This window comes from Barbus barbus (assembly GCF_936440315.1).
Source record: "Barbus barbus genome assembly, chromosome: 42".
Taxonomy (NCBI): domain Eukaryota; kingdom Metazoa; phylum Chordata; class Actinopteri; order Cypriniformes; family Cyprinidae; genus Barbus; species Barbus barbus.
The window spans coordinates 22,283,173-22,427,351 of NC_136720.1; the positions used below are offsets into that span (position 1 = coordinate 22,283,173).

At 35.9% G+C, this 144,179-nt stretch overlaps 1 protein-coding gene across 1 annotated transcript; it reads left to right on the forward strand.

The window, feature by feature from the left end:
- Positions 1-8,223: 8,223 nt before the first annotated feature.
- Positions 8,224-111,472, forward strand: LOC306861583 (dedicator of cytokinesis protein 4-like). Its single transcript, XM_079403947.1, has 52 exons — positions 8,224-8,407; positions 43,469-43,552; positions 45,730-45,770; positions 45,978-46,033; positions 46,654-46,750; positions 46,992-47,140; positions 47,499-47,583; positions 50,169-50,320; positions 53,543-53,624; positions 53,707-53,767; positions 53,858-53,990; positions 55,293-55,381; positions 57,614-57,739; positions 60,447-60,571; positions 60,833-60,995; positions 63,829-63,935; positions 65,271-65,424; positions 65,576-65,673; positions 65,782-65,865; positions 65,952-66,052; positions 67,619-67,700; positions 67,983-68,153; positions 71,936-72,128; positions 72,207-72,334; positions 74,806-74,940; positions 76,638-76,736; positions 76,832-76,926; positions 77,004-77,079; positions 77,166-77,266; positions 78,106-78,164; positions 78,247-78,395; positions 78,482-78,567; positions 79,448-79,543; positions 81,532-81,592; positions 81,918-82,011; positions 82,093-82,241; positions 84,273-84,359; positions 84,991-85,095; positions 85,209-85,350; positions 86,543-86,709; positions 88,371-88,457; positions 88,851-89,027; positions 90,636-90,719; positions 93,484-93,603; positions 93,687-93,811; positions 94,977-95,097; positions 95,541-95,622; positions 102,168-102,274; positions 104,685-104,757; positions 105,254-105,349; positions 106,784-106,845; positions 110,980-111,472. The coding sequence occupies exons 1-52, from the start codon at positions 8,371-8,373 to the stop codon at positions 111,400-111,402; spliced, it is 5,856 nt and encodes a 1,951-aa protein (XP_079260073.1). The 5' UTR covers positions 8,224-8,370; the 3' UTR covers positions 111,403-111,472.
- The last annotated feature ends 32,707 nt before the right edge of the window (positions 111,473-144,179 follow it).

Here is a 144,179-nt window from a genome sequence, read left to right on the forward strand (position 1 = left end):
CCATCCATCCATCCATCCATTTATTCCATACATGGACATATACAGTGCCCTCCATAAGTATTGGAACAATAAAGACAAAATTGCTCTGTTGGCTGTGGAGTCAAGACATTTGCAAATATGATTAAAAGATGAATATGAGACAAAACTACAGAATGTCACATTTTATTATTGGCCGTTTCAACACATACATACAAGAACAGCACTTTTAGAGTTCATCCCACTCATTGATGTGAGCATAAGTATTGGGACAGTTGAACATAACACAGATATAAAAGATTAAAAGCTATTATTTAGTTGCAGATCCCTTGCGCACAATCACAGCAGTGAGTCTGTGACCCATAGACATCACCAGACTCTTGGTCTCATCCTTTGAAATGCTCTTCCCAGCCTTTAATGCAACCAATCCCAATTGTTGCTTGTTTTGGGAAGTTTCTGTCTTTACTCTCCTCTCCAGCTGGTGAAATTCATCTTCAATCAGATTTAAATCTGGAGATTGACTTGGGCAATCTAAGACTTTCCATTTCTTTGCCCTTATAAATTCCTTGACTGAACTGGCAGGGTGTTTTGGGTCATTGTCCTGATGCAATATGAAGCACTTCCCAATGAATCTGGTGGCATTTTCTTGAAATATTGGTAGGCAAGATGGTTTTGTACCCTTCCAAATTCATTCTGCTACTGTCATCATACATTAAGTCATCAGTAAAGTTGAGAGGGCCTGTTCCAGAGGCAGCCATGCATGCCCATGCCATGACACCACCTCCACCATGCTTTACAGATGAGGCTGTATGCTTGGGATCATTTACAGTTCCCTTTTTTCCCACATTTTTGCTTTTTCATCACTTAGATAAAGGTTCATCTGGTCCATAAACACAGTTCCAAAACTCTTCTGGCTCACCTTTGTGCTTTTTTGCAAACTCTAATCTTGCCTTTCTATTTTTGGTGCTGGTCAGAGGTCAGAGGTCATCTTGTTGTGTAGCATCTGTAATTCTGTGTCAAAGTCTCCTGAGGACAGTAGATTGTCAGAGCATCACCCCAGCTTTCTGGAAGTTGTTGGTGATTTTACAGACATGTCTTTTAGGGTTCATTTTCACAGCTTTTATGATTTGTCTGTCACAAACTACTGTTATTTTCTCAGCCGATCAGGCAGTTGTTGGTTTCCAAACTCTTGATTTCTCCATGCCCTTTGTTTTTGCTATAGCTCTAACTGACTTCCTCTTTTCTTTTAGCATCCAAATTGCTTGCTTTTCTCTCAAAGTCAGCTCCCTCGTCTTTATCCTGGTTTTGTGTGTCATCATCGAATGCAAGATTCAGAATACAGAAGTAATGGATATGACACATTCCCTGCTTTTAATATCTGAAGAATTAATACAACAGGACACAGCTGATCACTTAGAAAGACCTGTGAGGCAACTGTTCCAATACTTATGATCACATCAATGAGTGGGATTAACTCTAAAAGTGCCTTGACTCCACAGCCAACAGAGCACTTTTGTCTTTACTGTTCCCATACTTTGGAGGGCACTGTATATATATATATATATACTGTATATATTTATGTCCATGTATGGAATAAATGATGGATGAATAAATAAATGCATGCATTCTTTCTTTTCTTTCATGTGTGTGTGTGTGTGTGTTTATTTATTTATTTTACATTGATATATTGACAACTAAGTCATTACCGGTGACTTCATTCATTCATTCATTCATTTATTTACACATTGATACAACAAAGTCATTACTGGTGACAGACTTTTTCTTTCTTTCTTTCTTTCTTTCTTTCTTTCTTTCTTTCTTTCTTTCTTTCTTTCTTTCTTTCTTTCTTTCTTTCTTTCTTTCTTTTTCATTGATCCATCCATCCATTTTTTGACTGATTACTGGTGACTGTATTCATGTATTCATTTATTGTCAATATATTAGTGTGTTTACTATGTTTTGGCCCACATTGAATTTCATTGTGGACAAAACATGTTGAAACATTCTTCAAAATATCTTCTGTGGTGTTCTAAGGAAGAAAGAAACTACAGGTTTGTGATGACATGAGGGAGTAAATGATGCCAGACGTTTCATTTTTGCGTGAATCATCCCTTTAAGAATAAAAAATGACACACTTCAATGTCTGACTCAAAAGCTGGTGTGACATGAAGCTACTTACATCATCAGTCACGCAGACACTCTATTAAAACCGATGAAGGGTGCACATCCTGCAGGCGTGCCAGCTGCCGGGAGCCACGAGGATCCTGAAGGTTATGTCACTGGAGCTGTGATGTCAGACGTGTGCCAGTCGGGATGTACGGTCTGCTGCCAGTCAACAGGCCCGGGCACAAATCCATCAAGGTGCCACAGAAAAAAACCAAAAAGAGTGTAATTTCTATTTATATCAGAGAGGGAAGCAATTTTCCACTCCGAAGATTTTTTTACACCATGAGGAAAACAAATGAAGCCAGTTGTGATTATTTACGGTCTCTTTGGCGGGGTATGTGAGTGCGGTGCCAGAAGCTGTCTGTACCTTTGTTAGTGCGAGTTTGTGAGGTCATGAGGCATGTTGGCGTAAACCTCTCACTCACCGATGCCATTTTTATCATTCTTGAGTCGAGAAACCGTCATCACACACCTCACCACCGGTATGAAAATAAAGTGTGTTTTTGGACATGACTGCCAGTCAATATTTTTGGAGAAAACCTCTTCCTCCTACTCAGCCGAGTTTATTGTCATCAACTACTCAAAGCGGCACTGCAGCTCACATGCAGGGAAGAGTGCTCGTGCTTTTCCTTCTGAATACCCATTATTTGCTCCCTTTTCATGCGTCAATTTCACAAATAACAGGTATTTGTTTAATTATTTATTTATTTAATTAGTTATTTACTTACTTGCATACTTATTTAACACGCGCATGTACAATGAAATCCAAACTGGTGATTTCATTAATTAATTAATAAATAAATAAATTAATTAATTCATTCTTTATTTCTTTCATTCTTTCATTCATTCAAAGTAATTAATGTTGACTTTAAGAATGTTTATTTATTTATTTAACACTTGGCATATTGAAAATTAAGTCATTCATGTTGACTTTATTTGTTTATTTATTTATTTGTATTTTTGTTGATGTTGATGATTAAGTCATTAATGGTGAATTTATTTTAAAATATATATATATATTGAATTAACTATATATTTAACTAATATTTAATAACTAATATTTCCTTAATTATTTATTGATATATTTGTTTTCCTTTTATTTGATTGATTTATTTCACCCTGACATGCTGACAATAAAGTCATTAATGGTGAATTTATTTAAAAATCTAAATTATTTAATTAATTCAAATATTTTATAGATATTTCCATAATTAATTATTAATGTATTTGTTTTCCTTTTATTCATTCATTTAACACTCATTTACTGGCTATGAAATCCATGCTGGTGATTGATTGATTAATTGATTGATTGATTGGTTTATCACTGTAACACATTGAAAACAAAGTAATTTGTGTTGATTTTATTTGATTTTTTTATTTTATTTCACTGACATATTGATGATAAAGTAATTCATGGTGAATTTATTAAAAAATGAAAAATATTTATTTAATTTAAATATTTAATTAATATTTCCTTAATTATTTGTTAATTTATTTGTTTGCCTTAGTTAGTTATTTATTTACTTATGTAATTGCATGTAAATAATACTTGTAAATTATTTATTTATTGTCACGCTCAAATAATGGCAATACATTGTATAGAAGTATTTCTTGAACAAAGATACTGAGGTCATTACTGATCTCTCCCACCAAAGCAAACATTAGTAACCAACCGCAGATGAGTATGTCTGTGTTTGTGGCCCTAGTCCAGTGTGATGAGTGCCTGTATTTTTTGCTGTCTTTGTTGATACAAACGTAAGGTAAGGCTGTTTTTGAGCTATAATGGCAGCCTGTGACTGGTTTGCACTGACGAAGCTCATGCTTGATAATTGACTGTAATGATCCGTTCAGGAAGGCTGGTTCTGCAGGTACGATTAGAGATGAGGCTGTTTTTCTTTTGCGAGCGTGTGCTGTGGTTTTGCAGTAGCTGCAGATGGGTCTTATATTCATTAGTGGAGTTCATAATCACCAATAAGTGAAATAGCAGCTGTTAGTCTTGATTCTTTTGTCTTTACACATACAGATTTGGAAATGTAAAACTATACTCTTTCAGTTTCAGTCTTTCAGTTTCTGATCTATCACCATAGTACCATATTAAAGCTGTGGTAATACAATTGTATATGTTGAAAAAACATGGTGGCACTGTGATAGATGTCAGAAAAACCTAATGATATGGTACATGATTAAAGCCATTCAGCATGGTGCATGGCCAAAAAACTATGGTATTACCATAGTACATCCAAAAACATGGAAGTGGTGTGAGGCATATTTTTATTTGAAAATAAAACCTTTTTGATATGAAATCAAAGTTTTTGATACTCAGAGGAAAACTCTTTGTTCCCTCTCTTGAAAGAGGAACAGTTAAGACTTCACATGGAGAGCTTGAGTCTGCACCTCAGATGTGCCGAGGGTCGCTGGCATGTTCGCCACATGTTTGCATGGATGCATGAAAGGAGGAAGAACAAAGATAGCTGCTCCTCTCATCCTCAAGAGAGTCTGGAGATACGGGGATCAGATTGTTACAGATCTTTCAGCTTAAAGGAGCCGTACATACCATTTTTCATCCAATTAAAATTTCTAATCTGCTTTATTTATTTGTTTTTTTTTTGTTTGTTTGTTTGCTTAACACTGGCATATTGACGATGAAGTCATTAGTGACTCATATTTTACTTTCATTTTTATTGATTTATTTTTATTTACTCACCAAGATTAATGGCAGTTAAGTCATTACTGGTGACTTTATTTTAAAAAAATTATTTATTTATTTATTTACACAGTGAAAAAAAAATACATTTTTTTTTTTTTTTTGTTATTATTGTTTTAGTCATTTTTCTTGCTTTCTTGCTTTAGGTTTTTATTATTTTATATAATTTATTATTAGCACACTGAAATAATTGTGAAATAAGTCATTTCTGGCGACTTTATTTAAAATAAATTGTTATTAAACATTTTTAAGTTAGTTTAGTAAACAATTCTTAGTTTAGTTTATTCATTTGTTTGTTTGTTTAGTAATTTGTTTTATTTACACACCAAAATAATGGCAATTAAGTCATTCTGGTGACTCTATTATTATTTTCTTTTCATCTAATTAATTTGTTTAGTCTTTATTTATTTATTTATTTATTTATTTATTTATTAACACTGAAGTAATAGCAATTCGGTCATTACCGGTGATTTCTTTGTTTATTCATTTATTCCTTCATGTATTTATTTCTTTGTTTCTTTAATAAACTAAGAGAATGTCACTGAGGACGCTGTCTCCCAGCAAACATTAGTAACCAACCTTTCAGTCATCATTACATTAGAAATCAATCAATGACATCAGAAAAATGCAGCAATATGCTGTGATTGTCAACTGTTTTACAGTTTTTCTTAAGCAAGGTAATCATCCAGTAAAGCACTATTGAGTAAACCACGGAAACTGTGTTTTAAATTGTATCTCAAGCAGCCGGCTCAAGTGCAGGACACTTGAAATATTGTAGAGCGAGAGAGAGAGAGAGTAAGTCGTGCTGGGACAGGAGCAGACTGTAAATCTCCAGCATGTGTTTAGTATGCATGGCTGGTTGAACCCTGTTTCTTGGATTAAGTCTCTCACACGGTGGTCTCTCCTGTGACAAAGACACACAGTCTCTGCTTTCAGACCAATGGGAATGTACTTTATCATTGTCCACGAATCCAATGCATGCACAGCAGGTCTCTTAGTCCAACTTTGACTGTGTATTTGGGGATTCAGACTCTAGGCTACACAATGAGAAAAATGTCTCAGTTGTTCTGTGGGGCACATTTATCATTTTTTCAACACAGTTTCTGTCCTTGAATTTGATTGGCTGAGCTGATTGTCTGTGTTTGTGCCAGTCTGTGCATAAGTGGTGGATGTTCAGTGATTCTTTTTGCAGGTTACATTGAAATGCCACTAGGTGGCGACAAGTGACCATCTCATAATGAGTGATGCATTGAATCATGTAATCAACTGATTTGTTAAAAAAAAAAACCTCATTCATTCAGGAGCGAAACAAGTCAAGTTTTTTCAGAAATGAGTTATTGAATCATTCACTCAACTGATTCTTTCAAAAACACACATTTTTTTTCAGGAATGAAACAAGTTAAAATCTTTATAAATGAGTTATTGGATCATTTACTCAACTGATTCATTCAAAAACACTGATTCATCCAGGAATGAAACAATTGAGCTTTTCATTTTATAAACGATTATTCACTCAACCGATTTGTTTAAAACATTGGGATGAAACAAGCTGTCTTCATGATTGATTTGGTGAGTCGTTCACTAAACCATGGTCTTGTGGAAAAAAATGTAGAGAGAAACAGTGTAAAAATATATAAATAAATCCTAAAAAATGGGATACTAAAAAAACTATAGATACTAATTAAATAAGTAAATAATTTATTTGAATAAATGATACATTTAACAATGCAATATTATAGTGAATATGAAAATATAACTACGCAATGTAATAGAAACAAAATTATTTCCCAATAACATTTTAAACACATTTATCCGGGGTCCATGGCCTGCACTTTACTATGGTACTCCCATAGTACTTGTCTTTTAAGGGGAATATGAGTATATAGACTTTCAGCTTAATCTGTTTTGTCATTTAACACTTCACACTAATCCTTTTCCTTCTCTTTTTCCTCTTTTGTGTCTCATATCAATGGTTTAACCAGGGCTTTTCCTGTTTTCATTCGGCCTATTCTATTATATGTGGAATTATGTTAGTACACATGTGACTTTGTAGCTTGTGTAGCATTGTACTGTTTTCTTTCTTCACAGTGAGTTGGATTTAACCAGAGGAGGTATCTCCACCTTGACAGTGCAATGAACACACAAAGCACAGTCACTGACTGACCATCGATGACCTTTTATCTTTCCATAACAGCTGTTAGGTGATGACGAGACAGTGTATGCTGTGCTGTTATTGAAGTAGGACATGATTCTTTTCCCTGAATTTCACTCTCGAAATTAATGTACCTGAAAAGACTTACTCATTTCTAGATGTAAGCATAGATTCTTCATACAGGAAATAGAGGCAGGTTGCAAAATTGGATTAATGCAGATTATTAGATTGGAAATTCAGATCAAATCTACATAATGTACGAGAACCCTTTGACCCTTGCCTTGTTTCTCTCATGCACAATACACTGTATGAGTAAAGGGCTGTGATTGAATTTGTTTATTTATTTGTATGTATGTATGGTCTTGCATTCACGAATCTGCATCGTGTATACTGGTAAAAATCATTATTTATTTTTGTTTAGCCTGCAAAGGGGTTTATGGATTATGCCATATTATTGCAGATATATATTACTGTGCTTGACTTCTTTGAATGTGTGTAAGGTTTAGTAGGAATATCTAGTAATGATGTTTGAAAACAGTGATTATTTTCACAATTGGTAGAGATTACACATTTCAGCTCTAAACAAATTAATAAATAAATGCTGCATAAAAATATTTGATCACATAAAAATGAAAAAAGAACAATGAAACCTCTATAAAAGTCAATACAGCTGAAATAAATAATATAAAGTAATTCACAAACACAGAAAATAAAAACGATGAAAATCTGAAACCTCTTTGATATAACCATTCATTTCGGTAAAATTATGGATATGGAGGGCCACATTACACACAATTAAATAATTAAATAAATGTTGAAATATATCGTTAAATAGATAATTAAGTAATTAAATAAATAAATAAATATTACATAATAAATAAGTATGGATTCCATTGTTACTAGATAGGTGTGAATAAATAAATAAATAAATAAATAAATAAATGATTGAATTAAGTTATTTATTTATTTAATTATGTATTTAACAATTTATGTATATATTTCAGCATTTATTTAATGATTGAATTTTGAGTAATCTGGCCCACCATATAAAAAATGAACAAATAAATACATTTTCTAAAAAAAAACCTAATTTTACACTTAAACCTCTCTAGTCTAATCGCTATCGTTGTTCTGTTTCGCGCACGCCACGAAACTACATTTCCCATCATGCAACTCAGCTGCACAGTGGCCGCGCACTGGTTTATCAAATGCGCGCCGCCGCGTCTCGTCTCGTGCAGCGCAGTTCGCTCGAGCGCTGTGAACAATGACTGCGAGAGAGGATGATGTGAATCTGGTCAAATGAGTGATTTAACATCAGTACTGCACACCGCACTGTTTTGTACGCTTTTTTTCCACAACAAACACACTGAATATGTGGATTCCTACGGAACACGAGAAATACGGAGTCGGTAAGTTTGCTGTTTATTTCTTGACTCGACTCTGTTACTATTGAATCAGCGTTGTATCGTTACCACACACCGCTATTGCTCTTACACAGTTGTGTTTGCTTGTTTTTGTTTCTAACGCCAGACCTGCTCATTTTGTTTATAGATGTTTCGTGACTTTGTTTGAGTGACTGAGTGGATGTTGTTTTACATACGGTGTGTTATTGAGTGGAAATGTATATATTTGATCATATTCACGTGCATTTCTTCTGCTAGGTTTCAGCCTTTACTGATCTTTTGGAGACCTCAGTGCTGTTGTACCAAGAGTGCAATACAACTGTGAGAATCAGTGCTAGGAAGTCATATAGTCGCTGCGAAATAAACGAAGAGCGGAGAACGTGTGTTGTCATTCATACTAGAGCATATGTGAAATGAATTATGTGTTATTTATCACATGCCAGCATGATCGGAGTCTCATGAACTCTGCTGAGATTACCGTTTTAACTGGCTTATTTGAGTTGAAGTTGAAAGTATTGCATGCTCTTATACTGGATTGGTGACATTAGATCAAGTGAGGCTTTGCACCATTGTCAAATCGAGATTTATGTCATCTGGTTGATGATATAGTTATGCAATGGATGCATGTTTGTGTCTTCAATCCGTTGATTTGTGAAAAACTGTGTTTGCTCTTGGACTACAGGTGACGATTAAAAAGTTGAATAAATAAGTAAGAATCAATCAATAAAATAATATATAAATAATATAAATATATGAGAATTAATATAAAATATATATTTTATATCTATGTACACACACACAAACAAACAAAGTTATTTTTCATGTTGAAGTGTTTGAATTATGTAGAACTGATATGCAAAAAATAATTAGCTATATTTCTGATTTATTTAGCCTCCGTAATAAATACACAATACAAAATGCTTTATTTTATTACTCATTTGGTGTATTTTTTTTAAATGGATGCACATTTATTTATTTTATTTTGTTATATTTGCATTTAATTTTATTTACATTATTTAATTTTATTATTTTGGGATGTAACTTAAATTGGTATGCAGTGAGAATAAAGCATCTGCATTTATCAGTAGACTGAAGATCGGTAAAATATTGATGATAATAACATACCGATTATCTATCTCTCTTTTGCAGTTGTGAAGGTTACAAAGTGTTCTGAACTACAGAGAAGCGTTAAAATGATTTGACAGAGACAGACCTACTGGTCATTTGATGCTAGTTGATTTTCTTGATAATGTTGATTTGATTTCTTCTCTGATATGTCGGTTTGGTGGTTGGTTATCAAGTGTAGGTATAGTCACAAGGCTGTGAACTCAGCGTTTCCTGTTGGTTGTTTGCCAGCGGGATGAGGGAATTCATCAGTGTGATAAATGTATTCAGATTGTAACCAATGAGACCCAAATCTGTGGGCAAAAGAATGCTTGTTAGAGTGAAACCAAATGTTTTCTCTTCAGGGATCTTGTCTTGAGTTATGGGTGATTTCTCTGAGGATTTTGTCATCTCGCCACGTCTGTTACTTTAAAGTGGGACTCGCACCCCAACAGGGATTTTGGGTTTGATATCCAGTGGCTTCGTATTTTTTGCGTTTGATCTTTTTCCAGAGACAAAATCCATGTTTTAGTGTTTAATTGGAAGCTGGCGAGTGGTGCTCGTATGGAAAGTAGTGAAGAATGACTCTCAGCCACTGATGAAATATGAATGAAGCCCCACAGTCGCTGCAATAAGATGCCAATTAGCCCTCAATTGGATTAATTACAGCTAATTAAATCAAGGCAATGTCTGAAAATCCAATTCACGTAAGAGTCTCAATAGCCCTCCTTTAAGGTTTTTTACCTGCTAACAGGAACTAAGAAGAGATGATCTTTTTTGCCCTAATGTTGTTTTTGACAGTCGTGGCATTTGAGGAAACAGACACAGACGCTGAATGGGTGGAAATACCCACATTTTTGTCGGAACCTTTTTTTCTTCAGCATTTCTTCCTTTGCTGTCTTCGTAAGACAAATGTGATTAACTGCGAGCCTGAAATAGGTCGAGGGTGGAATATGACTAACTTTTGAAACTATTAAGTTCCTCTGGATATTTTCTATGAACCAGTCTGCCTTGTTCTGCCAATTTTTAGAAATGCTAAAAAAAACCTCTGCCCCCTCATTTGAGTTAAAAACTGCTGAAGCTGACAGTGTTTCCTGTCAGGCATGATGTTGTACGTCTGAATTTACTTCTACTAAAATCTAATTTAAACTTGGATTTATATTTGAATCATAACAACTTTTATTGCAAGAATTGCAAGAACATAATTCACCCCAAAATCAAAATAAGAGAGAAGGGGAAACGTTTAAGAAATGTCACATTTTGCATCTATAAAATGCATCATATTTTTAAAACCATTAGTAAATGGCTTGATATTTGGCCTTTAATTGCTGTTGGCCAGGAACTGTACAAATATTCTGTCAGTCGTCAAGTCAAGTCAAGTCACCTTTATTTATATAGCGCTTTTAACAATGTAAATTGTGTCAAAGCAACTGCACAATATCAAACATATCACAATATCAATATCAAACATTGGCCTCTGGCCAACAAACCAGCAGTTCAATTTAACTGCAGCAAAGTCAGATTGTAAGGTCTCAACTAGTTCCAGTGGTCATTTGGTAATTCTGTATGTTGTCTGAGCGTTGGCATCCTCTGAGGGGTTGGCATTATCTTTTCTCAGGTGTTCGGTCATCTCAGATCATTTAGGGGTTGGATCCAGACTGAAGCTTCTGTCATTCCTAATTACCACGGGATGTTAATCCCGTGGCAGAAACAGAGACAAATAGAAACATAATTAGCGTAGCTGCTGTTCCATCCCAAGCTAAAGAATAATAATAATGTACATTTGATCAGATATACTACAGTACAAGATTATAAAATGCATTATGTGAATGCTTGGCTAAAGAGATGTGTCTTTAATCTAGATTTAAACATAGAGAGTGTGTCTGAACCCCGAACGTTATCAGGAAGGCTATTCCAGAGTTTGGGAGCCAAATGTGAAAAAGCTCTACCTCCTTTAGTGGACTTTGCTATCCTAGGTACTACCAAAAGTCCAGAGTTTTGCGACCTTAAGGAGCGGGTTGGATTATAGCGTGGTAGAAGACAAGTTAGGTACGCAGGAGCTAAACCATTTAGGGCCTTATAGGCAAGTAATAATATTTTGTAAATGATACGGAACTGAATAGGTAGCCAGTGCAGAGACTGTAAAATTGGGGTAATATGATCATATTTTCTTGACCTTGTAAGAACTCTAGCCGCTGCATTTTGGACTATCTGTAGCTTGTTTATTGAAGATGCAGGACAACCAGCTAGCAGTGCATTACAATAGTCCAGTCTAGAGGTCATGAATGCATGAACTAGCTTTTCTGCATCAGAAACAGGTAGCATGTTTCGAAGCTTGGCAATGTTTCTAAGATGGAAGAATGCTGTTTTTGTAACATGGGAAATATGATTTTTAAAGGACAAGTTGCTGTCTAATATAACACCCAGATTTTTGACTTTAGAGGATGTGACAGTGCATCCGTCAAGTTGTAAATTGTAATCCAAGAGATTCTGTGTATTGTTTTTTGGTCCAATAAGTAATATCTCTGTCTTATCTGAATTTAATAGGAGGAAATTATTGGTCATCCAATCTTTTAAATTTTTTACACAATCTATTATCTTAGATAGTTTAGACGTTTCATCTGGTTTTGTTGAGATATATAGTTGAGTATCATCAGCATAACAATGAAAACTAATCCCGTATTTTCTAATAATATTACCAAGAGGCAACATGTATATTGAAAATAGAAGAGGACCTAGGACTGATCCTTGTGGTACTCCATACTTTACTGGTGATAATTGTGATGACTCTCCATTTAAATGAACAAAGTGGTAGCGATCGGACAGGTATGATTTAAACCATCTTAAAGCCTGCCCTTGAATACCAATATGGTTTTGTAATCGATCTATAAGTATGTTATGGTCTATAGTGTCAAACGCAGCACTAAGATCAAGTAATACTAGCAATGAGATGCAGCCTTGATCTGAAGCAAGAAGCAAGTCATTTGTAATTTTAACAAGTGCAGTTTCTGTGCTATGGTGAGGCCTGAAACCTGACTGAAATTCCTCATAGAGATCATTTTTTTGCAAGAAGGAGCACAATTGAGCAGACACAACTTTTTCTAAAATTTTTGACATAAACGGAAGATTTGAAATGGGTCTGTAATTTGCCAGTTCATTAGAATCTAGTTGTGGTTTCTTAATAAGAGGCTTAATAACCGCCAGCTTGAATGGTTTTGGGACGTGACCTAAGGCTAACGATGAGTTAATAATATTGAGAAGCGGTTCTTCTGCTACGGGTAACAACTCTTTCAGTAGTTTAGTGGGTACAGGATCTAATAAACACGTTGTTGGTTTAGATGTACTGATAAGTTTGTTTAGCTCTTCCTGTCCTATAGTTGTAAAGCACTGCAGTTTTTCTTTAGGTGCGATGAATGAAGCTGAAATACTAGACGCAGTAGAATCTACATTTGTTATTGTATTTCTGATGTTATCTATTTTATCAGTAATGAAATTCATAAAATCATTACTATTAAATTGTGAGGGAATATTTAGATCGGGCGGTGTCTGTTTATTTGTTAGTCTAGCCACTGTGCTAAATAAGAACCTTGGATTGTTTTGGTTATTATCTATGAGTTTGCGGATATGCTCTACCCTGGCAGCTTTTAGAGCCTGTCTATAGCTGGACATACTGTTTTTCCACGCAATTCTAAAAACTTCCAAGTTAGTTTTTCTCCATTTGCGCTCAAGATTACGAGTTTCTTTCTTGAGAGAATGGGTATAACTGTTGTACCATGGTGCAGTACATTTTTCTCTAATCTTTTTCAATTTGAGGGGGGCAACAGCTTCTAATGTATTAGAGAAGATAGTGCCCATGTTGCTAGTTATTTCGTCTAGTTCATGTGTATTTATGGGTACACAGAGCAGTTGAGATAAATCAGGCAGGTTATTTGTGAATCTGTCTTTGGTGGCTGGAACAATAGTTCTGCCCAGACGATAACGCGGAGCCATATAATTAATATCAGTAATACGCAGCATGCACGATACAAGGAAATGATCAGTAACATCATCACTTTGAGGTATGATATCTATATCGGTAAGATCAAGTCCATGCGATATAATTAAATCTAGCGTATGATTAAAACGATGAGTGGGCCCGGTGACGTTTTGCTTGACTCCAAAAGAGTTTATTAGGTCAGTAAACGCAAGTCCTAGCACATCATTTGTATTATCAACGTGAATGTTAAAATCTCCGACAATTAGCAGTTTATCAACATCAACCAATAGATCTGAGAGGAAATCTGCAAATTCTTTTAGGAAATCTGTATATGGCCCTGGCGGTCTATACACAGTAGCCAGAGCAAGAGATAAGAGAGATTTATTTTGCATATCTAACAGTGTAACATTAAGCAGAAGTATTTCGAATGACTTAAACCTCCTGTATCCTGTTTTCTGAGTAACATTGAGAATATCACTATATATTGTTGCCACACCGCCGCCACGGCCAGTCTGACGGGGCTCATGTTTATAACAGTAGCTCGGTGGAGTAGACTCATTTAGACCAAAATATTCATTTGGTTTCAGCCAGGTTTCAGTCAGGCAGAGTACATCAAAATTATTATCTGTGATCATTTCATTTACAATAACTGCTTTGGGTGCAAGTGATCTAATATTTAGGAGCCCAAGCTTCAAAAATTGTTTTTGTTCATTTATTTTGTGTTTTTCTGGTTTAATCACGATCAGATTTTTTCTAGATCCTGCATTAAATTTATATTTTGACCTCGCTATTCGGGGGACAGACACAGTCTGTATAGATTGGACAACGCGGGTACTTCTATCATTTAAGTGGGTAGAACAAAAGTCATTTGAGAATTGGCTTACTAGTCAGATGGAGCGTAGCGTCCTGGAGATGTTGTCCGACAGGAGTTCCGCTCCGACTCTGCTGGGGTGCAGGCCATCAGCACGGAAAAGCCTAGGACGCTCCCAGAAAAGATTCCAATTATTTACAAAGAGCAGTTTCTGTTCTTTACACCATGACAATAACCATTCGTTTAAAGCAAACAGTCTACTGAACCTTTCGTGTCCTCGTCGATACGTCGGAAGTGGACCTGACACGATGATCTTCGCCGCGGGCGATGTGCTGCGTACCGTCTCGATCAGGCTCCTGTAGTCCCTCTTCAGTGTCTCCGTCTGCCGCAGCTTGATGTCGTTAGTCCCCACGTGCAGCACGACAGCCCCGATGCTCTCATCGCCCTTCAGGATCGCGGGTATCTGCGCAGAAACATCGAGAACACGAGCACCGGGTAAACAGTGTGTGTGCACTTTACCTTCAGCTAGCGTAGCACGGACGTGCCGGACGATGGAGCTTCCGACGATCACAGCGTCGCGTTCCGTCTCGCGGAGGGGAGCGAAGCGGTTCCGGGTGGAGATCTCGAAGACCGGAGGCGGCGAGGTTGTCCCCCAGGGCCTGGCTCGCGTCTTCCGCTGCTGTTGTTGCACCCAGGGTCCGTGGCGTCCCGGCGCCGGAGTGAAGGACATCTGTGAAGACCGCGTCCTGGGTGCACAGTGTCTGTATAGAGAAACGCACGGAGTAGAGGTGGTGGGAGTGTTAGCAGCGTGCTGTATACTTACCCCGGACTTGTGAGCTTCAGCCCGGGATGTTTCCAGCGCGGCTCTCCTCTCTTTCAGCTGGGCCTGCTTCTCCACCAGGTCGCGGATCTGCTTCTCCACGGCCTCCAGCTCCAGCTGCACCGAATGCAGCTCGAACGTGTCCTCACCTGCACTCAAAGGTAGACACAAATCCGCCATTTAAGCAAGTAAGAGTGAGACAAAGGCAATGTGTGTGAATAGAGTATTAGCAGTGTAAGCTAGATTAGCGGCAGGCACGCTGCCTATGCTAACGGGCTATAAGCTAATAGCAAACACGAGAAATCAAAATAAAACTAGTGATAACAAGGCGCTCCGATTGTTTTTGTTTTAGAATGCTATTGTGGATATATTCACACGTTATAAAAACGAAAAAGATAGTGTATAAAATAGTTTTAAGATAAAAAAATAGACGATAAAGAATCAACTTGACAGAGCTCAAACTCAAAACACGTCGTGAAGGTTGAGTAAATATTATTTACAACAAGTACACATTTAAATGCATAAATTCAGTGTGCATCTTATTTGCTGCAATTAAATTGCATTGTTTATAAATAATAATAATAAATATCTACATTTCCCCCTCTTTAAATTCTCATTACAGTAATGTGTCATAACTGTGAAGCAAAAACATATTGCAGTATTATTTAAATCTAAATAAATTAAATAATAAATTACATTATTTCAAGTATTTATAAATTATGAATTATTTGTTATAAAAAGTCCAGGCAGCTTGATTTGTATTATTGTGCTTTTTGTGCCCATTTTTGTGTGGAAATGTTCTAAAAATGAGCTTAATTTTCTTTATGCAGAGTTTAATATCACTTGATTTTGGGTGTAATTAAATGGCATTATACATATTTAAAGAATAATAAATATCTACATTTCTCCTCCAAATTCTCATTACGGTTATGCAGAAAAATTCCTGTAAAGCGAAAACAAACAAGTTATGCATTATTATTGAAATCAAAATAAATTATCTAAACATTGTGTTTTTTTTTTTGCACAGTATTGAATTTATGCTGGAAAAACATTTTTTTCCCATTACAGAAATTAGAATTTTGGGTGGAAATGTCCCAAAAAATGAGCTCAGTTTTATTTATGCAGTGTTTATTAATTGACTTTGGGTGACTTTATTTTTATTTTTTCAAAAGCACCAAATAAAACACGAACATGAATGATTTGGAACTGAGCTACCAGAGGGCTGCCGTCTAAAGTGCCCTTGAATGCTCAGTGAGCCCAGAAGAGGTTTGACTGGGGTGTTCTGGTGTGTGTTTTCATGAATGTGTTTGTGTGTTGGGCCCGGGGCTAGCTGTCGTGCTGCCCTTGTTTCCTATAGTATTCAATCCTCCTGGGACAGTGGAGCGGGCGAGGGGGGTTAACGCTGTGTGGAAGTGGCCACCCTGTGCGATGCCCTGTGGGATTAGCAGGTTGTTGTGGAAGTGCAGCGGGCCATTCCTTCATTATAGAAAATATTTTGTAACGACTAGAGCCGAGGGATCTGATGGGGCGGGGCTTCTTAACACCTCAGCGCATGTAATTGCCTCTTCGTTCACAGGCCACACCCCCAAAAGAGCTGAGACAGTGATTTAGAAGGACCCACGGGGAGGCCAGATAATATACCATTACTGTCATGACTCAGGCCCCAGATGAGGGAATAACACACACATATTAACGTGCACATGATTGTCTACTGGAAAACTAACACTTTTACTCCAATTTGTGTTGTGCTATTTTTCATGTAGGTTTTTCTGAATATCTAGAGCGATTACGGCACAGTTTGGTCTGAGTTGCTGTGTGCATGTAATGTTTTGTAATTATTTTATTTTATTATACAAAGTACTGTATATTTATGATTGCTTATATGGCATACTCTAAAAACTATTTGGCCAATTTCATCTTTGTTTTAATCAATGCATCCCGACTATCCAAATTAAATATGCCATCTACCTGGCTGTATAAACCAGAAGCTATTGAGATGTCATCAAAACACCTTACACCGTCTTTTCACATCTCTTATGACTGCAGTTATGGACACTTACACAAATTAATCAGACAGGCAAATCGGAACAGTCTCTCTTGCAAAGATAGGATCCTTTCTGAAAACCACAACCCTTTGAAACCGAAGCCTGGTTCTTTGCACAAATCCTGTTATTGATCTAAAACTAGGCACACTCCCCCCGACCTCATAATCCTTCTGACCTTTGACCTCCCGTTCAGGGTGCACGCAAACAGGGAGATTATTAATAAGCAATCGGCGGCTGGATGTAATTAAGTGTGCCGCTGAATGCCTCATTAATGCAGGGGAAAGGCTTCTGTGTGAATAGGGATCATGTGTGAGGGAGAGATGGATGTAAATAGAAGGACATTCGTTATCTGTGCTCTTGGCAGGAAGGAGGGCTGCTGGTGTCTGGCTCAGACGGCGCTACAGATACGGCTTTCACAGACATCTGTTAAAGGACTAGTTCACCCAAAAATGAAAATACTGACATCATTTACTCACCCTCATGTCTTTTTTTTTTTTGTAATGTGGAACACAAAAAGAGATTTTTTTTTTTTTTTTGCCAGTTTCAGTTATATTAAAAATAATAACTTAATTAGTTTATTTTTATTTATATTAATTATTTATTATATTTGCTAATTATTTATAATAAATATTGATAATTTTAAGTTGTTATTCGCTAAATATCTGCCCGTGGTTCATTTGAGTCATTTCTTTTCAATGAATCAGTTGATTTACAAAGCCAGTTCATTTGAATCGGTTGATTAGATTTCACAAAATCTGAATGATTTGTCAACTCATTGACTAAATGATTATTTTGTCATGGTTACCAGCTAACAAGATGGGATGATTATGAGTGAATAATAATAAGTCACTTCTATGATTCATTTAGGCCTATATTCATTTTGGAACATTACTGTATCTCATATACTTTCATTATATTGATAGCATTTGTAAGTTTTGAGGTGAACAGTTCCTTTCTAAACCATATTTCTGCCAATTGCTCCACCATTTGTCATTGTTTGGACAAACCTCCCCAAATTCACATTATCTTTACATCCAGAAGTTGACATGCTGGGCCGCTTGAACTGTTTTCCTTTTGTTGTTTAAGGCTTCTGTTGTCTGCACTGTGTCTGAGAGTGTGTTTGAGGATGATAAATCCAGTTGTATACCCTGAGCTCCCTTTAAACCCACAGTGGCGGCATCCTAACAAGCCAAACATATGTTTAGACACGGGATGCCAAGCTTTCACCAGCTCTTCTGTGTTCTTCATACCCACCGTGTTGTTCCTCATTAAGCCGCTTTCTTCACGGCTGACGCCTGGAGTTTCCTGTAACCCACTGCTTGTTCTTCCTCCGTAAAGATGCTTCTGTGATCTCTGCTCACCCTAACCCTGATGTTAAACCTGTTACGAGAGACGATGGGCTGTAAACATGGCTTACAGAGGAGCTGGGGTGTCATTATGTTGTAATTTCGGTGTAGCCCAAATGATACGTGTTACATTTTTGTCATGGGTGTATATATAGACAGTGTGTAATAATGTATGCACTTGCAAACTGTGATGTTAATGTGATAGTTCGCAAAATGTGATAAAATGCAAAACTCTGTATAACATTATTATTATTATGTGATAGAAGCAAAAGTAGAAAATAATCTTTTCATACAGTGCAAGCTCATGACGATTTGCCAATTTCCCGCAAGTAGTGGTCGACTGATATATTGCCAATGCTGATATTTGGCATTTTATAATTATTGGTATCGGCTGATAAGTTTGTTCTGATTAGCTGATGCGTAGGACTTTTATTTTGAAAGTGTGCAGCACTTATTTTGACGGTGCTGAAAATGTCAGTTCCTGAGCGCATCTTAATGACATTACTGTCTCTGTTTAACAGTTTTGTCTAATAAATTTGTTCACCCAAAAATGAAAAATTTGCATTATTTACTCTCGTCATGTTGGCCCAACCCCATTTTTTTTATTTCTGTGAGAAGCTAAAGAATGTTTTTTTTCTCAAGTATCTTTCCATACAGTACAAGTTAATGGCACATTGCCAATGTCTGACATACTCCAAAAAGGTGAAAAATACATTATAAAAGCATCGTAAAAATGGTCTGTATGACTTGTGCACTATATTCTGAGTCTTCTGAAGTCATACAATAACTTTTGTGAGGAATAGACTGAAATTTAAGATATTTTATGGTACTTTTATTGTGCCTTTTTGCCCTTTTTAAAGATGTCCAGTGTGGTCACTATAAACTATAAACTGAGTTTTACTGAAAGAATAGCAACCTGAAAAGACAAGAGGGTCAGTAAATGATAATAAAAAAAAATCTCCATTTTGGGTGAACTATCACTTTAACAGACAGTCAGTTTTTCCTTCTAGTCCAGTTGGAACAGATTGGACACATGCATGTCTCGACAGATTTTCTCCGCTCTGTCCGTGGGGAAAACGAACTGAAAGTGGACCTGAGAGGCCATTAGCTGTTATCTAAGCTGTCAGGGGTGCGATACAGTGCTCGTATCCTCCCCTGACTGCTGCTGTCAAGGCAACCACACCAAATTCACTGCTTTATATGTCGCTAAAACTAGCAGCCACACTTTCTCATGCACTTGATGTGCTATATCTAGATCACTTTACCCCCCTAGTAAGGCCAGGACGGGGACAGTACTGTGATTCCTATTTTTACCTATACTTAATGCATTTCTTCTTACATGTTGACAGCAGGGCTAATTAACACCCTGCTGATTGTTAATATGTCTTCTACGTGCCGTGTGAATCTGTATTGACCTCTATTGATTCGAGATTTAGTCACCTGTGCATTGCTTTGCTTTATGGCCGTGAAGGTACACAGAACCCTTCTTGAATAAATGCATTTTAGGTTCTAAAGTTTACCTTTATTTAGTGGCTTGGAAGAAGTAAATATCTTAAACTTCATGTCTCTTGTATTCGTGTTGTTTTGAATGTGTTTTATGAAACAGATGGTTTTGACTGAATTTTGATGAGATGACCCACAAGTATGACAAAGCTCTTTGTATAAATGTATATATTATATACCTTTTAGAAAAAGGAATGCATTTATGTATTTCTGATGTATTTTCTTTATTTAGTGTAGTCATTTAGTATAGTACAGTTTTTATTTATATAGTATAAAAATGATATAGAATTGAAATATAAATGTTGTGATATTTCTTATTCCAAAATATTAAAAAATATTAAAATACATTTGTCAAATATATATATTTCACTTAAATCATAAATGTAATTTAATAGTAATGATACAATAATATATTGTATTATTACTATAATACACAATAGAAATAAGCAATAAACCATGAGGATATGATTTTTACCATAGTCAATAGGTTTTATATAAAAATTCCCCATGAACAAGTGATAAAACTGTAACACGTGGCTTATTGCTGTTCTATATGCATCCTCTTTTTATGATGATTGATTGATTGATTGTACTTAATCACTGACAGCAAAGCGTGCCATTTCTCTAAACTCACATTTCCTTACGGGATTCATTACTTTCTAAATGATTTGCTCTTTTGAAGCCCTGTGCTGATATGCAAAGAGATTCGGTTGGATTTGAAGTAATCCAGTAAATCACTTTCATTCCCTTCTCATCATTTGAAGTTAGTTCGTCCGGAGAGGCGAGTTCTCCTTTTTCCTTCTCATCATTGATTGAATGGGGTCTGCTTAGCATTCAGGCGGCGGCATCCGACACAGTTTACAAGCATTCAGGGATTTCCTCCTATGCTACAAGCCCTTTGTTTTACGTTCAGACACTTTCTTTTGCCCTTTAAACACGTTAATTTCACAAACAAGGTCTTTCTTGTTAAATATGAAGAGAAATGTTTTAAAAAAAATGTTTGCATGATAGATTTGTCACATTCTGATGCTGGATTGCTGCAGCGGCGAGCATAAGAATCTGTGTCAGGTCCGTCCTTTTGGCCAGTACGGAAAGCAGCCTGGATCAGCAGATATTTGGGGTAGATTCTCGCCCCCTGGTAGTCCTCCACCTGGCGTCCTTATTTGACTTCCCTCAGGGTGCAAATTAAATCTTGAATGAAGTGCCACTCAGCGACGGCAACTGTAATGTTTCTCCATTGTGTGGCCAAGTGGCTGACTTGGGTCCGTTCGGCCCTCTGGGAGTTGAGCGATACGGTGAGTAAATGACGGCTCTTTTATAATGACGATGGGAGCCTCTGGCCTGATGGTGTATCGTCTGCTGTCTCGGAGAGATGACCACCAGAATTGATAAAAACAGTCATAGTCTACTTCTAGAAAAGTCAATAACGCAAATGTCACTCTGTTTTAAGAGTAGACGTGGATTTAAAGGGACAGTTCACCCAAAAAGTAATAAACATTTCTGTCATCATTTACTCACCCTCAAGTTGTTCCAAACTTGTATGAGTTTGTTTCTTCTGTTGAACTGAAAATAAGTTATTTTGAAGAATGTTGGTAACCAAACAGTTGCCGCTAGCCATTGACTTCCATATGAGAAAAAATTACTATGAACGTCAGTGGGTACCAGCAACTCTTAGGTTACAAACATTCTTCAAAATATCTTCTTTTGTGTTAATTCATAAAGGTGAAGGTGAGTAAATGATAGGTGAACTATTCCTTTAATAAAGTAAATCGTTATAGTATTATTACATTTCAAAATACACTTTTATCCTCTTTTATTGGAAATAGGCTCATTTTACAACTCCCCTATAGTTACATAGGACATAGGTACATAGGTACCAGTGTTCCTTTAAACTATACAGTAGAAGATCTAGCTTCAAAAAACTTGATTAGTTATTTAATAGGTATTTATTAAAGACAAATAGGCATTTTAGCTGGTGACAGTAATTAGTTAGTGTAAAATAAGAAAGAGCCTCTTTCACGTCAGCAGCATGTTTTCTTCGTCGTGCCCTGCTGGTCTGAGTTTTGTGGTTGTTAGCGCTGAGGTGGGTTAGCATATGAGCAAAGATGCTATAAATACTGACATGTAAATGGAGCAAGCTGCATGTCACATATGTTTGACGTCCTCTAATAGCAGTTGGTGCTAAACCACACTGCACTTTGCTTTCTGTGAAACAACACTGTTAAAATTAGGCTGCCACAAGGGAAAGCAGTGCCTTAGTCTTGATACAATCTTAAAGTCATGTTTTTCCATATTCCCAGCCATATTCACAATTTTGTAGTAATGTGTATGCCAGTGAGATGAGGGAATGTGTGGGAGGCCAATGTGTTTATTACGACTGGTGGTTTTAAAAATGAAATGTATATCAAATCTATCTGTTTGTGTGGTTTATATATAAAGTTATAGTTAAATATAATACTTAGGCTATAACATATATTTATATATTGCATTTTTAAATATAATATTTTTGTAATTTTATATATATTTTTATATGTAATTTTTATGATGAATCGTATTAAACTAACATGTTTTTTTTTTTTTAAATAGATTTTTAAAATAAATTTTTTTAAATTTATTTTTAAAATAAATTCTGGGACAGTTGGGCATTCGGTCCAGCTGAGCTAACTAACACCTCAAACTTACACGGGACAATCCCAACCCCAGCTGTTATGTATGCAAGTGTGTTTATGTTTTGGGTGCACTGATAATACAGTAGCTCACTAAAGCTTTAATTCCCATGATGCATCGGGTCAGGAAAAGGTCAAATGTTTGCACAGATGAGGCTTTGCTGTTGTGTTTGTGCTGGGTAGAAGGAAAGCAGGCCACACTCCATTTTTTTTCTCCACATTCTGCCATCTTTTCTATAAAACTGCAAACTTTTATGCCCTTCACACCTCGCCTGTCGAGCTCCATGCTGCTTTATATCAGCTTTATTTAATTACAGACGTGTTTATAGGGTGTAAATGGCTGCTGTTGACCCACTTCGGGCTAGAAACTGGGACACATTTGTTTTTTCAGGCTTAATTTGCTCCACTCGATCAATTCAGTTGATACAGAGGCTAGGATGAATAAATTAGCCAAGCTAGTTGCATTCAAAGGCACTGTATGCAGAAACACTGTTTAGTCAGCCTAATTATGTTGACTTGTGAAATATTTAAGTTGCTTCTTCTTATACATAATGATTCATGCTAGCATAGTTTTAAAACATGTTAGAAATGTGCCAATTTATGATAGCTAAATGTTAAACATGCTATCATGTGCTAAAATGCGTTAGAAGCATGCTAGCATAATGTTAAAACATGTTAGCCATGTGCTAAAAATGTTACAAAGATGTTAGCAACATGTTAATTAATGCTAGCAATGTTTCTAACATTGCATGTCTTAGCAGTGTTGGAAATGTTTATTCATGTTAGCATAATCTTATAACATGTTCGCAACATGTTAATTCATGTTAACAATCTTAAAACAATGGTAGCCACATACTAAACATGCTAACAACATGTTAGGCTAAATCATGTTAGCCAAATGTGCTCAACATGGTAATTAATGTTAACAATGTGCTAAAACATGTTAGCATGTGTTAAAACATGCCAGCAAATGTGTCAGCAACATGTTAAAACATGCAATTCATAATACAACATTAAAACGTTAGAAACATCCTAGCAATATGTTTATGTTCACAACATGTTAAATATGCTAGAAACATATTAACAACATGTCTATTCATGTTAGCAACATGCTAAAACATGCTAGAAACATGTTAATTCATGCTAGTAACATCTTAACTCATTCTAGTAATGAGTTAGAAATATTATGTTTTTCTTACATTTTAGAATGTTACACTTTTAGCTTACAAAGCTATTTCAAAAATTCAGACAGGGCTTTCTCAAGCCAACATGGGACCTAAGTGTTTGTCCAAACAAGCTTTACACCGTAGTTGGAATCTGTAATCCTGCATTTTAAAAACCACCGGGGCTAGTTGTAACTCTTTCTAATATGCTGTTATCTATTTGAAAATATGCAGTCAATATGTGCAAAAGTCTTTCCTCCTTTTTCCAGACGTTTTCGGGAAAGGTTTGAAAACAAACACTGTGGGTTTCATGCTTGCATAATCCTGAATTGGATAGACTTGTGTGGAGTGACCAGGCAGACACCGTCTGTATTTGCTGTGATGTTATTCCTGCATCCCAGAGAGCTCAGGAATATTAGGATGGATAGGAGTCTGAGGGGGGCAGTTATTGATTCTCTTAAGCTAAAGCAGATATTCCAGCCGCTCCTGGCGTGCCAGTGGCTTAGGACTCGATGTGGGATGAAAATTCTCCACAAACGGGAAAAAATGAGCGAGAGTGAAGCTTTTTGTGCCACTTCACTTTACAGCTCAACTTGGAAAAGAGTATGATGTTTTGGCCATAAATCCACCTCGGAAAGCCATGCTGGATGACTGCGGTGTTCCTCTCGGAATTTGTCGGAAACTTAAACCCAGTGTTACATATTTAGCCCAGATATATCAAAAAAAGATGCAGAAAGAGTTAGCAGACTTTCAAGCCAGACAGTTGTGGTTTTCTGTGTTTATTTCATGCTCTTTTGTGCCTTGTTGTTAGGGTTAATAATAATAATAATAATAATAATATTAAAAAAATAATAACAACAACAACAACAATAATAATAATAGTTAATATCATTAGTAGTATTAGTATTGATTTGTTTGTATTCATTTAAAAATAAGAACAATTTAATAATAATAATAATTCGTCATTAGTAGAAGCATTGTTGTTATTATTATTTTTAACAACAACAACAATACTAACAGTCATACCAATTTAGTAATTTATTGTTCTTATTTATGCTAGAATTATATAATTGTGCAAATTTAATAATAATAATAATAATATTAATAATTAATTAAAAATAATATTAATTTATGCTGTTATATTGTTTATTTATAATTGATATATTTATAAGTTAAACAGTCTAATTGATCTAATTCCTCTGTTATGCTACACATTTAAAAAGTAATTATTCAAACAATCATTAATTAAAATCTTTTATTAAAAGTTATTTTACAAAGAGCCAATTAATTTGAAAAGTTCAATATCTGTTAAAAATGTCTGTGAATAACATAATCACTCGATTTTTAATCTATCACTGATATAACATTAATGATGAAAGCATGTAGCTTCTTGTGCTATTACTTCACCATCTGATTTCTTCAGAAAATGTAAAAATTAGGTTTGTTGTTATTGTTATTTAGCTTGTTATTTATCTGGATGCATGTCATTTTGTATTTTTGCTCCTTGTTGAGAATGATTGTTACTCTGATCCATGTTGATCCTCAGAAACGTTCTCCAGGCACTTGTGCTGCTTCTCGACAGAACGAGCGTGTAATGCCAAAACAAACAAATGCTGATGGGGCGTTTAGTAGCGGCGGATCACATCGTGATAACAGGACTAGCTGATGCGTGACTGAAGATGCTTCATGTTTCCCTCTCTCTCTCTCTCGCATGCGCTTCTCCTCGCTGTTGCTCATGGATGGGTAAACAGCAGCACGCGGCTGTCTGATCATCACTCTGGAACGGCCTGGAGTTAAAATATACAGATAGCACAAATTACAGCTGCCAGCGAAGCACAAAACACTCACGCTGCCTTCCTTTCCCTCCCTCACAGGAGTTTATGTGTCACAGACCACAGTGATCTTTGTCACAATAGAAAAATCACAAGTCTACATCCTTCGGCACTGGGTTTTGTTACTTCGGTACTAGTCTCGCGTAGCCAGACCTTCAGACTGACGGCTGAAGGTCTGGGAACTTTGGCCACTTTGGATGGCCAAGGCCCGCCCAAGAGGTCATAATTATGACTGACAGGTAAAGCAACCAATCACGTTTCATTTCATTTTGTTCCCATCATGTTTAGGGGCGTGGAAATGTCGCCACAATAACAAACCGGTGTGGGTTCGGTGCCTTGCTCAAGGGCACCTCAGTCGTGGTATTGAGGGTGGAGAGAGCACACCCCCCCCCCCCCCCCCCCCCCACCTACAATCCCTGCCGGCCCGAGACTCGAACCCGCAACCTTTGGATTACGAGTCGGACTCTAACCATTAGGCCACAACTTCCCCATCAGACGTTTAGACAGCGGTTTGTGGGCGTGACGTCTGAGGCTGAGACTACTTCGGTACTAGTAATTGCTAAGACAAATATTAATTTTACAATTTATGCCACTGCACTTTGAACCCTTTGGTCACTTTGGATTTGAACCCCAGGTATTAAACCTTAGCTTGTTTTCAAGATGAGCGATATTACTCATGGCTGATACAGATGTCATTAAAAATGAATGATGCTGTTTTTAAACATTAACTTTAATAACAGATATGCAGAACTGAAATTGTTAATAAAAATTGTTAATAATAATAATTAATAATAATGTTAAAAATAACGTATTGTTATTATTATTATTTACATATTGTATTTATTTAAATTTATTTTGAAGTCTGAATTGTATCAAATTTAGCTTCATATTGGTGTCCCTGGACCACAATAAGGGTAAATGTTTTTATTTATTTATTTATTTTTTTGAAATTGAGATCTATACATAAATGGAAAGCTTATTTATTCGGTTTTTAGATTATGTATGATTTGTTAAGATAGGACAATATTTGGCAGAGAGTCACAATATTGAGAAAATTGCCCTAAAATGGTCATATTACTAATCAAAAATTTAATTGATATATTTACAATAGGAAATCTACAAAATATCTTCCTGGAACATGATCTTTACTTGAGACTTATGACTGGTTTTGTGGTCCAGGTTCACATTTGTTTTGGGCTGTCTAATCATTAAGCTGTACATTTAGAAAGTATATAAAAAGTTTTCATGATAAATTGTCATAAATTCATAAATTCGTTCAGGACTCAAATTTAAGCATTTTATTAATTAAATAAAATATTTTAATTTATTTTAGTGTATATTTATTTTTTTGTGTAATTTTTTTAATATATTTTTTATTTAATTGCTTATTTAAATTTCCCCCCTATAATTTAATAGCATTTTAATCATTTATTAAAGATTATTATTATTTATTTATTTATTTTTTTGCTTTATTGATTGGCTTATTGTGCTATTACTGTACCATCTATTTTCTTCATATAATGTAAAAATCTGCATGTATTACTTTAATTGTCCTGCATGCAAGTCCGTCGCTCTGTTTGTTTTTCAGTGCAGTTCATGTTGACGTTGCCCTGACCCGTAACTGGGGCAGCTGTTTGGAGTAATTGGCAGTGAAGCAGTCCAAACACATGCTGCCCGTCAGCTCCACAACGCCGCACTGGTTCTGCGGTCTGTTGCTGGACATATGGACGGCCGACGTCACATGACTGATGGGTTCACCTGTTACAGCCGTGTTCCCCACAAGCAGTCTCCGGTCTGACCCACGCTTACTGATAACTTGTGCATTTGATTTGGCCTGACCTTGTTGGCTTGTCTTCTTTTGCTGTCCGACAGCATGGATGCTTGTTTAGAAGAATAATTGCAGATTCAGTCTTATTGCGCTGATGATACACACTCCAGTGGGTCTCGAGGCCTCTGCTGTGAAAACTACCATCTGGACCATAGAGAGAGACAGACATGTCCACATGCTGTCCCACTCTCCTTGGTCTCTTGCCTTTTGGTGTCTCGCTGCTCTGTGAAGCGAGCCGTGTGTGTTTGTGTGCTCAGGTGTGTGTGTGTTTGTGAAGTGAATCCGCTCATACCGAGAGACTCCTCATTCTGTTCTCCATTTAGCTATTGTTACATAGTACTCTACAGCTGATTGGATATATAGCATTGTCAATCATTTGTGTGAGCAATGTGATTGGCTGGATCAGTTCTGGGTTTGAGGGTGTTACAGATGCAACAATTACAATATAAGAGATTGATCAATTTACTATGTTTTGTACGCCACTCAACCATTTTTTATTTTGATTGGAATATACAAAATACAATAAAAGAGCAATATTAATAAATCTATACATTCCTTTTTTCTATTAACAACTACTAAGGGCGGACACAAACATAAACAGTCACAACCATCAGTGAACCCTGCCCCCCACCCACCCAAAGGAGGAGAATAAAACTTAAGTACATTATCAATAAGAAAAAAAACAACAAATAAATCAAATAAAAACAAATTGACAATTATACATACTTAAAACAGAAAAAATGAACAAGAGACTACACAGAACAATTAAAAATACATATTACAAATCAGTAAAGATAAGTGGTGTATTTTTGACAAAGTCAAGTAGGACCTCAGTTTTTATTAAATTTGTCAGTGGAAACTCTTAAAGCAAACTTAATTTTTTCAATATATAGAAAAGACAACAAATCTTCTAACCATGAAAAAGTGGGAGGAGAGTTAGAAGAGTTCCAGTGTAGTAAAATTTGTCTGCGAGCTGTCAATGAGGCAAAGGTAAGAACATTAACATACTTTGTGTATTTATTCAAAGCTGATGGGAGACCAAAAATAACAATTAGGGGGCATTGTTCAAGGGAAATATTCAAAATTTAAGAAAAAGTATGAACAAAGGAATGCCACTCAACCTTAGTACTTGTTATTTATGTATTTTGGTGATCAGATTCAGATCACAGTCTCATATTAAAAGCTAGACATAAATACATGCAAGATGCATTACTTTCAGCCTTCCCTTAGTAATAAACAAGCCTTTTAAAAGTTGTCTGGAGCAGGAAGCCAGGACACGCTAGAAAAGTCACATGACTCAATATGAAGGTGAGTTTGTAACCTCTGGTGTGTCCTGCTCCTGAGGTGAGGGTCTCAACTTAGAATGTGTGTTTCTGAAACCCTATAAGAGATTTTGTTTTGCATATTTTCTACGGGCTAAAAGGGTTTTCATGAGTCACAAATGCTTTCAGGACTCACATTCTCTTTTTATTTAATTTTATTTTATATTATTATTATTATATATTTTATTTTATTTTTTATTATTATTAATATTTTTTAATTTATTTTACCTTGTATTATTTTATTTTAATATTTTATTTTTCCATTATTTTTTTTATTTTTTTTATTAATTTTATATATTTTTATTTTCTGTTCTAGAATACTCTAGTATTTTTTGTTATTTTTAAAAATTTATGTTTGATGACTATACATCATTGTTATCAGATGATTGAAACCACATTTAGAGGTCATTCAGGGGCAGATTTTGACCATATTCAGTGTATGTGGTTGACAGAAATGCATTAACAAGTAATCTATAACGAGGCTGCAAATAATCATCATCTTGTTGTTTTTATCCATGTGCATTGCTTACATTTTTAATATGATTTGTGTGTTTTTTACATTTGACACCTTTTAATTCTACTATTATAATGTGCTTTAAACTTTGTTTTATTTTTTATCTACCTGAATCGCAAACATGTTACATTATCTGTCAGTATTTTTACATTTGGCCAAGGTTAACTGCATATTTCCTTCACTTAGCAATGAAATAGGCAAGCGCTGTTCTTTCATGAAAGTTTAATTGTAGGAAAAGATATGAATGCACACACAAAAGAAAATATTGATTCAAGGACCTAAAGTGTTGATGTAAAATAGCGAGGATAAATAGTTGCAATTTGATTATACAGCTCTAATGTCACATTGATTTTGTTCCATACTGTCTGCAAAAAGTGTATGTCATTTCTCCTGATGGACATTAATTTGTTCTTTGGCCCTGTGGGTGGAGAGCGTGTTGCTGATGGAGATGTTTGTAATAATAGCGGTGAGCAGATGTGATGATGAAGATGGTGATGATAATGACTGTGTATGACAATGATGAGATATGGATTTCTTCCTCTGGTTTGTGTGTGTGTGTGAACAGCTCAAGGCAGTGTGGGGGATTTAATGACGTCTCTGTGTCTCTGTGTGTGTGTGTGTGTGTGAGAGACTGATGCGGTCTGCATTCTCTTTCACATCTTTGTTTGGGTGCGGCCGTCGCTCATAGATGAGTGCGTGTTAAACAAGGTCACCACAGTGGTGGAAATGTTTCTGGTCATGGTAAAACATTTACTACGCCAGAAAGACTGGTTTGACCAATATCAAAGGCCATATGAAAGGCCAGTGTATAAAAGCAGTTCATGAAACACTGCTTGATTGATTTAAACCTTTATTTTCAGTCTTCCCTTGGTAAACAAGCCTCAAAAGCTGTTGTCTGCTCACTGCACAAAGCCAGTAAACATTAGAAAAGTCATGTGACCGTCAGTACTGACCATATGAAAATGAGATTGTGGCCTCTGGAGTGTCCTGGTCCTGAGGCGAGGGTCTCAGCTAGATTAAAGGGTGTGATGCTGAAACCCTGCTCAAGCTTGAGATTTTTTTAACTTGCCTTTGGCAGTCTTGTCACAAATGCTTTTCTGGCCTCAAATTCTCAGTATTTTATTTTATTTAAGTTATATACGTTTATATAAGTTGATATGATTCTTTAGGATCTTAATTAAAAGTCTATAACATACTTTGGTTAAAATTTGTCAGTGGTAGTGTAAAAAAACACCTTTTTAAACCTGTCAAAATCAGCTCTGTTTTCAGCAAGCCGTTTTTAAGGCCATGTTGCTTTAAATGCTAATGAGCTCTGCTGACCCCGCCCCTCTCTTCTGTGGGGTGACGAGCAGTACTGTTTACTTTAGCCGCGAAACTGGCTAACTAGTACATTATTAGGAAAGGCGATTTGCAAGGATTCATAAAAACCCTAATACTCACTTCTTCTGTAGATGAAGCTGGATCACGAATGATTCGGCAAACATAGACGCATTTAGGCAGATCGGGGATCGGCGCATTCACCTCAAAGCGAAAGTAACGTTAATCCTCTGCGTCTTCAGCGGCTTAGATGTCGGGAGTAAATGGCGACTGCTATATTCATTATTACATCCAACAACAAAACACCTCAATCGCTTAATCTGAGACATTTTGTCTTCCCCTGCACCGGAGTCAACACAACATTTGGCATTTGGACTGTTTACAGCTCATTCAGTTCATTCAGCTCACTCGGGGCGGGTCTTCAATCAACTATCGTGGGAGGGGTCTGTGCAGAACTACGTCATTCTGACAGGAATCTCAGAACAGCCTGATTTGAGAAAGGGGATTTTAAAACGGGGATTTAAAAAAAAAAACACTAGGTGGATTTTTATAATTATAGGATAGATATTAGATGTGTACACACACTTCCAATACACATTATGTTTATGTTCAAACAACTTGAAAAGTGAATTTTGCATCCGATGACCCCTTTAAATATTGATAAATATTCCTTTTTGAAATCTGCAAGAACAACAATAATTCTGTTTTATTTTATTCTATTCTATTTCATTCTAATTTTTTTATTTCATATTGATAAAATGTATTTAATAAATATTGATACAATAAATATGGATAAATATTAATATTTGAAATCTACAGCAACAAAAACAACAACAATAATTATTTTTATAGTATTAATTTTATTATTTTTACATTTTATTTGATTGATTTAATATTTATTTTGAATTTTGCTGTCAGGAAAAAACAAACAAACTTGAATTTGAATTTATACTTATAAAAAGTATCCATAATGATTCATTATAATTTATTAAATTATATAATGATAAACTAAATAATAATAATAATAATAATTATTATTATTACTATTACTACAATTATGATTATTATTGTGTTTTTTTCTATTTTATTTTTCTTATTTTATTGATAAATATTTTTTTTAATCTGCTGTAAAGTACTATTTAAATAAATGAACAGAAAACAAGTACCAATAATAGTAGTAGTAGTAGTAGTGATGATGATGATGATGATAATAATAAATATTTTTTTTTGTTATTGTTTGTTTTCTGCATGTAATAAGATCTATTTAATTCACTGATGAAAGGATTGATGAAAAGAAGTATAGATTATTATTTTTTGATTGACACTTTAAAAGTTTGAAGATTGACGTTCTTATCTGTTGTACCGTTCTTAATTTAGCAGCTCTCGCAATCTGAAATCTGTGAAGATAAAGATAAGTTAAGCAAGTTGATTACTCTCTGCACCTCAGGATCTGGTGTTGGAAATGGTCATATAGCTGCAAAATCTGTCAATTCAGAAATTTCAAATTTCAGATCTGAGGACATCAGAGTTTCATACGGTCAGATCTCTCTTATGAGAAGGAGGCCAAGTATCAGGAGGATATTGAGGAAAATAGAAGAATAGAGAAGTGAAAGCGTTTGGTCCCCCTAAATGAAGGAACCACCATGCAAAGAAACACTGCATGAGTGGTTGGTAATTTGAGCTCTCTGTCAGAGCACAGTGACTAAACATCATGAGAAAAACACACATAGCAATGGCAATATAGTGAATTTAGATATGAATCAAGGAAACTCCAGTGTGAAGTCAGGATGACTTATCCAGCAGTGGTTTTCCAGCTCTAAGCATTTAAAAGCTTTAATCTAACATTACGGCAATGGATCGCATCGCAATCCCTCCACACACACACACACACACACACATACGGGGGCAAAAGAAGCAGAGAGCAGATTATGGCACTGAATGAGGTGAAGTGGGCAGCTTAAGAAGTCTGACCTATATTCTTATTTAATCAGAGTCATGTATGATTTACTCTGGCCTGTGGAGACACCGCTTGCTCCCGCTCCTTCATTTATATCACACTTACACTGAAAAACACATGTTTTACAGCCCCTGCAAGGTGCTATGACTCTTTGATTTTGATTTTTTTAAATTTATTTTTATTATATTTTATTTTACTCTTCTTTTTTACAATTTCTTTCTTTTCCATTTCCATTTCATTTTCTTTTTATTTTACTCTGTTATTTATTTATTTAATTTTTATTATTCCTTAATTTAATTTTATTATTTTTATTCTATTAGCCCCAAATTATCTATTTTTTTACTTTGTTTCTTTATTTAATATTTTTATTATTTTACTCTTTTTATTTTATTTATTTGATTTTTATTTTACTCTTATTTTATTTTAGGTTTTATTTGGCATTTCTAGACTCATTTTGTCCTTTTCAAGCTGCAAGTCACATTCATAATGATTTGATGCTCAAATTGTGTCATGCCTGTATTGGACGGCGTCTGATGCTCTCGATGGTCAACACACAAAACAGCGTATCTCACCTCTGACTCCGTCAAGAAAGAGGAGAGTCTGTGATTATTCTCTTTGTGAGACACCAAATTATATTTCTCTGACCTTTATATCTGAAACACAGATAATGGGCAATTCTCAGCCAGCGGCCGCTCGCCAATAGCTTAATTTATTTCTGACAAACTGGCAGAGCAAAACTGCTCTTTCAGGGCAGTAAATGACACAACCACAATGTGAAGGGAACGTGTGGGGTCTTTTGAGTGAAGGCACAGCCGACAATGCTGCCCAAAGAGAACAAACGCCTGCTGGGGGATGGAGAAGTGTGAATGTCTCAGGAGGGATGTGACTCAGATTATTGTTAATGCCAAAAGAGTGTATACGTGTGTGTTTTCTGTATGTTTTTTTAGTTTTTATTTCTATTTTATTTTTAGTATTTATTTTTCTGTTTTGTATTTTTCCATTTCATTTTATTTTTTATTTTTACCCTTTTAATTGTTTTATTTAACTATTTATTTTTGTATTTTTATTATTTACTCTTTTGATTTGTATTTTTTTACTCTTATTTTTTATAATTTGTATTCTATTAATTTATTACTTTATTTTTATATGATGTATTTTTAAATGTACTATTTTTTATAATGTTTTTGTATTTTACTCCTTTTTTTAGTTTTTATATTTATTGTATTTTTACTATTTATTTTTCTTTTTGTTTTCTATTTAATTTTCTTTTTATTTTACCCTTTCAATTTTTTATTTTATATTTTTAATGTATTTTTATTATTTTACTCTTTTTATTTTAAATAATTATTATTTGATTATTTAATTTGTTTTTATTTTAAATATATTATTATAGTTTTATTTATATAATTTATTATATTCATATTTTACTTTTTTATTTTATGTATTTTTTATTTATTTACTCTTTTTAATTCTATTTCATTTTCTTTTAATTGTATTATTTAATTTCTTATTTTGTTATCATTCATTTAAATTATTTTACTTTTTTTATATACATATATAAATATATTATTTTATTAAACCCAATTTATCTATTTGTTTTAGGGTTGCAACTAACAATTATTTTTATAATCGATTAATCGGATAATAAAAGCCCAATTTTCTTTTGCATTTTTTTTGGACAAAAAACACTTCCACATTCTGCCCAATGTCCTTCAAACAAACGTGCCAACTGAATGCTATGAAAACATACAGTGCTTAACACTTTATTAGACCACCTGCCATAATAAAGAGAAAACACAAATATTTTAGGAATCTGTCAAAAAAAAATATTTAAATATAAAAATGCTATTATTGGGAAAATAACAAACAAACAACTAAATAGTATTTATTCACATAATAACAAAAATGGCCTCCAATGTCTTCCATAACAGCTTGCATTCTTGCTGGTATTGTTTATGTACTTTTTGACTGTAATTGGGTATCTGAAAAAAACCCACTATAAAACGAGACTTTTTTTTTTTTAGATAACAGCAATTATTATATTATAGCATTAGAAATAGCCTACTGTTACTAAAGAGCTTATGCATATTGAAGGACTAACCAATACAGAAAGCTAAAAGAAAAGATTTAGGTAATCACCAATATAGAGCAGCAGTGACACAAACCTTACATGAATTTGTTTTAAAATTTGTTAAGCACTGTATATAGGCTAGTGAATATAGCCTAGTTTAGTCGTCTTTACTGTCATTTCTTTATCCTTTACAAGGCGCCTATGAAGCGTCTGATATTTATATTCAGACAATTACACGCAGTTATCCCTATTACAGTTCCTACTCATAAAATACGTGCACTGCATGTTGACTTTTAAACCTTAATTTTTACCTTTTCTTTTTTCATTTCATTTACTTTCTATTTTTATTTACTTCATTTTATTTTGTTTTATTGCTAGTATTTATTTGAATTTTTTATGTTTCCCAACTTTAATTATTTTAATTCTATTAGCCCAAACTTATGGGCAATTCAGATTTCCATCAGGAACATGGACCTGATCCCTGAGGAAAAAGTTTTATTCCAGTAAAATCCCCTTATTCCGACTACTCTATCCCATCCAGTGGTGTGAAGTAACGAATTACAAATACTCACGTTACAGTAATTAAGTAGTTTTTATCAGTAATTGTACTTTTTTGAGTAGTTTAAAAATTATGGACTTTTACTTTTACTTGAGTACATTTTAAGTGATGTATCGGTACTTTTACTCCGCTATTTTCCTCCGTTTGTGGTCGTTACATGCTTATTTTAATTTTATTTTTATCCATTAATATGATTGGATAGGGAGATAGTGTCTCATGACTTTCGTCAAATCAAATTGTGCATAGAAAACTTTAATCGCCAACTGCTGTCTATCATGGCTGCTGGAAGTGCATTCGTCAAGCATCAATGCAGTCACATCTTCCTCTAATATGTTAAGGTAAATTTTGGATTTCTGCTTACTAAATGATTTGTATATATGCTTGCCTATCTACACGACCTGAAATTTGGTGTGAGGTTGCGGGTATTGCGTACAGTGTTAACTCCCGCAAGTGCCACGTTCAGTAAATTCCCACTCACTTAAGAGCCGCGCGATTTGCGCTGCTTCGCGTTCAGCTGCAGTCACTTGGATACGTTTTTGCTTGTTGAACTTGTTGACTTTTGATGAGTTTGAGCGTGTGATGCGCGCTGTGAAAAAGTGTGTTGGAAACACTGTAAAACAGTGCAATATTGTACTCAAATTGAGGACCAATCTGCACCTTATTGATGACCTGTGGCGTTAATACTGCATCTGTGTCAGCGCGTGATGTAATAAAACTGCAGCTCATTAATAAACTTTTTTAATTTCTTTTTTTAATCCATTTTATTCAATCCGCCTTCATTTAGCATGTGCACTCGCGCAAGTTCAACACTTTTTGTTGCATTCAGTTGTGGATGCTGCTGATTCACCGAGACCGCCGCGGCTCAGTAAGAGACGTGCGTTTGTGTTTTCTTTTGAAAAAAATTCCCCAGAAATACTTTATTTAATGCATTTTTCCTTACAAATTGTTTTATCGACATAACAATTCGAGTAATGTATATGTACTTGTAATGTACATGATGGCATACTTCTAGAACAATGTGCATTTGTTAAAATTGTAACATAAATGATCAAGTCTTGTTTCTTTATTGCAAAACGCTAAAACTGGCACCGTTTTGGAGAGAAATGGGCTCTCATTTTAACCCATATCATGGTGTGTGATGCTGAACTATGAGTTTCTAATGGTGTTTGTATTTGCACTGTTCTAAACATTAATATTTTATGTGCAACAACAGCATGGTCTCAGTGGCCTTACACATTATTTTAAATCTATTTTTCAAACTTTATGATTTAAATGGGTATAATTGTACTGAGAATAACTTTCATCTTTTCTTCAACTGAATACTGTTTCCGTGCTGTTTTGATGTGTTTTAAAGAGTTGGCAGTCAAAATCAATCAAAACTGCTGGATTATAGATATTCTTCATTCTTTATGACAAACAAGATCATGTGAATTCCAGAATGTACAACGTTTTTTTAAAGGTGACCCTGGACCACAAAACCATAAGTGACAATTTTTCAAAACTGAGATCTATATATCATCTATACAAAGCTGAATAAATAATCTTTCCATTGGTGTATGGTTTGTTAGGATAGGACAATATTTGGCTGAGAGACAACTATTTGAAAATCTGGAATCTGAGGGTGCAAAAAAATCTAAATATTGAGAAAATCTCCTTTAAAGTTGTCCAAATGAAGTTCTTAGCAATGCATATTACTAATCAAAAATTAAGTTTTGATATATTTACGGTAGGAAATTTACAAAATATCTTCATGGAACATGATCTTTACTTAATGGCCTAATGATTTTTGGCATAAAAGAAGAATAAAAATGTTTTACCCATACAATGTATTTTTGGCTATTGCTACAAATATACCTCAGCGACTTAAGACTGCTTATGTGCTCCAGGGTCACACATGTATAAATTGCAGTGTACAGCGTTTATTATAATGGGGTAGAATCCACAGCTCAGTACTCAGTACTCAATACTCATGAGTACTTTTAAATAGGCTACTCTTTTACTCTTACTCAAGTAGTTTTTTTGGACAAGTACTTTTACTCTACTCAAACTACATTTTTTGGAAGGTAATGGTACTTTTACTTGAGTATATATTTTCAGTACTCTTTCCACCACTGATCCCATCTGCCAACCTTCTCGTAGCTGTGTATCAGATATCAAAGTTTTAATTTTCGCCTCTTTCAGTTCTCAATTAGCCTCACACCTTGAGATCTGTAGCGGCGCGAGGGGTTAAATGTGCTCGAGTCCAGGCTGAGGAATGTCTAAACGAGCTCATTAATTAACAGCCCTGCTCTCTGTCAATGCAAGAACCCTTCACTCACATTCACATTACCATCAACAGCGTCTTACTCTTCAGCAGCTGCGGTAATGAATGATTTCCACAGTGACCGCTCCTTTGGCACAAGCGTATCAAGAGCCATGCCAGAGAACCCCGAGCTCCTGTTATGAAGCACAGATGAATCGTGGTCTGTCGGGCTGGCCATAGACTCAGATTCTTACATCACATCATGTGTATTACTGCGTGGTTGAGGCTCACGCTGTTGAGATGGCTGTGGTGGGATTCTCTGCATTGCTCAGAAAGGAAAGGATTTTGAGTGTGCATGTGGAATAGCTATTTAAAACCCGTATCATCAGTAATTTACTGTGGTTTACAGGCCTGTTGGGTGGTGTTCAGATTTCTGGATTGTAATTGCACATCGTTGGTCTCTGAAGTCTTGGAGTGTATCGAATTTAATTGCCTGCTAGTATCACAGGCGATTACATACCCGAAATCCTGTTTTGTGCTGAAAAAAAAAAACGCTTTTACTTGTACTAAATGCTTTAGCACACCCTTGCCTAATTGTTTTGCAACTTCTTGATCCACCCAACAAAAAAAATATTCCCAGTTTCTGCATTATTTATTGGGCCTGCGCTGCAGGATGCTCACTGTGTAGACCTAAATATTGTGTTAATAATTCAGTCTCGTTTTGGCAACACGGTTGTGGACAACACAGAACCCGGCGTACATTTGCATATTAATGTGGCGATGAATAATTAATGAATCTAGAGGTTGATTAGCTGTCAGGTTCATGGCTGGATCACAAATCAGTATGGATATTAGGTGAGGTTAAAAGCATATTAGGGGATCCTTTTGAACCAATTTTGAGGTAACAACATGTTCATGTGTCCTTTTTGTGTGTGTGCAGGATGGTTAATAGCCGATATGATGTTTATGTTGTTTGGATGTGTTTATGTCAGGAGCTAAATATCAATGCATTTGTATATTTGTATACATTGCATACAATATACTATATATAGTACTATGGTAAATATAGTAGTATATATTTCAGTATATATTATATATTAGTATTATATTAGTAATATTTAGAATATAAGTAGTTTGCAATTTAAAAAATGAAAAATATTTATATATTTAACAAATTATTATTGTTGTTGTTTAGTATTATCAAAGATAAGTACAAAATAGGGATTTTGACTCTTCAAGAAGTATTTTAGTTACATTCAGGCAGAAATTATTTGCTAGTTATTGTTTCTATAGAATATAATTGAGCAATTATATAATGTTTTATTATATATGTAATTTGATCATAATAATAATTAATAATAATAGTAATATGTACAATTAATGAATTGAACAATTTAAGACAATTACATTGAAAATATTTGTATTGTTTGGTTTATGCAAATTATTATTATTATTATTAAAAATTGCAATTCAGTGATGGAATGTATATTATAATATTTTATTATATATATAATTTGATCATCATAATAATAATAATAATAATAATAATAATTATTATTATTATTATTTGCAATTAATTGTTAATTACAGTTACTAGTAGAATTTATAATTAATGATAATTACATTAAAATATTTGTATAATTTGGCTTATACAAATGATGATAATAATGATAGTAACAAGAATAATATAATTTAAACATTTATTATTATTATTATTATTATTATTATTATCATTATTATGCTATAATGTAATTTCAATAGATTTAATGTATTTCTTTGGCATTATGTTGTCCACCATACTGTCTAGGTGCTGGAATTGCTGTTGAAAACTAGTTAATGATTACTTTGAGCATTTAATGTGTTTGTTCAGGAGCCAAACCATCTGATTCTTCCCTGCTCCTCGCAGCAAATCTTTCCTGGACGGCTCAGGCACAAACCTGGAAGCACTGAGGCAGATACACATGTCGCTTGGCCAGAACTTGAGTGGCGAGGGTAAAGCCATCATCCTGAGCTCTGTGTCGAGCTGTAATGAGCTCAGACTACCCAACTGTAGCATCACACCCTCTCAAACCCAAACCAGATCTGCAGTTAATCCACACAAACAGAGTCTTGTGTTGAGTTCTCCATTTCCGTGTCTGAGCCAAAGGGATGAAGCTCGCTGTCTCAGGTCTGTGTCAGCCCAGCGGGATTATGGGAAGCGAGAGCGTGGCGCCCTGCTTAGGTTTCTCTGTGTCCAGTCTACTTCCGTAACACATACGTTATTATATTAAATAAACATATTTAAAATATTTTTTTATTTTAATTTTCCTATTTTATGTACCTTTGGTCTCAAGATCGTTTTGCTTCATTCTGTTGTAGTCTGTCTAAAGTAGCTGTTGCTAGTTAAATAAAAATAAGTACCAATAACAATAATTGTAATTCTTTCTATCTATATTTAAGTATAATCAGCTATGCATTAAATGGGGATTTTGACTCTTCAAGAGGTATTTCACTTTCATTCAGGCTAGTTTTTGTCTACTAGAATATAATATCATGTACAGTATGTAATTTGATAAAATTTATTATTATTATTATTATTATTATTAAAAATTATAATTACAATTAATACAATTTACAGTTTAAGGCAATTACATAGAAATTGCATTTTTATTAAATAAAAATACATTATTTTATTTTAGACTCAAGATCGTTTTGCTTTATTCTGTTGTAGTCTATATAAAGTAGCTGTAAACACTCCCAAAATGTAGCTGACTGTGTAGATGTTGAGGCAGCTTGCTACATTAGCAAAGCTTAGAGTATCCAGGAGCTTTGGTTAACTGTGGATGAACATTATGTATCAAACCCAGTGAAGACGGATGAAGCGTCAAGGTCTGTTTCATCTTCAGTGTGGTATAACTTCCAGTTCCTCATAATTAATAGTGTGCAAACATAGTCAGAGATGATTCGTTCTGTTAGTTACAGATGGTTTAGAGATGATTACAGATGATTCTCCAGACTCTACGGGCCAGAGTCCCAAACACAGATTAGGGCTAGTGCTAAAAAGGATTTTCACCGCAGAATTACTGATGAGATTGTAATTTAGTTCAGATTCAGGGTTAATCTGTGTCTGGGAATCAGACGCTCTACTATAAATATGGAATTAGTCTCAAATGTTGTGAAATATATCAAATATAAAAAAAATCAAATGCGTTGACATTCAAACATTTAAGTGTGTCTATATACATTTTTGGTTCGTTAATGTTGAGCTTTTGAAAGCATATTTGTGTGTGTTTGCAGTTGAATTTTTATATTGGTAGTTCACCTTTTTAGAGAGGTAAGGATGTCTTTATCCTTCTCTTTATTGCTCTTTATCTTTCCTCAGGTAATTAAAGTATTTTTCGGTCACTGAACACTTTTTAGGCTCTCTGGTGACGCTGCGACTCATTTAAGCTGCCCTTCGCTTACTGGTGAAGGATTTGAGCTCTGTCAAGGACTCCACATCCAGGCTGAATAATGTAATGTGCTGCTGCTGAAAACCTGTATAATTAATTCATCGGACCTACTTTATTATTTTGGCTTCTGAATTTTAAAGTCAAATCGCACTGATAGGATGCAGCTGCATGTGAAACTCAAGGACGTGCAACTTGGGTTGTGAGGCTATTTGAATGAACAGAAATGTTGCACGATGGGATCGTAATCTGATGAGTGTCTCGAGGAGATGCACTGAAGTCAAGAACGGCTTGAAGTTGTCATTCGGTGAAAATATTCTGGATCCAGGTTTTAGTGGTTCAGTTCACTATATTTACAATTGCATGATGAAACATTAATGTGAGCTACAGTTTTACATTTTCTGAGGATTGCTGCTTGCAAAATGTATTTCTATAATTCACATGTCTTCAGTGGTTGCCAAATCATTGCGATGTGGTTGCTAGGATGGGAATCGTGATTTCAATTTTACTAGTATTTGTTTATTTTATTTTATTTCATTTGATTGATTTATTTATTTTTGGGTAATTAGATTAGGGAAATAGATTACACTGGTCGTGTTGTATGTTTTTGATTCACTAAAAACGAATCAACTGAGTCATTTGTTTGAGAATCAGTTGGCATACACTGGTTGCATTGTACGTTTTTGATTCACTACAAAGAACCAACTCATTCCTTTGACAGTTAGATTACCGACTAGATTACTGGTCATGTTGAATGTGTTAGATTCATTAAAAAGAACCGGGTTGCTAAAGCAACTCATAAAATACATTCCTTTGGGAGTTAGATTACACTGATTATGGTGAATGTGTTACATTCGTTAAAAAGGACCGGCTCGCTAAAAAGAACCAAATCATTTTATGGGGAATCACTTGAACTGCACTATAATTGCTTCATCAGTTCATTTTTTTGATTCAGTGATCAGAATCGACTCATTTGAGTCATTCTTTTTGGAATTGGTATGTTATTGATTCACTTAAAACCAATTCAATCAACTCATCAGACTCATTCTTTTTAGCAGTTAGGTAACACTGGCCATGTTGACTCTTTTTAGATTCGTTAAAATGTATTTTTTTGGGGAATCAACTGATTGCACTTTGTTTTTGACTCACTAAGAAAGAATCCACTCATAGGAGTCATTCATTAGGGAATCATTTGGACTATACTTCTGACTCTTTGTGAATGTGATTGACTAAACAGAAACAGCTCACTGGAGTCATTCTTTTCGGTATCGGTGGAATAAACTGGCCCCACTGTATGTTTTTGATTTACCTAAAAAGAATCGACTCATGGGGATCATTCATTTGGGAATCGATTGGACTATACTGATGGCACTTCGACTCCTAAGAATCATTTGTTTGGGAATGTGCCAGAGTTTCTGGGTGCTCTGTGCATTTTATGAGGACTCTATCATCATTATAATCTTATAACACACACACAGAAGTTCTCAATTAGGTCAGAGCCTCTGTGTGGGTATCCCAGATTGGCCTGTGCCCCATAAAACCATGAAATCCACTGCAGAAATCACTTCTGCTTTGTGATCTCAGGCAGGTGAGATAACAGCCTGATTTAACACACCTATCCCATAATCCCCTGAGTGGAGTGAGCAATGATGACATCATTATAATATATATGAGAGCTTTTTAGTTTTGTGTGAGGAATGCTGATTACACAAAGACGTGTCCTCTTTCTCTATCTGCACTCTCTCTGTTTTTTGATGTTTTCTATGCTTATAGCCTGACTTCAAAGCCTCCTAGCGTACATGTTCATCAAAGTGAGTCTCCTCAGGTGAACGCTTAAGCAAGAGAGATACGTCACTTTTATTAAACCTTCCCACGGCGTTGAACTTCAGAGCAATCTGGCAACCCTGTCCTTATGCGCATAAGCTGAGGTCACACTAGGCTTTGAGCATCTGAAATTACCTCAGATCCCACAATACTGCAAACCAGGCAGCTTTTACATTTGTGCACTCTTTGAATTCAGCCAAAAGGCCAATCTGTGACGTTTACATCTACTATGGGTCAAAAGTCTTCGCACTATACAGTTTTAGCATCACAAATGTGTATGAATGAAAGGGAATGGTGTATTTTATCCTCTTTGCTTGATTAAATGCATCATATATTGACCTGAAATGTCATTTTGTTGTAAACACCAGTGTTATTTTAGTATTTGAGATACTATTAACACTTTTTAATGTTTAATTTGATAACATGAGTTAACAATGACTAAAACCTCTACAGGTTTTTAAAAAATCTTAGTCAATGTTAATATCAGCATTTATTAATACATTTTTAAGATTAAATGCTGTAATTGTTAACGTTAGTTAATGCACTATGAACTAACATGACCATTTTTATTAAATAACATTAAATATATTGTTCATTATTATTTCATGCTAGTTAATGCATTAATGTTCACTGAGACCTTATAGTAATACATTTGTTTTTAAAATTGTTTTAGTTCATTGAATAACCTTGGTAAACACTGAGTTATTAATCATTATTGTTGTTGTTTTTTGTGCTTCAGTGCTGGCCAGTTTTCGAGGAACGGTGCAGCATGGCTTGCCTCTGGAGATCGGTGACACGGTGCAGATCCTGGAGAAATGTGAAGGTACATAATCACTGATGTCAGCCGTCTTTTACATTTATTTCAATAGTATAAACTAGGGCCGTGCGATTTGGGGATTTATTTTTTTAATTTTTTTTTTTGAGCGATTTCATTTGCGATTTTTAAATTTGCAAAGTTAAGCTTCAACTCAATATTGTCACTTATGTGCAGCACAGTATGAGTATAGGTACCCTGCTGAAAAAACAAAAAAAAAACAATAGAAACCATCACAGAAGTTCCATAAAAACCATTACAAAATTCCTTTTTGTTTTGGGCATTATTCCAATAGGAATTTTTATATATAGATAAATTTAATGCATCCTTGCTGAATAAAAGTATAAATTCCTTTTAATTTCTTTGTCTAAATAAAAAAAAAAATCATTCATTTAGTCACTGACCTCAAACTTTTAAATGGTAGTGTGTTACGAAAGCTTTCTATTTCAGATAAATGTTATTCATTAAAGTTCAAATGTTTCTTGAGCTGCAAATCGGCATATTAGAAAGATTTCTGAAGGATACAAAACAGTTATTTTAAAATGGAAAAATATTTCACAATATTACTGATTTTGCTGTATTTTGGATCAAATAAATGCAGCTGTGGTGAGCAGAAGAGACTTGTTTGAAAAACATTTTAAAAATCGTACCGATCTGAAACTTCTGAATGGTAGTGTGTATATATGTGAGAGGGTTTGTGTATTAGTACGAAACCAGCTATAACCAGTCTAAATAAACTAGTGTGGAAAGTCATTCTGATCTAAGAGGGTCTTTTCATCAGGGTAGGCTTGATTTGAGAAACTGCTGACACAGAGGCACCTGTAGCACCGCTCATTCTTCAAGTAAGCGCTTCCGGTCTTTTTTTTGTGACCTGCACTCAACTCCTTCGTTTCCTGTTTCCACCCTTTTGAAGACACACTCCTTTGTTCTCTGGGTGCATGCGCTTCCTGTTTTTTGAGTAAGAGAGCCGGTTTCGGGTTGGAGAACACTAGAAATGTTGTGACGGAGAAGACAAATCTTAACAGTAGATATGAAACTACATAATCATTAGTTCCCGACTGACTGCAAGTGATAATCATCAGATGAAGGGTCAGGTTTCTATATTGAGCTGCTGTTATTACACCATTTACCGTTCAGAGGCCCGCTGTTTTTCACACCTTCAAAGTGTGCTTCTCGGCTTTTTGCCAGGAAGCGCAGATTGTGGGTTGGTTCGCAGTGGGCAGAAAGTTTATCAGTGCTGGAGATGTTCACATCTGTGGTAGTGCAGAGTCAAAGTGATCCTGAGGTTGACAGTATCTTGTTGGTCAAAGCATTGCTTAGTCTTAGTGGTGTGTCAAACAAGACTAAGTTTGGTTAGTTGGTCAATGTGTTAGAATGAAACGGATAGAGTGGGTGTCAGTTGAGTAAATATCATAAAATGTCAAGTTTCTACAGTAAGTGATAAAAGGCGTTTAACAAGCATTTGTATTTTATATGGTAAATCTTTGGTGAAACATGCTGCAATTGCAATTGTATTACTATAGATGCTATATTATTTTGTGCTATGTGGTTGGATGTTTGCGATATTAAATATCTTTTAATAGAAAGAAGCATTTTTAATATTCATTCACTTGACACGCATATCTGAGTTCTGTTAGATTTATTGTACTTAAGGGATAGTTCACCCACCCTCAAGTTGACGGTAGCCATTGACATCCATAGTATTTTTTTCCCATACTCTGGAAGTCAATGTCTACCGTCAACTGTTTGGTTACCAACATTCTTCAAATTATATATTTTTTTTGTGTTCAACAACAAAAAAATAAATAAATTCTGTCATTTACTCACCTTCGAGTTGATGGTAGCCATTGACTTCCATAGTATAGAAAAAAAATACTATGGAAGTCAATGTTTACTGTTAACTGTTTGGTCACCAACATTCTTAAAATATAATAAACGGAGGAAAGAAACTCGTACAGGTTTGTAAAAACTTGAGGGTGAGTAAATGATGACAGATCACCCATTTTTTTTGGGTGAACTCTCGCTCGTAAATTATTATTATTGTTTTACTAATTTAAGGACATTTCCAACATTACTTGCTATGTTTTGTTTGACAACATCCTATGAAAGTACCTTTATGATAAGGCTCAGTCAGGAAACATGTGGCTGATATTAAAGATGAAAGTGACAAATGTTTTGTGTTTCAGGTTGGTACAGAGGATTTGTCCTCAAGAACCCGAATGCCAAGGTAAGAAACGTCTCTGTCTTTTATCAGTCGTGTCTGTGTCGGATGCTATTTTCAGTTCCTGAAATATCACAGCAACACCGCCAGCTGAAACGCACGGATCAAAGCCAGTATCTTGCTTTATTTATGTCTGTTTGTGCCCTTGATTCTTAGGCTTATTCATTTTATTTTGGTTTATTTATCTGTTTGTCTATCTGTCTTTCTTATTAGGGCATTTTCCCATGCAGCTACATCCATCTGAAGAATGCTAATATCAAGAATAAAGGGTGAGTTAAAGGGAAGAACAACAAAAGTCATTTAGCGGAGTATTTAGCTTGGTCATTGTGCTGTTTCATATATACTGTAGTAAATCTCCCCCCATGGAAACATTGAACTGGAGTTTCGATGATATTAGTAGCATTTGTGTAATCACTATAATAGTACTGTAATAATAATAATATAATGATCAATATTACACATGAACCACAAAAAATGCTATATTAATTTCTATTAATTAATTAAAAATGGGTAAATGCAGTAAAAACATGGTAATAATAAAACTTTTACAAATTTTTTCACATTCACTCGTTAGAAGTTGCTGATCAGATACAATATGGTTTAAGTTAGCTTCTTTCATATTCTGCATCCATACAATATAATTGGTGTTCTGGATTTTATGAAACCATATTATGACATTTTGTTGGTGCACAGACATCTGTTGTGAGACTTTGCTGCCTGAACATAATGCTAAATGAATGTATCGACGGTGAACAGAAGGAAAGTGCTAGCGCTCCACTGTACATCTGCTTTCTCCTTTGATTAACGAACAGTACAGCATCTGTGGCAGAAGCAGATGAGGTGTATCTCATATCTGTTGCGCTGTGTGCCGCCCACATTTGACTCACAGGCAGTTCGAGACGGTGGTGCCGACCGAAGACTCTGTCATTACGGAGATGACGTCCACCCTGAGGGACTGGGGTGCCATGTGGAAGCAGCTCTTTGTGGTAAATACTGTTTGGGCAAACACAGCAATCCGCCCACAGCCAGACGCTGGCTTCGTGAACTCTGGGTGCACAGACGCTATTGGGTGGAATATATTATTTGTATTTAAGCTGTTGTTGCGGGGGGGAACTATTTTTACACCAGGTCATTATATTTGAGTGCTACAGCAATATAAACCCCTTATTAAAGCTGTATCTTCAACATTTCACGTTTATCTTTCCCATATTTTGTTTATCCCCATAGAAAAATGAAGGAGATCTGTTTCACAGACTGTGGCATGTGATGAATGAGATTTTAGACCTCAGGCGGCAGGTTTTGGTGGGTCACCTGACCCACGACCGCATGAGGGACGTCAAACAGCACATCACGGCACGTCTGGACTGGGGCAACGAGTGAGTACGGTATCATCTGTGTGATGTGTTAAAGAAACAAGGTTAATCACAAAACACCTGTCGCAAACATGTTCAGGTCATATTTCACACAAATAAAAAGAAACATAAGTGAAATATCGAAATCAAGCTCCACATAAGAGTTTATTAAACATCGGATAACATGATTGATGCGAATATGAATTATATTGTATTGTGCATGAAGAGATTGAAGTCCAGCTTCACACAACAGTTTATTAAAAACCAGATTCTTACGGATTGGTTTTGATTGTGTGACTATATGTAGCGTTTTCACTTGCAAGATACGGTGAAACATCTTGGACACAGACTAGTAATGCTGTGTTATTTCCATTTTTCACAGGCAGCTGGGTTTGGACCTGGTACCCAGGATTGAGTTCAGCATGGTGGACCCGGATGAAATCAGCATCACCGAGCTCTACCGTCTTGTACGTCTGTTTTTCTGCATTCCAACAACAAGCTCATTCCTCAGTCTATCAAAGATTTCTCTGCATCCCCGATTTAGCCACTTAATCGCGTTCCGTTAAACGCAAGAGTCCCGTGATGAAAGCCTCACACGCTCCCTTCAGCTCGAGTAACAGGCCCCATGGGGAAAATGACAGTAATTCTGAACCGCACAGACAATATACGCCGCAGAAAATTACAGCCGTCATGGATGTGGAAGTCTGGTCGTCGGCCGGAGGGTTGTTGACAGCAGGGAGTCTCTACTGTGATATAATTGAGTTATGTGGCGCATTACCTCGGCTAAACGTGACCTGAAGTGTCCCAGTACTCTGTAATGTAATGTAATAACCCTCCGCTGGCAGTCGGACTCCATTACCGTACCCTGTCTCTGTGGTTTATGTGGCGCTTTTTGCCATCAGCTGCACATGCGATGAAACGCGAGGTGGATGTTTGCAACCTGCTAATTGCTGCCGGCCAAAAAAATCATTTGAACTCAAACGTTATGACAGCTTTATTAACAGATTTTGTTTAAAGCTAAAAAAGGAAGTTATTGGCAGTCGTTATTGATTTATTTGGGTTATTTTGTGCTATGATGGTCTAGTTTAGCTGGGATTGAATAGCAGGCGTTTGGTGTGTGTTTAGACTGAGCTCATTACCTGTGACACATACCCAGAGTGCTGTGATGAATAGTGTGGGAGTGAATCAGGTCACACAGTCGCACAACACACACTTTAATTAGTGCCGAGGATTCAGACGTCAACACAAAAGAGTGTGTGAGAGAGAAACTGTGAGATTGGGAGTGGGAAAACATGGCAAAGATCTATATGTATCAGCCAGGGTTATTTTTTATTTATCAGTCTGATTTAGTCAGTTTTAGAACCAGATATCATGAATGTTTTTTTGTTGGTTTGGTTTATTATTCATGATAATTATTACGCCACACACGCATTACCAGAGCTCATGTGGTCTTTGTTTGGAGTTCTTGATGTGAAAGTAAGCGGTTTAGAGTCCAGAAACTTCCGTGATCTGACCCGGCCTGCCAAACAAGGAATAAAGTCTTTATTGAAATTCCAGTGCTTTATCTTTTTAGCCTATTCATTCCTTTTAAAACTCTGTTATTTGAGCTTCGGTTAACGTCATTTCTCGCAAAAGAGGAACTACTGCTCTCTTAGATCTTTGTTTTTACTCATACAACAAGTTGAAACCTAGTTTGTGGATGCACTTGAAGTATTTACCCTTTATTATACATGTGAATATGAGCATTTATTTTAAACTCATAAAATAAATGTTTACTTTTTTATTTTTGTATTATTTTAGAAACTATTATTATTATTATTAATCATAATTATAACAGTTATGTGAATAAAAATGGTTTGACATTTACATAGTTGAATTTTATTTTATTTTTATTTAATTTTATTATTTTGGATGCAATGTAATTATTTACATTTTTACATACCATAATTATTTTACATATGTTAGCATCTCATTAAATGAATTACCTTAAAATACAATATTATTTATAATTTATTATGTTACATTATTGTTCATGCATTTATTTTATTTTGGATGCAATTTAATTATTTACCTTTTACATAACATTATTATTTTACATGTGTTAACATTTTGTTAAATGTATTATTTTAAAATGTTAATTATTATTATTACTGTTATGTATTATTTATTACAATATTATGTTCATGCATCTATAAACTACTAATATAGTTTTTTCTGTAATTGCAAACGTGTCATTACAAACATCTCCTTTTCTGTTTTGCCCCCCCCGCCCCACACACACACACACACTGTCAGCACACCAATGCCATACTGTTCTTGGGACACATTAATCCTAATGACTGTCTATTTATTTGAATAATTGCTTGCAAAACTTCCAATGCTAATTACTTGCGAAATACTTAAAGGCTGCATGCCATTGTTTAAGTTTAATTGGCTGCTATCATAATTACTTTATCATAATAAGTATGATAATAAATGAAAGTGTTCATTAGTTTTTGTCTCTGTGGTCATCTTGCATACACACAGATAGAGCATATGCACTGCCTGTTGGCCTTTTTATATTTCAAATCACGCCTGTTCACACCTCAGTGTCCTCACACAGAGATGTGTGATCAGAATGTGGTGCGGTTCAAGGAGTCTACACGTCCAGTGGATGATGCTCCCATGTGAGAAGTGTGTTTGTTACACAACAACGGTGTGAATTTGCACTTAAAATAAGCATGTGTGCAGTCATGTGCGTGCGTGTGCGTTTGACAATGTACTCTGTGGTGCCATTGCAAAGAAAGGAGCATATTAACTGAAACAAATTAGATTTGGCTGGCTGTAAAGGAGTCGTGCTGTGAACACGGAGCCACTGGAATTTAATGGAATATTCAGTGCATTTCTGAAGATGTTATGCACAGCTTTTCCTGCTTTTCTTGGTGTTAAAAAAGAGAAACGCAATGCAAAGTTAGATCTTTACATGCATTGTGTTACTGGGTCACTTATGTCTTGCTTTATTGAAAAAATGGATGCATCACATGTAATTATCTGTATGTGTTTGGATGGATAGATGGAGAATCGGCACAGAAAGAAGGAAACTCAGACTCCTGTCAGCACACATCACCTGTTTGTCCATCTGAAGAGTCTGATGAGCTCAAACCTGGGTGAAGAGCTGGAGGTCTTCTTCTTCATCTATGATAGTCGAGAGAACAAACCGCTCAGGTGAGCGTCTAACCAATCATTTATACATGCTGATAATGCATTCAAATGTATCAAATGGTCAGTCAGTCTCGCAATTCTGCATTTATGTCTCACAATTCTCATACAATTCTGAGTTTATAGAATTCAGAATTGTGAGACATAAATGCAGAATTGCGAGATACATAGAAACAAAAGTCCAAATTGTGAGATATAAACTCGCAACTGCAGGAAAAAGTCAGAATTGTGTGATTATGAGATAAAAAGTCGCAGTTACAGTTATTTGTTTATTGATTCTTAATCCCGTGGCCTAAACAAGCTTTCATAGCGATATTATAATAAAACGTCTTCCTTTTGTGGAAAAATATCCTATTTGTATCCAGGATGTGCTTGTCAATCATAACCTCATTACATGTACTTCCTCCTGTGTTTGTTCCTGGCCGCTGCCAGACAGATGAAAAACAAATAAACAGTTTTCATCAGGGAAACACACCTGCAGTGGAGGCTGTGAGAGCCTGCAGACTGTTGTGTGTGTGTGTGTACCTGTTTATCTCATCTAATGGTTAATTACAGACTGTAACCGTCTCAGCAGCTGCTTGCTAGCGTTTACTCACATTGTCTCAGTGTTTTCCCTCTGTTCATTGATTGCAGTTTTTTCCCTCAGTCCCTGTCTGTATTCTTGAAGGAGAATATTAATGTGGCTCTGATCCATCACCGATTTCCCTACCTGCTTAGTTGGCTGGTTTCCAGTTAATTATTCATCTTTTTTGTTTCTATATGGAATGGTGGCTCTCGTTTTTTTCAGCCTCTGTCAGACTTGCCTGCGGCTTCAAATCTGCTCAATGTCCGTCCTGACAGCTCCTGTGGATTTAATCGCACTGCTGCCCAGATTCACCAGAATCACTAGGGCTGTATCCCAATTTGAATATTTTACACTAAATGCATTTAATGTGCTGTTACAGACAATACTGCACATTACTGACAATACTGCATACTTCTGAGTATGGAATGAACATCTACATTTAGGCATTTAACATTAATATTTGGAGATATACCATGTTGTTGCTTACTAGTATTACTTTTGTGTAGTTATAACTTATTTCATTTTTATTTCTACTTGTCTGTAATTTAGCATCTTGCTAAATTAACTCTCTTAAATAATAATTTCTTATAAAGTATATTTGTATCATGTAATATTAATGTATTATTTTTATATACTATTTTATTATTTATAATTGTTTATTTTTTATAATCAATTTTATTTAAATTTTATTATAATTTCTTATAGTATCATGATATATTCATTTATTATTTTTATGTCCTTATTTTATTGTAATTTCATATAAAGTAAATTTGTATCATTATATTCATGTATTATTTTATCTACTATTTTATTATTATTTTCATCTTTTTATAAGTTTGTAAAAATAAACAAAAAAATGTTTCCTAATTCACAAACTAAAAGTTTATTTATTTATTTATTTTTTAAATTTATATATATATATTAAAAAAAATGTTTTATCCTGCAGCATTTCTTTGAGTGGAGTGATTCGGCATCAGTCATGGTGTTAGGCAGCTCATGTTACCAGTTATACCCATTTCGTCTAGCGGTGCACGGAGAGCGAGTGCTGTTACAAAAAGCCAAAGATGCAGTCTGTATTCATTTTTCTTTAGACAGACTGAACGCTGCTACCAAAAGCCCCTTATTCCAGTGTGTGAAGTGTGTGTGAAAGCATCTATCTGTGTTTCACTTCCATTTCTGTCACAGGATGTGTACAAAGTGCTGATTGACAGCCTTCTGGGTAACGGCTCCCCCTCTGTTCCCACGGGAGTGTTTTGTGGCACGGTTAATATATCCACTCAGGCATACAGGGTTCACTTTTCCGGCCGTGTCGATTTATCCAGATTTATGCGGAGGGAGACGGGGGCTCGTAGCGGTGCCCCATTTGAACTTGTCGTGTTACAATCCCTGGCATCAAGGGAGGAAATATAAAATTCTGGGGCGAGAGGGGAAAGAAAGCCACCCGTCTGTGTGTTATGGAAATGTTGGGGTGATATCTGCCGATAGCAATATCCCAGTGTCCACAGACGCCTCTTCAGAAAGCCATCGCAGCCCTGCAGCTGCGTGCCAAAGGCCAAAACAGCCTTTGTGCTCCTGCCTCTGGTGATGGGACGCTGGGATCGCAACAATGCACAATTAATTACATGGTGTTTGTGTGAATGTCCGTGTACATGTCTGTGCATGAATGTGTGTGTATTCCTGAGTGGATTGGAGTCGCAAGTTTTGTTCGATTTCTATTGCCAGCTATTGTTCCTGTTGTGGTTCACTTATAGGGATGCTCGTCTTTTTATGATGGAGCTGTGAAAGTCATGTAAGTGGATTATGAGTTTGGTGGGTGAAGGACACGAGTGTCTGTCCCATTATTCTCTTGAATTGACAGCTCATGTTTTACATTTCTATAATTTGCAGGATGCATATATTCAAAAATACAGCAGCTCACTAAAAAGTACTGTGGTACCTGTCCAAAAAACATGGTTTTACTTTTAAAGTGTCGCAATGTTTTTTTCCCTGTTTTTTTATTTATTTTTTGTATTTTTAGTGGTTTGTTTGTTTTGTGTGTGTGTGTGTTTTATTTTATGATTTGATTTGATTGTGAATTCATTTGACTTGTACTTTGTTTTTGTTTTACAAAACATGATTATACCATAGTATTTATCCAATATACATATTATGACCATGGTACATGTACAAAATCATCTTATTACTATGATTATTGTCCCAAATTTATATTTTATTTTGTACACATTTATGTCCAAAAACCTGGTAATAAAGTACATTACCAAAAACACATTACTGTTGTATATGTCCAGAAACATTGTATTACTGAAGTACTCCAGTGCAAACAACTTAATTGTGTTAATGTCCTAAAACATTTTATTTTATGGTTTGGTTTGTCACTTGTTGTTTTGTTTTAATAGCATGTTTTACTTTAAAAATTCTTAGTTTCTTGACAGTTATGGTCTGTTGTGATAAACTGTTTTATTTAAACCGAATTTGCTCTGTAAATATTTTATTAGGCAAAGTGAATTTAACAGCATTGTGTCTGCTGTGCCAAAAATGCAGTATATTGTCCTCATAGACTTTAAAAATGCAATTGCTTGAGAGCTCTGTGTTTTTTAAACAGCAGAATAAACTCATTGTATGAACTGAAAGCATTTCTCTTGTTCTCTCTCTTTGTTTTGCAGTGAAAGGTTCTTTGTTAAACTCAATAAAAACGGTCTGCCCAAGTTTCCAGAGAAGACTGAAAGACAATGCACACTTTTTGTGGTGAGTGTTGAGATGAAATCTCTGCCAGAGTAATCATGCAGAGTAATCTGTGCTGATTAACTGTCGCTGATGTTTTATTCAGGATCTGGGCAGCGGCGACCTGAGGAAAGACGTGTATATTGTGGTACACATCATTAGGATTGGTAAAAGCCGACATTTCTCCACTGAATAATTACTGATGCCAAAGAGCCTGCAGGCGTGTGATGAGCACTGATTGTTTTATGTGGGTGTAGGGAGGATGGGTGCAGGAGAGAAGAAGAACACGTGTAATGTGCAGTACAGACGTCCGTTCGGCTGTGCTGTGGTCAGCATCGCTGATCTTCTCACTGCTGACTCCAAAGATGACCACCTGCTGAAGGTCTATGCGTAAGTGACCCTCCACACACACACACACACACACACTCACTCTGCATAACACCTCAGGACTGTGAAGTCAACCAAGTTTGACTTCCTGGCATCAGACTTACTCCTTCCTGTGATTGGTCAGTTTGGATGAGGTTGCCAAGTCAATGTCATGTTCATGTTCAATAATCTTCTATGAATATAAGGGAATTTTAAAAATTGTGATGTCCAGAAAAAAAATTAATTTGCCATGAAAATAGTCTTGGATGATGACAATGCATGAAACACCTAAATAAGTAAAGATGTGAAACAATAAAAAGTAATACACTGAACAAATGATAAATTTGATTAATTGAATTTAATTTCAAACAGTCAGGCAGTGAATTTATTCAGAAAGTTTAAGGATTTGTTTAGTAAATTGACATGAAAACTTTTGGACATAGAACATTGTATGTGCATTTTTCTTTATCCATAAAATGTATCTCCTTTTAAAAATGACTGTAAATGACCTAACCCTAACCCAGTTTGTGCCATGAAAATGGTATTCAATGATAACATGGCATGAAACACAAATAAATAAAGACATAAATACATAAAGGTGTTTAAAAAGTCATAAATTATTATAATTCTAAACGTTATTCAAATTTAAAAATTATAAATATTATAATCCAAATTTTTTAAAAAAAGAATTAAAAAAAATTCTAATGAAATAATTGATCAGAAAGCTATCTAAAGGATTTATTAAATAATTTGTCAACAGGAAAACCTTTTAATCTTCATGTATTTAAAAAAAAAATTATGTAAAATTTATCAGTTTAAATGACGAAAATTCTATTTATTTATTTTTTAACCAGATTTAATTGCCATGAAAATAGGCTTAGAAGATTTTTGTTTAATTTATTTTTATTTAATTTTTTTATGTTTTGTTGTATTTTGTTTTGTTTTGGGTAGCAAATGTCACTAGCTAGTAACTTTCCTTAAGAAAACAAAGTTGTCTTTGTCCTTATTTTCTCTATTCCACAATCAAATTTGAAGAAGTTTTCTGTGTTATTGGAGATTTTTGTATGCAATGAAGTATAATGGTTGTAGTCTATAGAGTTGGTACCTGAAATACAAATGGAAATCTATCTCAACGATCTGTAATATTGTAGCCTACTTTGCACTGGATGGCAGACAGATGTGTTTGGCTCTAGCTCTTTGGTTCACTCACACATTATCAGATGGCTTGTGGCCAGTCCTTCAGGCTGTTAATATTATTGCTGTTCTTTATATCTGTGTGGCTCTGTGATTGAATCTTGCGCTCTGATTGTCCTTGTTTTTTTGCAGCTGCAACACAGAGAGCGACTGGAGTCAAATCCACGATAACATCATTAAGAAAGTCAACTCCAGATACAACCTCTCAGGATCCAACACAGGTAACCATCACAACCCTGAGATTCAAGTTATTTATTAAAAACAATTTTCATAAACGGGTCAGAAATTGTCATTGCTATGACATCACACCATTAACATAAGTCCACCCACGTTTACATATCAGCATTTTTTTTTACGTAAGGAGGTTAGCCAATCATTTTAGAGGTCATTTGCATAATATTCTTAAAGGTACAGTAACAGCCTTTTTATTCTAAAGGTGAGAGAGAGGCTGGAGAATTGTCATGAAAATAACAATTAAGACTGTTTTAGGTGCATGAAACTTTGATAAACATAAGTAGACTTCAGGGAAAATAAAAGCTTTAAAAGTGTATTTCTCCTTAAATGAAATACCCCCATTTTCAGCAGAATGCTTGTGTACGTGGTTCGCCAGCAGTGGTATCTGGCTGTGGTATAAAGATGCTCGGCTCTCCCAGAAACCTCATTTGCATGATGACTCGAAGTTAATAATTTTAGATCTGAAGAAGCATGAAAAGGCCCTCAGGGTGGCTAATCCAAACAGCTACACATGATAATAAATTTCATTCCGGCAGGAGAAAAAAAAAGATATGCACATAAAGAAGCACAAGCATCCAGATGGTAGATTTGCAGCTTTTTGCAATTTCTGCATTTTCTGTGAAGAGCTGGTAATTGTACGCGGCATCTTCACATCCGTTGTTGAATAATCACATCACAAAAGCAGGGAATACATGAATTATGATGACTGACTCATAGTTAAGTATTCACCAAACAATGAACAGTAATGCTCACAAAAGCTGCATCTTGCTAAATTTCAGATTTTATCCAAACGAATGAAGATATGATTTCTGCTAATGTATGAAATTATTCAATGCAGGTTTGTTAAATGTCTGCTCATGCGGTGGAAATGAGATCACATCCTTACTATGATACACACTCATCAGCCGTGACATTTCTATTAGATTAATCTCTACCACATCAGTTACGCTGAGCAGAACAAAGAAACCGCTTTATCAGGACCTTATTAAACATTATGATAATGATTATGATAATGGACTGAAAATAAATTAATTGTACTTGAACTGTAATTATAGAGCAATGCTACATTAGGGAGCACAAAAAAAATAAATTGTTCATTTAGAGCCAATTTAATTTAATTGCATATAATGATTTAATTTAATTTAATGATTTTTATTTTTTATTAATGTTATTTTATTATTATTTTTATTTAAAATGTTGTCTTAAAATGTTGTCTTAATCAACCGCAGGTTGAGAACCACTGGCCTATAGGATTGTTTACCATCCTAAGCCGCCCAGTTTTCCAAAGCTCAGCAAAACTCAGACCTGTCTGCTCAGACGACAAGGAAAACATTTGGAAACAGGTTAAAAATGGCGGGAAATAGTTTTTATTCATATTTTGATTTTTTTTTTTTTTCACTTTTAAATTTAAATAAAATGTTGAATTTAAATAATTTCATATTATATTTATATATATATATATATATATATATATATATATATATATATATATATATATATATATATATATATATATATATATATATATATATATATATATATATATATATATATATATAATATGAAATTCTTTTTTTTAAATATTTAATTTAATGTTTATTTTAATTTCAAGAAGCTAAAATACTTTCAGTAGTTTTAGTGGTTGTTTTTAATTATGTTTTATGGTTTAATTGCTTAACTGGTGTAAGTAGATGCTTTCCTGTAAAGTTGTGGACGATAGTTGGCGTGGATCATCTCATTCATTTTCTTGTGGTTAGAAATTTTACAAGAGGCAGTTCTGGGCTGATGTGTGTGTTTTTCGGTACATCACATCACTTTCACATCATTACATGTGAATATTCATTACCATTGTCACAAAAGAAACACAGTTTATCCAAATGCAGTTTATCCACTCAGATATTAACCAGAAACACTGCCAAAACTCCTCTGGACAGAATACAATTAGGCAAAATTGACATTTATCACAACCTCTCAAAACAAGAGAGTCAAGTGTGAGAGGATTATTATATTCTAATGAATATGCATGTTTTCTCCAATGAATACCTGTGAATATTCATCATGTGCAGGTGCAGAGTTTTCTCCGTGTCGGTCTGTTGGGTAAAGGTCCATTCATTACGTGATCGATTCAAGAAAGCTGTGAATAATCATCTGTAATTAGCTCATATTATGCTGTGTTTGTTTACAAATTAATTTGAATTCAATGTGTGTGTTCAATCCAGGTTTAGCGGTTGCGCTCCAGTTGTTGCATGGCGACATCGAGCAGCTGCGGAGAGAATACATGGTGCTCTTCACCAGAGGAGTGTCTATTACCAAAAAACTGGGCTTCTCTGATGTCATCATGCCAGGTGAAAATAATTTTTGCTTAAAAATCAACATTTTTTGCTTGTATGCTTATATACACAACCATTCAAATGTCTGGGGTTGGGAAGTTTTTATATGTTTAAAAGAAGTCCCCTTTATACTCACCAAGGATGCATTTATTTGATTAAAAATACAGTCAAAACTAAAATAATGTGAAATATTATTATAATTTTAAATACTTGTTTTCTGTTTGAATATATATATTTGAAGATGTCATTTATTTCTGTGATCCAAAGCTGGATTTTCAGCATCATTACTCCAGTCTTCCGAGTCGCATGATCCTTCAGAAATCATTCTAATATGCTGATGTAGTGTTAAAGTAACATTTATTATTATTATCAATGCTGAAAACAGTTGTGCTGCTTAATAAGGCTTTCCTGTAGCTCAAATAGTAGAGCATGGCGCTAGCAACGCTAAGGTCATGGGTTCGATTCCCAGGGAAAGCAAGAGCTGATAGAATGTAAAAAAAAAAAAAACTGTAACTTGTATGCAATGTAAGTCGCTTTGGATAAAAGCGTCTGCTAAATGCATAAATGTAAATGTAATATTTTTTGGAAATCCTGATATATTTTTAGGATTCTTTGATAAATACAAAGCTTAAAAGAAAAGCATTTATTTGAAATATAAATATTTTGTATCATTATAAAAATCACTTTTGATCAATTCAATGCATCCTTGCTGAATAAAAGTATTATTATTATTTTTTATTTATTATTAAAATAAAATTTTACTGACTTTTGAATGCTAGTGTATCTTTAAGAAAGAAAATGACATATTAAGCTGAGATTACATTCTCTGTAATATGACTTGTCTTTACATTTGACTATTAGCATAAACTCTGGTCCACTAAATAAATTAATAAATGGGTAATGTTTTGGCAAACTATCGATATTAAACATCAACAGTGTACAAAATGTTTAAAAACTGAATTTGTATCTTCACCTTTTAAAATGACTTAAAATAATTGATAACAAATCACCTCCTCCATAAATCTCTAATTGTAGACTGCAGAAATTCTCTCCAAACTAACAAAATATGTAATATCCAAGCATGCTCAAGAAAATAAATGATAATATTTATTTAGAATTGAGTTTTTTTTTGTATTTAGAGTTTTATTTACAGTTTATTTTCTCGAACAAAACTTTTGATGCTATATAATTTAGCCTCACTCTACTTTGATCTTTTTCCTATCAGACTGATAACATCCAGTGTACCTTGACTCCTATAAATTCCACAAAGCCAACCGATCAACTCTAACTTGCAAGTTCATGAAGCTCTCGCCATTTTTCTTGCGGCATTCATCAGGCAGTCTGTGTGCGTCTGAGACTATTTTCTCCCTCCGTCTTTCCATTACTGACCCAGATGTTTTGGTTGCACAAGCAGCCTGTCTGCTGCCTCCTGGATGAATGTGCCGTCGCTGGCAGTAACCGTGCCTTATGGCTGCCCGGTTTATTATTAGTTCTTTGCTGTAGGCTGATCTTCTCTTCTTTCTTAGTGTGTTTCACATATAGTCCAGTTTCCATCTTGCAGGAAACTCACTATGACTTTTTTTTTTTTTCTGATTGTTGCTACAGCAACTGTTATATGGCTATTAGTTGGCATGACTACTGATTTGAATTTGGGTCTTGAAATAGGAGTGCACACACAAATGCATTACACACACATACAGGAACCCACACTTCCTCTGCTCGGTGGCACAAGTTCTTTGTCCCTTTCATTTGCATGCTTTAAAAATGTGACCCGCAGCTCACAGTGCATTTTAAAACCATGCTGCATGGGACAAAGCATGCAACTGTAGATGCATGTACATATATCTTTAGTGCAAGGAAATGGACCTGTGCATGCTTCTTTGACATGAGCGATGCATCATATAAATGTGGTTGCATTGAACCATTACTTACTTTTGGCCGTAACATTTGCACCAATGTGAAAATGTGCATGCAGAGCCATTGAGGTGTGGGTGTCGAAGCACGGGTGGACCATGAAAAATTGCAAGGTGTGAGCATGTAAATACACTTCCTGTGTGATAGAGAATGTATTCATTTGTTAGTGGCCTTATCTGTGAGTCACATGATGCACCTACTGAGGACATTTGGGAGAGATGATTTTTATGCTTTGTGCTCCTCTGTCATAATCGTGATAAAACTTTCCATGTCATTAGCTCATGGTGCTACACCTGAAGTATTTAATATGAAACCTGCAACATTTTCAACTCATGCAGCTTGTTGAGGAGTGATGTGCTTTTGCGTTTTTGTTCAATCGATGTGAAGAGCCTTTTCATTCCAGAATCAATTTGACTTCCAGAAACATGAGGCTTGAGTTTGAGTCTTATTGGTCTGTGGGTTTTTCTGCAGAACAAACAGCATAAAAATCAATGTATATGGTAAAAAGTTGGACCTGTATTATATATATATAATTTATTTTTTATTTAGTTTGACTTTTTATAACAAATATATCTATCTATCTATCTATCTATCTATCTATCTATCTATCTATCTATCTATCTATCTATCTATCTATCTATCTATCTATCTATCTATCTATCTATCTATCTATCTATCTATCTATCTATCTATCTATCTATCTATCTATCTATCTATCTAATCTATTATATTACTGATAAGTAGGTCTTCCAATTTGTTGTTAAATTTTGATTTAAAAACATTTTTTGCATATGTTGTTCTCTTGAAGGTGAGATGAGAAATGATCTCTACATAACGCTGGAGAAGGGCGAGTTCGAGAAGGGAGGGAAGAGCGTGGCGAGGAACGTAGAGGTCACCGTCTATGCGCTGGATGCTGATGGACAGATCCTCAAGGTTTTTAAACTCATAAATATGTCCTGTTCCCCTTGCTTGCTTATAAGTACAGACAATCTAGGATACCAGAACTAAAAACACATTGTCAAGGTAATATGAAACGGCATTAAAGATCACTTCCTCTTTGTCAAGCTCATCTAAATCTGGAATAGTTTTCAAAGTCACGGCTGACAAACAGCCATCGAGGTTGAGCAGTGAGAGGTTTGTGGTTTTCTGTATCCTCTCACATTCAGTCTCTGTCGACTGTGTCTCTCTCTGCAGGGGTTTGTGGCCGTGGGCTCGGGCGAGCCGGGCGATGACGAGTATCACACCTTCGTGCTTTACCACAACAACAGCCCCCGCTGGGCGGAGCTAATGAAGCTGCCCATCCCAGTCGACATGTTCCGGGGCTCTCATGTCCGCTTCGAGTTCCGTCACTGTTCCAGTAAGTCTGACACGACTGCTGAGAAAACCATTGTTCTTTTTGTTTCCTCGCTTTAGGATGCATTTCATATTCACATAAGACTAAGGCAAGACAGTATTTCCCACACATAATAGATGCGGAGCTTGAGAGAGGAAGTTAAATTGGCTGAATTTGAAATGAGTGTTGAGAGTGCAGGAGATGTAGCAGTGAACCTTGTGAGTCAAAGCATCACTAATGGGCACTTAATATGGACAAGTATAATCCAGAAGTGGAGATCGTCAAGGGGTATTTTTGGGTCTTTTTTATGCAAACAATTTCCAGTTAAGCATATGTGCTTAATTCAGTGCTGTATTTGTCAGATGTGTAGACTTCCTGTACACCAAAACACCTCAAATCAACTGAAGGACATCATTCATTGATCTATAGGACCAGTATACATTTTTGTGCTGGTCCAAATTGGTTTATGCTAGTTTTGGTGCTGGTGTAGGGTTGAGAATCAAGGTTTTTATTCAGAATAATGATGCTGGAGCCAAATGATTGGTTGATGCGGCTTTGGTTTTGAGCAAATTAAATGACACAATGATGTAACTGGCCATGTGCGGCCTATTTTTATTCTGTAGTTGACTTTTGAATGTGTGAGACATTGTTTTTTGTGAAGTTTTCTAAAGACACTTATGCCTCTGTACGTGGCATGACTCAAAGACAAAAATAAATCCAAAAGTTTGGGTTTAAGCAAGATAACAAAGACAGTGATGTTATGAATAAAGGTAATTAATCATTATTTAAAAAGTGTAAATACAATTTTACATTAATAAATAATTAATTAATAATTATAAAATAATGTTAAATATTAATTTTAATATTATTTAATATTAATTAATTAATTGTAATATAATATGAATCTTTGTTTTATATATATATATATATATATATATATATATATATATATATATATATACAGTGGTGTTGGCCCCCTTCCTGATTTTTTTTTTTTTTTTTGCATGTTTGTCACTTTAATGTTTCAGATCATCAAACAATATTAATCAAAGATAACACAAGTAAACACAACATGCAGTTTTTAAATGAAGGGTTTTTTTTTATGAAGGGAAAACAAAATCCAAATCCATGGCCCTGTGTGAAAAAGTGTTTGCCCCCTCCCCCGTTGAAACATAACTGTGGTTTATCACACAATTATGTTTCTCTAGCCACACCCAGGCCTGATTACTGCCACACCTGTTCGCAATCAAGAAATCACTTAAATAGGACGTGCCTGACAAAGTGAAGTAGACCAAAAGATCCTCAAAAGCTACACATCATGTTGAGATCCAAAGAAATTCAGGAACAAATGAGAAAGAAAGTAATTGAGATCTATCAGTCTGGAAAAGGTTATAAAGCCATTTCTAAAGCTTTGGGACTCCAGCGAACCACAGTGAGAGCCATTATCCACAAATGGAGAAAACATGGAACAGTGGTGAACCTTCCCAGGAGTGGCCGGCCGACCAAATTTACCCCAAGAGCACAGCGACAACTCATCCAAGAGGTCACAAAAGACCCCACAACAACATCTAAAGAACTGCAGGCCTCACTTGCCTCATTTAAGGTCAGTGTTCATGACTCCACCAAGAAAGAGACTGGGCAAAAATGGCCTGCATGGCAGAGTTCCAAGACGAAAACCGCTGCTGAGCAAAAAGAACAAAGGCTCGTCTCAGTTTTGCCAGAAAACATCTTGATGATCCCCAAGACTTTTGGGAAAATACTCTGTGGACTGACGAGACAAAAGTTGAACTTTTTGGAAGGTGTGTGTCCCATTACATCTGGCGTAAAAGTAACACAGCATTTCAGAAAAAGAACATCATACCAACAGTAAAATATGGTGGTGGTAGTGTGATGGTCTGGGGCTGTTTTGCTGCTTCAGGACCTGGAAGACTTGCTGTGATGAATGGAACCATGAATTCAGCTGTCTGTTCGTGACCTCAAGCTGAAGCGAACTTGGGTTCTGCAGCAGGACAATGATCCAAAATACACCAGCAAATCCACCTCTGAATGGCTGAAGAAAAACTAAATGAAGACTTTAGAGTGGCCAAGTCAAAGTCCTCACCTGAATCCTATTGAGATGACCTTAAAAAGGCGGTTCATGCTCGAAAACCCTCCAATGTGGCTGAATTACAACAATTCTGCCAAGATGAGTGGGCCAAAATTCCTCCACAGCGCTGTAACAGACTCATTGCAAGTTATCGCAAACGCTTGATTGGAGTTGTTGCTGCTAAGGGTGGCCCAACCAGTTATTAGCTTTAGGGGGCAAGCACTTTTTCACACAGGGCCATGTGGGTTTGGATTTTGTTTTCCCTTCATAATAAAAAAACTTCATTCAAAAACTGCATGTTGTGTTTACTTGTGTTATCTTTGATTAATATTTAAATTAGTTTGATGATCTGAAACATTAAAGTGTGACAAACATACAAAAAAAAATAAAAAATCAGGAAGGGGGACAACACTTTTTCACACCACTATATATGTATGTGTGTGTGTGTGTGTAAATATTTTCCAAATATTGTACATTGTCCATTCTTTCTTCCTCAGAATTACGAATATGAATTGTTAATTTAGTCATTACATTTTGATGACTTGTTTACCAAGCATGTATTGCTCATTAACACCAGCATCCAAAACGCAACATATTTTCTGTATGGCTGTGACTATTTTTCCTGATATTGTCAAGAAGAGTCACAGACATGTAGTTGTCTAAAGCTCCAGATTAAATATCAATGTTTACTTCCAGCATAAAAACTGTATTTTCTTGTTATGGAGTTTTAAATGGATTTGGCTTCTAATATACAGTGTCTGTGTTCTCCAGCAAAAGACAAGGGGGAAAAGAAGCTGTTCGGATTCTCATTCGTTCCTCTAATGCAGGAAGACGGGCGGACTCTGCCCGATGGCACCCACGAGCTCATCGTTCATAAGGTACAGCTGTCAAAAAAAGAGCAACTGTATGTCAAATGACAAATTGTCCTAGCTGGCACTTATTTCATTCTGCATGCTTCTTTTTGCCTCGAAAAGCCCTGAATTCAAAAAGTGGCTTCTCATTAAAAAGTGTAAGAGTTAAATAACAGTGTCGGAAAACACATCCCTGCCGCACACCCAATTTAACACGCTTCGGGCACAGCTCTGGTAATTGCAGACTGTGGAAGTGTTTGTGGATTTAACAGGCTTAAAAGAGTTCACACATGCACAGATACAGAGAGCTGCTGTTATTTGTGTCATGTTGTACTGTCACCCCTCACACTCCATTAGTACATCAGTTCATTAAAGAATCTTTTGCTGAACAAATAAAAGACTATGATAAATAATGTTCTGATGATTTCATTTTTGCAGCTTAGTAATGTCGATGTAGCCTTTTATTTCAAAATTGCAATTAAAATCCAGTTTTCCTATTTAAATCTAAATAACTTTTATTAGTGTATATGAATCAATGTGTGTAGCCTCAGGAAGGCTTATCCCATAAACAGGACCAGTATGATGCTGTGAGCTTCTCGTGGCCTATTTACACCCGCTGAAATAGGGCGGTTTGCTCCAGCGTTTACACGCAAGTCTCGACGTAACACACTAGAGATCACTGAATCCTGTAATATTGCACTGAGCTGTGTCACTGGTCATGTACAACAGCAGTTCTGCTGACCTCTTACAGTACGTGTAGCAGTTTGAACAAGATAAATGATAAAAAAGAAATAAGTCAGCTGTCAGCTGTTTGCGTTTCTGCTAGAGGCAACAGAACTGCTGACTGAATGTAGAGCGATTGCATGATGCTAATTAAAGCAATGGTTCAGCTAAAAATAAAACTAATGTCATCATTGTACTTACTTTCATTACAATCCCATATGACCTTGTGCTTTCTGTTGAACACAAAAGATGTTTTTCTAAATGTTAAAGATTCCCCTGAAAAAAACAAAATCAGAGTCAGACAAAATGCATCTTGATAATGTCAGATAACTTTGATAGAAAGGTATGTAATTGATGTAATACAGTCAACTAAAAATTGTTCAGCTGTTAAATTTAAGTTCATAACTAGATAATACCAATTTAGGTCAACCAATTACCAAGCAATGCTTAATCTTGTTCAGTCTGTGGTGTAAAAAGATCATATTCATCTTTTGATCATATTTGCAAATGTCTTGACTCCACAGCCAACAGAGCAATGTTGTCTATACTGTTCCAATACTTTTGGAGGGCACTGTATATATATATATATATATATATATATATATGGTTGACAGGATCTTTTTCATGAATATTTTCCAGTGTGAGGAGAACGCTAACCTGCAAGACTGTGCTCGCTACCTCAAACTGCCCTTCTCGAAATCAAATCTGCCTGGCAACAACCAAACTATGAAAGGCACTAAGGAATCCTTATGGATCACATCATTCCTCTGTTCTACCAAACTCACTCAGAACGGTAATGTGTGTGTCTCTTTGTATAGGATATGATAAGACAAATCGTCCCTAGTTGGAAGTTTTCCTGGCATGATGCATCACAGAATATGGGAACATTTGGGTATCTGGCATGAAGTTTCACACACTGATTGCTTATTGGCTGTTTCCTGCAGGTGACATGCTGGACTTACTGAAGTGGAGAGCCCATCCTGAGAAAATCAGCGACAGCCTGTCTAAACTCAAAGAGATCGATGGCTCAGAAATAGTTAAGGTCAGCTTCCCTTCACAGCCTTGCTGTTGGTTAATGAACCTGTCAATCACAATGATCTTTCTCCTAATTGGTGCACAATTACTAATAAAGTCAAATATCTCAAATCAGTTTTTACAAGATACACTGGACACGCTTTTTGGCATTTTGGACGAGAGTTCACAACGATATGCACTCAAGGTGTTTGATTGTCTGGTAAGTATAGACCCTCAATTTTTTGCACAATAGAGACCAGTGAAATTGCATGTTGCTTACTGTGAGTGTGCATTTTTGTCATTCAGGTGCACATTATAAACTTGCTCCAAGACAGCAAGTTTGAGCATTTTAAACCAGTCATGGATACCTACATTGAAAGCCACTTTGCAGGAGCCCTGTCATACAGGTATGTTAAAAATCAGAAGCATTTAACTCTCAGGACACCTGGAATCGATCCATTGATTTGAAGTGGAAACGTAGAGATGTAAATATGTGCTTGTGAAGTGTGCTTGTGCTGTCTTTCATTAAAGTAAATGCCACTTGGGTTGAGGTTTTGTTATATAACGCATGATATTTGATGCATTGAATGTGGCTTAAGTGCCCAAATACTTTGTAGGCTCACTGTATAGTTTGTTTTTGTCCTGGACGTGTGATCGCAGCTCTCTTGAAGCACTGATTCTTCACTCGAATAGCACTTCATTTTGCATGTTCATTCATCTGGGTCAGAGATCAGCCCACATTACAGCCTACGCAGTTGTTGAATGTGCATGTTACGCAACCAATTACGTTAAAAACTGGAGAGAATCAAACAGACAGCCGTAAGATCACTTGAAAAATGAGAGAGACTGTACAGTGTATTTGCAGTAAGTTAATTTTGTCTTGTAGTTTAGCATGAAATCAAAAAGACAGATTAAAAGCCATAACAGTCCAGTTTTCTGTTTCATGGGGTGTTTAGTCACATCTTTTTATTTCTAGTTATTCTTGCTCACTGGTGCAAATATATTGCGTCTCTTCCGTTCTGAATTTCAGTTCTCCTTTTGTTGTGATTTTTAGTCTCTTAAAAACCATGTAACCGCATTCTTGCAGAGCATTGGAAGATCAGCTCAAGAACTTCCCTCTCGTACTTCACTTCTCTCAACTTTTCACTGCAATGCTAGGAAATCACAGTCAAAACGCCAGAGATCCCACCATATGATGCTATTGCAATGCTTCTTTTTATGTGTTGCAATACACGAGCTTTTACGAAACACTGTGATTAAGAAGTCTCTCTTATTTTCCTGCAGTATCACAACTTCACTTAAAATTGCATTTTAGATCTATTTCTTTTCTATTGATTATTTGAAATTCAGAATAAAGACGTGCTCGATTAGAATGCTAATGTTTTGGGAAGAAGACACAAAAAACTTGATCGATACACATGGCTTAGTGGTTACATTGGGCTTTGGTGCTCTTACAGACAATGCAAGTTCGAGTCCGGATTGCAACATTTGCATGCTACATTGCACCCTACATCTGTTTCTGATCATTTTCTCTCTCCTATCCATAAAAACATGCAATTATTCTGTTATAGACTTAGCACTAATACTAATAATATACTACAAATATACTGTTCTGTCAATTTTTCAATAAATGCAATTCAGAAAAAAAAGTATTTATTTTGTGGGTTCAGTACACTATAAACATATTGTTAATTTGCCAATATTTGGTCATCTTGATTTATTTATTTACTAAATTGTGGGCTCAAAACAAACATACTGTTAATTTGCTAATATTTAGTCATTATTATTATTATTATTACTAAATTATGGGATCGGTACTCTACAAACGAATTTTTAATGCAATAAATACAATTCAGAAACACGTCAGATTGATTTCCATCATGAATCTTCCTATAAATACTTTCAATTCTACTAAACAAACATAATGTCGATGTTCAGTTTTCCACAGTGTTGTGTGTTTGTGTCTCTGGCAGGGATCTGATCAAGGTGTTGAAGTGGTATGTGGACCGCATTATTGAAGCCGACCGTCAGGAACACATCCAACAGGTGCTGAAGGTGAGATGCTTCACACTACACGTCTTTTCTTGCTCTCTCAAATCATTTTTACCCATTCTGCCCTTCATAATGATATTTAGAGTCTGTCATTACTGTCCTCCATCTTCTGAGTTTCTACAGCCACAAATACAATTTATATTTGTAATGTACTGAATATTCAATTTCTTAGGAATGGTTCGCTGCAGGCCATATCGCATTAGTTCACATAGCCCATGCATTTTTAATTAGGCCGCTTTTATGTTGCTTTCTGTGCTCAGATCTGCTATTCTGTTGGTTTCCTAGGCGACGGAGTATATTTTTAAGTATATTATCCAGTCGCGACGGCTGTTTGCGCTGGCCACGGGCGGACAGAACGAGGAGGAGTTCCGCTGCTGTATGCACGAGCTTTTTATGTCCCTCCGCTTCTTCCTCTCGCAGGAGAACAAGGCCTCACGGCCCATCACACAGACACAGGTGAGAGACACACAGATCTGTTTATGTTGGAAAACTCCTTGTATTGTATAGTTAACACGTGCTATGGTGCTCTAGTGGGTGAAATGGGTTCAAGCTTAGCATGCAATATTCCTCTTTCTTTTCTTCCACCACCAGTTTTAAAAACACATTATTTTATTATATAATTATTTAACTAAAAATAATATATTTAAAATGCATTTGTATTATTTTTAATAAATTAATAAAAATAAAATATATTAATAGATGTAATAAAATAAATCAAATTAAAATTAATTAAAAAATTATTTAACTGATATAAAAATACAATTAAATTCTACTGTTGATACAGAGGTTATTTTTTAATATTCTTGTATAAATAATTATTTCTGGTTTACAATTCTGGGCTATGATGTTGTTAACCCAGTAGTAATAATAATAATACATTGTTGTTGTTGTTAATATTACACAAATTATTATTATTATTACTAATTATTATTATTATTATTATTACGATTTTGTTATTATATATTTTATAATAAACTTTAGAATTAATATAATTGTTGTTATCTGGTGACAGTTTTTTTTTAATATTTTATTTTATTATTTCTGTTTACAATTCTGGGCTGTGATTGTTAATAATAATAATAATAATAATAATAATAACAACAACAACAGTAATTATTATTATTTCTATATTGTAATTGTATAATAAACTTAAAGTAAAAGTAATATTTATTGTTGTTGTTATTATTATTATTATTATTATTACTTAAGATGAATTTACCTTATGGAGCATTATTCTGATTAATAGAGACAATGATTTTAGTCTCAGGCCTGAAGCATCCTCTGAAACCATGGGACATCTGCCGAGGCAAATCTGCTGTATTAAGCATTTATTTGCCAGAGAAATGTCCTTAATTTGACCGATATTTCGTCCTTGAGAGGTAGGATCATTTATTTTCATGGAGAGAATGACGTACAAAGGCAGTTTTCAGTGCACTGCCTAAAATTCAGGGGAAGCATTTGAAGTCTCCCGCAAATCTTTCTGACGTCCCTGAGCTGAATGTGAGAGCGTCTTCTATTCTCCTTTGCTCGGGTGCCCATTGCACTGGCTTTTGTTCGAGCCTTGGCGTTAGTTTGTTTTGATGTTCTGCCGTGTTCTACAAAGAGCCTCAGAGTGCCCATGTGCCCCCTTTGAAAGAGAAAGATGAATACTTCCAAAGAAAGAATTGCTTTGGGTTTTAATGAGAGAAAGAAACATTGAATGAGAATGAAAAGAATGAAGTAAGATGAAAAAAGTGAGATAATGACAGCGCAACAAGATTACAGGAAGCTCTAGGGAAGACTTGAGATAATAGGGAAGTGAGAAAAACAGACAGAATATTGTTTTAGAGCTTGATTTAACGCTTGGGAAAAATCACTACTTATTAAATATCACAAACAGACTTTGCATCAGTGGGACATGTATTGCACTTTTTGGTTGCAATTTGCAAATCCAGCCATCTAAATAATTTAGTCTCCAGATCATGGATTTGTGCATCTGTTGCATTTTAGTGTCAAATAGCCAGACGTCTGACTATCAGAACAAAGTCTGGTCCACTTTTTTTGGCACACTTAGCTAATTTTAGAAAAAAAAAATTGTTTAATAAAATATAATTTAATGAAAATAATAAAATCGATTTATATTTTTTTATATTTTTACTTTAAAAATTTTTTTTTTTGTATTTGTATTTTACAGTTGTATTTTATATTATTTTATTAACATTTCTGAGATTATGTAAGGGTTTATTTGACAGATGTAAAAAAAAAAAAACTTTATTTCATTTGTACACATAATTTAGGGGTGGTTTTATCTGAAATAGTTGATGTTACAAAATAAACAGATGTGTTACTACGCTACCACCAAATAAATTGGTGTTAATATGTATCAGCAGAAGTTTTCTTCTTCTAAAAATATTAAGTGCTGACTATTTCAAACATGTAACCAAAAACCAACATGTAATTTACAGTTCTGCTCATAAATATCTTATTTACTTTCTACTAGATACTTTAACATTTCAGTATGCTTATGCTAATTTAGACTAAATATATTAGTTGTTTTTTTTTTATAGAGTTTTATATCACTAACCACACAAGGTTTGGAAGATCTAGAGATGGATTTTCTTCAGAAGTGCGTATTGAACAATCGTGGAACCTTGCAAACACTTTTTAATTTGTTTTTCTGGGTGAACTTCAACTGAATTTCAGCCATTAGTGTGCAGTATGAATGAATGAATGAATGATGCATTTATATAGCGCTTTATTGTGTATTGCTGTACACCCAAAGCGCTTTACAATCATGAGGGGGAGGTCTTAAGGATTATTAGGAGGCCATGATAGACAAGGGCCAGTAGATGGAATTTGGCCAGGACACCGGGGTTACACCCCTACTCTTTTACGAGAGGTGCCATGGGATTTTTAGTGACCACAGAGAGTCAGGACCTCGGTTTAACGTCTCATCCGAAAGGCAGTGCTTTTTGACAGTATAGTGTCCCCGTCACTATACCGGGGCATTAGGACCCACACAGACCACAGGGTGAGCACCCCCTGATGGCCTCACTAACACCTCTTCCAACAGCAACCTAGTTTTCACCGGAGGTCTCCCATCCAGGTACTGACCAGGCTCAACCCTGCTTAGCTTCAGTGGGCAACTGGTCTTGGGCTGCAGGGTGATATGGCTGTGGTATGCTATAGGTGGTCAGTGGACAGACGGTGGTCTGAGACTGAGACTAGTGTAATTTAACACTTCAAGTTAGATTGTCTCAAGCATGAATAGTTAATACATCCCAATAGGGTATAGTTGTGTGGTATATCTGTAGAGGTATATTCATCTCAGATGATTTATTAGCCCTGTGTTGGGTTGAGTGCCGTTTGAACGTTTTAATCTTCATGGAGAGCAGAACAAAGGCAGTGATAGAATGCAGGCCAGAGCTGTTCTAATCCCCCATAATCCTCCTCTGTCCCTCCCGCCCCACACTGGCCCCTCACAGCGGGATTATGTGTTGGGGTTTGGGTCTCTTCTCTCCTCTGTCCATGTTCTTCTTGTTTTTGAGATTCCTTCCCTAGTAGGAATAGGCTGTGGGTCAGTGGTGAAAGCAGTTTGCTGCTGTTTCTGGATGAGAGGATATACATGTTACAGTCAGTGTATTGATGAGGCAGCTGTATTATGAAAGCCAATATTCACAGTTTTAGTGGATGATATGGTTTAATTTCTGTACATTTGTTTTATTATAGGTAAAAATATTTGTGTTGTAGTCACATTATAGTTAGTTTTTTCCCCACTGTTGTTTCATTGTTTTGTACACAAAGTTGCATTTATTTATTTGTTTATTAACTATTTTTATTATTTAAATTATTTTTAATTACGTTTATAAATTTTTTGCTCATAAGTTTGCATACCCCTTGCATAATATGCATTCTTTTACAATATAAGACACATCCTAAAATTTTTTTTTTTTTGCATTGTTTTGATTTGAATAATAATAAGGTGCATTAAAAGCTAGGTGATGTAAACTACATAGGATGATGTGTAACTGTTTCTTATTCTGTTTAAGGACCTTCAGAAGCTACTTAAGATATTACATGTTTCCAAGAAGACAAAATAAGTACAATTTAGCATACAATTAAAGTACAAAATTTTATCGCTGGTTTGTAATGATGAGTGCATTAAAATTGCTGTTTTATTTTCGCTTATTTTGCTTATTTTTCAGTGTAATCACTGTATGAATGAGATTGTTTCTTGACTTGATTGTTTGTCTTCACAGGCAGTGTTTCTGCAGTCGTTCCCGGCTGTGTATGGGGAGTTGCTGAAGCTCTTTACGGTCAGGGAAGTGGCCACGTTTGTACGGGAGACGTTGGGCAGCCTCCCCACCGTGTCCCAGGCCGACTGCCCCCTGGAGGCCGTCAAACTGCTCTGTATCGCCAAAACCGTAGAGAGCCAGCTCTACACAAACCCTGGTAAACACATGCTCACTGAGGATGAAGATGAAGATGGTTAGAGGCAGTCTGCTCAATGTTTGTGTGTGATTTTATCAGAGTCTAGATGTATCCTGCTCCCGGTGGTGCTGCGTTTGCTCCAGGCTCATATGCAGGAGCAGCGAGATCTCGTCATGTGCGCTCACATACTCACCGGCATGCTGTCTCTCCTCAAGAAGGACGACACGGTAAGATAACCCTCACACAACTATAGGACAACACTTTGGACAACATGCAGACTTAGTCAAAGCAAACAAAGCCAATCTCAAGAGATTGTTACTCCAACTTACATGTTTGCTGGCATTTTCAGCTCATCAGCGCTTTTTCTGTGACATAGAGTGTGTGTGTGTGTGTGGTTGCCAAGTTGGGAAGCATTAAGTAAATCACTGGCCATGAAAATGTATGTATTTAAATGCAAAGCTCTGAGTTTGGGGGATCTAAGCTGTTGACATCTGGTATCCACAGTCATAAAAGTTTGTGGAGGCTTGTTGCCAATGCAATATAGTGCAAATTCCAAATTAAAATGAAATGTTTTCAGGATAAATAACTATGGAAACCCATATCCACCACTGAATAAAAATATGCATATGTATACAGTGGGGAAAAAAATATGATCCCCTGCTGATTTTGTACGTTTGCCCACTGACAAAGAAATTATCAGTCTATAATTTTACTGGTAGGTTTATTTGAACATTGAGAGATAGAATAAAAACAAAAAAATCCAGAAAAACGCATTTCAAAAAAGTTATAAATTGATTTGCATTTTAATGAGTCAAATAAGTATTTGACCCTTCGCAAAACATGACTTAGTACTTGGTGGCAAAACCCTTGTTGGCAATCACAGAGGTCAGACGTTTCTTGTAGTTGGCCACCAGGTTTTCCATTTTCAATGCCCTGGCCCTGACGGTACATGGCCCCATCCATCGTCCCTTTGATGTGGTGCAGTTGTCCTGTCCCCTTAGCAGAAAAACACCCCCAAAGCATAATGTTTCCACCTCCATGTTTGATGGTGGGGATGGTGTTCTTGGGGTCATAGGCAACGTTCTTCCTCCTCCAAACACGGCGAGTTAAGTTGATGCCAAAGAGCTGGATTTTGGTCTCATCTGACCACAACACTTTCACCCAGTTCTCCTCTGAATCATTGGCAAACTTCAGACGGGCCTGTACATGTGCTTTCTTGAGCAGGGGACCTTGCGGGCGCTGCAGGATTTAGTAGTGTGGCGTAGTGTGTTACCAATTGTTTTCTTGGTGACTATGGTCCCAGCTGCCTTATTGAGATCATTGACAAGATCCTCCCGTGTAGTTCTGGGCTGATTCCTCACCGTTCTCATGATCATTGAAACTCCACGAGGTGAGATCTTGCATGGAGCCCCAGTCCGAGGGAGATTGACAGTTATTTTGTGTTTCTTCCATTTGCGAATAATCGCACCAACTGTTGTCACCTTCTCACCAAGCTGCTTGGTGATGGTCTTGTAGCCCATTCCAGCCTTGTGTAGGTCTACAATCTTGTCTCTGACATCCTTGGACAGCTCTTTGGTCTTGGCCATGGTGGAGAGTTTGGAATCTGATTGATTGATTGCTTCTGTGGACAGGTGTCTTTTATACAGGTAACAAACTGAGATTAGGAGCACTCTCCCTTTAAGAGAGTCCTAACCTGTATAAAAGACACCTCGGAGCTAGAAATCTTGCTGATTGATAGGTGATCAAATACTTAATTCACTCATTATAATGATAACTGTTTTGAAATGGGTCTCTCACTGTTCAAATAAACCTACCATTAAAATTATAGACTGATCATTTCTTTGTCAGTGGGCAAATGTACAAAATCAGCAGGGGATCAAATAATTCCCCGCCACACTGTGTGCATATGGATATGCATATGTATACATGTATGTTTTAATGTGCTGAAATATTTTTTTCCTCTTTAAGTCATATATTTAAAGGCAGTTAAAGGAGAGGGTTATAGCACACTCATAGCATAATAAAAGTTTAAAAAACACTGAGAAGTTGGGTCTTTAAAATTATGACTCTAAATGCACTGCTTTTATTCAAATCCTTTGCCTTTAACACAACTTTTCAAGTCCGTCAGTCTTTAAATTTCCAGCTTTTAGCAATCTTCCATTTATGCATAATTCTTAGGTCCCCATTTGTTATGAAAGTTTAGTGCCGTAAAAGAGTATTTATCTTATTTATTTGTCAAATATCTGCCATTGCCAAGAGTATGAAACACGTTTGTCAAAACGTGGCCCTAAATCCGCATAATTATGCAAGGCTTCCTGAAGACCTACTTATCGTTCATGCAAACCAGAAGCTTTGTTGAATTAGTGTTTTTGCACATCCCCAATTCGTGCTGACTTCTGCTTTGAAGAAGAACACAGGAAACTTGTCTTGAAATGCTGAGGCCACTCTAAATGTAGACATCCTCTCTGACCTTGAAGTCAAATGGCGGGTCTCACGCACAGAGAAGGACCGATGTGCATCAGACACACTGGTTTCTTCCTGCACTTGCATAAACTGAAATGACAGCTGAACCTTTCATGGCTGTCTCACCCTTTTTGCCATTAGCACCCTGTCAGACAGTGTGCATAAAATCACCGTTGACCTCTTGCAAGGGCAAACATATGTGTGTGTGTGTGTGTGTGTGTGTGTGTGTGTCTAGGAGCCAGCTGTATCTGAAGAGGTGGATCTGATCGTGGAGAGTGTTTTGGGTGTCTTACTGCGGACCATATTGGAAATCGCTAACCGGCCACAACCAGCAGGGCCCACGCTACGGCCCCAAGTTCAAGATGTTACGGTAAGAAAACCAAATAAGAAAGCAAGCTTTATAGAGAATAGGCAAGAGTGAATTGAAAACAGTGAAGTGATGCAAGAAAGCGTCAGAAACAGGCCCTGAGGGCAGCCTAGCAGTCAAAGTAGGGCTGCACAATTAATCGACTTTCTAATCGCGATACGATTATGGATGCCACGATTACATAATCGTTCAAAGCCGTGATTACAAAAATAAATAAACAATTAAAAATGCCCACTTGCATTATTCTGTGTGCTTAAGAGGTGTTTGCAGCGCAGGGTTTAACAAACTCAAACACACTGGATAAAAGGCATTTTGTCTAACTGATAGTCGTTGTCACTCTGTTGTGCATGATAGATATGTTAAACACCAAACGTGTCAAAAGCGGAACAAAATAGCTAACGGTACTGTCAAATATACATCTGCATCCCAACTCAAGCTCCTGCTACTCTGAACTCAAGCTCCTGTTAATGTGCATTTCTAAGAGACAAAACTTGTAATATTATACTTGTAATATGTTCAGTGCTACCAAATCAGGTGCTGGTGCCACTGCTCTCCAATGTTAGTCTGGAGCCCTGATAATATAAATTGTACTGTAAAATGTTACTGAAATTTGAAATTTCATTGTAAATGAAATGTATAGCTTTAGTAAACCATTTTTTCTTTTAGTTTTAGTATAACATTATTATACCATGCATAATTTTACCTATTTTTGTTTAAAGAAGAAACCAAACCAATGTATAGTTGACATTTGAGGCTCAATGCTATAGAAAAGCAATAAAAGTTCTGGAAGAGTGTTTTCAGCCTTTTTTTAAATATATATTTTATATAAAAAATATGGCATGCAGCTTCAAACAATGGCATAAATCTGTTCAAAATAATCGCTATTAATAATCGCAATTACAATCTCAAGGGAATAATCGACAATTATGATTTGTGTCATAATCGTACAGCCCTAAGTCAAAGCGCTTTACACATCAAAGTCTCTCAACACAAGCAGCAGGTGAATTTTGGCAGTGTTCCTGCTAGATGTGACGTATTCCCCAGCGCCCGTAGGTTTTTGTGAATTCAAACCTTGCCATACCTCATTTCAACTCCAATTTATTCATCCGTATTCAACACAGACTGAGATTTATCAAGGGTTTTATGGGGCGGTTCAGTATGGGAATGAAATAATCTGCGATGTCTAATTTTTTTTCTTGTGGAGGCAGGTGTTTTGCAAATGAGTTTACATGAGCAATGTATAGACCTACATGAAATCTGCTGAAGTTTTGATGTTTTTGTGGGACTGTGGGAAAGTATATGCAGAAATCTGCTGAATATTAAAAAATATTTTGAAGAATAAAATAAAAGAAATATAAATGTATATGTGTGTGTATTTGTATCTACGCTACTGTTCAAAACTTCAGTAAATATTTTTATTTATTTATTTGTATTCTATTTATTATTGTTGTTGTTGAAGAGATTAATGCTTTTATTTAGCATGGAATTAAATTAATTAAATTGATCAAATGTGAAAAAGATATTTTAAAATGTTACAAATTTTTTTCCCAAATATGCTGTTCTTTTGAACTTTCAAAGAATATTGTGATGCAAAATATTTTTCAAAATGCAGTTAAAGTTAAGTTTTTCAAAATCACATCACACAGTGGATTTTGATTTGATTATATTTGAGTATCACATGTTGAATGTGTGTGTTTCAGGGCGAGTTTGTGTCGTGTCTTTTGGCTCTGTTGAGGCATATGAAGGACAGACACTACCAGCAGCTCCTGCAGAGCTTCACCAGTAAAGATGACCTGCGGGTGAGGCACTCATCCACTTTATCTTACTGACATCAGTTCATTATACACACTGAGAAACATGTCAGACATCCTCTCTTTCTCTCTGTCTCTCTCAGGACTTTCTTCTGCATATCTTCACTGTGTTTCGCATCCTGATAAGACCAGAGATGTTCCCCAAAGACTGGACAGTTATGCGGCTCGTCACTAACAAGTTAGAGACTTCCCCTGCAGTTTTACATGCTGTGGTTTTCGGAGTATGAATTGTGATCTGAAATGTTTGATTTACAGCATCATCATCACCACGGTGCTCTACCTGTCAGACGCTTTAAGAAAAAACTTCCTCAATGACAAGTTTGACTACAAGGTTTGCTCTCAGTCTGTTCGTGTTGTGAAACATCAGTCGATCTGTCGTTTTCTGTTGCGCAGCCTCTAAACTCTGTTTCCATGTAGGTGTGGGATTCCTACTTCTGCCTGTCTGTTATATTCATCAACCAGCCCTGCTTTCAGCTCGAGACCTTCTCTGCCTCAAAGAGGAAGAAAATACTGGAAAAGTGAGTCCTGCAAGCCCTTTGAATTCAAACTTCTTAATATTTAGTATGCCAAAAGCAGTATATGTCGAATAAAGTAGTATGTCTGAAATTATAAGACTATTATAGTTCAGAATATTTAATGTGGTGTTTATTCATAATAGTTTTTTTTTTTACATACAATAATTGGTTATATTTATTTTTATTTCATTGTAGTTTTAGTTTTTATATGTATGTATGTATTTCGTTTATTATTTATTTAATTTAAATTTTATGTATTTATTTATTTTTTTTATTTTATGTACACTGAGGATAAATTTTTTTGAATAATTAAGATTTCAAATTAAGATGAAAGAAGTCTTATGCTCGCCAAGGCTGCATTTTTTTCCCAACAAATATTGTGAAATATTATTACAGTTTAAAAGAACTGTTTTCGATTAGAATATATTTTAAAATATAATTTATTCCTGTGATGCAAAGCTGAATATTCCACATTATTACTCCAGTCTTCAGTGTTGCATGATCCTTCAGAAATAATTCTATGTCATGTCTATTTGCTGCCCAAGAAACATTTCTGATTTATACTCAGTGTTGAAAACATTTGAAGCAGTCTGAAAACTGCTTCATATTTTTGTGGAAATGGGATTCTTTGATGAATAGAATATTGAAAAGAAAAGCTTTTTTTTTCGACATTAATAAGAAGCAATATTTCTATCTTGGATATCTTGAGTGTTTACATTCTTCAGGACTTCAGTCTAATCATATTTTGATGATTTTGATTGATTTTGATGTCTCAATCATATTTTGAATAACTGGTATAAGAGGATGTATTTTAACAGTGTTTTCCATTCATTTGTGTTCAGGTACGGAGACATGCGTGTCATGATGGGATGTGAGATCTTTAGCATGTGGCAGAATTTAGGTAAGATGATAATATCTGAAAGTTTCAGTCCTTCTAAAGTCTTTCTTACATGAGAGATGAAAGTTTCCATCTTGTCGTACAGGAGAGCACAAGCTGAACTTCATCCCAGCGATGATCGGGCCGTTCCTGGAGGTGACACTGGTGCCTCAGCCGGACTTGAGGAACGTGATGATCCCCATCTTTCACGACATGATGGACTGGGAGCAGCGCCGAAGCGGCAACTTCAAACAGGTCATACAGCGCTCCCTTCTGGTCGCTAGTGGGACATGCAGCTATCTGACTAGTGCATAATGCCATATTTTCATTATTTGTTATAGGTGGAGGCAAAACTTATCGACAAGCTGGACAGCCTCATGTCAGAGGGGAAAGGAGACGAAACGTACAGAGAGCTCTTCAACAGCATGTGAGTGAGAGAACACATACAAACACACACTGCGAGTCCTTAGTGGGCTGAATTTGGTTTAGAGAGCAGTGATTAGATTAGCATAAAGCAATGAGACGGTAAGTAGTGGCAGGTCAGATCTCACACATCTGTGATTGTGTTTTAGTGGGTTTGTGAAGAAGTGTTTGCTTCCTATCGGAATTTCAATTTCTGCACATTTTGAACATTTTATGAGGTCAGATTTGAATCTACATAGCAGTTCTATATACAGTATAAACATATATAAAATAATATATGAATGCTCTTTTAGATATTGTGAATAAATAAACATATAGTAGATATTAATGCTGTGAGTGAATAAATATATAGTAGATATTAATGCTGTGAGTGAATAAATATATAGTAAAGTAATAAATATTTATAATATATATTAGCTGTTTTATAGTCAGTTTCATAATAAATGTAATTTTTTGTTACCAAGAAATGTCTTTGTTGAGGCCCATTTTATACACTCTACAGAAAGATATATAAATTAAATATTAATTTCAGTTGATGATGATTTTATTGATTTTCGGCTTTTGGTGTGGCAGGTGATTTTATTAATTAGCTTGTGCATCTCTCTTCTTTTTTCTGCTTTCTTTCTTTCTACTAACCGGAATAACTGTACTAAGTGAGTTTGAGTGGCTGTTGTGACATTTAATCTGTTAATATGAATTTGTTTTGTTTATGCTGCTCTGGACTAGAATTCCTCTGTTCGGTCCGTATCCTAGGTAAGATGATCACTAATCAGTGTTCTGCTGGACAGCTGTGTGTGAGTCTGTGTGAGTGTGCAGGGCATGATGGGTTATATGGTGGACAGCAGTTTGACTCGTTCTCTGCTGTGCTTGTTTTGTCTTGTCAGTCTGTTGAAGAAGATCGAGAGAGAGACGTGGAGAGAGAGCGGGATATCCCTCATAGCCACGGTCACACGGCTTATGGAGCGACTGCTGGACTACAGGTGAAATATACACAGCTGTACAGATATGCACACAATACAAATACAAGATACAAAATACTTGTAATTTAAATTAGTACATGCTGCCCCTGTGAAAAACCTCTGTTCAAAGGTTTGGGGTCAGTACTTTTTTTTTTTTTTTTTTTTTAAGAAAATAATACTTTTATTCATCAAGGATAGATTAAACTGAACAAAAGTGAAAATAAAAAATGTTATAAAAAATATTTCTTTGAGCACCAATTCAGCATATTAGAATGATATCTGAAGGTTCATGTAACATTGAAGACTGGAGTAAAGATGCTGAAAATTCAGCTCTGCACCACAGGAATAAATTACATTTTAAAATATATGCAAATATAAAACAGTTATTTAAAATTGCAATAATATTTTACAATATTACTGTTTTTACTGTATTTTTTTTATTTAAAAATGCAGCCTTGGTGAGCATTAGACTTCTTTTCAAAATATTAAAAAACGTAACTTTTGAACCTCAGTGTACAGTATATATTAGTGCTGTCAATCGATAAAAAAAAAAAATACTAATTAATCGCACATTTGTTTCTGAAATGAATCACGATTAATCCCACCTAACATTAAAGTATTTAAATATACTTTTATATTGCAATAATTTCACATTCAATCTTCAAATTAATGTACAAACAACATAGACAATATATTTTTTAATATTTGTTTAATGCCACTTTTTTGACTGAAGGCCAGTATCACTGATACCAATTAATACTGATTTCCCTATAAAAATGTTTCCCCCTAATATTTAACCATTGACTATAGCCATTCAACATTACGTCATAATTAAGGGTTAGCAATTTGAACATTTATTAGACTTCAAAAGTAACTTCGAATTTAAGTGAACTTAAAACAATCTTCACATAAACCCAATTGTGCCCCTCAGCAGAAGTTTACAGAAATTGAATAAAGTTATCAAAAACGAAATTAACTAAATACAGATGAATCCTTAAAACTATAACGTTATTGATTTCCTCTTTAGTTCTTGATAAACAGACATCACAGCAGCTGGTTATTAGGTTGTTTTGGCTGCTATTTCTTTAAGAGATGTTGCTGCTGAATGTGACGTGGATCTGACACGCATCGTATTTTCTCTCAACTCTATCTTTTCTGACCCATTTCAGTCTCTTCTAATGAGCTGATGAGTTGAATCGAGTGTGTTAGATGAGGGAGACAGTGCTAGGATGCTCCAGGACAGTTTTGAAAACCATTTCAGAGACATGTTCTTAATGTAACTCATAACATATTACATGCATGCACAGTTTTATGGCAGCTTTAATTGCCTTTTTGATAACATCATGACTTAACTGATCACGACATTGCTTGCTTGAAGTTTCTTTTGCGATTTGATGTGAATTGATATAAGCTATGCACTTTGTGCGTGTATTGAAGAGCACGCGCTGCCAGCACAGTACTGTTTCCGTGCTTGTTTGACTTGCGCCTGGCGCTGAAGTTGAAGAGCGCATCTTAAATGTCTCCTGTTTGATGTGCTCGTAAAGACGTTCTGCGACTGAATAAATGCACTTCTTGTCAGGAAAAAAGAGAGAGAATTAGCAGTGATGAGTGGGGTGGCCAACCCTAGGCCCCGCCCCTGCGTTAACGGCGTTAAATAATATTAATGCGTTAAACTAAAAAAAAAATGTATCGCCTGTTTTAACGCGCTAATTTTAACAGCACTAATATAAATATATTACTTAATTAAATTATGTATATGTATGTATGTATATATGTGTATATGTGTATATGTGTATTTACTTGCCAGTGCAATATATTGGAGTATTTTTGCATAAAACATTAGTAATACAATAGTGTAATGAAGCTACTTATTATTTCATCTCACTTTTTATTGGTGAAAAAAAAAAGTAAATAAACATAAAAAAAAAAAAAAAAATTCATTGTTCTTAATTTCTGCCTTAGTCACTTTCTCGGCTCATAGATACACAATTACACTCTTTGTTTTACAGAGACTGTATGAAGTTGGGGGAAGTGGATGGAAAAAAGATTGGCTGTACAGTCAGTCTGCTGGTATGTTTCAGTTTAATTTTTAGTGGCTTTATTTGTCTTTGTCTTTTAGATTAAATGTTTGTGAATGGTGTCATTCTGGGGCTTATTTCAAGACTACTGTGTTAACACGAGACACTTTAATTCATAGTGGAAACACTACAGTCTTTCAGCGCTGAGGGCTGTATTCTGGAGTGATTTCCTGCATTCTGCGCTTCTTTTCCAAGTCTCCTTGGTTTATACATATAAATTTGTTCATAGGAAACAGACCGACAGTGAAAATCAGTGCTGAAAAGCACTTAAAGCACTTCATATCCACACTCCACCACTCTTTGTCTCTTTTCCACAGAACTTCTACAAAACAGAGCTGAATAAAGAGGAAATGTACATCCGCTACATTCACAAGCTGTATGACCTGCATCTGAAAGCGCAAAATTACACAGGTACTCAAGCATGACGTGAACCAGAAGTAGTTTGAAGATACGGTTAACAGATCAATTCTGATGACGTGTTTATGTGTGCAGAGGCCTCATATACACTTCTGCTGTACGACGAGCTGCTGGAATGGTCAGAGAGACCCTTACGGGAGTTTCTGAGTTACCCGATGCAGAGCGAGTGGCAGAGGAAGGAGTATCTGCACCTCACTATCATCCAGAACTTTGACCGTGGAAAGGTCTGTGTTTTCTGCTATCCTCCCCGTTTTTGTGTCACGTTTACGACTATTTTTATTTAGATTAATCTATCGACTAATTTATCGATTAATCAATTAATCTAAACGATTAATTCCCCATAAAAATCCACAATTTTACTTAAGAATATTTTATTAAACTATATACTTTATTAAACCAAATGAAATCCAAATTTCTATGAAATCCCTTTTTTAAAGCAAAAGTAAAGTGCAGCATAGAGTGCAAGAAGCAAGTGTCCATCTCAGTCCAAATCACTGAAATCAAAGTTCAGTATTATAGTGTGAGAATGACAACATATCCACGTGTTCTAGTCTAATAATAATAAAAGTATAATCAAAAAACACTTTTTTTAAAGGAGTATTTACCAGAAATATTATTTACCAGAATTTATTTAGGTGAAAAATGTAAATGTGCAGTATTTCTGAAAAAAAACAACTTTTTTTTAATATATATATATAAAATCAATTAATTGGAGATGCTTTTATTAAAATTTAATGGAACCATTAAAATGGAATCCAGAAAAGAATGTAAAAGAAATAAATAATTTAACCATTAAAACATATAGAAAATATTTAAAGTATAGAAAATAGCGCTATATAAATGTAACGAGTTATTATTATTATTATTATTATTAAAAATGAAAATGGAAAAAAATAAAATGGATTTCATAGGGCCTTATAATTATAATAAATATTTTTGTGGTAATAAAAATAGATGTAAGTGAACAATAGCCTTTAAAAGTACTTAAAATACATATATAATAGCAATGATGCAATAATAATTAGTTCAAATAAATTATCAAAAGCAAGAAATCATATGGTTTTATTGAACAAAACTGTTAAAATACATAATGTATTATAAACAATAGAGCTAATGTACATTACGCATTACAACAAAGACCTGCAGGGGGCGCCGACGGCCTGACGATTGTTTTTATCTAAACTAATATTGACCAAGCACCATTTAATTCAAATATCCACTTAATCTTTAATATTTGGCCATTTCTTTAGGACAGAAATGCTATAGCTGCTGTAATTAAATGAATATGTGGACATCAAAATATGTGGGTTTCTTTCCTTTCTCATCACGTGGCTCCTCTCAGCCTGCTATTCAATTATCAGTGCTTGATTGTATTTCGAGTAGTTGTCCTTCAGAACTAAATGGCATTTACATAATCTGTAACCTCAATCACCTAATCACTTGATGAGAATAAAAATCAGTGCGTTTGTTGTCTGCTCTCCACACGGCTGAAGCCATCTGTTGTGCTGGTAGATTTAGGAAGCAAAAGGACTGAAATGCTTCCTCATAATGAATGCTGTGCATAAGAACAATACGTGGATGTGCGACAAATGTCATGGACAATTTTTTTTAGACAATATGAAATATTGCAGTTGAAAGCAAGAGCGAACACAAAAAACATTGAATCATGACATTTATTAGTACATTACAAACTAAACACGTAGTAAGAAAATATGTAGTGCATTTTCAACTCAAGATTTTAGATAATAAAAACCAGTTTATATTTTGCTACAAATATTCTTATTTATTATAATTTATATTTTTAAGTTTTTAGCCATTAAAAGAAAATTCATATAAATATATACTTTGTAGGAAAATTGTATTATTTGATTTGATTTTGATTTTAATTATTTATTTTAATGTATATTTTTAATTTCAATAATTAAAACAAAAGTAGCAGTTCTTTTTCAATGTTAAGATTGCAAGAATACATTTATATATATATTGTATATATAAATATATATTTTGTAGAAAAATATAATCTGCATTTTATTTTATTTATTTTTTATTTTATTTTATTTATTTATTTATTTTTGACCAGATATTGAATTAAGATCAGCCAAATTTCCTCACACCATCTTTTGCATTTGATCCCTCCAAATCTTGCATGCTTGACTATGTCCTTAGTTCTTAAAGTATTGATGGTGCTCTAGTGGCTCCTACTGGTGAGTTATGAAACTGCATTTGAATTAAAATACCCCTCTCTACCCCTGTAGTGTTGGGAGAACGGCATCATCCTGTGCAGAGAGTTAGCAGACCAGTATGAATCCTACTATGACTACAGAAACCTCAGCAAAATGAGGGTGAGTTGAAATTCTTTATGTAATAAGACAGTTGTTTGCATTAAGTCAGTTATTAACAGAATCACATGGAAAACAGAGTCTCATTATAGATTACCTACATTCACAGTAAATATCAACCCCTAATTGCATTGTTGATCATTTCACATGCAAAAAATGTTGGTTAATCATAAGAGAGAGAAAAAAAAAACTCCAAGAGCGCACATCCAATAGGCAAAAAGCTCAGTGTGGGTGCTCCACCTCACACGACTATGAAACAAAAAATGAACGTGGGCACACCATAGCTCCAGAAATAGAACCATATTTATTTATGTTCTCACCACAGGTGATATTTTGAGCTAACATCACCTGTGGTGAGAGCATAAATAAATATGGTTCTATTTCTGTAGCTATGGTGTGCACACTTACATTTTTTGGTTCACAATCATAAAAGAGGTCATTTACGTAGCTCTAGAAGGTACAAAAAAAAAAAAATGGTCAGAGAATATAGCTCATCTAAAACTTTATTTTTTCAGTGCAAGAAACTTTTAACTTTTAGTTGATTAAATACATCAAATGTGTACAATATGGCCCCTATAACTGAAAAAACTGTATGAACTGTATTTTCTGCTTATCATATGACTGCAAATTGCAGATGATGGAAGCTTCGTTTTATGATAAAATAATGGACCAACAGCGTCTGGAGCCAGAGTTCTTTCGAGTGGGCTTCTACGGCAAGAAGTTCCCCTTCTTTCTACGGGTATGTGTCATCCTGACATCCTGCAGCATAACAGATGTCACTGTCAGTATCTCTGAAGTCCACTTGGTGTCAGTATTAACCAGAATGTGTGTATATGTGTGTGTGTTGTACAGAATAAGGAGTTTGTGTGCCGTGGTCATGACTACGAGCGTCTGGAGGCATTCCAGCAGCGCATGCTCAATGAGTTCCCTTATGCCATTGCAATGCAACACGCCAACCAGCCTGACCAGACCATCTACCAGGCCGAAGCCCAATGTATCCTCCAGACATCTCTTCTCTTTTCCGAACACACACACATGCACACTAGAGAGTCTTATACTTGCACATTTTTTTTTTTTCTGAAGAGCTGTTCTCTTGCATTGTGTAGTTATTGTCCTAGTTCCTTTAAATCATGACAGTTTGCCCTAACTAACTGATTTACTAATTTTACTATTAGCAGCAAATATGCATTTCATGCATGTGTTACTATTTCTCATACTAAGAGTTACACATTTGAACTAATCCCTAACAGTATAAAGTGTGCAACACAGATGTTTCCACTCAGTAAATCTGGCAGAATCCTGCTAATTTAAGCAGTTTATATCAAAATTGATTGAGTTTCGTTCGGTGTGGATTAAATTAGCATTTGTATGTAAATGTGACACCCTACCTTATGTAAATTAGATTTCATGTAGAGAAAGTTTGTAATAATTCTCAATATCACATTGCTGATAAGAGTTTTACCATTTTTAAAAGTAAAAACTTGCCAGAAGCCACTTTTTTTATGCACAAAACTGATCTTATGTATGCTCTATACAGTGTCAGTGTGTAGTGAGAGATGTGTGAAGGCCTTACTACAGCAAGGTTTTTCAGAACAAGTACAAGGCGAGAGCTGCCCGCTTTAAATACACGCCCATATGGCTGAAAATCAATCCCCTCCCTCTCAGAACGCATATCAAGCGTGGAGACGGTGGGTCACAGGAGAGCGTTTGTTCAATTGATGAGACATGTACCTGGAGGCCAGGCGCTCGGTGAATATGTGACGTCCTCTTCAGCACAATTAGAGCAGACAGGGCCGGTCAAACTACGTGAGCACAGCGTTTTGTTATCCAAGCCGGTGATTAATCATTGGCCTTCCTGGACGTCTTCCCTGCTCTATTCATATTTATGCTGATGAGAAATCACGTCTGTGAGGCACGAGATGTTGGTTATTTAAACATTTGCGGAGGATGATTTCCAACTGTACTGTCTGCATTTGGGCTGGGAGTGAAGTAGGGGATACCAATGCAAAATTTGTTGTTAAACACTTATGTAATGTAATATAAAATAATATAATGAATTATTTAAATACAATTATTAATTTTATATTAATAAAGTAAACATTACTTTTAGTTGCTCAAGAAGTTATTCAAATGCGTTTGTGCTCGAGCAACACATATTGCATGTTCCTTGACGAACCTTCATGCAGATCTTCAGATCTATGCTGTCACACCAATCCCAGACAGCCAGGACGTCCTGCAGCGTGACGGCGTCCCCGACAACATCAAGAGCTTCTATAAGGTTAACCACATCTGGAGATTTCGCTACGACCGCCCGTTTCACAAGGGCACCAAAGACAAAGAAAACGAATTTAAGGTGAGCCATGAGCGTACTCTTAAATGAATTGTTTGGCCAGATATTGAAGTTCTGTCATCATTTATTTACTTTTATATCATTCCAAACCTGTATATACTGTTTTTCTACTGTGAAACACAAAATGAGATTTTTTGAAGAATGTGCTGGCTGCTGTTTTCCATGCAATTTCTGTTATGGAGACTGGAGCTTCTAAGCCTCGAAATAAGATGCAAAACCACCATAAAGGTACCATGAAAGTTGTTCATATGTCTATATTCCAAGTCCTCTGAAGTGATATGATGGGTTTGTGTGATAAACAGACCTCTGATTTGCTGTTAACTGCAGCATGTATTGTTGAATCAGTATTTGAACGAATCAGAATACTCCAGCTTTCATTCATTGAGACCTGTTTTGTATATTGGATCAATGATTCATTTAAATTGGCAGTTGCTTTATCCCAAAATAAAAACAACTTTCTAAGGATGAAAATATTGAATGATTTGGTCACAAATTTGGTCAGCTAACTTCAATGTTATTCAGTGACTAACAACTTAAACTAACAACTTAGTTTCTATTCAGTAAATCTGGCAGAATTCTGACGATTCGGGTTCTTAAAAAAGCTGTCATATGCCTTTTAGGATTTATAATTTAGTGCACGAATCATATGAACTGCCTTTACAGTGCCTTTACCATCCATTTTGAAGCTTGAAGACTCCTGACCATGTTCATTGAAAATGTATGGATCAAAACTGACCAGTAAATTCTTCAAAAAGTGTAGACGGTAGAAAAAAGTAATGCGGGTGAGTAAATAATGTGTGAGTTTTTTTATTACAGGATTTTTTATTCCATATTTTTCGGTGTTCTTTTGATGTCATTTTTTCTCATCTCCTGTGTTTCACTCTTCTTCTTCTCTCTTGTGTATTCATTCCTTCACTTCCAGTGTCTGCCGGCCTGTGTGTGTGTGTGTAGAGCTCAGGTGTTCTCTCACATGCTGCATTATTCACAGCCTCGGTCCAGAGAGGCTAATTAAAGTTTTAGGGGCTGAGAGAAGCGCTCCTTCCAAATATAATTTCCCTTCCCCTCTCACTCAATATATCCAGCATAGACAATCACAGCCTCGGCATGGATTCGATCCACCGCGGGGGTTAGATTTCCCCGACCTCCGGTGGTTACCGTGTTTGAAATAAACTGTTTAGCCTGCCAGATATTATATTTTCAGAGACACCGGGGGTACTCACCACCCCGGTCCACTTACCGCCCAGTAATAATGTCTGAAAATCTCATTTAGAGGTAAACTTCAGCTGAGACGCTATCCAGATGATACAATTATATTGGACTGAGGTGGTTTTGAATATCACAATCAAGCATCTGAAGTTCTTACAGAGCTTCCTCCGTTATACCTGCGCCAGCTCGGGTTAATTCTCAGGCTGTGCTGGATGGGAAATGAATTTATGAATGTGAAATTTAATATGTGGAGCAGTGTGGCTTGATAAGCGTACTGTGTTTCTGAGAATGAGCTGTTTAAAGAGTAGATTAAATGATATGTATTATACATACTGGAGGAGGAGAGTCATTCGTTCGTTGAATATGTTGTAACCGCTTTGCCTTATGGGATCTATTGGACTTTCTCTAACGGTTTGAACTCTGATGTGTGTCAATGAGCATTTGCTTTTGAATTTCAGAGCCTGTGGGTAGAAAGAACAACGTTAACGCTTGTTCAGAGTCTCCCAGGCATCTCACGCTGGTTTGAAGTGGAGAGGAAAGAGCTGGTAGGTAGACCCGCCATTAATTTAACTTGCATTAACTTCATTTAAGGTCAGAAACAAACTATATGCAGTCGCAGATGTGAATACTTCCCCATTAATTTAATGCATCCTTGCTGAAAGTATCTTATTGACTTAAATTTTGAACAGTAGTGTTGGTCAGAAAGCCCATTTAAAAACTGGTTATTGGATTAAAATAAAGAAAAACAATAAGAATTGCAATAAAAGCTAGAAGTTGAAGCTAGAATCTTTTACACTCCCAAGCTTGCATAAGGTATGTTTCAGGCTTACAAACTAAATTTGGTGTTTTTCTAAAGTTCTCCAAATAATGAATGAAAGATTTTTTCAACCATTGTTTTTGGCTTGTTGGCGAACTTCACTGTTTTTTTTTGGCCCCAGGTGGAGGTGAGTCCTCTGGAAAACGCTATCGAGGTCATCGAGAACAAGAACCTGCAACTGCGGACGTTGATCACGCAATGTCAAACCCGGCAGATGCAGAACATCAACCCTCTGACCATGTGTCTCAATGGAGTCATCGACGCGGCTGTCAACGGAGGTCTCGCTCGCTATCAGGAGGTTGTATATTAGACGAATTCCAAGTCCTCACTGATGCAAGACCACCTCATGTTTGAAAACTGTATACACACTCTCTCAAGGTTGTCTCCCGGTGTCCTCTGCCAGAGAACACAGAACCTTCAGATGGCCGAAGGGAATTCTGGGATACCTTCGGAGTTCTAATGCGTGGTTAGCCTGTCCGAAAGAGAATATCTTGGCCGTAACTTCCCTGTGCACTCTGCCGATAAACTACAGAAACAGTAGCATTGAAAGAAGAATCATTCCCCTTGTGAAACTCTGGGAAAATCTAAAGTATCTCAAAGAAGTCATATTCTGAGCGAATACAACAGATCTTTCCATATCGTACGAGTGCTTGTTGCATAGCAACCTCGCTTTAGTGTCACTGCAGTATTTACCTTGATAGACTTGGAGAGCAGCTTTAAAGAGGAGAGTCGACTGTATACAGGCAAGTTTGTGTTTGTACATGTTCCAGAATGTACATTTGCACTAAATTCAGTTCATGTAGGCTGAGCGTCCTCAGGCTGAAGGTCTGGGATGAGCAGCAGTTAATGTATTTGGAGTGCAAACATGATAGCATTGCCAATTAGTTGTTTATTGAGCATTCCAGCTGTTGGCGTTAATATTTACTCGCGTTTCTGCGCTTTAAGGTCAGCCCTCGAGGAAATTCAACTCTGAAATTCCTCTCATTTGCAAGCCCCACGCTTTTAATTGGCTCGGCCTAACGATTTTCAGACTTTCCTGATAGTTGCGTCTTCTCCAGAAGTTCAGAGAGAATATCATTTAGTAAGGCAGAGGTATGTTTATTCCATTCCTTAAATTCTTGTGAAAATTATTCACAAATACTCAAGTAATTGTGCCGGAGTTCATCACATTCAAAGGGCATTCGACTGCTTGCGATCTGCAGGCATAGCAGGTAGCTGCAATTAAATGTAGTAGCTCAGTGCAAGTCAGTGGTATTTTTATTCCATTAAATGCTCACAAACGTTTCTCAAAAGATATTGTAGAGTATGGCACTACAAGGTCATTGTTTTTAATATAATATACAGTAATATAATATAATATAAAGTTGCCAAAATCAATGACTTCTGGACACTTTGTCGCTAAAACTCACTGTGATTGTGAGTGGTTTTAGTGATGTGCAGGTGCAGTGTGCAGCTGCAGTTTAAATGGGCATCTGCTGGTAGCATTCGCCTGGTGTTCAGGCCAAATGTCATATTCGAGGCAATGGAAAAATCTGCATGCTGGAATCTTTGAAGTCTGAGAGTTTTGCCTCCTGAAGCTCGCCCACTCTTTCTTTGGCGATACCAGTCCATCGTCCTTGGAACAGATCGGACACAGATACACCGTCTGTTCTTTCTCCTTCCCCTTAAGCTTAGAAGATCTGAAAACATGCATGTTAAGCTCACGTTCTTGCACTTTATTTGGTTTCAGCACTTCATGTCCCTTAAAACAGAAAGTTAATCATGTTTTGACTAAACTATGCATGATATTGTTTGCTGAAGATGTCAAGGTAAATTCTAACTTACACCACAAAAGGTGTGGAGGCTGGCGAGGCACAATGCATTGTGGTTACGGAGTGTAATTTTGTGTCTCTTTTATTTCTTGCAGGCGTTCTTTGTGAAGGACTACATCATGAATCACCCCGAAGACGGAGACAAAATCAGCCATCTTCGAGAACTAATGTTTGAGCAGGTTTGTCTCAAGAAACCAAATCTAATCTAAACCAGATTTTACACACATTTATGTTTTGCGCTCATCATTCATGTCTGTTTCTCTGCCGGCGTTTGCCGTTATGATCTGCACAAGCTGGGTTTCTGTTGGTCTCACTTCTTCCCTTCGTGCCCGTGCTGCTTAGTAACCAGGAAATCTCCAGAGCCGAGCACATGATGCTGTTGTCTAGACTGTAACCATAGATATAAGCCAGTTACAAGCATGAAAGTGAACTTTTAAAGACTGAAGGGGGAGAAAATATTTTGCTGATCATTTAATTATGAAGCGAGCTGTTTAAAAGACAACATGAAATAAAAATGGATCCTGTTTGCTGCTTTAATAAACTATCTTTCATCTTATTACTCTTGATTTGTTAGATCTTTGTTTACATAAAATTCATGCTGAATAACTGCAAGCAGAAAATGTTCATTATCAGCTCATTTTCGATTGTTTTACACATTGCAACTTTTTTGTTGATAATTTGCGACTTTATTTCTGACATTTGAGACTTATTTCTCACTATTGAAACTATTTCACAATTTTGGCTTCATTTCTTATAATTCCAACTGTATTTCTAATGTTTGAGGCTTATTTCTCGCTAATGAGACTTTCACAGTTTGAACTTGATTTTTATGATTGTGCCTTATTTGGGATAATTGCAACTATATTTCTTATATTTGAGATTTATTTCACGCTGTTGATAGTATTTCACAATTTGAACTTCATTTCTTATAAGTATGACTTTTTTCTGATAATTGCGACTATTTTTCACATTTGAGAATTGTTTCTCATTACTGAGGCCTTTCACTTATTTGCGTCTTCATATTTTGACAGATGTTTTTTACATTATAACACACTTTTTTTCTCTTTTAGCAACTCTGGTATTTGAAACCATCTTTCATAATTCAGTCTATCACTGTAATACAGGTGCATCTCCAAAAATTAGAATATCGTGAAAAACTTTTTTCAAAAAGTGAAAATTTCATATATTCTAGATTCATTACATGTAAAGTAAAACATTTCAAAAGTTTTTTTTTTGTTTTAATTTTGATGATTAGAGCTTATAGCTCATGAAAGTCAAAAATCCAGTATCTCAAAATATTAGAATATTTACATTTGAGTTTCAATAAATGACCATCCCTACAGTATAAATTTGGGGTATCTCTTGTTCTTTGAAACCACATTAATGGGGAAGACAGCTGACTTGGCAACGGTCCAAAAGACAATCATTGACACCCTCCACAAAGAGGGCAAGTCACAGAAGGTCATTACTGAAAGTGGTGGCTGTTCACAGAGTGCTGTATCAAAGCATATTAAATGCAAAGTTGACTGGAAGGAAGAAATTGGATAAGAAAAGGTGCACAAGCAACAGGGATTGCTTGAGAATACGGTCAAGTAAAGCCGATTCAAACACTTGGAAGAGCTTCACAAGGAGTGGACTGAAGCTGGAGTCAGTGCATCAAGAGTCACCAAGCTCAGACGTCTTCAGCAAAAGGGCTACCAAGCCACTTCTGAAACAGAAACAACAGAAGCATCTTACCTGGGCTTCGGAGAAAAAGAACTGGACTGTTGCTTAGTGTTCCAAAGTCCTCTTTTCAGATAAAAGTAAATTTTGCATTTAATTTGGAAATCAAGGTCTGGAGGAAGACTGGAGAGAGGCACAGAGCCCAAGCTGCTTGAAGTCATTGTGTGAAGTTTCTGAAGTCAGTGATGATTTGAGGTGCCGTGTCGTCTGCTGGTGTTGGTCCATTGTGTTTTATCAAGTCCAGAGTCAATGCAGCCATCTACCAGGAGATTTTGGAGCACTTTATGCTTCCATCTGCTGACAAGCTTTATGGAGATGCTGATTTGCTTTTCCAGCAGGACTTTAGCACTTCCAAGTGGTTTGCTGACCATGATATTACGGTGCTTGATTGCCAGCCAACATGCCTGACCTGAACCCCATATGGAATCTCTGGGATGTTTTCAAGAGAAAGATGAGAAACAGTTGATCCAACAATACAGACGAGCTGAAGGCTCAATAGTGCCTCAGGCTGATCGCTTCCATGCCATTCCTCACTGATGCTGGAGTTTGTGCTAAAGGTGCCCCGACCAAGTACTGAGTGCATAAATTAACATCATTTTAAACATACCTTTACATAACTTGAACTTTTCTGTTTTGCAAATCCTTTTTTTTTTATTGATCTTAGGAAATATTATAATATTTTGAGATACTGGATTCTTGACTTTGAGTTGTGAGCTCTAATCATCAAAGTTAAAACAAATTTTTTTTTAAAAATGTTTTACTATGGAACGAATCTACATGTAATGAATCACTTTTTGAAATAAGTTTCGAAAGAATTTTTTTTTCACAACTTTTTCACAATATTCTAATTTTTTGAGATGTACCTGTATATCTCACATTAGCAACTTTGTCACAGTTTGGACATTTATTTCTAATAACTGCGAATAATTGCAAATTAAGTGTTTTTCTCGCAGTTGAGGCTGTTTTTCAAAATCGAGTCCCACATTTACAGTATACTGCAGCTTATACTTTATTTCTTGCATTATTTTAAAGAACAAAAAAAGTGGGTGGGCAAAAGTTTTTGCTTAATAATATATAGCCTACTTTTCATGATTTATTCAAATCTCAGTGGATACAATCATGTCTCTCACCTACATTATTTACCACTAAATATTCTGTTTTAATTAATTACTCAGGTTAAAATGCATTGTCAAGACTATTGCACATTTTTTTGTCCTTCAGGCTCACATACTGGAGTTTGGTTTGACGGTGCATGAGAAGTTCGTTCCTCAGGACATGCGGCCTTTGCACAAGAAACTGGTGGATCAGTTTCATCTGATGAAATCCAGCCTTGGCATACAGGTGCATGTCAGCAGTCAGATTCTTTCTGATTTCCCAAGCCGTTCGTCGTGCACTCATCCTTCTGTCTTTCCCACGCTCTGAAGGAGTTTCCAGCCTATGTGCGAGCCAGTCCGATCCACTTCACCAACGGAAGCCCTCGAGCCGGAAGAAACTCAGCACCCAACATAATGAGTACAGAGGGAGGAGCGCGTGTGGTGTCACGCCGCAGGTGAGGAGCTCTTTTTGGGGTTGAGTCGGAAATTTGGGTTTTTCCAGTGGCTAGTGCTTGTATCTAGAGAGCAGGATAGCTAATAGAAGATACAATGTTCATATATACAGTGTATATATATATATATATATATATAAGTAGGGTTGGGGATGAGGAATTGGACGCAATACATTTTTCTCACTTTCTGAGGATAGCGTTATATGCTTGCATTCTTCCCACTGACTCAAAAATTAATTGATTTTTAATTAATTTATGATCGAAGATGATGATTAGTTTTATGATTATTATAAGTAATAGTATTAGCAGTTGTATTATTATTATTATTAGTAGTAGTAGTTGTAATGGTAGTAGTAGTAGTAGTAGTAGAACTGATAATGAATGATAAAATATTGATCATGAATATTACATTTACATTTAGGAGACACTTTTATCCAAAGCGACTTACAAGTGAGCAATCGAAACCAACAAAAAGCAAAACTTTTATGAAGAATATTGTTTTTAACAATAATAATAATAATTTTGTCATTTTCTTTAGCAATTCATAGATATTCATAGCTATTCAGATATTTTATATTATTTATATTTAATCTAATTTTATTTAAATTAATTATTGACAAATTTATATTTTATAATATTAATTAAATGTTTTATATTTTATAAAATGACAAAGATAAATATGCTATAATTAAACCTTTGTTTACACAGTATTTACACAAAATACATTTAAAATATTTCAAAGCAGAAAATGTTCATTATTCATTGAGAAGTCAGTTTATTGATCAATTAATAATGATTATTATTGGCCAATTGCAACAAATATCAACATTTTGGCTGATTAGGAGCTAATATTTTTCTAAGATGTCAAAGTGATAACTTTACTAATCTTATAGCCAATTCTATACTAATTTTCACCTAAATATTATGCTACATCTTAATAGACAGCATTTTTATTCAGAGATAGGTTTAACTGATTTAACAAAGTATCACCTGAATGTATTTTAGAATTTTTCTCTTGTATTAATCTTAAATGTCTCATATAGCTTTTTCTTAATTGTATGACTCGTATTAGTCACTTTATTCTTACCATGAAAATTACAGCATTAAAATAAAATAAATATGCTACTTGTTAAAGTCTTTCTAATTGCATTTTTATTATGTTATTCAGTCCCCTCAGCTACCCAGCGGTCAACCGCTACTCTTCATCCTCGCTGTCGTCGCAGGCCTCCAATGAAGTGAGCAACATCACGGGCCAATCAGAGAGCTCAGATGAAGTCTTCAACATGCAGGTGAGTGCTTGGGCTGCCATTGGATAGCTACTTACGCACACACACCGACCTACTCTGTGTTTTCTCGCTGTCTTTCATATTTCCTTCTAATCTCCCTTTTTCTCTCTTGTTCTTTTTCTCTCCTAATTGCCCTCTTTATGTTTTCATCTGTCTCTCTCACATCCCCGCTTAATCTTCCTGTCTCTCTCTGTCTTTTCTCTCACTGTGAGAATCGGATTTGTAGGTGTGAATTATAGACTGGACGGACAGATCATTTAGCTTTTTTTCTTATATCCCAGACAAAATAATTATTGTATAACCTGGTAGCCCATTCCAGCCTTGTGTGGGTCTACAATCTTGTCCCTGATATCCTTGGACAGCTCTGTATTATAGACCGACAACAAAATACAGAAGTCTGTGGACTCTTTCTTATGTTTCTCACGTTTTTTTTCTTCTCTTTCCAGCCAAGTCCGTCTACCTCAAGTCTCAGTTCCAATCACTCGGCCTCTCCCAATGTGACCAGCTCGGCTCCGTCCAGTGCCAGAGGTGAGAAGAGTCAGTCCTTTCTCAGAGCAGCCATTGCAAACATTTGCTCCTTTGCAGTATGTCTTTATCAAGCTTGTATTTCAGTGTTCACATAGCACAGCTACTGAGGTTAGATGCCAGCACAGTAACACAAGAACACTTGTTAAATATGTACAGTGGACAGTGTGCTTGAAATGCACCAACCAAGCATTCTCGGTGATATTTTTATACTTAATTAAATTTTTTTAATTTTATATTTCTTTTTTACCTAAGGGTCAGAGAGATATGGAAGCCCGTTTCCGCCAATGAATAAAAAATAAAACAAGGTAATTGCGACTTTTTATCTCACAATTCGGACTTTTTTTCTCGCAATTCTGACTTTATAACTCGCAATTCTGACTTTATAACTCGCAATTCTGAGATATAAACTCGCAATTCGGAGATATAAACTCGCAATTCTGACTTTATAACTCGCAATTCGGAGATATAAACTCGCAATTCTGACTTTATAACTCGCAATTCTGAGATATAAACTCGCAATTCGGAGATATAAACTCGCAATTCTGACTTTATAACTCGCAATTCTGAGATATAAACTCGCAATTCGGAGATATAAACTCGCAATTCTGACTTTATAACTCGCAATTCGGAGATATAAACTCGCAATTCTGACTTTATAACTCGCAATTCTGAGATATAAACTCGCAATTCTGAGATATAAACTCGCAATTCGGAGATATAAACTCGCAATTCTGACTTTATAACTCGCAATTCTGACTTTATAACTCGCAATTCTGAGATATAAACTCGCAATTCTGACTTTATAACTCGCAATTCTGAGATATAAACTCGCAATTCGGAGATATAAACTCGCAATTCTGACTTTATAACTCGCAATTCTGAGATATAAACTCGCAATTCGGAGATATAAACTCGCAATTCTGACTTTATAACTCGCAATTCTGAGATATAAACTCGCAATTCTGACTTTATAACTCGCAATTCTGACTTTATAACTCGCAATTCTGAGATATAAACTCGCAATTCTGACTTTATAACTCGCAATTCTGAGATATAAACTCGCAATTCGGAGATATAAACTCGCAATTCTGACTTTATAACTCGCAATTCTGAGATATAAACTCGCAATTCTGACTTTTTTTCTCAGAATTCTGACTTTTTTTCTCGCAATTGCGAGTTTATATCTCACAACTCTGACTTTCTCGCACCATAGCAAACCACTCTCCGTGTAAGGCTTTGCAGTACTTTGTTCAATTAGCTGAACTATATATTGAACTAGATGAATGTTGCGTCCGAATATGATTTTTGAACAAACATAAAAATTACTCATTATTCTTTATTTCTGTGTTTTGCGCTCACGGTTTGGACAGTACCATTACCGCCGGGCTTTCAGACACAACATTCTTCATTTCTTTATAGTTCTGAGTTTGAGGCAGCTTCTATCGCGTTATTTTAATAACAGCTGTCAAGTAAAGCGCGTATTATTGTAACACGAGAGTGGATATATATGAATGCACGCAGGTGGATTTCCTTCACTCTCGCATAAAGCGCGCTTTCATCTCTATGTTCTTGCTATAGAATTATCTTATCTCCTGTATTTAATGTTGTAAGATATCGACCAAGCAAGACATCCCCAATGAAAATTATAAATAAAGGATTCATTAATTTTATTATTATTATTTAGTCAATGAAGAGTTCAGATGCAAAAGCCATAAGTGCCATCTGAAATGTTATTCTAAAATGAGCATTTTTCTCAGGAACAGGTTCTTTTCATTGTCATTAAAGTAAAATAACTGAATATAAACGAAAAATACTAATTTTAGAAGAAAATTTCAGATGGCATTTAAGCTTTTGCATCTGAATTCTTCATATATAATTGACTAAATAATTTTCATTTATTTATAATTTATTTATAATTTTCATTGGGGATGTCTTGCTTGGTCGATATCTTACAACATTAAATACAGGAGATAAGATAATTCTAGCAAGAACATAGAGATGAAAGCGCGCTTTATGCGAGAGTGAAGGAAATCCACCTGCGTGCATTCATATATATATCCACTCTCGTGTTACAATAATACGCGCTTTACTTGACAGCTGTTATTAAAATAACGCAATAGAAGCTGCCTCAAACTCAGAACTATAAAGAAATGAAGAATGTTTTGTCTGAAAGCCCGGCGGTAATGGTAGGCTACTGTCCAACCGCGTCCAAAAGCCTTACACGGAGAGTGGTTTGCTATGGTGCGAGAAAGTCAGAGTTGTGAGATATAAACTCGCAATTGTGAGAAAAAAAGTCAGAATTGCGAGTTTATATCTCAGAATTGCGAGTTATAAAGTCAGAATTGCGAGTTTATATCTCAGAATTGCGAGTTATAAAGTCAGAATTGCGAGTTTATATCTCCGAATTGCGAGTTATAAAGTCAGAATTGCGAGTTATAAAGTCAGAATTGCGAGTTTATATCTCAGAATTGCGAGTTATAAAGTCAGAATTGCGAGTTTATATCTCCGAATTGCGAGTTATAAAGTCAGAATTGCGAGTTTATATCTCCGAATTGCGAGTTATAAAGTCAGAATTGCGAGTTTATATCTCAGAATTGCGAGTTATAAAGTCAGAATTGCGAGTTATAAAGTCAGAATTGCGAGTTTATATCTCCGAATTGCGAGTTTATATCTCAGAATTGCGAGTTATAAAGTCAGAATTGCGAGTTTATATCTCAGAATTGCGAGTTTATATCTCAGAATTGCGAGTTATAAAGTCAGAATTGCGAGTTTATATCTCAGAATTGCGAGTTATAAAGTCAGAATTGCGAGTTTATATCTCAGAATTGCGAGTTATAAAGTCAGAATTGCGAGTTTATATCTCAGAATTGCGAGTTATAAAGTCAGAATTGCGAGTTATAAAGTCAGAATTGCGAGTTTATATCTCAGAATTGCGAGTTATAAAGTCAGAATTGCGAGTTATAAAGTCAGAATTGCGAGTTATAAAGTCAGAATTGCGAGAAAAAAAGTCCGAATTGTGAGATAAAAAGTCGCAATTACCTTGTTTTATTTTTTATTCATTGGCGGAAACGGGCTTCCATAGAGAGAGGTTACTAAACCTAGTAAATAACTTGTTGATGCAAAACTGAAGTTAAGAAAACTGTTTTAGAACAAAAATTTATAATTCTTATTTGTGACTTTATAATGCAAATTCATAATTGCTCTTTAATTCCTGTAACTGTGACTTTTTTTCTGTTAGTTTTAACTTTATTTTTGATATTTGAGTTATAAAGGTGACCTGTTATGCCCCTTTTTACAAGATGTAAAATAAGTCTCTAATGTCCCCAGAGTGTGTATGTGACATTTAGCTCAATACCCCACAGATCATTTTGTAGCAAATTAGCTCAAAGTGAGATGAACATAATTAATCATAACGGGTTGTTATCAATTATATATTCATCTTCAGGAATTAACTGTAGCATTAATAGTACAATAAAATTATTTGTTCGTCCGCAGTACGGACAGTTTTAATCGTCTATTGACTCTAAGGAAAATTATTTCCTTACTAATACATCGCTCATAGAGCATGTAACGAAACCGGATCGTTAAAGTGACCTCGTTTCTGTGAGCTGCAGACACAACCAAGTGTGAATACATATGGATGTTTATTAAACTACACTACAGGGGAACATGTAACATTGAACTAAACACAAACATACACACATTAAACATAGATGCCAACAGAAGGAAGGCATGGAGAGAGAGAGAGAGAGAGAGCATAATGGCAGGATTTGCACATCAGCTAAACACAACCTGTTAGAACCATCAAAGAATTACATCACCTTAATTAAAAGGGGTCGAAGCCTAGAAGTGCATCTAAACAGTTAACAAGCGGTTACTTGCACTGGTTTGTTGATGCTGCGTAAAGTGTCCTGCTGCATGTATAATGCGTAGATTCTTAATGAATTCCTTTAGGAGTGAAAGCTTTGTCATTCCAGCCATCGCTAAAGTTACTGAAATTTACATGCCATCCGAATGCTCAAATCAGATGTTAATAGCAGGAGTAAATGGGGCAGCACAGCTATACAGTATATTCATGTCTACATGCCTGATGATATTTCTGTGATTTTCACCAGTTTGGAGTAATCGTCCGAAGTTAAATCGCTAGTTACTGAACTCAAAACTGCCAGAAGCTCAGACTCCCCCGAAAGGGGAGTCGCGAGGTTTCCACGGTGATGTGTGTCTCTAGGGCACCGAAGGTAAAGAGAAGAGTTCGTCTTTTGGGTGTGGGAGAAGTTTTATCTGACCCTGTAACACCCATTTTTGGTCAGTTTGACCAATAACAAGGCACATAGTTTCAGCGGGAAAGTGTTTCTTTGTCTCACTTGACACCTCATTTGCATGCTTTATGACTGTTCTGCTCGATCGGTGTAATTCTTCCCACAGTACCGTAAGAATAGTATGATGCATTTCACGAGGTCACAGTGTACATCATTGTCTGAGAAATAAAGAGCAGATCATTTTGATATCAAGAAAGAGACATCTAAAAGATATTAAACCAGAGATACATTCATACACCTGAACCATTGGCAATTTAGCACCCATATAAAGGTCGAATGTGGGGCCAGGTCTGTGAATTATATGCAAATGTCAAAAGGCTAAAAGGGGTCTCTTAAGATATAAAGTCCCAATGATCATCAAGGATCATAAGCAGATGTTACAATTTTTATAGGTTGTTAAAGTTGCCACTTTTAGGGTATTTAGTCAAAATGCGCCGTTTTGTGTTTGTCCCTTTTAATGCAAATGAGCTGCAGCTCTGTCCCCTTTTTCAGAAGAGGGCGGAGTTTGAGAAGCTCATGCTCCAGCATACTGACAATAACAAACAATCTCACGCACTAAAATATCATATGCGTATTGTCATATTACTTTCATATGCAATTTGTAACTACTACATTCCTATTTACGATCTTTCTGGTAGCATCAGTGAAAACAGGCAGAGACAATGGTAGCTTTAGCAACATTAGCCTTACAGAGTGCCAAGAAGCTCTTTCACAAAGGCAATTTGGAAAACAAAATATGACGCGCTTACTTTGTCTGGAGCTGACGTTTGCGCACGAAGCGTTGGTGTTGATTCCTTTTTCAGAATAATTATATAACTATATAGGACTTTACCTTTTTTATGGGACATTTCCTTCGAAAATGAAGCTTAGCCACAGTGTCCTCAGTGGCTCAGATAGAGGGAGTCTATGGAGACTCCAATGTTCATTAGTGCATTTCAACATGACACTTGTAATGCCTCGTTGGTGCTGACATTGTATATCTCCAACAGCTACTGCAACAAAACAGTAATGGCGGACTGCAGCTTCTCACTCAGGGCTGTGTTTATGCTAATAGGGCAGAGACGGTCACAAATGGGCAGGGATTTCTCCCTACAATGATGTGTACGTAGGGAAAATCTGGAACCGCTTGTTCTGAGAGACTGTTTATGATTTACTGGGAATATAAAAAATGAATGGGTGGATTTTTACCATCATAGGCTAGTTGTTTTCACACACTGCAGCCACACAACTGTCAAACACCTTTTAAAAGTTATTTTGCATAATAGGTCCCCTTTAAGATTTCACAATACGACATATCTTACACTTGCAATCATAATTTGGACTTCATTTCTTATGACTTGTGAATTTTGTCTGGTAATTTAGACATGTATATCACATTGCAAAAAAAAAAAACTTAACTGCGAGAAATTATTACTGTTATTTGTTGCAATTACAACTTTTGGCTCTTTCCTACTTTCCTAGCTTTATTGCAATTACATTTTTTTACTTTTTGCTCTGATTCAGAATCAGGCTTCCGTAATAAACAAATTTCCATGTTAAAAATAAAATGCTACAGCGCAGCGAAGTTTACGGCCCATTTAATGCTGTTTTACTGTGGGCTACAGAAAGCCAGCGTCCTGATATATAGCAGAACTCTCCCCTCTGTATCTCTCTCTCTCCTCTGCTCTTCCTTGGCCTCTTATCTCCCTCTATCCAGCATGTGTTTACTTGCGGACACAGGTCATAAAAACAGGAATATGTATGGAGACATTTATGTAATCTTATAGTCTCCCCTTGGCAGCCCTCCATGCCTCCCATAGAGACCCCCATAAAGCAGCAGCAGACAGGAAGCGCTTCTGGAGAATTACAGACAGCATAAAATGCAGCTTGAAGAACTCTAGACTGATGATGACTATCACCGGGGCGCATAAGGGAGCCGTGGCCTCCTGTCCTGTATTGGAGGAGGAAGTTAGTGTTCTGAGCAGGTCCAGGCCGCTCCCCATGTCGGCTAGTCTATCTCTCCCTGCGAAATTGCCGTCTGTCACCCCAGCAGAACAATTCTCACCCTAGCGGGAGGGAAAGACAAGGATGAGCCTTTATTTCATGTGCTGGCTGGTTAGCAAAGAAATGAGAGCAAGATCTATGTCCTTTTTCTGTCTGTGTGTGGGTGTGGGCACATAATGTGAGCATTCGTGTTGGTGTGTTGCTGAAATCACACCCTTGCTTACACCTCCTCACCCTTCACAGGTTCTCCACAGTTGCCAGATAAACACAAACATTCCCGAGAGAACTGCCTCTCGCCACGAGAGAGACCCTGCAGTGCCATATATCCAAACCCCCTGGATCCTGCACAGGTATGAACATGATTAGATTATCAATGTTTTTAATATTCACCAGTGTTCAGGTCATATACAATAGGAGTGTTTTTGGAAGCTTTTTTTGTGTACTGGATGGGTTTACCTCTCTTTCCCTTCTTCATTGTAAGATTTGCATTAACCGCATCTTTAAAAATGACCATGTAAAATTGATTTTGTGAATGTGACTCAGCGAAACTATTAGTGAGGTAAAATACATTTACATTTATTCATTTACCAGATGCTTTTATCTTAAGCGACTTAAAAATGAGGACAATGGAAGCAATCAAAATCAGCAAAAGGGCAGTGATATGCAAGTGCTATAACAAGTCTCAGTTATCTTAACGCAGTGCACGTAGCAAGGTTTTTTTTTAATGTAATAAAAAGAAAACCGATAGAATACAAAAAGATTAGAGAAGCTTAAGTATCTATGCAGTATACAACATCATCAGCTCAAATCTCAAAAGAATTCTTCACAATTAACAATTAAAGGAATTAACAGAATTAAGACTATTTCCCATTTTATCAAATTAAGACCATTTCTCATAATTGAGACAGTTTCTTGTAACTGCTACGCTATTTCTGCTAAATTAAACTTCTCATAATAGACTATTTCTTACAATTGAGATATTATGTCTTGTAATTGAAATGTTATTTCTCATAATTGAGACTTTTTCTTGTAATTGCGACTATATCTCACAACTAAGACTCTTATGATGTATAATTTATTTCTAGTAATCAAGACTATCTCATAATTAAGACTTTATTTCTCGTAATTGAGACTATTTTTCTCAATTGAGACTTTATTTCTTGCAGTTAAGATTTTGTTTCTCTCAAATAAGACTTTATTTCTCACAATTAAGACTTTATTCCTCACAATTGAATTTAAACTTTCTCATAATAGACTTTTTTGCAATTGAGACTTTATTTCTCGCAATTAAATGGGTCATATGATGCTTTTTTAAAGATCATTATTTGGTGTAACAGAATATGTTGACATGCTTCAATGTTCAAAAAACACATTATTTTTCAAATATTGTACATTATTGTAGGTCCTCTATGCCCCGCCTCTCTCAAACGCTTCGTTTTCTACAAAGTCCCTCCTTCCGACAAGCGCCGTCTGCTCTGATTGGCCAACTGGCACAGTGCATTGTGATTGGCCGAACACCACAAGCTCTTGTCGGAAATGTAACGCCCCCTTTCCATAATCGTGAGCTTCAGCTTTCAAAATAAAAGTAAAGACAGTTTATAATGTCCTTAGTTTTATCATCAGTTCAAGCCCGAGAGGGGAACTGAGTCGCGTGACAGACATAGTGATGATGCTCATATGTATTTGCACACAAGCCGCGATTGGTTGAAATGGTCTTCCATAAAATGCATTGCTGTTCTGTTGCAAGTAATCTTAATGATTCCTAAATGCATCTACTTTCGGAAGGCCAAATAAAGTGCTTTTGCTTTCACCTAGAAACACAGCGTCTCCCTGTCATGGCTGCTAAATACTAAATATAATATAAATATGAATTAAGTCCGTACATACAAACAAAAATGAATGAGATGTTTTCCATTGAGTATGTTTATCTACGGCTGAGAGGAGAACGATCACGTGAGCTCAACCATCTTCTTTCCTATTGGCTGTCACTCCCAAAAGTCGCTCTTCATTTGCATAAAGTTGAAGGATTCTGAACTTTGTCGCGTCGCTGGACACGCCCCATCCGGTCACCAACGGTCGCCCCATCCGATCACCAACGGTCGCTGTCGCTCATGACGCCGGAAATCGCCAGCTCTCCATTGAAATGATTGGGATCATGTCGCTTTGTCGCTGAATGTCGCTTGTAGTGTGAATGGGGCTTTAGTCTTTGCAACCTCAGGGATCTTATCTGTGCACAATCAGCTTGTAACAGTCCAAAGAGAAAGGAAAACTTGAAATCGCATCATTTGACCCCTTTAAGACTTTATTTCTTGTAATTAGGACTTTCATGTAACCAAAACCTTATTTCTCGGAATTGAGAACATTTAATTAGCAAATTAACAGAATTCCCATTTCAGAATCAGCAGCAAATTCTCATAGGGAGGAAAATGACATCCTTTTCACTTTCACCCCTCGCTCTATACTATATCTTTAGTTTAAAAAATGTATATAACTCTATTTTTCGTTAAATACTGTTAGTGTAAATTATGCATGAATTAATGGATGGATGAAATGCCACTTTTTTCCACTTGTGGGCTGTAGCCAGTTCAAGTTAAAATGAAGCTTGAGTCTCTTCTCTGCTATTAATGAAAATGACAAATAAAGCACAAAATATGTTGAGCAATGACATGGATATTTCAATATTAAACCTATAGCCTTTAGTAAATCATAAGTAGACAGAAATCGCAACCGCATTCATGTGACATGATACTCTTTTTACAGAGGCCGGTTCCACACCCAGTGGGCGACGCCTCCTTGCCTCGCAGTGACCCCAACATCTCCACCCCTGACAAAGGTGAGCATGTGCATGTGAGCGTATGAATCTTTGTCTGAAGTGACGGGGGTCTGGCGATCAGCGCGCTGGATCTGATGCTAGCCGACAGCTCGCCGCTCCTGTGTGTTGTGACAGCTGTGCCTGAACCACCAAAGAGGTTCACCAACAGACTCATGCTTATTCTGATTGACAGGAAGATGTTGAGGATGTTCATCATCTTTATTTAATCTGTTCTTCTATTTAAATCAGCGGTTAACTCATAGTGGGTACATTGACTTTGAAAAATGTCTAGTAAGTTTTGAATGTTGAATATTTTTGGGATATTGTTTTTAAGACATTAAATGGGAAATATATGTTAATCTAAAAAATCAAATTTTTCTTTCTTTATTTAATATATTTCCTGTTTTTGAGGCAGGAAGTTGTAGCAGGACAGGTTAAACCTCGATTTGCTATTGCCAGTCATATTTTGAGTTGAGTTGACTGAATATACCTGAAATGCATGTTTTGTGTATGAAAGTGGTGAGGCTCGCACCAAGTAGCTGGAGTCTAGACGCGCCGCTCTCTGATTTTAATGGAAGGTGTCCCCCTGTCCCTCCTAGACCACCGTACTCAGGTAAAGAAAGAAATCCGCTCCGACCGATCCTTTAGACTCACATAGATGTTTCCCAAGCCTTTTAACTCTCAGATCTTCCACTCTTCTGCTCTAAAGTCTTCTGGTTTCTCGCTCGTCTGAACTTCTTCATCTTTCTGCATCATGAGGGCTGCCAGTCAGACACATCAGTGAGAATTTGAAGATACTCTCTCCATATATTTAATGAGAAAAGGAACATCATCTAACAACGGGATCCTTCCCACACACTCTTTTGTTTATAATCGTTCTTGATGAGATTTCTCGCAGCATTTATGTCTTTAAACTGCATGATGTGTATTTAAACCTCAGTCTGCAGCGTTGCTGCTTCATTACCTTTCAGATGTTGGTCTGCGTTGTATTTTCTTCATTGTCTTACTTTCGTTGTATGTATGTGTTTTATCATATTTGTATCATTTTTACATTAATTTCAATATGATAAATTACTGTTATTACGTTTCATAACTATATGTAGTATATTTATAGCTAGTATATTTGCTATATTTCAAATTATATATTATGTATAGTCTACAATAAATATAGTAGTTATAGTGGCTATAACTAGTATTATGTAATATTTTGTATTATTTTTATACATTTTAATATCATACAATTATTATTATGATGTGATTTTTGTTACTAACTATACAGTAACTAGTTTATTTTACATTTTATTGTTTTTATATTAGTTATATTTTTATATTAATTTTAGTTTTTATAAATAATAAAAATAGTAAGTTATTATTAGGTATAATACTGTTATTATTAATATAATAATAGTAATATGGTTATTATTATTATTATTAAGCGACTTTCAGATAAAACTAAACAGTAACTAGTTTATTTGACATTTTTATTATATTTATGATTTTTAATTTTTTTATTTTAGTTTATATATAATAATACATAATTCATGCTACGTATTATTATTATTATTATTAATATTATTATGTGTAATACTGCTGCTATTATTATAAATAACATTATATAATAATAATAATATAATTTATTAGTATCACGATTATTATGAACCTTTTAGAAATATAAATAGTGCAACTTCTTGTTCAGTATATCCAAAAAAAAAGAAAAGGAAGTGAAGTCAGGGTCAGAGAGAGGATGGGAAATGGTCATTAAAACTCAATTATGACTCTTTTTTGACCCTCCAAAACTTCTCTAACATTATAAGTAGACCTCGGGGAACAAATTGCATTATTAAAAAAAAGTATGATTCTACATCTGTGGAATCTAATTGAGCTTCCTAGAAAAGAACTGGTACTGTACCGAATGGTTAAACTGTTTTGCATTAGCCGAGCGACCTTGACAAAGCGCTTCCCTGATTAATAGACAGCCATGACCGTGTTTACTGTCCCAGGCTCCTGTATCAAGTGAAGAAGATTGACTTTTTGTGTCCTTTAATAGGATCTCCTGCCAAGACTACACGATCACAGTCCCCCGTGATGACATCACGCTCGCCGCAGAAGGTATGACCTTTCTTGTTGTCTGGGGTGTTTTGTGAAGTGACCTTTGATGCATTTACTGGTGTGGATGTTTACTGTAGTGTCTGGGGACTCAATCCAAGCCGTCTAAACTGGGTCAGACTCAAGTCAATCCAAATGGGCCGACGATTAGACAGAGGGACACTGTTTGTCTGTGTACGATCTGGTACAGATCCTCCAGAAATCACTAACCCATCTAAAAGTCCTCCATCTCAATGGTGGCACACGTATATTGCTACAAAAAATATATATGCACTACCGTTCAAAAGTTTGGGGTCAGTAAGCTCTTTTATCTTTTTTGAAGGAAATTATTACTTTTATTTAACAAGGGTGCATTAAATTGATTGAAAGTGACAGGAAAGTAATTTAAAATGTTTCAAAATATTTCTAATTTGAATATATGCTGTTGTTGTGAACTTTCATTTAAAAAAATGTAAATACATTATCACAATTTCCAGAAAAATATGAAGCTACGCAACTTTTTTTTTACATTGATAATCATAAATGTTTCTTGAGCAACGAATCAGCATATCAGAATGATTTCTGAAGGATCGTGTGACACTGAAGGCAGGAGTAATGATGTTGAAAATTCAGCTTTGCATCACAGAAATAAATTACATTTTAAAAATATATTCAAATAGAAAACAGCTATTTTAAATTGTAATAATATTTCACAATATTATTGTTTTTACTGTATTTTTAATCAAATAAATACAGCCTTGGTGGTGCAAAAGAGAAATAAAATAAAAAAAATCATACAAACCCCAAAACTTTGAACCTTAGTATATTTCACTCGTTATCTCTCTGTATCATTTTGAGTCCAACACCGTGTTTATGTACGATACCAGTACAGTGAATAAAAATGACAGCTTTACTGAAAACGCAGGTATCTGTATTGAAGAAACCACAGTATTTTTCTTTCAAAGGGCATAATAGTCAAAAAGGGACACAGACCTTAAAAAAGGTCGGATATGCTGCTATCAGTGTTGCAGTGAGTGTATTCAGGTTTTAAATTAAAAGCACATTCTCCTCACTCAGAGTAACAGTCTTTAAAGCAGAACACCACTGTAATGGCTTTTCAGAAACTCCTAATCAACACCGCCTCATTTGGCGCTTCTCATGTTGGTAATTGCATTTCTTGCCGTTTCCCTGAATTCTCGTCTCGTGCCATGTATTGACCCGTCACCTAGTATTCAGAAACACACACCATATAAAACTCTAGAATCTAACCCATGTAAGAAAAGAAACTGTTCACATTTAAATTGTAGATGACTGCACAGAAATCAAATTATTCCTCCTCCTGGAAATCAGAAATGCTGAAATCTGTCAAGCTACTCAGAAGAACAAAGCAGAGAGGGTGAGATTTGGATGGTAAGAGATCTCGGCAGGAATGCTGGTGAATTTCCTGAAGGAAGTGTGGTCAGTGGGTTGGAAAGGGAAAGGATAACCTGTGTGACCACCTGTGTACGGTTGTTTGCCTCAGAAATAGTCTCATGCCTGAAGCTATACTGTGACTTATCACACACACGCATGACCAAACACACACACACACACACACACACACACACATGAGTACAGATTCCACAGTCAGTCATAGCTGGAAAAAACAACATCGACCAGCGCAAATTTCCGTTCTGGTCCAGAAAATTTTACGCTATCCAGTTTGAATTGGATAGTCTGAAATCTTCAAAACAAGATTGCAATTTATGTTTGAAATAGGCAGTCTGATAATAGTGGATTGTTTCAGTTGATACCAATAACTTTAAAATCTATAATAGTGATCAATAACCATTATGTTGCCAATACATTTGTTCATCTTTTGAAATATAATTTTTTATAATATATATGTACTGTATGTGTGTGTGTGTGTGTGTGTGTATATACACACACACGCACACACATACAGTGCCCTCCAAAAGTATGGGAACAGTAAAGACAAAATTGCTCTGTTGGCTGTGGAGTCAAGACATTTACAAATATGACTAAAAGATGAATATGAGACAAAACTACAGAATGTCACATTTTATTATTGGGTGATTCAACACATAGATGTTTTACCAGCTAAGAAGTTCATCCCTCTATCTGATGTGAGCATAAATATTAGAACAGTTGCCTCTCAGGTCTTTCTAAGTGATCAGCTGTGTCCTGTTGTATTAATTCTTCAGATATTAAAGCAGGGAATGTGTCGTATAAGTTATATCCATTACTTCTGCATTCTGAATCTTGCATTCGATGACACACACAAACCAGGATGAAGACGAGGGATCTGACTTTGAGAGAAAAGCAAGCAATTTGGATGCTAAAAGAAAAAAGGGAGTCAGTTAGAGCTCTAGCAAAAACAAAGGGCATGGAGAAATCAAGAGTTTGGAAACCACCAGCGACACCAGTAACCAACAATGACCTGATCGGCTGAGAAAACAACAGTAGTTGATGACAGACAAATCAAAAAAGCTATGAAAATGAATCCTAAAAGACATGTCTGTAAAATCACCAACAACTTCCAGAAAGCTGGGGTGATGCTCTGACAATCTACTGTCCTCAGGAGACTTTGACACAGAATTACAGATGCTACACAGCAAGATGCAAACCTCTGACCAGCACCAAAAATAGAAAGGCAAGATTAGAGTTTGCAAAAAAAGTACAAAGGTGAGCCAGAAGAGTTTTGGAACTGTGTTTATGGACCGTTGAGACAAAGATGAACCTTAATCTAAGTGATGAGAAAGCAAAAATGTGGAGAAAAAAAGGGAACTGCAAATGATCCCAAGCATACAGCCTCATCTGTAAAGCATGGTGGAGGTGGTGTCATGGCATGGGCATGCATGGCTGCCTCTGGAACAGGCCCTCTCAACTTTACTGATGACTTAATGTATGATGACAGTAGAAGAATGAATTTGGAAGGGTACAAAACCATCTTGCCAACTAATATTCAAGAAAATGCCACCAGATTCATTGGGAACTGCTTCATATTGCATCAGGACAATGACCTAAAACACCCTGCCAGTTCAGTCAAGGAATTTATAAGGGCAAAGAAATGGAAAGTCTTAGATTGCCCAAGTCAATCTCCAGATTTAAATCCAAATGATCATTAATTTCACCAGCTGGAGAGGAGAGTAAAGACAGAAACTCTCCAAAACAAGCAACAATTGGAATCGGCTGCATTAAAGGCTGGGAAAAGCATTTCAAAGGATGAGACCAAGAGTCTGGTGATGTCTATGGGTCACAGACTCACTGCTGTGATTGTGCGCAAGGGATCTGCAACTAAATAATACCTTTTAATCTTTTATATCTGCCTTATGTTCAACTGTCCCAATACTTATGCTCACATCAATGAGTGGGATGAACTCTAAAAGTGCTGTTCTTGTATGTATGTGTTGAAACGGCTAATAATAAAACGTGACATTCTGTAGTTTTGTCTCATATTCATCTTTTAATCATATTTGTAAATGCCTTGACACCACAGCCAACAGAGCAATTTTGTCTTTACTGTTCCAATACTTATGGAGGGCACTGTATTTATATATATATATATATATATATATATATATATATATATATATATATATATATATATATATATATATATATATATATATATATATATATATATATATATATATATATATATATGTATATGTATATGTATATATATGTGTGTGTGTGTGTGTGTGTGTGTGTGTATATATATGTATTATTGAGAGACACCATTCACAACTGTGTGTATTTTGTTTGTAGTTGCTGCACAAAGCTGAATTATCCTAGCGGAAATGTTGTGTTTGAAGTTCTCTCCAGAGTGCAATCAGACTAAATACGCTTTATTCAGTGAAATGAAGTCCTAAAAACAGCTGCAGTCTTAGTTGCGGATTTAATTGCCTAGAAATTAATTAAATTAATTCGTAATGAAAAGAGACAGTATTGCCTCGAAATAATAGAGCCAAAATTGCAGAATATTGTGCTTTGGCCTTCCAGTGTACAGATTAGCCCTGTGAGGCAGGACGTTGCTTCTGTTGCAACTGATGGTTTCTTTATTAAGGGTTTCTTCTAGCAGAATGAGGTAACTTATCTTTTACTAACTACATTGTGGCCCAGAGCTTTATGTTTTCTCTCATCTTGTATTTGCAGACCTCTGCGCCTCCGTTCACCCCCTCGCCCACTGAGTGCCAGTCGACAGGTTTGGTGTCGAATTCTCCGGTGCTTTCCGGAAGCTACAGCAGTGGCATCTCGTCTCTCAGTCGCTGCAGTGTCTCTGAGGCTTCCGGAACTGAGAACATGCCCACTGACCACGCCCTCCCAAACTCTGCCTCCAGCGGATCGGATGAGCTCATTCGGCGGGAGAACAAGACCCCGCCTCCTTACAGCAGACACGACCGGAACAACCCCCGCAGACAGGTCCCACTTCCACCGAGCATGTCGATACCTCCAAGCATCGACGCACCACCTATCCCTCCCAAACCGCACCAGATTCGAAGGCAAGACACTGAGCCACGCCGGCCCGACCAGTTTCCCAGACCCCGACTCATTCCCAGGAAAGTCTCACAGCTCTAACGCTGCGCCCTTCACTTCATCCCCACCGTTTGCACTTTTACACTTAACCTCTCTGGGTTTACGATTACAAACTCCCAATTTAGATGTAATGTATAAAATAGACTGTGGAATATTTTTATTATATATATATATATATATATATATATATATATATATATATATATATATATATATATATATATATATATATATATATAATAAAAAAAAAATAAAAAAAAAAATAAAAATATATATATATATAATAAAAATATTCCACAGTCTATTTAGACTGAGAGAGGGGATACAAGGGTATGACTGCATTTTATGCACTTTTTAGGTCCAAAATTATAACTTTGCTTGTCAAATGACCCGAGCCCCTTAATTAACTCTAAACAGAACTTAGTACCGTGGTGTTTTCTCAGATTTTTCATAGATTTATCAATGCTAATGTGTATACAGTGGCTGATACAAGACATACAAGACATTGCCTTAAGAGACTTTTTATCAATGAGAAATGCACGATTAAAAGTACTTTGTACTTTTTATTTAGGCAAAAGGTGCTAAAAGTCCTCTTTATTAATGTTAGCATGATGCGTCCAGGCTTGCATTTAACTTTGGGTCTAAGGCCTATTCACACCGAATGTGAGGTAAAATAAAATATCATCACATTAGTGCATAAAGTGTTGAGAAAATAATATTATTTATTGTAGATTTGCATTAAATTCACTTTCCTGCATTGGCATTATATGCATTTTTTGTGCATTTTTGCAGGAATTCCCATGTGCCATGTGGGTTTATATTTATGCACATTTATTATATATGCACATATTTTATTAGTGGACTTACAAAGGAGACTGGGTTTATGTCTGTATTACAAAGAGTTCACAAACTGGTACTACTTACATATGTCATTTTCGCGTTCAAAAAGGGGTGTGCAAAGACAACAATAGTCATATGTCCTATTCCAGTGCAGAGGTTAAAGTGCCACCAACGTGCTAGACTGTGCATCAGCAGCGGTGGCTCTGTAAATAGAAAAGCATGAATTTCATTGTTCAGTCAATTTTATTTGCAGTCCGAAAAAAAAAAAAGAGAAAGTTTGCACTCGGTGTGAATAGGCTTTTACAAAGGTTGCTGCTTTTGTAAGACCAATCTACCATAGTCTATTCTTAATACTAAAAATCCACATGCAAAGAGCTTTCATGGATTCGTTGAATCAAAAAAAAAAAGTTTCACTGTATGAACTGCCACCTTTGCATTGACTAATGTGAAGTTGTACCTTCAGCCCATTTATGTAATTGGAACACAATTGTAGGGCGAGTCTATATGGGCTTTCGGAGCCCTACAGCATTGATAGTTTCTTTGGAGTTTGGGGTCTGACTGATTAGAAACCATTTGTGGGCGAATCTATAGGGGCTTTCAGAGCCCTGCAGCATGGATAGTTCCTTTAGATTTCTTAGGAGTTTGGGGTCTGAATGATTGGAACCCGTGTAGGTGGTGGGAAAAATTCCCAACAAGGGTTTCCGTACAGAGAGCGCACATGCCCACGCGATATAAATGGAGATGGACTTTTGTGGAGTTTTGCCAAGTGTTGTGCCAAAGGAACAGGTGGGCTGTAAGGAAAATGGATGTCTTGAACCCGAAGATGCTTTATTAGGATGCAAATGGAGCATTAGACATTCACTGTAATAGACTTCACCGTACAACTCACGGTGCACCGGACCACTTTACAGTACTGTCTAAAAGACAGTGAGACAAAGTGATATAGCCTGGTAAAAGAGCTTCATATGAAAGGTACTTGAACTACCTAGGGCATTACAGAGACTCAAGCTGCCATTGGGCAATAAGGGCTGCCATTCCTGTTATAATATAAACTCATGCGTTCCAGTCAAATCTGGATTGGCACCTCTGGACTGCACCTCATGTTTCATTTACCTGCATAAAATGCAGGTAAAGAGACCATCTACAACCTAAACATGCATAAACGCCAACACGCGGTTGCAAAATGTTCAGGAATGTTTCAGCATGCACAGTTTCATCTGTTGTCTGAATGTTGCTAAGTTTACAATTCTGTAGGGCCCTACAAATGAAATCCAGGCGAATATACAGCGGAGAGACCAGCTATTGTTTCATTATAGTGGAAAATGTGATGTACAGCATCCTCATTCATTTTCTATTTCTTATTAATTCTCAAATTAACTTGAGTTTGATTATTTTCTCCTTTTTACGGTCACATTTTATGAGACTGGGATTTGTTGCGAATGCCAAATGATGACATTCACAAAAATCAGTACTGTAAATTAAATAACATGATTGTTGTAATTATGCCAAATGCAATATCTTGTCTATTGTACATAACGTGTTTTTAACAGAAGTGTAGCTATAACAAATTTACAGCTTTGAATGTTTGAACAGCAAATTAAGATGATAAATGTCAAATATTTATGTATTTTGTGAGCGTAGGGAAATGAGGTCAAGAAAGCGCCTAACACATTTACATTCTAATGACTTCCTGTCTAATAAAAATTTCCAGCAAGAACATTTTGTTTCAACAGCTCTTTGCGTTCTTTTCTCGAAAGGTTAATGCACGTCTCTGATTTCCTTTATTCAGAGCAGGCTAACAGGCTGAATTGAGTTGTGTATGTTCTTCAGGAGTCTCGAAATGTAAATGCAGCTAATATATGTATATATAAAGTGTGTGTGTTTTACAGATTAAGCTCCATGGCAGCCCATTGGACCTCTAATAAGGATCATAACGGCGGAAAAGTAGGAAGCTCATTGTTATTCCTCCAGGTGCAGCGAGCCGGTTGCATTATTCATGGGTTTGTCTCTGTTCAGTAAGACCTGTATTTGCACACATAATGCAATCTTGCTGTGGTGGGACGTTTGAAGACTCTCTCGCTGTCATGGTACGTTTGTTCCTAGTTTGAGACGTGAGGAACCAAGGATTTTTCCAAGGAAATGCACAGTTTACTTGAAAGGTTAAACGGCTATTGTAATTGGGAAGTCTTCCAGACCAGGGATATCTTTGCGTTTATGATGGGCTAAAGCGAGAGTGAATATTCCTAGCCTTTGCCATGCTCCATCCTTTAATGTTTCCTTCAAGACTTCTACGAACTGTTCCACCAAAGTGTAGCTCATTTAGATGCTAAACACCCAGAGAATTGTAAATTTATGGGCACGGTCAAAAGCTCGGGAAGGAGAAATGCAGGTCTTAATGTTGCCTTACCTTGGCTGAGCTCTTCATAGCACAAGCTCAAGGTGTTTTTCTGCTTCAGCAAACTCTAAAGAACACAGAGTTTCCATCTGGGACTGAGGTTCATCGGCAGAGACTCAGATTTCAAACAGCTTATGGATAATAGATTTTCTGTTTCATCCTTCTGATTTCCTGTATCACTGCTGTTATGCTTTCGGCTGATTGGGATTTGCCCATCGGCTTTACCCACCTTTTGTCTCTCCAATGGTTTGTTGTTTTCTGTGTTATGACCTCGTAGAGGACTCTTGCAGATATCGTATGGGGATTTCCATAGAACATCAAACGAAGGATTGATGTAGGCAGCCGTATTTCACACACCTTTGGTTCAAACAAAAGGTGCTATCTTCTAAATTGTGTATCAGATCCAGATGAAAATACCTGTAAATAAAAGCTGAAATGTTAATCTCTCATTTCATATTCATCTTTTGATGTCAAACCCAAATGTTTTGAGTCTACAGCAAGAATAAATGAATTGGCCTTACTTTTCCAATAATTTTGGAGGGCACTGTATATATATATATATATATATATATATATATATATATATATATATATATAACACAAAATGTTAAAATGTTATGAAAATTTTTTTATTTTAGTTTGCCAACTATAATAAAGTTAAACTAAGTGAAAATTACAAATGTAGAAATAAAGTTATCAGTTGTTGTGAGTGTTATTTCAGTTAACATTTATTTTAATTATTGGAAATGTGATTGCAATGTTCTTTCAAGTATTTAATTTATTTAATTTATTTTTTAGATTTTAGTTTGTTTTCAGCTATAATAATATATAATAATATGGCTAATATAATAGTTAAACTAAATGAAAATGACAGATGTTGAAATAAAGTAATTTTTAAAGTAATTTCAGTTAACATTTTATTAAGTATTGATTTTTTTTGAAGAATTTAAATGTAGTGATTTGAGGAGCATGAATTGACTACCTATTGAATGTTTCAAATCAGTCATTTAATAGATTCCATTTTAATATCTAGGCAGCTCAAAATGTTTTGGACCATCTCCAACAGCCTTTGTGATCTTAACAGGTGCATCCTGCTAGTTTGACAGCCTCATGCGAGAGAAAGGACACTGAGCAATCTGCTGACCAGGCCATGACATTGAAGCACATGAGTGAACTGCCCATCATCAGGAAACATGAAACACCACGGTAATGTGGCCACTCGCGGTGAGGACACTAAACTGCAATTGATTGGGAAATTACAATAGAACGCAGGTAAAATGAAGCACTTGAGTCACGGTGCGTTCTGTATGCCAATACTCGCCTAGGGGTAAATTAAAGAGGCCTTCTCCATTAATCCTTATTTTCTTCAGTTTTGCATGTGCATTCATTTACACGACCCTCCTCAGTTTGCCCTTAAGCTGCTTTAAAACCGCAGATGCGAACTCTTCCCTGAAGGATCACCACTTCTTCGTGGACTCTTATCTAGCAGTCGGTGTTCTTGCCTTGCTAAGTGTTGATCTGTACTTCACTGCCAGTGGTGGGTGGTTGTGGGTTGAGAATGCTAAAGGTTGAAGATATTCGCCTTAGGCAGCTCATATGCAACTGTGACGGCATATATGCACTTGTCAGTGAGCACGGTCATGCTGGCATATGATTATTTCAACAGCAGGATCTTTAACTCTCTTTTTTTCCCCATCCTGACTGGTAGTGCAGAGAGTCTGATATCTGCAATCATACTCTCACCTCGGGACTGTGCCATAAAAGTGTCTTCTATAGCATACATGTATAAATGCAGCAGGGATTGCATGGTATGCATTCCGTCGCTTCTTATCAAACGCCAGATAACACATCACTGTCTGCTGACAGCCATTTATTTAAAAGGGGAATTGTAAACAGGTCTTTCTAGAAACTGTCACATTTACATTTAGTTTGAAAATAGTATGCAGTATGTGAAGTATGTGTTAAATATTTTTGTTTTAGGGCTGTTTTGTTAGCTTAGCAATGCATGCTAACACCAAACTGAGTTGCTATAGACAAAAATAAAACTATTTTAAATAGGATGTCTTTGTAGGCAATCAACAGCAGACTGAAGCTATACAGCAGACTAGTTAGTGTACTTGGATTAAAGCTACAGTTAATGAGTTTAAAATGAGAAAATGCATAAAAAGACAGTCTTGTGCTATTTAGATGCCTAACATATATTTATATAGATATGAGTAAATGTATGTACAGGAAAAAAGTGTGAAATCAGTCACAAACATCATGTCTGGTGCATACTGTATGTCACGAGAACAGAGAAGTCTTAAATACTGTATGTGTGAGCGTGTGTGTGTGTGTGTGTGGAAGCTTGTTTCCACCAGTGGACAAAATTTTTTTATAAAAAATTGTGGCTTTTTATCTCACAAATTTGACTCGTTCTCTTGCGTTTATGGAATAAAAAAAAAAAAACATGGAATATAAAAAAAAAAGTTAATTGCGGCTTTTTAATCTCACAATTTTGAGTATATATCTCACAATTCAGAATTTTCTTCTATATAAATTCTCAATTCTGAGAAAAAAAGTAAAGGTCATTGCACACTGAGTTTGAAACTTTTGCACGTTGAAAAATAAATACGACCTCACGTTGTGTCAATCACGTTTACACCCTGCCTCCGAAACTTTCGTCCGTCATAAAAAGTTTTGGATCTGGTTCGATTTTCTGCGTTTTTCGCATCCGTAGCATGCATTTTGATAGGAAAGGATGACGAATACGAAAAAATGGAAAAACATATCAATTCTAAATTCTGAGAAGAATTGTCATAATAGTGAAAAATAAACTTTCAATTGTGAGGAAAATATCAGAATTCTGAGTTTATATTCTAACTTTTTTTTTCAAAAGTGTGAGATATAAACTTGAAATTGTGAGATAAAAAGTCACAATTGCGGGGAAAAGTCTGAATTGCGAGTTATAAACTCAACTTCAGAAAATGATCAAACTGCAAGATGTAAACTACGAGGAAAAAGTCAGGATTGTGAAATAAAAATTCAGAATTACCTTAATATAATATTCGTTAAATAAAAAATAAAATCAGAAATTGCAAGACGTAAACTCAGACTATATTTCTGTGTACCATTCTTGTACTGCTTTTAACTCACACTTATAAAACAGTTATTTTCTTCATGCAAAGCATCTTTGTGACATGTTTTCGTGAGATTTACCAAGAGCAGTGACTGTATAGGCTAATGCAAACATGTTCATCTGAAATGGAAGTGTCTTCCAGCCTGAAGGTTGCTGCTGACAGAGACAGTGACTTCATTGCTCTGCGGGTATTACCGTGGTGTGGAGTAGCTGTGTTTGTGAACACCTCGGGGGGCCACCAACACCACTCATATTGATTTTCTGCTCATGTTGGCCCATGTTGTGTGGTCAGCATCATGGCACGTCAGCGTCCCTTTTCCCCCTTTTTATCCTTGCAAATTCCCTCCAGCAGCTGTACCTGGGCCTCATTGTTCTTTTCTTGAATTCTCTCGATAATTAGAGGATAGTCTCGTCTGTATTGAGTCAATACTGCCTCTGTTTCCCCCGCACTTGAATACAGGAGGTGTGGAAGCACTGAAGCTGACTTATAATTACACAGGCAGGCGGCGAGGAATCGCGAGCCCATCTGTGGAAGATTCCTCTTCTTAATTAAGCGCACATCAGCCTAAATCAATCCGGTCTGCTCTTCCTCTATCCCTCTTTCGCTCCCCCGATGTGACCGTAAGATCGATACCGTATTCACACGAGGCAACTCCATCCATCCTCCCTGTCGTTTGTCTGACTGCCGAGGACAATGTCGCCGTGTAACTTAATGTCATTTGTGTTGATATCAATTTGCCATTGGCAGCCCTCCTAGGGCACGAGAGAGCAAATGAGACAAACTCACTGTGAAGAGCTTTCATTAGTGTGCACAACTCTAGAGCAAATCCTTAAAAATGCCTTTTTATTTTAAACTTAATGATGTTTCTCAGTAAATTACCCAAATAGCTGGCACTGTGAATTAATGAGGACGCAGCAATTTTTGTTTTGCCTCTCTGCTATTATTACAATAGGAGTTTTTTTTTCCTCTCAAACTTTTTTTTTGTGATGTCGTCTTGGTTTAGAACAGTGAATAAATCAATGTTGGTTTTTCCTTTTTTTTTCTTTTTTTTTTATTGAGTATAAATTCAGCCCCCTTGGACATATTTTTATTATTAATGTCAGTCATTCAGATCTCAGAGGAGCCTATAGAGAGCAACAGTCGGGTCCCCGAAGTAAAAATGCCATCCATTCTCTCCATAGATTTTTAATAACTTACAAAACTTTAAAGACAGTCCTGCTGTAAACTCTGAGATTAAGATTGTTTATCGATTGTATAGGCTTTTGTTGAACCCATCTGTGTAGTTTTTAATTTGTGGTTAAAAACTACATTACCCATGATGCTGTATAGACAATTCCACCAATCAAAGAGTGGCAGTGAGCAAATTGCTTAGCTCCGCCCACTTCTATGAAATGCCTAATCATGTCTGTCTCCCCACACTCAAAACACTTAAATATTTAAGTATATATGCATATTTTGCAATAAACTTAAAATTGATTTTCTATATACAATCAACAACTTTAAATCGATAGTTTTTTTCTATCATTTGGTTTTATCGGTTATGTCTTTCAAAATGGTTCATGGGGTATTTGATCGGATAAAGTATATTTCTAATAATATATATATTTCTAATAAATGTTTGTAATTTTGTGATTCATCTCATAGGCTGTTGGTTTGGTTTATTGCTTATAATGTTTTAACAAAGACTTGTATAAACCCTTGTGGGAAAAATTAATTTGAAAAATTACTTCCGGAAAGAATGCCATTGATTGAAAAAAATTGGTTGGCACTTATGCACACTACAAGAAATTATAGCTCTCTAACATATCAAAAGTTCATCCTAGAAAGCAGTGAAATTTAAATGGAAAGCAAATGAACACGTTTGTTTAAAGTGAGTATTTTTTTGGGTTCTCAATTCGGCATTTTCCCTGAATGACAAAGCTAATTGAATGCGAGCAGTTAGCTAGTAGTTCATAACTAAAGGTCTCATTAATGGCAGCCTAGTAATAATGAATATCTAACTACAAGTTTTGTGTGCTGGGTCACTCACCCTCTCCATCTGTTTTTATATGGGGAAGAAGCTTCCGTCACGTCCTTCATCACAGAGTCCTGCCAGGCACCAGCTGCCGAGACTGTTTCCCGCTGACCACCACCAACTGTGCTCTCTGAAATATTTACTCCACGCTGCGTTAACATGGATAATTTTTACTATAAACTTATGCTAGTAGTGGTAGCGATGTTAGTTCATCTAAGTCACTTTGATTCTTCCATTTCACCAAAAAGATTCACTCGTTCAGAACCATTTCTGGGGTTTGCATCAGTAGGCATGTGGCGCCCACTCAGAAAGTATTTTTTACATTTCACAATGTTTAATTTTGGTTGCAGTTAGGTTATATTGCAGTGCAGCAATTAAAAATGTTATAGAAGCTAAAACTTCAATTGAAGAAAAATAATTCACTTTTGCATGTTGTTTGAACATAAATGTGTGTTGACAGCGTGTGTACACACACACACCCTATAATAATAAAAATCCACCCAATGGTTTTTATTTAATCCCTAAAAATAATATCCCCTTTTTCAAATCAGGCCACTCTCAGCTTCTTTATCTGTGTGACGTCACACGAATTAAGGCCCCTCCCACGATTGTTGACTGACGGTGCTGTCTTACCTTAGACCCGCCCTGAGTGAGCTGTAACAGTCCGACCGCCATTGTTTCGATGCCGGAGAAGGGACGTAGACAAGAATGTCTCCATAGCGATTGAGATGTTTTGTTGTTGGCTGTAATAATGAACACAGAAGTCGTCATTTACTCCCGACATCTGAGCCGCTGAAGATGCAGTGGATTACTTTTGTTTGTGAAGGGAATGTTCCCCCCGATCTACCTAAATGCATTTATGTTCACGTGAATCGTTCGTGATCCAGCTTCATTAACAGCAGAAGTTAGTATAAGGGGTTTTTAGCACGGCTCCTCACCACACGGAAGAGAGGGGCGGGGTGAGCTGAGCTCATTAGCATTTAAAGCAACATGCAAAAATCGGGTTGATTTCTGCAGAGCTGATTTTGACAAAGTAAAAAGGGTGTTGTTTTACACTACCATTGAGAAATTGTTATAGACTTTTCATGAAGACCCTAAAGAATCATATCAACTTGTGGAAAATTGGCATCCAATTACCCCTTTAATAGCCTACTGTACACGTTAATACATCAATATCCTACTAGCCTTAAATCAATCTGCAACGTTTTATTTTAGTTTTAATATAACGTAATATGTGTATCTGAATAAGACATTTTAAAAATAAAGTGGATGTTACTATTTGTGTAACATATTAGGCTTTAATAATTGCAATATATATTAATTTATGACAACTGCCAAAAAATAGCGATTACTTTGTCAATGGACGAAAACGTTTGCAGGAGTTTGTGCAAAATCATAACTAACTAGAGCAGCGGGGAAACGAGTGACACTACTGTTTGAAGGTATTCGAATTGTTATTATTTAAAAAAAATAATTTGTCCAGCAAAAAAAAAAAAAAAAAAGCATAACGATTTATTTTCAATTTAACCAATTTATTTTGTAATCGATTTATTTTGTTTTTCAGTTTGTACGCAATGTTCTTAAAACTTCGCAAGGAGGCGCGCTAAAAACGTCATACAGTAACAGATGTATTTTAAAGTCAATGAATTCACATTGCAGAAACGCAAAATGTAATGTTAACTATATATGCTGAAATCTGTAATCACAAGCTTTTCACAGAAAAACTAATAGTTTTTACAGTATAATTGTGCTTGGCAGTGAGTACTTTTTTGATCAATTATGAGTATTTCACTAAATTACAAAATCATTCAAATATAGGGTTGTTCAAAAGAGCTTTCTTTGAAAAACTGTTTTCCTTTATTACATTTTTTATGTTTTCAGAAAAGAGAAAATGTATCTAAGCACACTTAAAAACAAAGCAGGTCTATCATCTTCTCCTATTTTTTCCCCTGCTGCTTTTTGCTTTTATAAAGCTAAACATCAGAACAAAAGACAGCTGTAGCCTAAATTAGGTATTTGTTTCAAAAATACATCATTTTAATTGAATGTAGTCTTCAGTCATTTTTATGTAATCATAAACTGGGGTCATGCTTACACTCTTTTTTAAGTTCTTGTTTAATAAGAGTGACTCACTGAATGTACGACATGCTTCTGTTGTTCAGATGATTCATTCGCTCAGTTTGCACAAACTCAAATAATATTCCATCGCTACATGCCAGCTGTTTACTCTCGACGGTTTTTTGTTTTTTTTTCCCCTGAAGTCATGTATTTTCTCAGACTGTGAGCCCTTTTTGACACGTGAAAATGCCTTTTAATATCTGCTATTTCTGTGTTTTCATTCTGTAGTTTAAAGCTGACCAGAGAGCTCTTCTGGCCTTGCCCGAGGCCTGTTTCATCATTAAGAGAGGGTTGCTATAGCTTCAGTGCACTGGAGATCTTTTTCACCTCTCTGTTGGCTTTCGTCAGGCCTGGGTTGAAGAAGAGGACAACTTCTCAGACGCTGAAGTTGGTGGGAACATTCAGTGACTCTAGCGCGTCAGCGCTTTTCTTGGTAAACAACATTACCTTGATGTTTCTCAGGAAAAACATTCACAGCACAAACAGCTTGTCTGAATTTAAAAGCACTTAAAGGTAGATGTGGCCCTACAGATGGTCCTAATGGCTCAGACCAGTGGATATCTGCAACACAGTAGGAAGATTGAGTTTAAATATTGCTCAGGGCATTTATTTTGAATTGCACTGCTGTGCCTTAAGCAATTCTAGTTCAGTGGTTGCAGAAAAACAGGCTTTGATCAGAGTAGAATTTTGCATTCGTTGATTGAACGCATTGACTTAATTTTTTTTTTCTTTCTAATTATACCCAATGTATTATGCATTAATTTCTTATTCAAATCATTATTTTTGAGCCTGTGAATGTGAAATCTGGTGAAATTATTCCTTCGGTTGCATTTGCATCGAGCAGCATATGAGAATAATAATGAAAATAACAATGAATTATACCAAGATAAGTTAATTCAGTTGGAGCAAACTGTGACCAAATTGAAAAATCTGTGTTTTAATCAGATATATTTGCATTACTTTGAGTGCTCTTCACGAAGTAGGCCTATACGCACACATATGTTAAATGATGTTTGTCAGGGCCGAACGCTACTTCCTGTCCTCATAGACTGGTTTCTGTAGCTAACCTGCAATTACGCTTGAATAGTTGTAGATTAGATAAATCAACTCGTCTTGGCTCCCTGACTCTCCTTTACCTGAATGGCAGATAGACTTTCAGACCAGGCATAGTCTGTCACTGTCCATTTAATATTTTTAAGTATTTAAAAGTATTAGTATTACACATTTTAGGCCACATTTTTAGACCTTGTTTTTTTTTGCAGTTTGCACAAGCTTATAGTATGCAGTTATTACCTGCTGGTAGATGATTTAACTGTGTTGTTATATAGGCAAGAAGCATGTTTCATCAAAAACAGCCATGCATTCTGATGAATAATATTCTTATCTGTGATATTGATTAAAAAGAATACCAAAAACGTACATGCATTTCACTGCTGCTTCCAGGTGAAATGAACACTAGAGGCAGTAAAACACCAATAACTTTTGTTTCTTTAAAACAAAAACATTATGATTACAGGGCCAGGTTATTGATTAATAAAGACTTATTTTGTCCAGTTTCTTGCACAACACCATGTTATGACATCCAAACACTTTTACCATAGTGCATGATTGATAAACTATTACATTTTAATATGTGCATCACATAATCTGCTCCATATGTAGGAGTTTTCTTACATAGTAAACTTGCTCTGTAGCGCACCTGGTACAGATGCTGCATTTACATCCATGTCATAATTACTATAATTTCGATAATTCATAAATTTCATGAGCTCAACGCCTTGTATGCACCTTATTTTTCAACGCCGTTTTAAGTAAGACGTTTTCTGCCAATGTGCAAGACGTCCGGTTCATTAGCCTCTATAGGGAAATAAGACACACCAGTTTGAAATATCATGCCGCAAAATGAGCAGTTTTGTACAGCTAAAAATAGCTGGAAGCGAATGAGACCAGAACCAAGACGCATTCAATTTACAAATGGCCGTGCCCGCTTTTACGGGAAAAATAAGGTGGATAAGGAAGCTTAAAAAAACATGGTTGCTCCAGCAAATCTGCGTTTATCTTATGCTTGCTATTTCTTACGCTGTAGGTTTATAATAGGGTTTAGTGTAGGTGGTGAGCAATGCTGGGGAGATTAATTTCAAACCAATAGTGATTACAAATTGCATGACAAGTAGTTAGTAATGTAATCTATTAGATGACACATTTGTAGATAATCTAATGACTACTTTTAGATTACTTTTTACCCAACTCATTACATAGATTTAAATAAGATTATTTTGTGCCATACTGATATAAAAACACAGAGAAAGAAAATATATTGCATTGCTTATCAACTACACATACTACCTAAAACATTCCATTATCTCAGAGTTTTCCCAAACTGAAGTTTGTGAAGAAAAAAAGTAGTATTAGATAAATTATGAATATGAATTTTTGATGAATAATTAATGAGATCATGTAATCAATAATGTCTCCATAGTAAAGTATTTCCAATCAGCCTGGGTTGAAATAAGGCTGCTGGCTCAGATCGTCTTTGTCCTATAGGCTATACAGTACAAAGTTTCTCCGGTATCATGCAAACCGGTGAAAAGTGGTGAAAGGAAAATGTGTTCTATCAGGACGGGGAAAACCGAGTAGCGTCTCTTCCTCTCGTCTGAGATGAATTGATCTGAATTCATTCTCTCAGCTAGCCGCCACATTGAGGTGATTAACTCCACGCTGCTTTCTGTCTTAACAGATGAGGTGACGTGTCGTTCACCGATTTCCCGAGGTCAGGATCCCAGGCAGAGGGGTTTCCAATAAAATCAGTGCTTACAAATGTTAATTAGACTTGCCGTCTATCGATTGTGCTCGGAGATTTCCTCCTAAACATCCGCGTTGTCTCGCAGAATCTTCCTAATGAACAGATGACACCTCATTTTTGACTGTAAGATACAGTTTAGATATATTCAGTCGCCAGTGTTTCCTGTCATAGCTATGCAAATTTAATTTGAAAAACAGCATCAAATCTATCTTGTTATTTATGAGAACGGTCAGAACGGTCTCAAAGTAAGAAGAGTCTGCTAAAGTCTGATTTTGTGGATGCTCAGTTACATTACATAACGTAATTGAAATAGTTACACTATAGGCCTACTTATTACATTTTAAATGGGGTAACTTATAACCTGTAACCGATTACATTTCCTAAAAGTAACCTTCCCAACACTGGTTATATTAAGTGCCTATTTTTTTGCTAAGTACCAGAAATGTGTATTCAGGGTCGCATTAGCAAACAGGAAGTGGAGTGAAGTCATTGTCATGATCTCATTTAGTTGATTTAATGGGCTTTTCTAGAATGACACTGCACGTAACAGTGTGTTAGAGTAATGGAGATGCAGCTTTTGTGTCTGTTGGTGCAGGCAGACAGTGAGATGTAATGTAGTCTGTCACACGCGCGCTGTCGGCCTTGCTCCGCGTCCGAGAAAGCAATATAATGCACTCAAGTGGAGCTGTCACGCCACAATAAACAACATCACATAAAAAAACTCCCGGCACACAATTGATACTGATGATATGGGCATGTTTCTTAGCAGGCAAATGAAAGAAGACGTGTGCAATTGTCCGGACTGTATCAGATCCCATAATGCATGTGTCCTGGAGCAAGCAGATGAGAGAGGGGGGAGAAACGGCCGACTGCGACGAGAATGGTTGCACATGCGCATCTGTGGTGTTTTGTGTTGCGTTAAAGCTGAGCTCATTTTTTTTGCACCATTAATGGCACAAAATAGAATTGCTAGCTAACAGGGCTTTCTGAAATCTGCAGCTATTGAAAATTAAGCAGAAATTAGCAAAGAATCGGTTTATTTTACTTTATTTTATTTTTAGTATATTTTTTAGTATAGATTTTTAATATTTTCAGTGATTTGATGATGCTTTCTGCAGGAACAATCGTATAGTTAACTAAAACTAATGAAAGGTTTTATTTAAAATAAAGATAACTGAAATAAACTCCTTTTAAAACATGAATGTTCAATAAACATAAAACATTGGTCATGATACCAAGTAATTAACCAAGTAATATAGTTTATTAGTTGCTGTTTGCGGTTAGCAGGAAATGTAGTAACTTAAAGAGTTATTTGCTTTTTTTAATCATTTAAAATGTCTTTTTTCCACAGTATTTTATTGATACTTCTTTTTAATGTGTGAAAATTGCTAAGGGAACCTTTAAAGACATGAATGTTTTATAAACCGTTAAATAAATAATAGCCATATTTTTATTTTATTTTATATTTCATTTGAATTATTTATGTATTTATTTATTGCCAGGTAATATAGCGTGTTAGTTGCTGTTTGTGGTTAGCAATAAATGTATCAACTTGGTGTATAGAATGTGTGATTATTTGCTTTTTATTTTATATATTTTTAATAATTTTTCCAAAGTATTGAAATGTATCTTTAATGTACCAAAATTACTAAGAGCACCTTTAAAGACTTGAATGTTAAAAAAACACTTTAAAAATGTATTCATAATACAGAATGAATTAATTAACCTTATTAGTTGCTGTTTGCAGTTATGTAGCAAGAAATGTAGCAAAATAATGCATACACTGTAAAAAAAAAAAAAAAAGTTGAGCCAACTTAAAATTTTAAGGCAACCAGCTTCTGCTGATTTTTGAGTTCTCTCAAATAATTTTTGTAGGAGATTCTCAACTTTTTGTTGTATAAACTTAAAATAACAAGTTGAGAAAACTCAAAAATCTGCTGAAGCTGGTTGCCTTAATTTTAAGTTGGTTCAACTTTTTTTTTTTACAGTGTAGTATGTGTGGTTATAGGCTAAAAAGTTAACTTATTTTCACTAAATAATGAAAGTTTTTTAAAATAAACTAGTGATGTAATTCTTGTCTATTTTACAACAGATTTGAGTCTCAGTCAGAACCTTCCATTTAATAATGTGAGCATTTAAATACTTGAAAATAACAAATTGCATAACATTTCATTCTAGTTTTTGTAATCTGCAGTTAGAAATGCCATTTGGAGTGACACTTAAAGCATTTTAATGATCATTATATGTAAATGTGTTGACAGTCTGAGTTGTTTTGCGATGCATGGTGGATGCAGCACAGCGTGCCAGAGATCTGTTGATTACATCACGGCACTTTCAGAGGAGCTTCTTTATCATACAAACATCTGATTCCTGCTGGGGAGCATTATTACTGTTTATCTGCGTGCGTCAGGAACTCTCTGAATACACACGCGTTTAAACTTCCTGTGACACTCCTGTGGGTGTGGTTTGAGATTGTCTTTCCGCAGCTGTAGAGCGACTGAGCAGATGATCCTCTTGAATGAAAGAGCGAATCATTTGATATGCTGTTTGCATCACAAAGGAGCAATTGCACTGCATTTTGCTGGCTTAAATGGGTTTTACTGACTTCAACTATGAGTGTTATAGTAATGATAGAAGGGAGTAAAAACAAGCACAATAGAACATTTGGTTTATTCAGATTTTAAATGTCGCAGTCAGTTTTCACCAACAATGATCTCAAGTTAAGTTTGCCCTCCAACAGCGACGTCATACACTTATTTCTTGTTTAGTCCTGGTTAATTTGGTTCCCTATGCAAAATAAGACATCAATAAAAAACAATTAAATAATAATAATTTCTACTATTATTATTGCCCTTTTATTTAATATATACTCAAGTTTTTATAAATGTATATCTTTATCTTCATTTTGTAAAGTTAACTTTTTTATACATATTTTTTACATTTTCAAATATCAATTATTTAATTTTATATTCATAATTTATATTGATGTTATATTGCCTATTTAGTCCTGGTTAATTTGGTTCCCTATGCAAAATAAGACATAAAAAAAAAAAATAATAATAATTGTTGTTGTTAATAATAATAGTTATTATTATTATTATTATTTTGCTGATATCTTTGTTTCATATATTTTATATATACTCAGATTATATACATTATTTATTCTTATTTAATTTTGTAAAGTTAACCTTTTTAAAAATATTTATAGATATATATTTCTTTAATTTTTCAAATATCAATTCTTCAATTTTATATTCATAATATTATATTCATGTTTATATTGCCTATTTAGTCCTGGTTAATTTAGTTCCCTATGCAAAAGAAGACATTTATCAAAAAAATAAATAAAATTAAATTAAAATGACACAATCAAGCAATCATGATGATGATGATTATTATCATAGATATATTTTGTTTTGTTCTTACATTTGATAAGTATATATCAAATTTAATTTTATATATGTTAATTTTTTAAATATTTGATTTGTAAAATTGTCATATTATATTATATTATATAATACATTTATAATTCTATAATTTCCAGCAGCATGAGGCTGATACGCCCCAACGATTGAAGCACGCTCTTTCATGATGAAACTACAGCTTCTTGTGCGGCTTGTTTTGAGGATCTTGTTTGTGAATAACAGAAGATTCATCAAGAGACGATCCGTGACCCTTCTCAAAGGCAGAAGGTTTGTTTTAATTGCTTATGACAAGGAGAAAGAGACACCATGGGTCCAAACGCTGGTGCTCTTGTCAGATTCCACCCCCTTCCTAGATACAGTCTCAAGGTAGATATAAGTCAACAAGACACCAGATTCTGTAATGATGAATGCTGTCTTTTATTTGAATGACCTTCGAGATGTAACTGAAATGAGAAGAGGATGTGTGGGTGGCGTTAGATTCTCGCTTTAGTCTCGCTTAAGACTTAAATACGGCTTTATACAAGCATCCTCTTGTAATGGGCCTCAAACTGTTACAGCTAAATTAATATTTCTTTATTCAACAAAAGTGACTCGCCCAATAAACTGCAATGCAATGATCTGGTGCGGCCAATTATTTTGAACTGACAGCAACAGGAGCCAACCGTTGTGCGGCATGAAACGGTGTGGACTAAATATAAGATTCAGTTTGAATTGGAGGTCAGGCAACGGGTTAAGCTGCGATCACACCTTAAATATCTTCCCTCCTATGTTTTCCAACCCAGCGCAGATATGGTGCGAGACTTCTGCTGCTGGACGGATCGGCAAACGGTCACACCTTCTCTAGCACACGCTCTGCCTGCACTTTTGCTATCAGCTGTTGTTTATAGAGTTGAAATGTACCTGCAAGCACTCATTATAACCTTGCTGATGTTCCTGTGATAACCTGACTTCATGGCGTGTAAAAGTGCACCAGTCAAGGAGATAAATATGCCACCTGAATGTCAGAATAGCAGCACAGGTGCTTTCAATGCCAAAGAAAAACTTTCACACCACGAAAACTACTGTAATTAATTTTTTTGGTTGTATGAGCCCTGCATAGATGCACAGCTGTGGTGTGGAACATTAAATAATAATGTAATAATTAAACAGTAATAAGAAATCATTTTAAATAAATAGTAAATAAATAAATTGAATGTACATTTATAATTTAATTTAATTTAATTCAGCCGGTCATAAGTTAATAGATGCATAATGCCATGATGACCAATTTTTTATTATTATATTATATTATATTAGAAAAGTGGTTAATTAATAAAGTACTAACATGGTGGAATAATTTAAGTTTTTCCATTATGAATTCAAAAGTACATTAATAATAAATAATTTGATTGAATGTAATTTAACTTATTTAATTTTAAAGGGATTATATGTAAATAAAATAAATAATTTTTTATTTTACTTTACTGTACTTTATCATTTGCAGTCATTCAGTGATAAATAGATGTATAGTGCCACTATGAGCAATCATAATTATAGTTTTTTTTAATGATATGATATTATTTTAATAAGTGTGGAAGATTTTTTTTTTTCTTCATCAGCTTATCCTAATTATGCTTTTAAATGACGTTAGCGAACAGTTGATCTCATTACTGCTTCATTTACCTAATATGTCTATGTTTCATATTTCTATTTTGATTCTTTCCTCCATCATTCAGAAGTGTCTCTTCCTTGCATTCACACCTCTTCCACCCGTTCTGCTCCGGTGTGTCGACGTCTGAGCGCTCCTGGGCTCTGTAATGCCCACTTCCCGGCTGCACAGGACATCAGTCAATGTTCTCAGGCAGAAGTGGCCCAGAGGGTGCCATAGAGGAAGCCAAAAATAGGCCTGCCCATCTATCTGTCTGCGGCCATCGATCCTTTCATGGCTCAGCCTGGACTTATGAGAGCGCTAGAATCCATCCACAAAACCGGATTTCGTCCCTCTCTTTCTCTGTATGCTGTCTTTGTTTTGGTGGTTCAGTCTTATGACAGCGGACCACATGGTGTGCGAGACCGAACTGTCGTATCAGAACTGTTGTGATATTATTTTTGAACGACGCAGTCAGGGGTCTGAGATTTTTCAGGGAGAAAATGGCAAAAACAAAAAGCTCTTACGCTCTCATTTGTATTTATGATTCTACAGCCAGTTTTTTTTACACCCAAATTCAGATTTATTCAGCCTTCTTGCATGTTTCCCCAGTGGAGGAGGACTTGACTTGACACTATGTTCTCTACACTAAGACAAACATATTTAACGTTGGGTATTTTTTGCGTAGGCTTTTAAAGTAGGCTGTTTGCCAATCTAAGCTTTTCACTCGTGTATCCTTGTCGCAGGAGAGAAGGGTCACGCTGCTTCCACGTTCCTCTTGGGAGAGCTGTCTCGCAGCTCATAAAAGAGCTTTGAACACTCCTAAACGAACAGAAAAAGTAAAGTTTGTTGGTGCCAGGCTGTGTATATGAGAGAGAGAGGGACAGATACGGAGGCAATTTGTCTTCTGTTGTCCTCTGTGATATTTTGACAGATCCAGAATATCCTCAAAGCAGGACAGCAGACGATTTGTGTACAGTTTCATGAAGACGGCGTGAAAGCATTCACAATTTATTTCCATAATAAGAATTAGGGATGGGCGATCTTCCCAAAATATCATATCGCGATCTGAATCACAATCTTTCTAGTTTTGAGATGTACTATTGAGAATATCCAGACTGGAGCAAGCCTATGACTTAGGCTGAATGCACAGATCTAATATACTAATACGCATCTGCTTTCTTTCCCAATTGTTTATGGTCATTTAAAACATCTTTACATAAATATTTGGCAAGACTGATTTTCTTTGACACTTTTTTTTTTTTTGTATATTTGACCATTTATGCAAGCGCCTGAAACCCTACATTTACTTACCTGTATGTAGAAATACATTTTGTGATGCGTGTTTCTGGCCCCTTCTCCCTCATCGGGCCCTTGGAATCATCCTGACCTTCCCCTCCGTTACGGTGCCCCTGGTAATTTCTGTAGTTTTAACATTATCACGAGAACATAAAAGACTACGATTGCTACGATTCGCTTGAAAAGTAGATTGCAGACATCTTCAAGAGAAACTTGAATTTTGCAATAAACAATAAACTTGCATTGAAAGAGGGAACTGAGCCATTCCAATTATTTTGGTTTGGACCGAAAAACAAGCATAGCAACAACCAACAGTAAGTCTTACATTGTCTTCCAAAAATGCAAAAATCATAGTGGTTAAAATTAGGGCTGCAACAACTAATCGATAAAATCGATTATTATCGATTATGAAAGTCATCGACAACGATTCTCATTATCGATTAATCGGGTCTGCCCACAGTGCACGTCCAACTTCAGCTGGTTAGTCAAATTACGGCACTGAATAATGCATTTCTATGGACAAAATGCATCTAAAAATAGTGGAGGAAACAGAATGAGATTCTGCCGGAGAAGCACGTGATCCAAGCTGCCCAAAACATGATAATTCTTTATTTTAAGCTTTAAGTTAATGCATAAGAGTAATGGCTTGCCCTGTCAGGCGCTTTGACAGATGCGTGTGCGTCCTCAGCGCAAAAACGTTCAGTTTACGGTCATATCCTTATCTATAAATGCCACAAATTCACGCGAGCATTTCCATTTTTGCATAAAGGTCCGTCCTGACAGTCTGTGTTAAGTTTAAAATACCGAATGAGCGCCGGCGCGGCGGGCGCGCGCACGCGCGTCAGACGGACAGAACACAGCAGAGAGGGAGACAATTAATAGGCTTTTCAGCGCAAACATATCCATTGTGCTGAATTATCTGTTGTTGAAAGTTAATTTAAGGTTTAAAATAAATTAAAATATTTTATGAGAGTAGGAACTTTAAAGGGATAACAGCGTGTAATTGTCTGTCTGAATATAAACATGAGACGCTAACGGCCTTTTACAGGATAAAGAAATGACGAGGTGACTGTGATCAAAGTAGTTCCTGCAGAACATTACTCTTACCTGTTGGTTAACACTGAGTTTGTGTTTTTATTCCTCTTTATTATTATCTTTATTATTTTAATTTTTAATAGAGGTTTAAACTATATTCAATTTTTACAATGCTTAACAAATTTATGTAAGTTTTTTAACAATGTGTTTATGTAAGGTTTGTGCCACTGCTGCTCTAAAGTAACAGTATTGGTGATAACCAAAATCATTTTCGGCTTTCTGTACTGGTTAGTACTCCAATATGTGTAAGCTCTTTAGTAACAGTAGTAGGCTATTTTTAATGCTATAATATCATTATTGCTGTTATCTATGAAAGAAAACCAGAGCACTTATTTTTTTTTTTGTATTTTTTATTTGAGTTTTTTTTTCGCGATACCCAATTGCAGTCAAAAAGTACATAAACAATACCAGCAAGAATGCAAGCTGTTATGAGGACATTTTTTATTATTATGTCCAATAAATGACAATAACATTTTTAAATTTAAACAAATTTTTGACAAATTTCTAAAATATGTTTTCTCTTTATTATGATAAGTGGTCTAATAAATTAAGCACTGTATGTTTTCATAGCATTCAGTTGTCACGTTTGTTTGTAGAACATTGGGCAGAATGTGGAATAGTGTTTTTTTTTGGTCAATATTTTTTTAATCCGATTAATCGATTAATCGAAAGAATAATCGGCCAACTAATCGATTATCAAAATAATCGTTAGTTGCAGCTCTAGTTAAAATAGTTTCTTTCCCATCAGTTTGGCCTTGGTTACAGCACAAAAAAAAAAAAAAATTGTCTTTTTTTTTTTTTACTTGCTGTGATGCATTATGTACAATAGAATATTTATCAGTAAACAGGATCAGTCTTGATTTCCTTGTCTTGAATGTTTGCCGCTGTTTGTAAATCGCGACGCCGTTTCAAATCAAATATGAATGCGACCAGATTTGCTTGTTTGCAAAGGTTCAAAGTCCAGGCTGCAGTTATGAATATGGCAATATTGAAACTTTGGCTCATAAGTCAGAGCTTGGATATCCAATATGTAGAGAGATCAAAAAAATGCAGAGTCTGAGAGGGAAATATTTTGAAAGCTCGTTTGTGTGTGTTTCCACGCGCTCTGGGCAGTTTGTAATAGCCAGGAGTGATGTTTGAGACAGGATGGAGGAAGTGATGGGAAGAGACAATCTTGAGGCTCCTGGTGCACCGTCAGCCGGAGGGGAGGGGAGGGGGGTGGTGTTTCAAAGTACACGAGCAAATACAAAAAATGTTCACACTCCATTCTGGCATGTGGAAATGCGCCAAATCACACTCCACCAAGGCAGAAAAGATTATCCCAAACAAGATGAAAGGATTTACTTGTCAATTAACAGTCTACCACCGACTCCATTCCTCCAATCTTTCCACCCGTGGGGGCAAAGAAAAATCTTCTTAAAGTGGAAAAGCATTTGCATATTTAAATGTGCTCTTAATAAACTCTTTAATAATGACTTTTATATGTATTTGAAGTCTTGCGTTGACTTAAATCCTCTCAACGAATTGATTCCTCATTAAAAGTATTGTCAAAACGCATTGTTCTGTGTTTGACAAAAGACCACAAAAGCTTGTCAAGCCGTCATGTTAAAACGCCTTTGAACTCATCACAAACGTCTGCTAGTTCACAATACTCTCAAAAGACGAAGACTGGCTGGTACATCAAAGAAGCTAAACAAAGTCTGCTTTGTCTCAGGCAAAAGCTTTCTGGGTTTTGGAGCCAGTCCTGCTGTACAATTAGCCAAATGGTCTCTGTTATCAGCGCTTAATTGTCAATGACTGAGTGTTTAATTGGTCGGCTGAATGGATTGGCTTTTTCATTGGTGCATGGTGTCCAAAAATGCAGCAGGGGTTTCTGAAGGTACATTTGAAGGAAACTGGTTTTAGAAAGGCTGCCAAGGCACCATAATGTCACATCTGATGGTCTAGAACATTTAGTGGTCAAGCCACTTTTAAACAGTGTTGTTATTGTTATCACTAAACACTAAAGAAAAGTTTGTTCATTAAAGGGGCTATGTGTTTGAATTTTTCATATATTAATCACTTTTTTATTGTGTAAACAGCTTGTAATGAAACTTAAAAAAACAACAAAAACAAACAAAAAACACCTTTCTCAGCTTCCTAGGGTTGTACGTCACTTATGCATGAGCAAATAATTTGATGGTTGCAGTTCACTTAACGGCCACCGGTATCACTAATAACAAGGGTTTTTCAATTCTGCATACAGCAAAAAAACAAAAACTGAGTATTTTTTAAACAGTCTTCAAAATAGCCTACCTTCTTTTATGTTCCATAAAAGATAGTAAGTCATACAGGTTTGAAAGGACATGTGTGTGTGCTATCCCTTTATTTAATTAAATAATTAAATTAACACCTTAAATTGACATTCCTAATATAGGCATATATATATGTGTGTGCGAATAATAGTGCATGTAAATATAGACAAAAAATGTATAATTGCTGCCTTGAAAACTAATTTAAATAAAAGTTTAAGTTGAAGTACCTATATTACTAAAACCGAATAAAAATAAATCATATATAAATATAAACGACGTTATAAGAATAAATGAAATCTAAATAGAAATATAAAAAGCCCAATATGACAAAAGCACATTAACGTTACTAAAATGTAAACAAAAATGTTAAATATAAAAATAAAAGCTCATTTGAAATAGAAATTAATACTACAGTAGTATACAGTATAAATAATACTAAAATAACACTGCTAGTAGGGAATTTGTGACTGCAATGCTTGCTTGCTTCTTGGTAGAAACGGAAGCATATGATGAAAACATTTATTTTTTCCTGTTATTTCAACCAGTCTCCAAACACAGGATTCAGTCCAGATGGAGGCATCTTAGCAGACAAGATGTTACACGAACATTGGATTCAGACGTGCTGTGATGCCTTTCTACCTCGAGTTACCATCGGAGAAAGCAGCATTATACTGGTTCAGATAGAAGCTTCCCTGGACGATTGTTTCTGCAAAACTCAAAGGTGAAGATCATTTTGTTTCATTCTGGATATGTATCAAAAATCATCTCCAAAAATAAAAATCTTTTAAAATATCGAAATATGGTTCCAGTCCAATAGGCGCAAACATCTTGGCTGACATCTCCATTTGAATGCCACTGCTACAAAAATAAGCACAATAAACAAAAACAAACAGCAGTTATATGATTTTAAATAGTAATGTTTTGATAAATACCTGATGCATTAATTGTGTTGCAGTATTGAGTCATCAGTATTCAGTGGATCACATCTGAATTTGTTCATGACATACTTGTACTACAACTTGTAGAGAGTGTAAGATATTACACTCACGTGATGCAAAATAGCATGATAAAATGAAAAGAAATCTCTCTCCTCACAGTAATAGATGTTTCACTGTAACGACAGGTAATACAAACATTCTCACCGAACTGAAGTATAATTTGCCATATATTCGCCATCCTCCGTGAGAATATGCTATGTCTTCAAAGATGTCTTGTATACACCGGGCTGTTAAAGTAGAGACGAGTGCAGTGTGTTTAAGAGGACTGTGTATGGATAGAGAGGAAATTCAGGTGTGGTATGGATTCATTTCAGTAGTCAGTGGAGTGTATGAGAGGAGATTAATGTCTACAGCGTATCTACGGTGTCGTGCTCGAGTGCTACATGCAGCACGAGAGGGTTTGTGTGTGTGTGGCTGCGATAGAGAGAAAAATAGGGTGATAAAAACAGAAATATGGCTCTGTGCTCCTGCCCAAAGATGGCAGTCTCTCCCTGCAGGGGAGCGAGGAGCACAGGGAGAACAGGTCATGAAAACAGGACGTTTATCCTCCATTAGAGCGCCGTTCCTGACAAAGTGCAGCCAGCACCACAACAGAATACTAATACTGCTGATTCTCTCATTTCTCTCTCGCTCGCTCTTTCTCTCTGGCTTACAATAACACACAATTGCATTCATTTGGCGGAGGTGAAAACAAGCATCTCTGACAAGCAGCCAATAAACACAGTGCTGCTATTTATCACCTAACTCCTTTTAAACTCTTATTTTCTGCATTGCTGGGGTCGCTTTTTCTCTTTCGGTCTCGCTAAGAAACACAAATGTGGTTCTCTTGCAAGTTCGCACAACTTTTACGTATTCATATGTGGTTCAAATCAGGGTCATGAGCGAGATTTAATCTGTTAGTTTTACACATAGACCCATCATTTCTGTGGCATACCACTTATTATTTCTCATGGAGTTGAGCTTGAGAACAAAACCTCTGTCCGTAACGTCCCCTCGTGCTGCCGGGTCACGGCACCAGGGACTTTTTTCAGATAAGAGGACTTGCCTTTTCCATCAAGCCCTGTGCTGAACAATCTCATCTGACATTTAAGTTTCAAATCAAGTTTGAAACACTGCAGGGATGTAATTTCCACTCGTAATTGGCATTCGCTTTAGAATCACAAACAGATCAAGGCATTAAGTCAAGGAGTTTAAAATTCTTGTTTCCTGTGTCCCTCATTACACGTGTTTTTTTTTTTAAATTGAATTGTTGTGCTATGAAGCGGTGCTTGCTATTGACTTATTATATTAAACTTTTTCCACTAGCAAATGCCACCTAATAATGAAACAACTCAACTTACAGTATTTATAATATAATATAATATAATAAAATAAAATGTTATATTTAGCAAGCACTGCCTTGCAAAAGTGCAGTCTTGCACAGTTTTGTTATATTGTGTTATATTATGTTATGATATATTATTGTTTTATTTAGCAAGCACTGACTAAAAGTGCAAAGTCTTGAAGTTTTATATATTATTTTATATTGTACATGATTTGCCACAATATAATACAATGTATAATTGTTTTTTTTTATTATTATTTCTAAATCTAGTTATAATCAGCATTTTATATTTATCTTTATGGAGAAGTAGGGCAGTAAAATGATCTGTAGCCAGCGTGTAAATTTTGTTGTGAGGATTGCATAATTACGCAGTCTAATAGATGTGTGTTCTAATGAATGAGAGCTCCAATCATTATTTTTTCCATTCATTCATTCCATTCAATTTGTCCATAATAATTGGTTTCCATTCATGCATTTTTTGGTTTCCTGTTCTGGTTCTCTTTGTTGCATTTCGCATTGAAATGCTATATTTCCAGTCTGTGTGAAAAGTGTAAGACATAAAAGCATGTTCTGCAATAACTGCAGCTCTGAAAAGAGCTCGGAGAAAGACGCATTTCTTCAAATGCAAATACAATGGAGTTCATTGGAAGGGAAACTAGTTGTTCTTAGAAGAGGAAACAGTAGACCTTTTCCTTCCTTTGTCTAATTCTCTCTTCGTTTGTCGCTTGTATTTTGCTTTCTTCATAATGACAACCAAACAAACCTTCTCCCAAGACATAACGGAGAACTCTAAGCTGGTATGTGCTTTGAAGACCTTGAGCCTCCAATCTCAAGGCTGCAGAAGTGTGTGCTGCTGGTGAGAGACGCGTGCGTCTCCAGATGAATTCACCCCCTACTGCGCAGTCTTCTCTGGGCTCAGAATAATGAACTAAAGCTCTGGAGAGCATGCTGGGGAAATTGGTCCCAGTTGTGAGTTGAGAATATGAATGTTTGAACATTGACCTGAATGTCTGCTGTTGTGTGTGGGTTTTGGTAATGCAGGTCCAGTCAAGTGCCTGTGGGGAAAATAAAATGGGGGACATGTTTTTGATGTTTTATTCTTGCTTATTTCCATCATAGAACCATTTGGAGTAATTTGATGGTTGAATTAGTTAATGAATAAATGATTATTGATTACATTTCTTAGACATTTTATCTATTTATTTGCACCTGAGCTGAGTGTTTAATTTTAATGAGGTTGGTGTTTAAATTTGAATGGGTTAAATTACTATTCATGAAGCAATAAAACCACTGAATTCAGCCTTACTCATATTTAACAGCCAAATTCACTGTTCGAGAGCACAGCAGTACATGACTCGTAATTTTGTTGAAGGTGATTGGTCTCTCATTAGCCTGGTAGCTGGAGTATATCAGGTTTAGTAAGATGGTAAAAGAGTGTAATTTTTTTCAAAGTTAGTAAATGAGTAATATTCAGTAATATAGTGAGTAATATTATCTTTTGCACTCTGTAAAAATAGGGTTCAATGTAATGTATTAATATGGATGAATTTTCTGTATTGAGTTTTCACAGGTGTTTTACCCATATTTTGATTATGCAGTTGCAGTTTTGTTTGAAAAGGCACTTGCAATTTTCTGCCAGGACATTGTTTTTGCAGTTTGGTGACCAAATGATAGTCTAAAATCATGTTGCTTGAAGTTGGGCTAGTTTTATGATCATTTTATTGTGCTTTTATGGTGCTTCATGTACTGGTGTAGAACTATAATCAGAATGTAAGTAGTTTTATGACTGTACATAATAAGAAAAATGTAGGACACATTTTTCCCTAAATCACTATGAATCAAATTCATTAAAATACATTTTTTATTTTCGCTGGAGTCCCTGACATGGGATGCACGATATTGGATTTTTGCTGATATCCGACATGCCAATATTTTCTCAACTCATTTTGGCCGATACCGATATATTTCCTTATGTTTGGAAACAACACCAAGTCTCTCCTGTGCAGAAATTATAAGCAAAATATTTTACATTTTGGTAAGTTTTTAACAAGAACTTGTGTTAGAATTAAATAAACAATAATTAAGGTTTTTTGACAGCACATTTAAGCTTTGAAAATAACGATAAATAAACTATATATCAATCGCTGTTGAATTAAACATTTAATTAAATGTGAAATTTTGAAGTAGAAAGACTTGAATTGTATATTCTTTTAAACATAGGCCTACTCCAATAAATAGTATTTTTATTTTACAGTACTACATATATAGGCAGCATTTATAGCAATATAGGTGCATTTGGAAACAAAGTATATATGAAGAAACAAGATTGGTTGTGCTACCTTCTAAGTCTTGTTTTGATGAAAATTTACAGGTAAATTTACATCCAAGTTGGCAAACACATTTTTTTTTTTTTTTTTATATTCTTAATTCATTCAATACTGAAAAGTTTCAGTGTGCTATGCATTGTTCTGCTTATTTGCTTATTCGTATCACATTATTAGCTTTGCAACAGCTAACAATATAGTATGCATGCTTCAAATCTTTATACTATGGTGTTAGTGACATATTACACAGTGGCTCTGTTCCAAAACATAGTGTGATACCTACATAGGCAGTATTTAAACAAACATAAGCGCATTTGAAAATATAGTCTGTTACAAAGGTGGGAAGCAACAAGATTGGTTGTGCTACCTTCTATGTTCCCTTGTTCGATGAGATTCTGCATGTAAAAGCCAATCCGAGAATGCAACAAGCTCGGTGGAACTTCACTTCCAAGATGGCACACAAATATGCTGAATTCATTCAGTACTGAAAAGTGTTCATGTGCTATTCATTTTGTTGCTTATTTTGTGGATCACATTATTAGCGACAGCTAACATCAAAGTGTGCATCGCATTTGGAGTGCGAAATAGCCTTCATTATGCTTTCTTTGAAGGAATTTCACAAGGTTTTTCAATATAATGAAAAACAATCAGTCAATCCATGACCATAAATATTCATTTTATACTTTTTTTTGGGTGAACTATCGCTTGGTGCTACCACAGGTGCTTCGTAAAATCTTAAATGTTGATGTTAGCCTTCGATAGCAGTGCAGAGACCCAGAGGAGTGCTTCAGCGGTGTACTTCAAAAGTATTCGACTTCTAATTGCCTGGCTTACATCACAGTGGGAGACGAGTCATGGATGAATGTAAATGTGTTATTAATATGTTGTAGGCGTGATTTTATTGCAGCCATCTCTGGGGTTTTTTTTTTTATTCATGAGGCGACGTGCTGCCTTGCTTAAGAAATTACCCTGAAGTCATGAGGGGAGGAAAGGCTGAGGTCTTCTTGTACCGAGAGGCCGTTCTTTTCTGTGCAGCGAAATGACAATTACAAGGAGAACAGACCATAATTATTGGAGAGGGATCGTCAGGAGAAGTGGACTGTTCAGATCTGCAAAGCTACACTTCAATAAGAGGGAGCCCTGAAACTCATTCTTGCTAAGTCTCTATCTCACGTCTTTGTTAATTAAATTGCCCCACCATTGGCTGCTCAACGGGTAATCAGTCTGTGTCTGTAGGGAAGTCGTGGCCTAATGGTTAGAGAGTCGGACTCGTAATCCAAAGGTTGCGGGTTCGAGTCTCGGGCCGGCAGGGATTGTAGGTGGGGGGGAGTGAATGTCCAGCGCTCTCTCCACCCTCAATACCACGACTGAGGTGCCCTTGAGCAAGGCACCGAACCCCCAACTGCTCCCCGGGCGCCGCAGCATAAATGGCTGCCCACTGCTCCGGGTGTGTGTTCACGGTGTGTGTGTGTTCACTGCTGTGTGTGTGCACGATGGATGGGTTAAATGCAGAGCACGAATTCCGAGTATGGGTCACCATACTTGGCAGTATGTCACTTCACTTCACTTCACTTCACTTCACTTCACTTTAACCGAGGAGTCAGAATTTAGTGCAGGAAAGCCAGTCTTAGCATCCAAACTAAGTCTTTGCTAAAAATGCCAGAGGTCAAAGTGGGTGATGTGAGGTTGCCTGAATTCACTGTTGAGCTGAATCGAGCTAAATAACGAAACGATTCTCTTGTTTATAACTTAACTGAACTCATACCTGATGAACTTTACAGTTATTGGACTGAACTGAATCAACACTGAACTGACTTGCACTAAACAATGACACTGATGTCTTTGTAAAGCTTGACCTTGTCTCATACAGTGGGGGAAAAAAAATATTTGATGCCCTGCTGATTTTGTATGTTTGCCCACTTACAAATAAATGATTAGTCTATAATTTTAATGGTAGGTTTATTTTAACAGTGAGAGACAGAATAACAACAAAAACTAAAAAAATCCAGAAAAACGTATTTCAAAAAAGTTATACATTGATGTGCATTATAATGAATGAATTAAGTATTTGATCCCCTATCAATCAGCAAGATTTCTGGCTCCGATGTGTCTTTTATACAGGTTAGGACTCTCTTAAAGGGAGAGTGCTCCTAATCTCAGTTTGTTACCTGTATAAAAGACAGCTTCCGCTGAGTTCGGAAGCCGTCCAGGTTGCTCCGCTTAGATTGTGCTTTTATTTACTTTTTTTTTTTTTTACTTGCTTTTACTTTCTCTTTTTACACATTTAATGTCGGCACTGATCACTTATGACAAGGAAACACTTTTGGACAATGGAAACCGCTACACTAACCTGTTCCAGATATGGTGCCAGGACAACTGTCTCTCTCTGAATGTGAGGAAAACTAAAGAGCTGATCATGGACTTTAGGAAGAGACAGCAGCAGCCCTACACTCCTCTTATGATCAGTAGGACCCCTGTGGAGAGGGTGAGTAGCTTCAAGTACCTCGGTGTAAATATCTCCGAGAAACTGACTTGGACTACACGCATCCAAACACAGGTCAAGAAAGCCAGGCTGAAAGACTGTACCATCTACGACAGCTGAGGAAATTCAGGGTCTCACCAGCAATCCTGAAAACTTTCTATTCAGGGACCATAGAAAGTGTATCTCAGTGTGGTATGGAAACAGCTCCAATCAGGACGGCAAAGCACTACAGAGAGTTGTGCGCTTAGCTGAGCGCATCTCAGGGTCTGCTCTCCCCTCTCTGCAGGACATCTACCTCAAACGCTGCAAAAATAGAGCTGTCAAAATTATCAAGGACTCAAATCACCCTGGTAACCGTCTATTCACTTTGCTACCATCTGGTAAGCGCTTCCGTAGCCTGATGGCAAAAACTGAGAGACTTAGGAGGAGCTTCTTCCCCCAGGCCATCAGGCTACTAAACTCTAACTCCGTGTCATAACATCTCACGACTCCATGTAAATATCACTATATCAATAAGTTATTCATAATTTTTTTCTACCTCGTATTGCTGCTATGTAAATACCCTGTACAACTTTTTGCACATTCCTTCTATATTGCTATTTAAGTCAACAAACATACTGACCTGCACATTTATATTTATATTTTATTCTTTTTATTTTTTTTTTTCTACTTTTATTTTTCTTAATATTTATGTACATTGTGTGTTTTTTGTATTCTATATAATTGCACTGTCCTTGGAGCGGACCTGACTTACATTTCACTGCTGGTTATACTCTGTATAATTGTGTATGTGACATAAAAATCTTGAATCTTGAAGAAAACAATTGGTAACACACTACACCATGAAGGACTGAAATCCTGCAGTGCCCGCAAGGTCCCCCTGCTCAAGAAAGTACATGTGCAGGCCCGTCTGAAGTTTGCTAATGATTTAAAGGATAACTAGGTGATAGTGTTGTGTCAGATGAGACCAAAATCCAGCTCTTTGCGCAAAAAAAAAAGTATTGTCGTAGCGTCGCAAAACTGAAGTTGAGTCACTGATGTCACATGGACTGTTTTACCGATGTATTTACTACGTTTCTGGACCTGGGAACATTTCAGTTGCTTAGCAGTCTATGGAGGGTCAGATAGCTCTCCGATTTCATCAAAAATATCTTAATTTGTGTTCCGAAGATGAAGGTTTTATGGGTATGGAATGACATGAGGGTGAGTAATTAATGACATAATTTTCATTTTGGGGTGAACTAACTCTTTAACTTGAGCTATTGTGAACTGACATGTGGCTGTAGATTTGTGCATGGAAACTATGGACATGTCTCTGCCAAAGTTGAAAAAAATACTAAATACTCCTTGTCAATATTTCTAGTGTTTCCATTTGTGGTGGTAATTGTTGCTTTTCATTTGTGTAGTTTTCTTTCTCATGTTAATTTATTTCCTATTGGAACAGGAAGTTGGGTTGGGATGATTAGCCAAAGGGATGTTCTCAATCTAGAGACCGTTTGATTGGACAAAAAATTGGACACACCCACTACTTTAAGATGATTAATGAATATTTTTGATCTGTTTAAAAGCTAAAAGTTAATTTTGTCAACCTTTTGGAGTGTGGTAGCAAATAGATTAGCCTCAAAGCTTACAAATATTGAAATTTTTCATGGTTTTGAAAGATTTCTTCATGAAGCTGTATTTATTTTATCAAAAAGTGCAGTAAAACAATAATATTGTGAAATATTATTACAATTTCACATAACTGTTTTCTATTTTAATATAAATTCATTTATAAATGAAACTTAATTTATTCCTGTGATGCAAAGCTGAATTTTAGGCATCATTAGTCCAGTCTCTAGTGTCACACGATTCTTCAGAAATCATTCTCATATGCTGGTTTGCTGCTCAAGAAAGATTTCCTATTATTATTAACATTTGAAAACAGCTGTGCTGCATACAATTTCTGTGGAAACTGATACTTTTTTCAGGATATTTTCATGAATAGACAGTTCAGAAGAACACCATTTATTTGAAATGGAAATCTTTAGTAATATTTTAAATGGCTTTACTGTCAATTTTGATCATTTTAATGCATCCTTGCTCAGTAAGAGAATAAATTATTTTTGTTATTTTAAGAAAAGTCTTACTGAGCCCAAACTTTTGTACAGTAGTGTAGTCCTTTTGTGTGAAACAAAGGGAATTAGCATGTATTCAGATATTCATAGCAACGCATTGTCTTCGTCAGTTTGTGATGCTTTGAGTGTCGTGTTTATTAAGCAAGACTTACAGTGTTAGATCTGATAACTTGACATGACATGTAAAAATAGAGAATAAAATACACATGCATCTGGAACATCAAACACTTCTACTATACAGTATGTGACAACATGCAAACATACAAGGGGGATTTATTTCCCTGCAAGATGTTCTCACATTTAAAAGACACTGATTCTCCTGTAGCGGCAGCAGTCAGGTTACTGCCTTGACATATTGAGGACACTATGAAAGCGTGCTCAAGTTTGGCAGCAAAACTGAGGAATCCATATTTTAATGTACTCGTCGGCGGATAAACAATTTAACATCGCTCTCTAAGCGTAAAAGTACAAACTGATGTAAATACTCTTTGGGGCGACAAAGACGTTTATCGGTTCAACAAGTGTGACGTGGAGCCGATGGAAAG

Excerpts from the sequence above, each read along its gene's own strand:
- LOC306861583 (XM_079403947.1), top strand. The coding sequence starts at position 8,371 with ATGTGGATTCCTACGGAACACGAGAAATACGGAGTCG. Across the intron at positions 67,701-67,982 it reads ACATCCAACAGGTGCTGAAG|GCGACGGAGTATATTTTTAA; the intron begins GTGAGATGCTTC and ends TTGGTTTCCTAG. Across the intron at positions 82,242-84,272 it reads AGAACTTTGACCGTGGAAAG|TGTTGGGAGAACGGCATCAT; the intron begins GTCTGTGTTTTC and ends CTACCCCTGTAG.